The sequence below is a fragment of the Gigantopelta aegis genome, chromosome 3 (genome assembly GCF_016097555.1).
Source record: "Gigantopelta aegis isolate Gae_Host chromosome 3, Gae_host_genome, whole genome shotgun sequence".
NCBI lineage: Eukaryota > Metazoa > Mollusca > Gastropoda > Neomphalida > Peltospiridae > Gigantopelta > Gigantopelta aegis.
In genome coordinates this window covers 75,236,177-75,380,355 of record NC_054701.1, presented here as the reverse complement: position 1 = coordinate 75,380,355, position 144,179 = coordinate 75,236,177, and the positions used below count along the sequence as shown (strand labels likewise).

At 36.2% G+C, this 144,179-nt stretch overlaps 5 protein-coding genes across 9 annotated transcripts; 4 read left to right on the top strand and 1 right to left on the bottom strand.

The window, feature by feature from the left end:
• The first annotated feature begins 1,138 nt into the window (after positions 1 to 1,138).
• On the top strand, positions 1,139 to 36,494 carry LOC121369086 (RNA-splicing ligase RtcB homolog). The gene is made up of 14 exons (XM_041493931.1): positions 1,139 to 1,238; positions 8,653 to 8,756; positions 10,194 to 10,340; positions 11,805 to 11,853; positions 12,694 to 12,901; positions 19,940 to 19,989; positions 20,405 to 20,511; positions 21,498 to 21,657; positions 26,282 to 26,457; positions 28,449 to 28,637; positions 31,296 to 31,406; positions 31,891 to 32,010; positions 33,614 to 33,656; positions 34,193 to 36,494. The coding sequence occupies exons 2-14, from the start codon at positions 8,667 to 8,669 to the stop codon at positions 34,255 to 34,257; spliced, it is 1,515 nt and encodes a 504-aa protein (XP_041349865.1). The 5' UTR covers positions 1,139 to 1,238; positions 8,653 to 8,666; the 3' UTR covers positions 34,258 to 36,494.
• A 23,287-nt stretch (positions 36,495 to 59,781) lies between these two features.
• Positions 59,782 to 67,687, top strand: LOC121369084 (kelch-like protein 36). 2 transcript variants are annotated; one of them, XM_041493929.1, is made up of 2 exons: positions 59,782 to 59,875; positions 64,541 to 67,687. In XM_041493929.1, exon 2 carries the CDS (start codon positions 64,547 to 64,549, stop codon positions 66,329 to 66,331), a length of 1,785 nt encoding a protein of 594 aa, XP_041349863.1. In that variant the 5' UTR covers positions 59,782 to 59,875; positions 64,541 to 64,546; the 3' UTR covers positions 66,332 to 67,687. The 2 variants fall into 2 exon arrangements, with proteins under 2 accessions (XP_041349863.1, XP_041349864.1); XM_041493930.1 differs by having other exon boundaries at positions 59,863 to 59,947.
• Positions 67,688 to 72,941: 5,254 nt separating this feature from the next.
• LOC121392582 (uncharacterized protein C12orf45 homolog) lies at positions 72,942 to 81,261 on the bottom strand. The gene is made up of 4 exons (XM_041523734.1): positions 81,102 to 81,261; positions 77,997 to 78,092; positions 75,385 to 75,521; positions 72,942 to 73,200 (listed from the first exon to the last, which is right to left on the bottom strand). Exons 1-4 carry the CDS (start codon positions 81,238 to 81,240, stop codon positions 72,967 to 72,969), a joined length of 606 nt encoding a protein of 201 aa, XP_041379668.1. The 5' UTR covers positions 81,241 to 81,261; the 3' UTR covers positions 72,942 to 72,966.
• A 1,521-nt stretch (positions 81,262 to 82,782) lies between these two features.
• On the top strand, positions 82,783 to 100,097 carry LOC121369083 (solute carrier family 41 member 1-like). Its single transcript, XM_041493928.1, has 11 exons — positions 82,783 to 82,899; positions 85,731 to 86,232; positions 87,876 to 87,983; positions 88,959 to 89,030; positions 89,689 to 89,833; positions 91,097 to 91,243; positions 93,743 to 93,890; positions 94,194 to 94,267; positions 95,335 to 95,469; positions 98,433 to 98,581; positions 99,750 to 100,097. Exons 2-11 carry the CDS (start codon positions 85,777 to 85,779, stop codon positions 99,933 to 99,935), a joined length of 1,620 nt encoding a protein of 539 aa, XP_041349862.1. The 5' UTR covers positions 82,783 to 82,899; positions 85,731 to 85,776; the 3' UTR covers positions 99,936 to 100,097.
• Positions 100,098 to 114,319: 14,222 nt separating this feature from the next.
• Positions 114,320 to 135,982, top strand: LOC121369082 (universal stress protein PHOS34-like). Of its 4 annotated transcripts, none has more exons than XM_041493923.1 (5): positions 114,320 to 114,478; positions 123,665 to 123,758; positions 124,776 to 124,859; positions 127,539 to 127,645; positions 131,421 to 135,982. In XM_041493923.1, the coding sequence occupies exons 1-5, from the start codon at positions 114,446 to 114,448 to the stop codon at positions 131,613 to 131,615; spliced, it is 513 nt and encodes a 170-aa protein (XP_041349857.1). In that variant the 5' UTR covers positions 114,320 to 114,445; the 3' UTR covers positions 131,616 to 135,982. The 4 variants fall into 4 exon arrangements, with proteins under 4 accessions (XP_041349857.1, XP_041349856.1, XP_041349861.1 ...); XM_041493922.1 differs by lacking the exon at positions 124,776 to 124,859 and adding an exon at positions 124,642 to 124,725; XM_041493927.1 differs by lacking the exon at positions 123,665 to 123,758.
• Positions 135,983 to 144,179: the final 8,197 nt, after the last annotated feature.

Genomic DNA, 144,179 nt, shown 5'->3' with positions numbered 1-144,179 from the left:
TACAAAGGAAGGAAGGAAATGTTTTATTTAACAATGCACTCAACATATTTTATTTACGGTTATATGGCATCAGACATATGCAGACCACACAGATATTGAGAAAGGAAACCCACTGTCGTCACTTCATAGACTACTCTTTTCGATTAGCAGCAAGGGATCTTTTATATGCACCATCCCACAGACAGAATAGTATATACCACAGCCTTTGTTACACCAGTTGTGGAGTACTGGCTGGAACGAGCCAGTCAAAAGGAGCAGTCTGTCAAGGACAGTGGGTTAGTGGTTAGTTGTTAGTGGCTAGTGAGGGAAGTTGGTATATTGGTCGTACACCTACACAATGAGTCGCTAAAATTTGCTTTGGGTGGGAGCCACTACTGGGCTGTGAACCCAGTACCTACCAGTCATATGGCCGATGGCTTAACCATGACACCACCGAAGCCACTATATTGTTTTTTATTAGCAGCAAACAAACTTTTAAATGCATTATCCCACAGACAGCACAGCACATACCACAGCCTGTGATATACCAGCCATAGAATGTTGTCCATGGATATGTACGTATTGTATTGTAGGCTACCTTTAATACTAGTTTCCACCTCTGGTGTATATTGAATAATGTACAATTAACTGTACTCTAGAAATATTAATTTATTGGGAAGAGAGGTGGATCGATATGACGTAATCTAAAAATGTCACAACATGTGCTAAGGTTTAACAAATAATGGGCAGGATTTAGCTCAGTCGTTTGAGTGCTCGCTCAAGGTGCTTGCGTCGCAGGATCAAACCACTTTGGTGGATCAATTCAGCTGATTTGAATTTTTTTCTCGTTCCAACCAATGCACCACAACTGGTCAAAGGCCTTGGTATGTGTTTCCTGTCTGTGAGAAAGTGCATATACAAGATCCCATGCTGCATTGTGAAAATCTCGCGAGTCGGAATTACCAAATAGTTGATATCCAATAGCCGATGATTAATATATCAATGTGCTTTAGTGGTGTTGTTAAATAAAACAAACTTTTTGAACAAATAAACACTGTCACATATTACTACCAATCAGAAAAGCAGTTGCTCTACTCCGTGAAATATTTGAATTATGACACGGAAATATCTCATTTGGTGCAAGGCAACCCTCTTCTATTAGACAAGTAGAGTGATTTCCCTTTAATTAGTTGTGCAAGGCGAAAGCAGAAACTGTGACGTTGTCGTTGAACATTTTTTATTCTTCTACACATTTTATGGTTTGTAAATGGTTTATTGTAATGGATTGTTGAAGAAATTGTATTTTGTGTGCATTAAAACTTGCTGCTAAGTTGAGTACTTTAAGCACATATATGTAACTTGATTTTGTCGGCACGTTGACTTAGTCTTAGACTACGACTTTAAGATTATCCTGGCGTCACGTGTTTTCGATCGTTTAAGCGAAATATATGAATAAAATATAAATAAAAAATTGTAAGTATTTAATAATTTACCTACCTGTTGCCACAATAGTTTACCACATAAAACACCAGTAATCCGCAATGAATTCCATAATATTCTTGGAGAAAACATCTTGCTTTGTCGTAAAGGAATTTCCTCTGTATTTTAGTAACGTCACATGTTTTCGATCGTTTCGTTGGTCGGCTATTTTCTCGGTCGCTGTTGAGTTGTATTGATGTCATATTTTACACTTAATTCCACGTTATATAACTGATTTAAAGTGAAACACAGTGTTTGTATTTGTCTGGTTGGCTCTTCTTGCACTTGCAGCAAAGATCGCTAGGGTCGTCAGATTCCTGCGATGTATCGTCTTCGTCTTCAAGCTGCTGTTTTGTGTTAGCACTGGATGGGAGAAAAATTCCTGACGTACTTGGTTTTGGTGAATCTTCAGTTTTCTTTGATTTTGTACATTTTCTTTTCTGCAATCCTTCCTTGTTTTGTTTGTTCTTTTGATGTTCCCTGATATCTTCCAAAACCAAATCTTCCGTGATGGCTTTACCACTGACCACAGCACTGAGTACTTTCCTCTTCTTGGTTTTCTTGTGATCACTTCTTCTGCAGTTGTGAAAAACGTCTTGCATTTTGATGAATTGTCTTCACAGTTGACAGTTGCCCTGGTTTGTGATTCATTTTCTGACTCCATGTTGTTGCTTAAAACAGCTGAAGGCAGGAATGTTGAAGGCTGTATGACGTCTCTATCAAATGGATAAATCCCGGTCTTTCTGAACGATGACTGCAGGTTGGCGGGTGTGAGTGCTGCACAGTAAACTTTGCAGACAGTCTCACAAAGGGAATGTCTGTCAATACCCAATGTTGCATGTTCGCGTATGTAGGTATGTCTCATGCCATTGTAAATGCGTTCGAACGGGCCGAAACATCCCACATCCATTGGCTGAAGAACATGCGATGTGTGAGCAGGTAATACAAATAATATTATGTGCCTCTCTCGTGCCCACTGGATCAGGGAAACATTTATGTGTGACGTGTGACCATCATAAGAATAAAGACAGGATTGTCAGAAGATGCTGCTGGAACATACTTTGAAAAATGTTCTTTAAGATAGTTTTGAAAAATATCAGAATTCGACCAACCCGTTTCACTAACGGTTCCTGCAGTGCCTGCCGTACAACCTGCTAACAATTCCTCCCGCATGCGCTTTCCCTTGAAAACAAAATACGGTGGTATGGCAACACCAAGGGCATTTCCACACGCAATAACCGTAGTAGTGTTGGACCTGCTCGTTGTTACAGCAACTGGTACATTGGAACGTGATGCAACAATAGATGGGGGTTTGTGATTTTCTACGATGCCTTTTTCATCGATGTTGTAGATGGACTCTGGACTGTTTCGTAAATCATACTTGTCTAAAATCTTTTCCAGGCTATCAAAGTATTTGTTGATGGTATCTTTTGATGTTGCTTTGGCACGCATGATTTCAAGTGATCGTGGTTTTTGAACTCTAAGCTCGGGCCATCGCTTCATAAACCCATAAAACCATCGCAGGGAAAATGGTTTTTCACCCTTTTCTCTTTTGCCAAGATGAACAGCAAGGTCTGTGGCAATATTAAGGACTTCAGTGCGGGTATACTCAAAGCCCACAGATGACATAAACTCAACATGTGTCACTAAAGTTTGCTCCTCTTCTTGAGACAACAATGGGTCTGGTTCTGACTTAACACAATCGATATCCGTTTTTCCACTTAGACGGTCGTGCAAGGTGGAGTATGGCACTGAACAAATCCTAGCTGCTTTTTTAATCGGCATTCCCTGAGTTTTAACCGCCTCGTATGCATTTTCTAAAGACTGGTGATTGTATTGTCTGTAACTTACATTTGGTCGGTTGATCACGGCCTTTAAAATTTAAAAAAAAAAAAAAAAACTCCTAGATCAACGGTACATAATTTTTAAAGGAATATAATTTTTTTTATTTATTAAATATAACATTTATTTCTAATTATATAAAATACATACATAATTTATTGAATATCAATTCTAAATTTGCCCATAACTGTGGCAAATTTTAGCTTATGAGAAAAACCCTTAATTAAAATATATCCAAAACAAGGTAACGTCAAAAACAACATAAGATTTTCCCCAAATTGTCTTCCATATATTTTTATGGTTGCATGAGTATCACGTGACTTTTGACAGATGTGACGTCAATGTAGCAGCCGACAAGTTTACAACATTTTTTGATAACTAGATATTGCTCCGTAAAGCATTTTCTTCATACCAAATATGTACATTAGTGAAAACTGATAAAATATACTATGGTTGTAGATATTTGAGTTAAAACTTACCATTGGAAACTTGACACACAGCATTTTGCTCTCGGAACAAAAGCAGTGACTTCCGTGTTCGTTTTCGTTCTTGTGGTGACGTCAATGCTCGCGCATTCTCGCACTATTGCAATTACAAATGAGCGATCAGAAACGCGTGTCGATCGAAAATGTGTGACGGTACGATATTTTAATTTTATGGCAAAAACATACACCTGCTGAGGCTACGCTCACTGTGTACACATGAGAAAAAGAGGCATAAAGTTATCATAAACAATATTTTATCTGTAACACATTGCAACAAAATAAACGCTGGGCCTTCAATACGCGATGGGCCGCTGGGTGAGACGGCCCAAAACTGATTACTCCCTGTCATAATTTAGCACTTTCTGTAGGGTTGGGACATACTCTCGAGTGCCAAATAAACGTACATCTACGTTTATTAAATTTGTGAAAAAAATTTTGGTGTCTACGCTTATTTAGCACCCTACGTTTAATTATATCTAAAAAAAAATGTAACTCCCTACGCTAATTCGGCACCCAACGCTTATTACAATTCTTAATTTATCAAATGCTTACATATAGCCTCTATTAGGGGTAACGATTTTCCGCGATCACAGAATCGCGGACGGAATTTACAATTTTCCGAGTTGTCAAATAAAATGCCAACTTTTGTGGTCAGATAATACATTTATTTATTTATTAATATACATACATTGTTTTTCTGCTTAATTGATCATTTGAACCATTAAGGCACAACAAAGTATGTTACTCTACGACAAAATGTAAACACACGTTTCCGAACATTGTTGGCTGCCATTTTGTTTTTATCGCTCGGCTCGGTTCGGTTTTATTCGGTTGGGTAAATTCCTAGGATGCGTTCGATTGAGTGCTCGCCTGTAAATCAATGCAACAGTTCATGCAAGCACTTTATATAAATTAATCAGTTACACTTCAACACTTCATCTTTTCACCAAACATTGAAGACGGGGGTACCGAATTCTTAAAGGTAAATATGACTTTTTGTTAAGCTATGTATACTAGAGTAGATAAAGTACAGTTCCTTTAGAATAAGGGGAACTGGCCCAAACTTTATCTACATTCTTTCCTCTTTTATATATATATTTTTTTTACCTTACAAATTCCATTCATTTTAATTACAAATTCCACTCAACCTTTTTATTTTCACTTGCAAATAGAGTTTATTAGAAATTGGCGAGAAAAATTAGGCAGAGTTACATCCCCTAACCGCGTTCCAGTTCCGGCGCGTTCTGCTAACCCTAACAGCTGGCATGGCTGATGACCACAGTTGTTTGTGAATCTTCAGCTGAGATTTATGCATGCCAGCCCCTGGCATCATAAGTGTCCCCACCTATGCTTTAAAAATAAAGAATGATACAGGTAAAAATTAAGTTGATGAAATTATGTTTTGTTATAATTGACCATGTGTTAAATATAGGAGATGAATCTAGTGAGCTGTCATCCACCCTGATTGTTTTGGGTTTTTTGCATGGAACTTTAGGATTTTTTTTCAAAACTGCAATCTCGCCTCACATTAATTATCATAATTTCATTTAAATGTACAAACACACTTACAGTTTTAATTAATTGTGTGTGACAGTGACACAGTTGTAACAGTTAGATAATAGAAACATGTTTATAGTGAACACATTTTTTCATACTATGGAATTTACTACAAGTTATTTATTTCTAAGCCGCTTGTTTTCTAAATTACATGTACACATGTACACACGACAGTAGTATATATTTTTTTTATTTCCAAAACACTTATTTTTATTTTTACGTCAAACCAAATTGTTTTCATTACTAGTAAATTTTATACAGTTTAGCTAAATTTCCAGACCCTATGCTAATTCAGCACTCTACTCTTATTGGTTTTTATTTTAATTTCCACACCCTATGCTAATTCCGCACCCTACTTTTAATTGATTTTAGAAAATTTTCCAGACCTTATGCTTATTCAGCCCCTATGTTTATTAGGCACTCGAGAGTACTACATAGCCCAGTGCTGGCAGTGGTAAAGTGCACACTTGATGCATGGTCAGTTTGGGATCAATCTCCGTCGGTGTGCCCATTGGGCTATTTCTCGTTCCAGCCAGTGCACCACAACTGGTATATCAAAGGCCGTGGTATGTACTATCCTGTCTGTGGGATGGTACATATAAAAGACCCTTTGCTACTAATAAAAAAACGTAGCATGTTTCCTCTCTATGACTGTCAAAAATGACCATATGTTTGACATTCAATAGCCGATGATTAATAAATTAATGTGCTCTAGTGGTGTTGTTAAACAAAATAAACTTAGGCACTTTAAGTGGACAAATAATATTAATTTGTTCATTGTTTTTTTAAAGGAAGGGACAATCAAGGCATTTGACCTGGTATGCATATTCAACGATATATAATACACATTATTGCTTAATATCAACAAGTATAATCGTATAGTTAATTATTAAATGGATAAATTTGACGGCTATTATATATAATGGGCGCAGCCATTTTGTATCATCCCAGTAAATACGCCCTCTGGCGAGCTGGTGGTTACGTAATACCTAACGTGTCACCTCAGAAATTAGTCTTCGAACTGAAGAAACAAAACATACCTGATTTTTGCAGATGCATCACAATATTCTGTAATATTAGTAATCCCAGTAAACCAGCAACAATTATATATTTATGTTTAATACAAAATAAACCACCATTGTCAAAGTGTTGAAATAACTGTATTATGGTTTGTACATAAATTAACCCACGTACTGAAATAATAATCGGAGTGTTTTCTTAGTTAATTGGTCTTTTCTTTCCGTGGCCTGTACCTGTGGTTCCAGATTGGCAGGTGTATATTTAGACGGTCCCCAGACACTGTGTCTAGACACACTAAAAAGACGTGCCTCTTTTATTAAGATCACAGGGTATTGTGTGTTAACCGTACGGATACCCCTCTAATCGTAATCGATCAGCCGTCTGCTTTATTACTGTAAGTAATTCTGTAAAACCCTTGATTAAGTAGAGTTTCCCATCTAAAATCACAAAACTGACCAATTATGTAGTCCCAAAGAAAAGATAATTATCACTTGGGTATTGTGAGTGGTCGTTTTTGCTCGAACGTAGCATACCAATAGGCCTAATAATATGCATTTTTTTCTTTGGACTTAAAAAAATTAAAAAAATACTATAACTCCATTTCGTTCTATTGATGCAAATTGAAATATATTTAGTTAAATAGTTTATTATACTATTTTCTATACTATGTTTTACAAGTCAGGTTGATGAAAGCGAAGCGCCTTGTCGTAAATTAGAGCGTTTGTTTACACTGTGCATAGAGCAGATGGACGGAGCTGACGTCACTTTGCCCCAAGCTATACCACCGGACGTCACAAAAACGAGACAAAATGGCTGCCCCCAGTTAGCAGGAATAATCCAGTTTTTTTTATTAACTAAAAAATTAACGTGTTTTTCATTTGTTAAAGTGTCAGTATGTGTTGGTTGTCGGGTATGCATCTTTCCAACACATAAATCTCTTGTTTGAGTTTACTCTACCTTTAAGTTTAAAGTTTTGTTACAGTTCTAAATTAAAGTTTCAAAATAAATAAAATTGTAAGTTTGTAGTTGTTAGATTTAATTTCTAAAGTTTGTTTGAAAAAATGAAAGCCTGGTCTCCAGTAAGCGATTGATTGGTCGGCGACCATTTTGAAATGAATAAGCACGTGGGTGCTTATTACAGGAAATACAGTATATATTTTAGCACTACATCATCGGAAGTGCTTAATGCAACATTGAGTTATCGAAGAGTAATCAATAGTCACGCACATCAGTAGTCGCGCACATCACCTTTTTTCTAAAGCTCACGAGCACGCGCAAAACAATGATGTCAGATTTATCAGCAAATGATAAAACAACACTTCCTGGTCTGTTAACAGAATATGTCTAAAAAAAAAAAAAAAAGTGATTTACAATTCTTTGTTTTTTTATCAGTGAAAAGTCAGTATTCTCTAATACCAAATATAAGGGTCCAGAGACAGAAATTGCCGAACATGTAATAAGAATTATTTGTTATGCTTTACATAGTACGCCAAAAGTGGATTCTATTTGAAAACTTGCTTTGGCAAACGAATTTGGCAGTAAATAGTAATAACAAATAATGTGTTATATACGCAAAGGACCAATTATTTAAATAAATAATATTTGTTTTATTTCTTTTCAGTTACACGTTGACTTTACAGTTTATTCTTAGGTGTGCGGCTATTGATTACTCCAGGATAATGATGTTAATTCTACCCCAAAAGAGTGGTGGGGGTGGTGGGTGCGCATTTAGATTCTTCACAACAAAAACTGGCAGGGTTATAAACTTTTGTTGGTTGATTTCTATAGTAGTTTGAAAATGGTTACATGGTAAAATATTATTGCATCAAATCTGCTATATAATTACAATGTGCATGCACAAAAATCATTTCCCATTAATAGGCCAGTTCATGACTGGTCACTGGAGCCTGGATGATAATAATCTGCATGTTGATAATGACTGATGAAAAAGTCCATAACTGTAATAATTCTATTGTTGCAGATTGTTTCCAGGTTTTGAGGGGCGTTACAAGTGTATTTTTATTTCTTCACGCATAATATTACAATATTTATAATTCAGCTTAACTGACACATCCTTTCAAATTTATTTAAAATGATTATATAGTCCACTGATATTAATTATGGAGATGTTAACGTTAATTTCACCATTAACAATTTTCCTGATCCAGTAGCAGCAGTGATGGTTTATATATATATATATATATATATATAAACTCAAAAGTGTTTTTGACAGGTATACCTATGTTTTAACTAATAAATTCTAGAATTTGTGTTTACTTTTGTTTTTCAGACTGCTGTCTCAATATGAGGACGTACAAAGAAGAGTTGTCTTACTTGAACAAGATCACACCCAACTGTTGGCAGATCAAGAAAGGTTTTGTTGATAATATGAAAGTAAGTAGGACCAAGTTTATGATGTAGTCCAGTAATTCAAATATTTTTATTATAATTACTGTGTATATTGTTTTCCTTACGTTGTTAAGAATGTATGATTAAACTTAAAGTTACACTCTAGTTTTTAAATACTACAACATATTTTTCACTATTAGAGATGTTTTTGATAATTGAAATGAGGCATTGCTTAGATTTTATTGTTTAGATTATCCATTTTGGTATATCTAAGGTGTTTCTGGTTATCCTGGTGTTTCTAATGCCACGGTATGCCTTTTTAAAATATTTAATAAAACACATATACCTCTGAGAATTAACAATTATGGAAACAAGTTCTAGTTGTTTAAAGGGACAGACCCTAGTTTTTTAAACACTAAGGCATATTTTTCACGTAGACAAGTTTCAACTTGTAAAAATGGACACTAAATTTGGTTAATTTACAAACCTGTAATAAATTTAGATACAACGGAGTGAAACAAGAGTCTGTGACATTGAAATATCCTTAAAAATAAGACTAAAACATGACTCCATAATAATTACTTCTCAGACACACGTGCATTTTAAAAAAATATTTGTGCTATTAGAAACACCAGAATGACCAAAAACACTTTGTTTGTACGGAAATGGATAATCTAAACAATAAAATATAAGTAATATTTGATTTCAGTGATCATAAATGGCTCTAATAGTGAAAAATATTCCTTAGTGTTTAAAAACAAGGGTCTGTCCCTTTAAGGGTATTTTCCCATTATAGTGTCACAGAGCCTTGTTTCATTCTATTGTAACTTTATCCACGTGTGTTACAGATTTGTAAATCGACCAAACTTAGTGTCCATTTTTACAGATTGAAACTAGGGTCTTCGAATTTAAGTTGATTGAACACCTGTTTTTGTACCCCATATTGTTAATGCATGGTGGTCTGGACACAGATTAGAACATGCACTGAAGGGTTTAGCAATGAAAGATTCATTAAAACATTTTTTAAATACAGTGTATATTGCTTGAGGTAAAAACAAAACTCACCATGCACAGCATTAATTTTGATTTAGAATTTTTTTTAATAAGTGTTCTGTTAACTAAATTACATACATGTACAAACAGTTATGAAAAAGAAGCAAGATTTTGTTTTTATTTAAATGTTTTTTTTTATATAGCACTAACCAGAGACACTAATCGGATCATGTTAAAAAAAATTTTTTTTACTTGAATTAAAAATCGGTTACCTATTTTCATTATTAAATATTGAACAAATTACAATAAAAGATTTAAAAAAATGGAATTTGTGTTGGTTTTTCCATTTACCATATTTATATCGGCCATTATATTGTAAGTTTTACAAAAAAGTGTTTATAGCTACTCTTAAACATTTAATAAAATATATTGGTTGCTGTTACAGAATTATTTTTTACAGATGCTGTTACAGAATTATTTTTTTTGCAGGTTGAAGGTCGTTTCTATGTGAACGATGCGTTGGAGAAGTTGATGTTTGACGAACTCAAGCAGTCGGTTAATAACAAGGGTTTTGGAGGATTCCTGCCAGGAATAAAACAGATTGCCAATGTTGCCTCCCTGCCTGGAATTGTTGGAGTATGGCCAGCCTTGATATACACAGTTTATTTTAAATGATTAGTCCCCTACTGGTCCAACTGGAGAGGACTATAGGTTTCATCCCTGTCCATCTGTCCCACATATGTTTTTGGGATGTTTTTTGCAGAAGGCTTTGAGATATTGAGTTGAAATTTTGTGTATAAGTTTATCATGTACTGTTACAGATCAAGTTTGACTTTCATGGCGATTTACCCATTTTTAATGGAGTTATATTTGCCCTTGAACTTAGGAGACATGAAAAAAAAAATTCAGATTTTTGTAATGCCTGGATATATCAAGATGAAATTTTATATATTGCTTTATCATTTGTATATAGCTTTACAGATTAAGTTGAAGTTTCGTGGTGATTTACCCTCTTTTCAGAGTTATTGGCCCTTGAATTTAGGAGATAAGAAAAATTGTTGGGCCCGGTAGGGGACATGTATTGCTTTAGCAGTACGTTCAGAATGCTTGTTTATCTGGTTTACAGAATATATAAATAAGTGTTCAGTGGACTTCATTTCTTTTTGGGGTGTGTCTATTTTCCTTTATTTTATTTTATTTTTTATTATTTATTTTTTTGGTGATAAATTCATTGTGAAAAGACTATAATTTAAGCGACATTGGTCAAGTTACCAATAATCATGGTTCATATATGTACATGTTTTGGGAATTTGTATGCATGATTTCCCCGACCGTGAGAGTTTTGGTTAAAAACTTACTTGTGTTGTTGAGTATGGATAAGTCTTGCAAACTTGACATATAAGATGAAACTTTTATTTTTTGATGTCAGTAATTACAATCTGTTTTTAATTGGGATCATCTAAAAAAGAAATTTTTAAATGTTAACAAAATGCTGGATTTTCGAAACATTTTTGGAAAAGTTATGGACATTCAGATTTATTATATGAACCACATATTGATTTTGTTTCCATTAAGTGCTGTATGTACCATGATAGGTGTTTGTAACATTCATTGTGGAATTATTGTTAATCACTTTCTGGTCAGCGTGCATGTCAATTGTTTTTTTAATTTAAAAGTTTACCACAGCATGACATTTTGGGGAAATAGTCAGTCAGTCATTACAGTTGCCTTTGCTATATGGAAAATGTAAAAAAAAACATTTAGGGTACCAACATAAATGAGGGGACACCACGGTCAATAAAGACGTACCAAGGCAGATGAGGAAGACATAAAAAAGAAATACATGTATAGTACATGTGTATTATATACACATCTATGCTTTACAACAAACAAATAAAAATAAGAAGAAAGAAAAAAAACCTGCATCGTGGCGTCAGTTTTGAAACTGGTCTGACCAGAGACAGACTATATTTTTTGGGCCGAAATTTTAATTATTTTATTTTATTTTCACTACATATATTAGAAGAGTAAAATTTCGGAACCCCTCAGATTAGTTTGATAAAATATTCTTGTGTTTACAATTTGTTATTTGCTTTTCAGAATTCTGTTGGTCTACCAGATGTTCACTCAGGTTACGGGTTTGCCATAGGTATATAGTATATCATGTTAACAGATTCACTTGTGGCTTAAGGTTACGGGTTTGCCATAGGTATATAATATATCATGTTAACAGATTCACTTGTGGCTTAAGCCCTGTTGAAATATATATTGTGGGGCGGGACATAGCCCAGTGGTAAAATGCTTGCTTGATGCGCGGTCAGTTTGGGATCGATCCCCGTAGGTGGGCCCATTGGGCTATTTCTCATTCCAGCCAGTGCACCGTGACTGGTATATCAAAGGCCGTGATATGTGCTATCCTGTCTGTGGTAAAGTGCATATAAAAGATCCCTTGCTGCTAATCGAAAAGAGTAGCCCATTAAGTGGTGACAGCGGGTTTCCTCTCTCAATATCTGTGTGGTCCTTAACCATATGTCTGACGCCATATAACCGTAAATAAAATGTGTTGAGTGCATCATTAAATAAAACATTTCCTTCCTTCCTTGTTGAAATATATATTCAATTGTTTAATTGATTGGTTATATTATATTTAGTTTATGTTACTCCTGCACTAAATTATATACCTTATATGTTGTTAGATAGTATTATTCATTAAGATTTTTTTTTAAACCTCAAAACACCCACCCCCTCAACATATCTGATTTACATGTATGAAATGAAATTTAAGTTATAAACATTAACTGTAACATGCATTAAAATTGTGTATCTTTTGAGTACACAACTTGCATACCAGATCATAAACTCGTTTACAAAATTGAATATATATCATATTGGTGAAAACAAATTGTGCAATATCAGTTTGAACAAATGTATGTATGGGGAAAAAAATTCAATATGCATTATAAAAAAAAAAAAAATTCATCCATTTTAGGAAATATGGCTGCTTTTGACATGAGTAACCCAAAGGCTGTGGTTTCACCAGGTGGTGTCGGGTTTGACATAAACTGTGGTGTGAGACTTTTAAGGACAAACCTACACAAAGACGATGTGTTGCCACTAAAAGAACAACTGGCGCAGTGCTTGTTCGACCACATTCCTGTTGGTGTCGGCTCCAGGGGCATCATACCTATGAATGCACAGTTAGTATATTTATTTCATTTATTTCATTTACATAATTATATAAATAATATTTTCATATACTTACCTTTTGTGACACCCAATAGCCGATGTGTATTTTTTTGCTGGGGTGTCGTTAAACATTCATTGATTGATTCATTATTTATTTCAAAATGTGTTTGTGGGTGGGTGATTTAAAGTAACAGAACCTAGTTTATAAACACTACGACATATTTTCACTGTTAGAGCCGGATTTGATAATTGTAATCAAAAAGTACTTTTTTTTTACGTGTTTTATTGCTTAAATCATCCATTTCTATACATCCGAAGTGTTTCTGGTCATCCTGGCATTTCTAATACAGCGAATTGCATTTTTCTTATTTTTAAAAACACACTCTGACAAGTAATGGTTATGGAGATGAGCTCTTGTCTATGTTTTAAGGGTAGTTTCCCATTTCAGTAGTATCACCAACATTTGCATCACTCTTTGTAACTTTATCCTAAAATGTTACATGTTTATAGATTAACCAAACTTGGTGACGATATTCATGGCAAGAAACTAGGGTCTGTGACTTTAAGTTATAGAGGTGTTTGGACGTTAGAGCACTGTTGGATTTTACTGTTTTTGTCAGCCCTTCAGAACAGTACAATTTATCAATTATAATTTTTGCTTTCTAATTATTGCTTCTAATGATGTGACGATCAGTTGTGAAAATTATAATTGACAGTCATGAAAAATATGAGCTTGAATTATTCCTACAATTTAGCTATGAAATTACTGGGTTTAGCTTTGTTGATACTGAATAGTATTAAAAGTAAAATACATAAACATAATATGTAAACTCCATTTTGGTGAACATGACATTAGATAAAATATCCTAATAATTCAAATCCTTCTCAAGTTCGTATACCCTATATGTATTCTAACTGATTACTGGAATCAGATTTTGGTCCTGATTTGGATTGACTGATGCAAAATGAAAATACCAGGAGGGCAAGCGATCGCGGTTGCACCTAACAATAGCTCAGTGTTCTGTAATAGAAGATGATGGTACCAGTGAGATGGTCTGTGAGCCATCAGTCTCTTGAACATACCACTGATGACTGATGATGAAATTCAAACCAATTGCCAACTCTATTTCGAGATATTTTATGAAGGTGGTAACTTTCTTCATGGACTTGATGGGTTGATTTTTGTAACCAAGAAACCCCACATGGACTTGGTGCAGAGTTTGTTACCATCTGCCACCAAAGACATGCAGGCATTATTGGCTGCCTTCTGACGTCAGGTGGGGTCTGATTCAGTTGGTAGAGTGCTTGTTGAAGTGCTTGGGTGGTCATAGGATCGAATCCTCTCAGTCAGCCTATTGTCGAAGGTTCGAGTGACCTATTGTGATCCATTTTCATCCAGCGTTATTTGGTGTGCATTACACGTAAAGGTTTCACATTTTTTACTTTTTGTTCAAAACTACATGTATTTGACTTGATTTTCTTGTACCTGTCCTTCACATATAGAGAAACAAATTTGTAAATTTTGTCATTGTTCTAACAACCCCCTGGTGGTCTTAAAGGGGAAAATATAAGCAAATTAAAAAATCAATAAATGTTAATAGTCTTCATATGTGTAAATGTCAACAGAAGGTTTATCTAATTTGTTGCGTCCCCCATTTGTCTCTGTGGAGGGGTAAAGTTTACTATAGTAATATAGAGAAATGCATATAAACTGTTATTTCTTCGATTTCTTTACATTTTTAATAACTGGCCCCTCCAGTTATGCCACCTGCAGTTACCGCTATCTTCCTATACCTATGTTACAGTCTTGTTGATAAACGTTTTATTGATTTACAAGTTTCACTTTGAGCACCTGATCAATCATTTCATTTCATTTCATTTCAACTTATTTTCGTGCTTATATCCAATTAAGGTTCAAGCACGCTGTCTTTGGCACACACCTCAACTATCTGTCTGTCCAGGACATTGAGTTAGTTGTTAGTGGTTAGTGAGAGAGAAGAGGGTGTAGTGGTCTTACACCTACCCACTGAGTCGTTAAAACTTGCTCTGGGTGGGAGCCGGTACCAGGCTGCGAAACCCTGTATCTACCAGCTTTATGTCCGACGGCTTAACCACGACACGACCGAGGCTAATCAAGTTGTGGTATGACTCTGTATGGCTCTGACATTTACTGGTGCTAGCTTGTTTACATGCAAGCACACAGTGCATGCGACAGGACCACACGGAAGCCTTTCTTCCTTAGACCTTCCTGTACACGTACGACAAATCCGTTAGCTGAAATGGAATAATAATAAAAGCAGACTTTTAGATTTGATTTGAATATTAGCAGTCTGGTGCAGCTAAAAATTTGTTTATTATTTACTAGTCTAAGAATGTTCTTAAATGACTCAAATTATGAGATACTATATTCTCCCATCCCTAGCTATGCAAGACAGACCTATCCATGACGTTGGCCCATACGGAATAAATCTGTATTGCAAAGGCTATTACGTCATTACGTTTAACATTGGGAGTGGTGTGTTGTTGGTAATATATGACATCGTATTAATGCAAGTTGGTTAGTTTTAGATCGATATGTTGTTATTAAAACCTTCATTATATTAATTTTATTTTACACATGAAACAGATGAGGCAAATATGATAGTGTAGTTTATTTATGATAAAACGGTCAAATAAAGAAGTTACGTTTACAGCCATCTTTGTTTGTTAGTGTAAAATAATGATTTATTTATCAAATGGATGGGAGGAAAAGACTCCCATCATATGCAGCCATGTGGGATTGAAAAAGTACACCCTCGGTGGTGGAAATTTCAACCCACATGACCACATATGATGGACTCTATTAGTATACTATATTTAGAAATTACAGCTTTCAAGGCTTTAGATTGTTGAAAATAAGGAAGCCCAAAATAAGGAAGCCCAAATTAAGAACAAACATGCTAACCTCAAAATATTTCACCTCAAAATCAATGGAATATTAAGCTGTAATTAGATTAAAATAACTTGAAACACATTTCTTAATATTTACAACTCATTATCAGCTATTATTAACATTACTGCACACAAAAAAAGACGTTAGTGTGTTCAGAACAGACAAAAAGCCTGTTGTGCCCAAATTATTGAGACCTAATGCATTGGCCTTTTCACTATTAAATTCTTACATCTTGCTTAAATTGTAAAGTTTGGTAGATCTAATGTGTTCCTGGTTGTCGTAGTGTTTGTATTAGCTCAAAGTGCATTTCAAAAGATTCTAAATCTGATAATGGAGTCACAGCATTTGAACCACAGCTGTATTGTATGATCCTTTGGTTTCGTGTTCTTCTAAAGGTACATGGTTGTTCATGTCTTCAAGTTGATATTTTTCTAAAGGTCCATGGTTGTTCAATGTTTTGTGATCTCTTCAAGTTGATATTTTTCTAAATGTCCATGGTTGTTCAATGTTTTGTGATCTTTTCAAGTTGATATTTTTCTAAAGGTCTCTGGTTGTTCAATGTTTTGTGATCTCTTCAAGTTCATCTTTTTATAGAGGTCCATGGTTGTTCGTGTCTTGTGAGTTCTTCAAGTTGATATTTTTATCCAAGAAACTCCACATGGTTATGGTGCAGAACACATAAAACTCTGATCACCAGATGCATGCAGACTTTCTTGAATTGAATAAATAAATTTTTTGGTCAAGTTCCAATGACACAAGTACAGAATTAATAGAGCCAATGGCATGTACTTGTACTTGCGTGTATTGAAGGTAGTCACATCTCAAGAAATCCCTCAATGTGATTGGTGCAGAGGTTGTTTTTTCTTTATCTGATCACCAAAGACAAGAAGGTTCTCTTAAGACATAGAGACATATACTTGTTTGTTCAGCTTCATTGTAACGGTTCTTTTTTTAATACAGTAGAATTTCATTCAGTAAAACTTGGCAGGGTCGAATACACCGCAATGCTCGAACCAATAACAAAGTCCCAAGTTAAACTTACACGATGTTGACCGAATGGTTCGGTCGAACTATGCAATGGGTTGAACACTTTCTTGAGCACCGACAGGGTTCGAGCCAGCGGGATTCAACTGTATAAATATATTTTTTGCTTTGCAGTGTTTTTATTCTCATTGGTTTGTGTGGTTTTACCTGTGGACAGCCCAAGTATCTGCTAGTGCTAACCTTTATAATAGCAAGCACCTAGCAGATACTAGAGTCATGCCATTTGGTATGGTCTCAGAGAAATAGCAGAAATATTCTGCATGCTTGATACTGCTACTTGGATATTAAAGATCATACATTGTGAAAATTAAAAAAAAATTAAAAAATCATACATTGTGTACATATTGAAAGATGCCAGCAATGAGTGAGATTAGAGGGGATGGTCACCAGGCCTCTGGTTTCTGATATCAGGATATTCCATTTAGTAAGTACTGCTGTTTACAGAAATATGCTTATCTGTACTGTCCCATCCATGGACTTAAGACATACATGTAGCACTGATTGATCCTGATATCACAGCTGACATCATATTTCTTAATTATGAATTATGTTTCCATATTTTTACCTTTATTTAACAACTGATATCCAATTGATATATTGTTTGTGATGGGGTGTCATTAAACATTCATTTGTTCATTGTCAGCTGTCAGGTGCATTCTGTGAATACTTTGTGAATCCCTTGGATATGTTATATTGTACCGCTTGGTTTATACCTTCCAAGGAAACCCCACACATTCTTGGTGCAGATTAAATGTAGTCTGTCACCAAACATTTGCAGGATTCATTAGAAAGTATATGTCTAAACACCAATGTGGCTTTTTTGTAAAAAGTCTAATACTACATAGATCTGTAGAATAAAATCATTATTTTGGTTTAATTATTTACCGTCATAAATGCTGTATTTGGATTGGCCAACAGTCAAAAGCCCACATTAAAGCCTCTCCCTACATTTTACAAACAAAAATGTCAAATAAGCCAAGTTGACAGAAATCTAATAAATATTTTTTAATTACTAACAAAGGAAAAAGAAATAATTATCTTGTATCTGTTAGGCCTCACGATAGACATGTTTTAATGGACTAATTGTTCTCTTTAGGTTCATAATGTCATTTACAAGATTTTTTCTGGTTTTAAACTTTTGTATAGTAGTATCACAAAAACAAATTTTGTTTAAATAAGCGAAAAAAATATTATTTATAGTAATATAAAATGTATGTATCTGTTGGAGAAAAAATTTGAAAAAAGTTTACGGGTTACATTTACATATATATGACCAAGTTAATAAAAGCCCACCCAAAATCCAATGAATTTATGTCATCATACATTAAAGTCACACGAAAATGGTCACTAAAATTTCTTTAATCTAAAAACCTGTAATACATTTGGATAAAATTACAATAGAGTGAAATGAGAGTCTGTGACATTGGAAATAGCCTCTAAAATAGACCAGAGCTTGTCCACATAACTTACTTCTTGGAGGTAAGTGCATTTTAAAAATTATTTAAAAAAACAACAACATTTTGTGCTATTGCTAACACCAGGATGACCAGAAACACTTTGGATGTACAGAAATGGATAATCTAAACAATAAAACATAGATACATGTAATGACTAATTTCAATTATAAAAAATTCACACAGTGACAAATAAATGTACATTGTAGTGTTTAAAAACAAGGTTTGTCACTTTAAACTGTAACAGTGAATAAATCAAAAGTATACCTACTTGTTAGACACACTCTCACAGGACTGTGCTGCACACTTGGTCTGTCCACAATGATGTGGTCGGTTTCATTTTTGTAAACTCAGCTAACTGGACAGATCCCCGGATTAGTGGTGTTACGTTTGTTGACTGACTACAGTGACATAAGCCTTGACTTTTAAACCTTTCTTTAAGACACAGAACAGGTATTGACTTGAATACAGTACATTACACAGATTAGGTGCAGTGGTACATGGTGACTTAACCATTCAATTCACTTCTCTTTATCCATGGATGTTATGTCCATTTCATGCAACGTAATCAGATTACATTCAGCCCTGTCTTAATGATGATTGCTTCTCATTAGGCTAATTGGCTACCTGTGTGCTGATTGCTGCCTTAATCTGTAGTACCTGTAGTCTTGATGTTTGTATTGTGTTTGTCGTAGCAACCAATGGGATTATATCATATTGGATCGTTTTAATAGTACATACTGGGTCATTATTATACATTGTTTTTTAACAATAGAATAACAGTAAATGTAAACAGAGTAACAGTAAACATGAATGTTATTTACTAACGCAACAGAGACATAGACAACATGGATTAAGGGATGTTTAATGGGCATTGGTGCTATAGTCGTGTCGCTATCAGATTTCATTACGGCTGGTAGGTACTGGGTTCACATCCTGGTACCAGCTTCCAACCAGAGCAAGTTTTAACGACTCAGTGGGTAGGTGTAAGACCACTACACTCATCAATAACAACTAATCACTAAAACCACTGTCCTGGACAGATAGCCAAGACAGCTGAAATATATGCCCAGGACAGCATGCTTGAACCTTAATTGGATATACATATAAGCATGAAAATAAGTTTAAACAAACAACAAACAGGGATGTTTAAAAAACAATTGGGTGGTAAGAACTGAAAGTTAAAAAAATTGTTTTGTTTAAGGACACCACTAGAGCACATTGATTTATTAATCATCGACAATTGGATGTCAAACATTTGGTAATTTTGACATATAATCTTAGAGAGGAAACCCACTACAGTTTTCCATTAGTAGCAAGGGATCTTTTATATGCACCATCCCACAGACAGGATAACACATACCATGGCCTTTGATATACTACTTATGGTACACCAGCTGGAAAGAGAAATAGACCAATGGGCACACCAACGGGGATCAATCCCAGAGAACTGAAAGTGTTTTATGCCTGCTGAACTTCTAAAATATATGTTCCTATATATAATCAGTACTATTGATGTTTATTATATGGGTGTTGATATTGGAAATAATATACTATGATTATGTTTCGAATAACTCCAAAAGAACTTCTTTAAGTTTCTATTTTTGTTTTTTCTTCAGAAATTTAGAAGAAGCATTAGAGATGGGTATGGACTGGTCCCTAAGAGAAGGTAAAAAGAAAATAAATAAAACTTTTATGTCTTAAAAAAATTATAATATAGTAATATTAAGACCATATTAAAATAAATCCCATGTTTTCATCCCCATAGCCCCAAGGATACAGGCCCACCCCTATATTTTTATTGGTAAAAAAAACCCTGACAATACAAAAACATTTCTCTATGCAGTTTTTCTAAGGTCATGAAATATAAAATTAAAAATATAATTTCATACTCTGCCTCCATTTTGAAAAGAAATTTGATGAAAATCTAAGATATAATAAAATTTGGGAGTGGGATGGGGAGCTCTGTAATAAAAAACAACAACACTTAATTAAGGTTGTTTGTGGGGTTTTTTAGGGGGGGCACTTGTAGTGTTAAAAAATTATTTTTTTAGTAAATGTCATCAAATTCTTGTTCTCTTTAGGTTATGCATGGGCTGAAGACAAGGAACACTGTGAAGAATACGGTCGTATGTTACAGGCTGACCCCTCCAAGGTCAGCAATCGAGCAAAGAAACGAGGACTGCCACAGGTACAACTACATTTTTAAAATTGATGTGTGTATGTGAGAGGAAGGAAATGTTTTATTTAATGACGTGCTCAACACATTTTATTTATGGTTATATGGCATCATACATATGGTTAAGAACCACAGATATTTTGAGATAAGAAACTCGCTGTCGCCACTTCATGGACCATTTTTTTCGATTAGCAGCAAGGGATCTTTTATATGCACCATCCCACAGACAGGATAGTACATACCACAGCCTTTGTTACACCAGTTGTGGAGCACTGGCTGGAACGAGAAATAGCCCATTGGTGTATGTGAGAGAGAGCATTAGAGAGAGACAGAGGTACAGACACTGGATAGGAATTTCTTTTGGATTTTAAAAAGTCTGAATGTTTGATATTTTTTTAAAGCTAAATATTAAAATTTCGTAACTATTCTGCATTGAAATAGTTTTTTTTTTTTAAAGTAGTTTAAATAAATTTGGCTTGAAAAAAATGAGATTGAAATTCCACTTATTGACTTGAAAGGAAATCACAAAAAAAATTAAAATGATTGATCTTGCAAAAGTTGATCTTGTTAAAAATTGTTTAACGTGCAAAATATTAAATATTAATATTTCAACCTCCATCACTCAAAAGACATTAAAACTCAAAGCTGTTTAGAAAAGTTGTATATCAACTTGACATTGCAAGTGCCAGAAATGTTAATGCAAGAAATACATTGTGGGAAAAATCACAAACTGTCATGCCAAGTTTAAATAAATATTAATTAAAAATTATTTGAACAGTTAATATGCACTGACAGTAAATAGTAAAGTAAAAGGAAAATACTTGTTAGAAATTATCAAAACATAAAAAACGGTCGCTGATTTTTACATATTATTTCAGCTAGGAACACTACCGTATTTGAGTTATACAGCCAGTATAAACATCAAGTAAAAAAAGTAGGTATTTGTCTGGAATTGTTAAAACATAAAAATTATTTTAATTTTTACAATAACGTTTCAGCTGGGAACACTGGGTGCTGGAAACCACTATGCTGAGATTCAGGTTGTTGAAGAAATATATGACAATTATGCTGCCAAGAAGATGGGAATAGAGTTCAAAGACCAGATTTGTGTCATGATTCACAGTGGAAGCCGGGGGATGGGCCATCAAGTTGCCACAGGTAATCTTGTCGGTTGTTTTGAGTGCTGTATATAAAAGTCAGGAGGAGGGGTGGCAGTGTATTATCCATTATTGTTATCAACATGTGGACATTGGCATTGTGGAGTTCATTGGTCAGAGGAGTGTGCCACACTTCTGATGAATGTGATAAAGCTTGTAAGTGTTTTTAATATTATCTGTCTATATTATGCCAGTGTTCGCCTTTGGTGCTTGGGTCCATGGATTGAACCCTTTTGATGAACCTTTTGGTTTTTTCCTGTCCATTTCAGTGCCCTTTGACTGGTATGTCAAAGGCCATGGTATGTTCTTTTTTGTTGTTTGGAAAATGCATATGAAAGATCCCTTGCTGGTAACGGAAACATGTAGTGGGTTTTCTTTGAAGAATGGGGTAGGACGTAGCCCAGTGGTAAAGCGCACGTCTGATGCACAGTCGGTCTAGGATCGATCCCCGTCGGTGGGCCCATTGTGCTATTTCTCGTTCCAGCCAGTGCACCACGACTGGTATATCAAAGGATGTGGTTTGTGCTATCCTGTCTGTGGGATGGTGCATATAAAAGATCCCTTACTGTTAATTGAGAAAGAGTAGCTCATGAAGTGGCGACAGCGGGTTTCCTCTCTCAGTATCTGTGTGGTTCTTAACCATATATCCGACGCCATATAACCGTAAATAATGTGTTTAGTGCATCGTTAAATAAAACATTTCCTTCCTTACTTCCTTCTTTGAAGACTGTGTCAGAACTAACAAATGTTTGACATCCAATACCTGATGATTAATTAATTAGAAGACTATGTCAGAACTAACAAATGTTTGACATCCAATACCTGATGATTAATTAATTAGAAGACTATGTCAGAACTAACAAATGTTTGACATCCAATACCTGATGATTAATTAATTAGAAGACTGTGTCAGAACTAACAAATGTTTGACATCCAATACCTGATGATTAATTAATTAGAAGACTATGTCAGAACTAACAAATGTTTGACATCCAATACCTGATGATTAATTAATTAGAAGACTATGTCAGAACTAACAAATGTTTGACATCCAATACCTGATGATTAATTAATTAGAAGACTATGTCAGAACTAACAAATGTTTGACATCCAATACCTGATGATTAATTAATTAGAAGACTATGTCAGAACTAACAAATGTTTGACATCCAATACCTGATGATTAATTAATTAGAAGACTGTGTCAGAACTAACAAATGTTTGACATCCAATACCTGATGATTAATTAATTAGAAGACTATGTCAGAACTAACAAATGTTTGACATCCAATACCTGATGATTAATTAATTAGAAGACTATGTCAGAACTAACAAATGTTTGACATCCAATACCTGATGATTAATTAATTAGAAGACTATGTCAGAACTAACAAATGTTTGACATCCAATACCTGATGATTAATTAATTAGAAGACTGTGTCAGAACTAACAAATGTTTGACATCCAATACCTGATGATTAATTAATTAGAAGACTATGTCAGAACTAACAAATGTTTGACATCCAATACCTGATGATTAATTAATTAGAAGACTGTGTCAGAACTAACAAATGTTTGACATCCAATACCTGATGATTAATTAATTAGAAGACTATGTCAGAACTAACAAATGTTTGACATCCAATACCTGATGATTAATTAATTAGAAGACTATGTCAGAACTAACAAATGTTTGACATCCAATACCTGATGATTAATTAATTAGAAGACTATGTCAGAACTAACAAATGTTTGACATCCAATACCTGATGATTAATTAATTAGAAGACTGTGTCAGAACTAACAAATGTTTGACATCCAATACCTGATGATTAATTAATTAGAAGACTATGTCAGAACTAACAAATGTTTGACATCCAATACCTGATGATTAATTAATTAGAAGACTATGTCAGAACTAACAAATGTTTGACATCCAATACCTGATGATTAATTAATTAGAAGACTATGTCAGAACTAACAAATGTTTGACATCCAATACCTGATGATTAATTAATTAGAAGACTATGTCAGAACTAACAAATGTTTGACATCCAATACCTGATGATTAATTAATTAGAAGACTATGTCAGAACTAACAAATGTTTGACATCCAATACCTGATGATTAATTAATTAGAAGACTATGTCAGAACTAACAAATGTTTGACATCCAATACCTGATGATTAATTAATTAGAAGACTGTGTCAGAACTAACAAATGTTTGACATCCAATACCTGATGATTAATTAATTAGAAGACTGTGTCAGAACTAACAAATGTTTGACATCCAATACCTGATGATTAATTAATTAGAAGACTGTGTCAGAACTAACAAATGTTTGACATCCAATACCTGATGATTAATTAATTAGAAGACTGTGTCAGAACTAACAAATGTTTGACATCCAATACCTGATGATTAATTAATTAGAAGACTGTGTCAGAACTAACAAATGTTTGACATCCAATACCTGATGATTAATTAATTAGAAGACTGTGTCAGAACTAACAAATGTTTGACATCCAATACCTGATGATTAATTAATTAGAAGACTTTGTCAGAACTAACAAATGTTTGACATCCAATACCTGATGATTAATTAATTAGAAGACTATGTCAGAACTAACAAATGTTTGACATCCAATACCTGATGATTAATTAATTAGAAGACTATGTCAGAACTAACAAATGTTTGACATCCAATACCTGATGATTAATTAATTAGAAGACTATGTCAGAACTAACAAATGTTTGACATCCAATACCTGATGATTAATTAATTAGAAGACTATGTCAGAACTAACAAATGTTTGACATCCAATACCTGATGATTAATTAATTAGAAGACTATGTCAGAACTAACAAATGTTTGACATCCAATACCTGATGATTAATTAATTAGAAGACTATGTCAGAACTAACAAATGTTTGACATCCAATACCTGATGATTAATTAATTAGAAGACTATGTCAGAACTAACAAATGTTTGACATCCAATACCTGATGATTAATTAATTAGAAGACTATGTCAGAACTAACAAATGTTTGACATCCAATACCTGATGATTAATTAATTAGAAGACTATGTCAGAACTAACAAATGTTTGACATCCAATACCTGATGATTAATTAATTAGAAGACTATGTCAGAACTAACAAATGTTTGACATCCAATACCTGATGATTAATTAATTAGAAGACTATGTCAGAACTAACAAATGTTTGACATCCAATACCTGATGATTAATTAATTAGAAGACTATGTCAGAACTAACAAATGTTTGACATCCAATACCTGATGATTAATTAATTAGAAGACTGTGTCAGAACTAACAAATGTTTGACATCCAATACCTGATGATTAATTAATTAGAAGACTATGTCAGAACTAACAAATGTTTGACATCCAATACCTGATGATTAATTAATTAGAAGACTATGTCAGAACTAACAAATGTTTGACATCCAATACCTGATGATTAATTAATTAGAAGACTATGTCAGAACTAACAAATGTTTGACATCCAATACCTGATGATTAATTAATTAGAAGACTATGTCAGAACTAACAAATGTTTGACATCCAATACCTGATGATTAATTAATTAGAAGACTATGTCAGAACTAACAAATGTTTGACATCCAATACCTGATGATTAATTAATTAGAAGACTATGTCAGAACTAACAAATGTTTGACATCCAATACCTGATGATTAATTAATTAGAAGACTATGTCAGAACTAACAAATGTTTGACATCCAATACCTGATGATTAATTAATTAGAAGACTATGTCAGAACTAACAAATGTTTGACATCCAATACCTGATGATTAATTAATTAGAAGACTATGTCAGAACTAACAAATGTTTGACATCCAATACCTGATGATTAATTAATTAGAAGACTGTGTCCAAACTAACAAATGTTTGACATCCAATACCTGATGATTAATTAATTAGAAGACTATGTCAGAACTAACAAATGTTTGACATCCAATACCTGATGATTAATTAATTAGAAGACTGTGTCCAAACTAACAAATGTTTGACATCCAATACCTGATGATTAATTAATTAGAAGACTATGTCAGAACTAACAAATGTTTGACATCCAATACCTGATGATTAATTAATTAGAAGACTATGTCAGAACTAACAAATGTTTGACATCCAATACCTGATGATTAATTAATTAGAAGACTATGTCAGAACTAACAAATGTTTGACATCCAATACCTGATGATTAATTAATTAGAAGACTGTGTCCAAACTAACAAATGTTTGACATCCAATACCTGATGATTAATTAATTAGAAGACTATGTCAGAACTAACAAATGTTTGACATCCAATACCTGATGATTAATTAATTAGAAGACTGTGTCCAAACTAACAAATGTTTGACATCCAATACCTGATGATTAATTAATTAGAAGACTATGTCAGAACTAACAAATGTTTGACATCCAATACCTGATGATTAATTAATTAAATTAAGGAAGGAAGGAAGGAAATGTTTTATTTAACGATGCACTCAACACATTTTTTTATGGTTATATGAAGTCGGACATATGGTTACGGTAATTAAATTAATGTTGTGTATATTTGTTTACCAAAGATGCTCTGGTAGCGATGGAGAAGGCTATGAAACGAGACCAGATTGACGTGAACGATCGACAGCTGGCGTGTGCCCACATCAATTCCCAGGAAGGTCAAGACTACCTGAAGGGAATGGCGTCTGCCGCTAACTATGCTTGGGTGAACAGAACCAGCATGACCTTCCTAGCCAGACAGGTGAGAACACTTTTGTTGAATATTTGTTGAACTTTGGTATCTTGCAGGTTTCTAGCTTCAAAATGTGATGGAAACCAGTTGGAATCCCTCAGCAGTGTTTCTGCGAGAAAGAAATGTTTGGGTATGGCACATTTACAATGTTGACAGGGGGTATGGGGGACCTCCCCCCCAGAAAGAAATTGGGTTAGGGTTAGGGTTAAGAAAATCATATAGTAATTATAAGAGTCATTAATTTTGTCAAAAGGTCAACTTAAATTTTTTTAAATCTGCCAAAACATTTGTGTATGGCGCCATACCCATTTTACCCTCTGGCAGAAAGCCTGCTCAGAAACTTGTTAATGGTGGATTATGTTAGATAGCCCTGATTATAAATAATCAGGGCTAGCTCGGGCACTCGTCAAATTCGCCAGTTGCTAATTTCAAAAACAATTGGCGAATTTTATTTTAATTTGGCGAAATAATTTCAGGAAATAATTGATATTTTGATAGAAAATAACTAGTTTTCTGCAATGTTTTGAAGTTTAATAGATTATTTGCAGACATTTTCGGCTTACTCAGAGCTAGCCCTGAATAACAATGGCTAATGGACATTAAGTTTTGTGATTTTACCAACATGCTACTGTGAAATCAAGAGGCCTGTCTTGTGGCTGGTTACATCATATTTTTTTCAAGAGAGGTGGGATGTAGTTCAGAACAAAAGAAATGGTAGTAAATCATTTGCCTGAGCTGTGTTGAATTGTAGGTTGTTCCCTCTGTGGACCCAATACCTTTCCTCTTCTAATCAAAGAGCCATGGTATGTGCTTTCCTGTTTGTTGGGAAAAAGTGCATATATAAGATTCCATGCTGCTGTTTGGTACCGGCCTCGGTGGAGCAGTGGTTAAGCCATCGGACTACAGGCTGGTAGGTAGAGGGTTCGCAGCCTGGTACCGGCTCCAACCCAGAGCGAGTTCTTAAGGGTTCAATGGGTAGGTGTAAGGCCACTACACGTGCTTGAACCTTAATTGGATATAAGCACGAAAATAAGTTGAAATGAATGAATGAATGAATGAATGCTGTTTGGTAGGAGTAGCCTACATGTATGTGGGTTTAATCTCCTGTCAAAATAATTGTTAGACATCAACTTTATTTCCATTTGCTTGTAGTTGATCAGACTTAGGGGCATGACGTAGCTCAGTAAAGTATTCACTGGAGATGCCTGTGTTATAGGATCAATCACCCTCAGGAGACTCATTGGGCTTTTCCCATTCCAATGGGGCTTCTAGATTATGGTAGCCCCACTCCCATGGCTAGTGAAAAAACCCTGTCAAATGTTGCAGTTACATCTACTTTGTAAATATGAATATTCTAACCCAACCCCAATCCCCAGTGTTAGTGTTTTAAGCTCTGTCTCCCTCTTTAGGTTACATATCTGATTATTACTATTATTTAGTGAAATTGTATTAACTTAAAGTAAAGTAGGGCTAGTGAATTTTTAATTGTGGCTAGTACATTTTTTAAATCACTGATCCCATGGCTAGTGGATTTTATAAAAGTCCTGTATTCCAGTTAATACCCCACAACTGGTGTATCAAAAGCTGTGGTATGTGGTGTGTGTTCTGTGAGAAAGTGCACATTAAAGATTCTTTGCTGCTGATGGAAATATGAAGACTTTTGTGTCCAGCCCTTGAAATTTGTGATGGCAAACAGCTGTGCAGCCAGAAAAGGGTTGTGTGTCAAATAATTTCAGGGCTCACACTAGAATACATTGTGGTTTAGCCAATTTTCAGATAAATAGAGTATATCCTTGAAAATTATTAAAATGTGGTTACTTTAAGGAACATTTTATTAACCAAAGACTAAATGTTGCAGTCAATTTGGATAAAAATTTGCAATTGGCTAATTTGTCAATAGACAGGATGAGCTCTGGTTCGACATGGGTAGCTGATGATTAATTCATCAGTATTCGGTAAATGTGGTATTAAACAAAATGAAAATTTTACCTTTTGCTTAGGCATTTGCGAAGATTTTCCAGACGACCCCTGACGATCTTGACATGCATGTCATCTACGACGTTTCACACAACATCGCCAAAGTGGAGGAGCATTTCCTAGACGGCAAGCAGAAAACACTGCTTCTACACAGAAAGGGATCGACCCGTGCATTCCCACCTCATCACCCACTTATACCGGTCGACTATCAGGTTAGTGATTCAGTGTGTTGGTCACAGTTATTAATTAGTGGATAATTATTCAGTGTATATGGAAATTGCTAGTCTTTAATTATTCAGTGTATTATTTACAATTATTAATTAGTGGTTAATTATATTTAATTTATTGTCTCTGAAAATTGTTAGTAATTAATTATTCAGTATATGATTCACAATTATTATTTAGTGGTTAAGTATAATTTCAGTGTATCTTTATGTGTAATGTCTTACCAAAATTAATTTTGATTTCATTACAGAAGACTGAATAAGTGGACATCTTTTTCATCTGAAATTGACTATTTATTTTAAATATTTTATATTGACTCTTTATTAAAATCCATGGCAGCAACTTTTTGCTTTTGACATGTAGAGCAGTCAGCAAATAAAGATTTAAAAAATAATAAGAATAGAAAAATAAAAAATTGCTATACCAGAAATAATGTCATGCTGCCTCAAATAAAAATAAAATAATGTTGCTTGTTGTGCGTAGTATCAAACTCTGCATATAAAGAATAGCTATTTCCTGCTTTATTGATGTAAGCATGGATTTAAGTCAGAAATTTGATTAATGTCCACATGTGTATTTCAGAAGATTTTAACATTTGTTCACAAAAAACTTACCAATTTTGACATTCTAAGTATAAAAACTCGGTTAACCGACTTTATTCATACAATAAAGTAAAAAGTGTAAAATGTTTTGGGATGGAGATTTCGAATTGTAGAAAAATGTGTGGTAAAATTGTAACACGTGCCAGCTTAATGTTGACTAGACCATCTTTCAAAAATGTGTGGTAAAATTGTAACACGTGCCAGCTTAATGTTGACTAGACCATCTTTCAAAAATGTGTGGTAAAATTGTAACACGTGCCAGCTTAATGTTGACTAGACCATCTTTCAAAAATGTGTGGTAAAATTGTAACACGTGCCAGCTTAATGTTGACTAGACCATCTTTCAAAAATGTGTGGTAAAATTGTAACACGTGCCAGCTTAATGTTGACTAGACCATCTTTCAAAAATGTGTGGTAAAATTCTAACACGTGCCAGCTTAATGTTGACTAGACCATCTTTCAAAAATGTGTGGTAAAATTGTAACACGTGCCAGCTTAATGTTGACTAGACCATCTTTCAAAAATGTGTGGTAAAATTGTAACACGTGCCAGCTTAATGTTGACTAGACCATCTTTCAAAAATGTGTGGTAAAATTGTAACACGTGCCAGCTTAATGTTGACTAGACCATCTTTCAAAAATGTGTGGTAAAATTGTAACACGTGCCAGCTTAATGTTGACTAGACCATCTTTCAAAAATGTGTGGTAAAATTGTAACACGTGCCAGCTTAATGTTGACTAGACCATCTTTCAAAAATGTGTGGTAAAATTGTAACACGTGCCAGCTTAATGTTGACTAGACCATCTTTCAAAAATGTGTGGTAAAATTGTAACACGTGCCAGCTTAATGTTGACTAGACCATCTTTCAAAAATGTGTGGTAAAATTGTAACACGTGCCAGCTTAATGTTGACTAGACCATCTTTCAAAAATGTGTGGTAAAATTGTAACACGTGCCAGCTTAATGTTGACTAGACCATTTCAAAAATGTGTGGTAAAATTGTAACACGTGCCAGCTTAATGTTGACTAGACCATCTTTCAAAAATGTGTGGTAAAATTGTAACACGTGCCAGCTTAATGTTGACTAGACCATCTTTCAAAAATGTGTGGTAAAATTGTAACACGTGCCAGCTTAATGTTGACTAGACCATCTTTCAAAAATGTGTGGTAAAATTGTAACACGTGCCAGCTTAATGTTGACTAGACCATCTTTCAAAAATGTGTGGTAAAATTGTAACACGTGCCAGCTTAATGTTGACTAGACCATCTTTCAAAAATGTGTGGTAAAATTGTAACACGTGCCAGCTTAATGTTGACTAGACCATCTTTCAAAAATGTGTGGTAAAATTGTAACACGTGCCAGCTTAATGTTGACTAGACCATCTTTCAAAAATGTGTGGTAAAATTGTAACACGTGCCAGCTTAATGTTGACTAGACCATCTTTCAAAAATGTGTGGTAAAATTGTAACACGTGCCAGCTTAATGTTGACTAGTCCATCTTTCAAAAATGTGTGGTAAAATTGTAACACGTGCCAGCTTAATGTTGACTAGACCATCTTTCAAAAATGTGTGGTAAAATTGTAACACGTGCCAGCTTAATGTTGACTAGACCATCTTTCAAAAATGTGTGGTAAAATTGTAACACGTGCCAGCTTAATGTTGACTAGACCATCTTTCAAAAATGTGTGGTAAAATTGTAACACGTGCCAGCTTAATGTTGACTAGACCATCTTTCAAAAATGTGTGGTAAAATTGTAACACGTGCCAGCTTAATGTTGACTAGACCATCTTTCAAAAATGTGTGGTAAAATTGTAACACGTGCCAGCTTAATGTTGACTAGACCATCTTTCAAAAATGTGTGGTAAAATTGTAACACGTGCCAGCTTAATGTTGACTAGACCATCTTTCAAAAATGTGTGGTAAAATTCTAACACGTGCCAGCTTAATGTTGACTAGACCATCTTTCAAAAATGTGTGGTAAAATTCTAACACGTGCCAGCTTAATGTTGACTAGACCATCATTCTTCTGGGGTTTATTTCAGTTAACAGGCCAGCCTGTCCTGATTGGTGGAACAATGGGAACATGCAGTTATGTTCTCACAGGAACAGAACAAGGCATGATAGAAACATTCGGAACAACATGTCATGGAGCTGTGAGTTAACCAAATCTTTTACTATCTGCTTTTACTATTTTAACTTGTACAGCTGTCAATGCATCTTTTAAATTCTTTAACTGAAGCAGCACAGTTTTATTGGATCTGCTCAGACTCATATATACAGACATTTTCAAACTGAGGGTCGTCTTTCAGGGGAAAACAATGATTTACATAAGCCAGTATCTTCCATATTTTTAACAGTGTGTAATGTATATTATTATAGCAGTGTTTGGATATATGGGCATCTCAGTTGTGCTTTTTGTGCTATCCTTTCAAATCAAGTTGAATTACAGCCGTATTTGAGTTTGTATTATTATTTATTTCACAATACATGTATATACTTTGTCGGCACCATTTTGTTTGTTATTTTATTTTCTATATATTTAATCTGCATTATTTTTACATTTTACATGTTATGATTTTGTAATTAATTATGGTTTTTAGTAAAGCTTCCCCAAAATTTGAAAATTATTTGCAACAGGGGAGAGCACTCTCCAGAGCGAAGTCCCGTCGTAAGTTAGACTACATGGACGTGCTGCATGCATTGGAAGAGAAGGGAATCAGTATACGAGTGGCATCACCAAAACTGGTTATGGAGGAAGTGAGTACATGTTGTTATTACACACTTCCATATGTTGTAGTCTCTTTCACTATTTAAATTTATTTAGGAGTGTTAGCCTATTTGAACAGTAGTGTAAAGTAAGTAATCTTAAACTTGGAATGGCATTACAAGTTGTTGAAATGCAGCTCAGCATATTATGTAAACGGTATATTTTTTGTCTCGCTTTTACAAACTAAAAGGAAGGAAGGAAATGTTTTATTTAATGACACACTCAACACATTTCATTTACGGTTATATGGCATCGGACATATGGTTAAGGACCACACAGATATTGAGAGAGGAAACCCGCTGTCGCCACTTCATGGGCTACTCTTTTTGATTAGCAGCAAGGGATCTTTTATATGCACCATCCCACAGACAGGATAGTACATACCACAGCCTTTGTTACACCAGTTGTGGAGCACTGGCTGGAATTAAAAAGTAAAAAGACAAGATGTAGGTGTTATTTTTCAGATGGCAGCAATCACAGCAGCGATGATGTCAACTTTTGTGTTAAAGTTTTGTATTTAACTCCATTTCTCATGTCCTACATCAGTGAAACTTGTTTTATAGTTACATTATGAATATTCATCTCAATGCATGTTGAATTCGTTTTAGAAATTTATTGAATTAAAAAATTTAATTTAATAACAAAAATTAAAGTTTAATTGAATTTTTAAAAAATATATTTATTATTTGTTTAACATGCATTGATGTGAACATCTATGGATGTAACTGTTGGTGACGCTGAAATAGTTTATGGTAGGCAGAATTCTTGTTTCCAAATGTTTCAGATGTGTGTGTACTTCATGGCTGATGCATCTCAGGCAGTGACGATTCCTGTCGTTGGGCCCATTGGGCTATTTCTCATTCCAGCCAGTGCACCACGACTGGTATATCAAAGGCCGTGATATGTACTACCCTGTCTGTGGGGATGGTGCATATAACAGATCCCTTGCTGCTAATCGAAAAGAGTAGTCCATGAAGTGGCGACAGCGGGTTTCCCCTCTCAATATCTGTGTGGTCCTTAACCATATATATCTGATGCCATATAACCATAAATAAAATGTGTTGAGTGCATTGTTAAATAATACATTTCCTTCCCTCCTTCCCAGGCAGTGATGTCAGGTGTTCTTTCTGCCTGCTCATCAAAAGAGAATCCTCTGTTAAGCAAACTGACTAGTGATAGTTGGTGTTTAAATAGAGAATAACTAGTTAACGACGTTGGATATCTGCTTTATCCTGGGACGGTAAGAATGGGAAGAATTTCTCATTCGGCCTGAACATGAAAAGCAGATATCCGACGTCATTAACTAGTTATTATCTTTATTCTGCAGACCATAAAAATGAATGGGAAAAGCTATTATTTATGTTATTTCAGCCACATTGTACGATGACCTAGAGGTCAAATGAGCGATTTTGTAATGTAGCTATATGTGTGACGTCACATGAGTGATGTCAAAAGTCATATCCTACTAGTACCAGGATGTGACTTTGCTTTATCGGTCATCATATTCGTTCAGTAGAATTGGTGGTTGCAGAATAAAAACAATTTATGGGATCATCATTTGCAATAAATAAATAAAAAATCTTTTTTTTTCAGGCACCAGAATCTTACAAGAATGTCACTGATGTTGTAAATACATGTAAGTTACTGTGATACATTTTGTATGTAACTGTTGTGAACTTTATTGACCTGAAGGTAATATTAAATTTGGAACTATTTAAATTCTAGAATGACTAGAAACACATTTCAACTGCAAAAATTTATTATGTCAATAAGTTATAAATAATGTGTACTTTAATACTGTGACATGATGGGGTTTTTTGCATATATATTATGCCCCAAAACACTTGTATACCACATGTACATTTTGCACATTTGCTTTTTTTTCCAGGATATCCAGGATATATATTTTTTAAAAAGCTGTAATTGAGAGTGCTTTAAAATGTCACTATAATAGGTGTATGTTGTGTCTTTTTCAATGATTAAATTTCAAAAATGAATAATTATTTTTAATAAAATGTGTCTTTATTATGGATATAAAATTTCATTCTTTAACAGCTATTCTTTAACAGCTATTTGTTTTACAGCATTTGCACTGAAAATTTTAAAGATAGATTAGAAGACTATTTTTCAAACACATTTAATTAATGCCTTATTTGTTTGTGTTTTTTTCAGGTCACGCTGCTGGAATCAGTAAAAAGGCTATCAAGTTACGACCCATTGCAGTCATCAAAGGCTGACCAAATGACTTACCAATAGAACTGATCGTGCTAACTGGTGCATCACAAACCAAACTATATCATGAATGTTTCATTCATCCTGTCCTCGGTTTGTTTTATTCCAGCTTATACAATTGTTATTGGTTCTAGTGGCTTGGAATATGACTAACAAGATTGTGAACAACAATGGAATAGTTATAATCCCCATTGTTTATGGAACATTTAGAATGTGGAATTATCGCCATATGAAATGTATTGATAAGTTTTAATGGTAGTTCTGCCACTGAATGTAGTGATAATTTTCATTACAGTTTGGGCTTCTTCTTTTTTTCTTTCTTTAGTTTTTTTATGAAGAGAGACCTAACAAAGTCCTATTTTGTGAATTGTGGACATGGTGCAGTTATGCTGTTTTGTTAATTGTCTAATGGTGGATCCATACTATTTCATGAATTGTTTAATGGTGAATCCATAATATTTCATGAAGTGTCTAATGGTGGATCATACTATTTCATTAATTGTCTAATGGTGAATCCATAATATTTCATGAAGTGTCTAATGGTGGATCCATACTATTTCATTAATTGTCTAATGGTGAATCCATAATATTTCATGAAGTGTCTAATGGTGGATCCATACTATTTCATGAATTGTCTAATGGTGAATCCATAATATTTCATGAAGTGCTGCTATTTCATTAATTAACTGTTGGTCAAACCCTACTATTTTATAAATTATGTTGAAGTTACTGCATAAAATTACAGGCATAGTTATTTAACATCCATTAGCCAATGATTAATAAGTCCATGTGCTCTAGTGGTGTCATTAAACCAAACAAACTTTAATTTTAGCATGGTTATTGCACACTTACAATGTTTTAATTGACAGCTGATAGTTCTGAGTGCGAAACATTGTACGTGTGCAATAACCATGGATGCCAACGTGTGCAATAACCATGGATGCCAACGTGTGCAATAACCATGGATGCCAATGTATGCAATAACCAAAGAAGCCACGAGTTAGGTTATGCAATAACTGATTTGTACCATGCCCCTAAATGATGATGCAGAGAGAACATTTGGCTCAGTGAGAGGCGAGGTATTAAAATCTGTGCAGTTATTGGCATACACATTTATTGCACACTTTTGTCAATGGAAAAAAACAGTCTAAGCATTGTACAAATAATTGTAAAGCCTTAGGACCAAATTTACAAAGCCTGTTTTTGGTTAAACGCAGGTTTTGTAAAGTGGGCCCTTAGTAATTATATGAAATGTATAATGGTGATTTGACATCCAATAGCCGATGATTAATTAATCAGTGTGCTTCAGTGGTGTCGTTAAACCAAACAAACTTTTATTTGTATAATGGTGAAAGCTTGCTATTTCCTGATCTGCTGCTATTTCAGTAATTGTCTGATGGTGAAGCTCATTTATAATGACTAATGCATATTCAGGGAATCTGCATCTTTTATCACCGTATACACTGAATACAGGTGTTGGTGTCATTGTTAAAGCTTTTTAAAAGGAATTTGTTGTTATCAGGTTGTGGTAGGGGACAGTTGACCAGTTTACTGAATGATGTAGTATCAATGGTTGCTATTACAACATCATGGAGTGTGTGGTAGACAAATGGTGTGTTCATGACCGCAAAGCTGTTTGTTATTTTTTTAATTAATCCAAAAACAATCTGTCATTTGTAAAGCTTTCTGAAAAATGATGTGCTTTGAGACAGCTTTAAAATAATTATTTGGTTTATACAAATACAAACTTTTGTTGGAAACTACCTGACATACATTTGTTTTTATTTTTGACACATAGTTTTCCAGACTTAAAAGTTTAACTTTTTAGCAGTATCTCAAGATATTTAGCAGAAATTTTACCATGTAGAAATATAGTTAACATTTGACTTTTATTGGAATTGGGAAATTTTTTAATGTGCACATTCAGAGCAAGCTGTTGTAGCGCACGCCTGGACTGTTATGGATGATTCGCCTATTTATGACAGTTATCTGACCCTTTAACTCAGGACATAAGAAACTTTGTTGTGCTTGGTAGATGACATGTATTGCTTTAGCAGTACTCTCAGAATGCTTGTTTAACAATGGCCTCATGTCACATGGTATCTTAATGGATACAAAAGCAACAGGTGATATGGTTTTGCAACTGTGTTAAAAGTACCAATATGTACTTGTACTGTTAATACATAAAATAATTGCATCTCAAACCATGTTATGCTTGGACAAAAATAAATTGTTTATTCCTTTGGCACGTTTGTTCTTTTTTTCTAAAAATCTATACATAATGTTAAAAATATTATCTGACTTTATGGTGCATTGGTGTGGGACGTAGCCCAGTTGTAAAGCATTCACTTGATGCGTGGTCGGTTTAGGATCGATCCCCGTCGGTGGGCCCATTGGGCTATTTCTCACTCCAGTCAGTGCACCACGACTGGTATATCAAAGGCCATGGTATGTGCTATCCTGTCTGGAATAGTACATATAAAAGATCCCTTGCTGCTAATCGAAAAGAGTAGCCCATAAAATGGCAACAGCAGGTTTCCTCCCTCAATACATGTATCTGTGTGGTCTTTAACCATATGTCCGATGCCATATAACCGTAAATAAAATGTGTTGAGTGTGTCATTAAATAAACCATTTCCTTCCTTCCTTCTTATGGTGCATTGGGGTGGTGAGATCTTGCACAACTGGTAGAGCACTACCTTGACGTTCTTTGGTCACTGGATCGAACCCTGTTGGTGGACTCGTTCTCTGATTGGGTTTTTTCCATTCCCTGTCAGTACCCCACAACTGGTATATCAAAGGTCGCAGCATGTGCTACCCTGTCTGTGGCAAAGTGCATATAAAAGATTATTGCTGCTAATGGAAAAGTCTAGCAGATTTCCTCTAAAACTATGTTAGAATTATCAAATATTTGACATCCTTCAGCAGAGGATTAATTTTTAAGAAGCTGGTCTGACCCACAGCACTAACCACCGCCGGTAGTAGGGGAGCATAGTCGGTGGTTACAAGTGTCTCTTAACAATGCCAAAAGTAACCACTGAACATTCTGAAGTACATGTAGTCCGACTAATCCCACAGCTAAAAGCTGATGGGGAAATGACAGGCGTGTGGCACAAATAGCCACAAGAGACAAACACATTGTGGTTAGAGGGACAAGGACTGGCATGTGGAGGTGGACAGCAAAAGGAGTTGAAAGATAAGAGGAGTTGTCAGATCGGAAAGAAGATGGAATTCAAAGGAGTAAAAGGAAAGGGAGCAGTTGGGGAAAGGATAAATAATAAATTAGTGTGCTCAAGTGGTGTCATTAAATTTAAAAAACCCCACACTATTTCACTGCTTATGTATGTATATCAACTGTTATAATATTAACAGTCCTGTCGGTAGGAGAGTCCTCAATCTAATTAAAATTAGCTCCACTATTACATGTGGATCTAAAGACAGCCAGTTGGAGTTCATGTCCACCAATCAAAACCTTACTTGCAGAATCCTGCCAGTGATTTAAAACTAACAACACTGCGTAGTCCCCAATGTCCAGGTAACATTTCGTCTGTAAATAATAATTTAAATATTGACCAATCACATTTCGCCTTTTATAACGTTATTTGGGAGCATACAAATTCTAAAAATATCGGGCGAGTCTATTTTAGTGGCCGCAGTACAGCGAACCATACCAATACGTACGGGGTGGGTTATCAGTCTTCAATTTTACATTAAAAATTATTTATTTATTTATAAAAATTAAAAAAACAAAAATCAGTCTTCAGTTTACATTACAAATTATTTATTTTATAAAATAAAACATGTTTTAAGGCATTCGTAATTCACACGAAACAAGTCGTATACCCTCAGGATAATTCGGAATGTTTTCAAATTATTTTTAAATCACTGGCAGGATTCTGCAAGTCAGGTTTTGATTGGTGGACATGAGCTCCAACTGGCTGTCTTTAGATCCACATGTAATAGTGGAGCTAATTTTAATTAGATTGGAGAGTCCTAAAAGAAAGAAAGAAATGTTTTATTTAACGACGCACTCAGCACATTTTCTTTACGGTTATATGACGTCAGACATATAGTTATGGACCACACAGATATTGAGAGAGGAACCCCGCTGTCACCACTTCACGGGCTACTATTTTCGATAAGCAGCAAGGGATCTTTTATATGCACCATCCTACAGACAGGATGACCTTTGATATACCAGTCGTAGTGCACTGGCTGGAACGAGAAATAGCCCCCCTAAAACAAAGACCTATTGCTGCTAATCTGAGTAGTACGAATGGTGGTTTGTAATCCGATAGTGTTTGGTGGTCTTGGAGAGAATAGTATTTCTAAATACATTGCACCTTACATCCAACAAACCGATGCATTCAAGATTTTAGGAGTTAGATACACATGAAGTACGCAATATTATAGTTTTAGTTTATATGTGAAATTTGTTATGATAGTTCATAAAAAACTGAAAAACATTTACATGGATTGATGAAGTAAAGGTTACATAATATGGTTGATTCGTGGCTTTCACGGGCCATAGCTAGTCGGAGTGGGTTTGTACTAGACAGTTGCCCCCTAGTGCTGGAGAAAACCTCAAATTCAGGCAAACACTATACAGATATTCGGGCAAAATGTGCTAAGCTGAGACTTTCTTACCATGTATTTCCATCATTCTACCCTCAAAATTAGTTGTAATCCATGTAAAATGGCGTAGTGATTCATTTGCAATACTATATAGCTGTTTGGTAGTAATGCTAATATGAATAATGTTTTTTATCCAGATTCGGACATTTTCGTTTAATTCGGCCAAAAATCAGCCTCCCCCCCCCCCCCCCCCCACCCCCCACCCCCCCCCCCCCCTACAAAAATGCGAGCCCGTACGCCTATCTGGGGATGAATGTGCACAGCACTTAGCTGGTCTAGAAAGGTTTCAGAGGTGTGGGTTTTTTAAAATTATTTTAATACAAGTATAGCCAACAATAATGACTACAGATGTCATACAATCATGTTTTAAGTTATTCAAATTTTAAACTTTCTTTGGTATCTTCACAGAAAGCAGTTATCAGAATGGTTCCTTCAAACTACCCCACCACACCGAAAGCCGGATTTTTTTTTTTTTTTTATTTTAAATATATAAAAATAATAATAAAAAAAAAAATTAATTTTAAATATATAATAATAATAATAATAATACTTTAAAAAAAAAAAAAAAAACCGTTTAGTTTTGGTCCTGGCAGTTTTATTTGCCAAATTCAAAACTTGTTGTTTCCATTTTCAGTGTTTGGTCTTATAATGCCACATATTGGATGTTTTCTTTGTTGCTCAAGTAAAACGTTTCTGGTAAAATAATATGAACTATTTGTTAGTGCTTAGTACAGTGGTAAACGTTGACTTTAGATACCATCGGGGATGTATAAGAGAAGTGCACAGACGTGATTGATTCTGTGCACAACGCCTACGCAACATCGACGGATCTGGACGCATCTTCATCACCATTTGTGCATTTTATAATGTGAATACCATATGCCTATATAGAGCAGTTTAATGTATTTATTTCTTTTTCCAGTGTTTTGGCGGGATATATCTTTGTGTGGGAGATAGAATGTTTCCTACGTTTCCAGGGACCCAATCTAATTAAAATTAGCTCCACTATCACATGTAATAGTGGAGCTAATTTTAATTAGATTGCCTGGGGCCTAATTTACTAAACTCTCGCAACTTTGCGATCTCGCAGTACAGTGCTAAAAGACTTGCAAAGAGGATGCTTTATTGTCTAGTAGAGCCTAAGCGAGCTTTGTGAATTAGGCCCATTACTATTTGTTTATGTTTGTGTGAAAATAAATGCGACTGAAATAAGAATGTCATCTAGTACATTAAATCGCATGTACACAAATCATGCACGATTTGATACGTTATACCCAGTGTCGTACTGTCTTAAATTTTTTTAATTTGGTCTCAATAACATAAGGTCTTGTTTATTTTGACAAAAAAAGTGTATTTGTAACCTACAAATGACCCTTTTAGTATTTTATTCTGGAGGGCAATTAACAAACCCTCTAGGTAGGCCATAATCTCTTATAAATCGCTGTTATACTGTTATATTCTGTAATTATGGGAACTTAATATTTTGGTTTTCAAAGGTAAATGTATCAAACCCCCATCTCTTCGAACTTAATTGGTGAAGCAAACCGATGAAATTCCAAGTATTCTAGACGAAGCCAAGGAAACTGTGAAGCTGCTATGTCCTTGAACAGTCTGTAGAATGTGACGCCTATCTATGCTGCTTAAACGAAATGCACAGACGTTATCGTCTCTGTGCACAACGCCTACGCAACATAGACGCGGTCGTTGTGGTAATTGTCTACGCCGTCCGCAATGCCTACGCAGTATGGACGTACATGCATTGATCAGTGTTGCCATCCAGTATAGCTGCAATATAATGATTTAAGAAATGAGCATCCATATAAACGTTGATATTATCTGAACTGAATAACGCATATATTTGTAAGTACTTATAATCTGTATATTTATATTTCTGAAATAATATAGATAACTATTTGAAGTTTAACACTAGCACAATGAGTTCAAATGACCATTTTATTTAGTTAATTCCCGTATCAAAAGTAATATCATTGTCTATAGGTATATATGTGTGTGTGTGCAGAGGAGGGGGTGATTTTAATATTCAATCAAGCAAGTCGTTTGATGTCATTAACGTAAAATTGTATGGCTCAAGTTATAGTTGAAAACAGCTGGCAATTGTATAATTGGAAAGTCTATGCATAAAAAATTACCTCGTTAAAATAAATAAAATAAAAATATTCTTCAAGTAAGTCCTTTGATATCATTTACGTAAAATTATACTGTTTTAGTTAGAATTTCAAACAGCTAGAAATTATATATATAAAGACTATGCAGAAAAACAAATTACATCACTAAAATACATAAAATAAAATTATGATGTTAAATACTAATGTTAAAATTAATTGTAAACTAATATTAAGTTAAATTATTCTTTTATTTAATATTTAAATTACTTCAGTAACTATTAAATTAATATTTGATTTCAAAACTATATTTACCGTATACTAAGAAGTCGCAGTATCATTGTCCAACAAACATCCATTTCAATTCCACCAAATCGTTGAGAAGTGTTGGGTTTTTTAAACATTGATGTAGTTCTTACTAAAAGCGCCAAGCCGAATGTTTGGTCAGATTTCGTCCCGTGCTTTATATACCGGTGGTGATCTACCGAAACATGATTGAATATGTTTCTGGGTTGTTACACAAACTGAACACAAATGAGAGATTTCTCTTCTTTGTAACCATGTAATCAGGTAGTGTTGATCTACTTAACACGGCCCTGGTTGTTAACATTTCACCCTACGTCCGTGGCAGTATAATGGGCCAAATTGTGACTAAATCCAAGACCCCCAGAACTAAGCCGATTGTTATATCCAGGATTAACGTATTAGTAAATCAGAATCCGGTTTAATACGTGGTTCATTTCGTTCTTGTTCTGCTGTTGTATTCTTTCAGAAAGGTTTTTGAACTTTGTTTTCGTCAATCACCGTAAAACAATTATTGTGAAGGGGTTCATGATTAGGTCTTCTGAGGGCTGTGGCAGTCTCCAAAACTGATCATATGGGGCGGGAGAGAAGTTTATTATTATTATTATTTATTTATTTATTTATTTATTTATTTATTTATTTTCTTGTTAGTATTATTATTATTATTATTATTATTATTATTATTTTAAATGTGTACATTAATCATCCACAATTGTTTTTAAAAATGTTATTACAATTTGTTTTGTTGGGTTTTTGGTTGGGGTTTTTTAAACCATTTATTCACAGAATTTTTAAAAAATAAAACAAAACATGACAATTACCTCCCCCGCAAAAACAACAACAACAACACCCACCCACCCACCCACACCCACACCCACACACACACACACACACACACACACACACCGGTCGTCTAAAGATGACAGCAACTGAGGCGGGGGATATATATTAATTCGATTTCTGCCTTAGGCGAGGAATGCATCATCTTCAGAATTGTTCCTATCCCCTCGCTTCCGACGTCTACCCCCCACCCCCCCACCCCCCAAAAAAAACCCCAAACAAAAACAAACAAACAAAAACAATAATAATAAGAAAATAATAATAAGAAAAAACTGTAGCAGACCCACCAGTCATAAAATAATAATTCAATTCGATTTGATTCACTTTATTTCCGTATGCCTTATACGGCGCATGAAACTAAAACAACACGTAATATAAAATGTAAAATAATTACGGTGCCTCTAGTGACACCCATAGTATCAGGTTTGGAACAGCCATGATGGCCAAATGAATGAATGAATGAATGAATGAATGTACACACCAGCACGAAATACACATCTACTATTGGGTGTCAAACAAAGGTAAATATATGTATATTGATGATCAACTGAAAAAAAGAAAAAAAAAAAAAAAAAAATCCATTCCCCCAAAACAAACAGCTTATAAATTAAAGGAAGAAAGGAAATGTTTTATTTAATGACACACTCAGCACATTTTATTTACGGTTATATGACGTCAGACATATGGTTACGGACCACACATACTGAGAGAGGAAACCCGCTGTCGCCACTTCATGGGCTACTCTTTTTCGAGTAGCAGCAAGGAATCTTTTATATGCACCATCCCACAGACAGGGTAGTACATACCACAGTTTGATATACCAGTCGTGTTGCACTGGCTGGAATGAGAAATAGCCCAATGGACCCACCGACGGGAATCGATCCCAGACCGACCGCGCATCGAACGAGCGCTTTACCACTGGGCTACGTTCCGCCCTCTGATAAATTAAAACACAGTGTAACGTTTATTTGTTTTATTTAACGACACTACTAGAGTACATTGATTTATTAATCATCGGCTACTGGATGTCAAATATTTGGTAATTTTGACATAGTCTTAGAGAGGAAACCCACTAAATTTTTTCCCATTAGGAGCAAGGGATCTTTTATATCCATCATCCCACAGACAAGATAGCACATACTACTGATTAGCCTAAATTTGTATTCAGTGCTAATTGCAAAGCTGTAGCTCTATTGTTTTTTTGCTGAAATCACAACAAGCGAACAATAAAGTAATTATGACAGTTGTACGCTTTTGCAGCCAACGATCGACGGTAATCCCGTTGGGCTATTTTCCGGTCATTACGTTGTTTGACCTCCCGCGGTCTCAATCTTAATTATAATAGTGTTACGGATCTTTATGATAGGTATGAATAAAAGAACAACTTAGAAATTATTTTTGAGGTTATACCTGTTTGTGTACCTTTTTACTGGCCATGAAAGTACCTGCAAAGGCGTGTCTAGATATGTCTGAAAGAAGTTTGATTTTGTTACTAGTATATTCAAATGTTGAGCCTATTAAACTAAACTAAAATAATATAATTTAAGGAAGACATTTGTTTGTAACAACCGGCCTCGGTGGCGTCGTGGTTAGCCCATCGGTATACAGGCTGGTAGGTACTGAGTTCGGATCACAGTCGAGGCATGGGATTTTTAATCCAGATATCGACTCCAAACCGTGAGTGCTCAATGGGTAGGTGTAAAGCACTTGCACCGACCAGTGATCCATAACTGGTTCAACAAAGGCTATGGTTTGTGCTATCCTGCCTGTGGGAAGCGCAAATAAAAGATCCCTTCGTAATAGAGTAGCCTATGTGGCGACAGCGGATTTCCTCTAAAAAAACAGTGTCAGAATGATCATATGTTTGACGTCCAATAGCCGATGATAAGATAAAAAATCAATGTGCTGTAGTGGCGTCGTTAAATAAAACAAACTTTATTTTTATTTTTTTTGTAACATAAAAGACACATATACAATGCATTTGGTATTTTTAATTGTATTTATGTTCATTACGTACACGAAATTATTTTAAAAAATATTTAAAGTATGCCTCTTATTCTTGTGGGGTGGGGTGGGGTAGGGTGAGCTTGTTTTTACACTAATTAAATGAAAATGCCCGAATATGGATAACAATGTTTGAAATTCGTATTTGCAAAACTACCAAACAGCTATATAGAGTTCTAAACGATTCACTACGCTTTCACGTGGAGTACAAGTAATATTATGCGTAGAATGCTTGAAGTACACGGTGAAACGTTTTCTCCGAAGGTCCCGAACCTATTTTGCCCGAATGCGAGACTACGAGACAGGAGGGCGGGGGGGGGGGGGGGGGGGGGGGGGGGGGGGGGGGTAGGCAAAACCTCTAAGTCGGGTAAACGTAATACAGATATTCGGGGGTAAAACCTGAGATATGTTTACCATGTACATGTGTTTCCATCATTCCACTATCAAAAATAGTTGTAATCCATGTAAAAATGCGCAGTGATTCGTTTAGAACTCTATATAGCTGTTTCGTAGCAATGCTAATATGAATAAAGTTTGTCATCCAGATTCGGGCTTTTTTTTTTTTTAATTCTGGCAAAAAGTCAGCCTGCCCCATTACAAAACTGGTAGCCCGTACCCCTATGACCTCTTATTAACCCCGACAAAAGTAGCAGCACAATATTTTACGCCTGTAGCTATCATTACAAAGCAGGATCACCACTATCGGTACCATTCCTCTCAATAAGTTTCTTTATCAAATGTTTTTGTTCGGTTTATTTTCCAGGGTGTGGTGGAGTAAGACTAGCGGTATGTGATACATCACTCCAGAACGGTAGCTTTTCCAGTCGTAACCCTTTATGCCGATAATTTAACATTTTATTAGGCCCATAAGAACGATATCTGAAGTGTGCGCGCGCTTGCGTGTGTGTGTGTGTGTGAGTGTGTATGTCTGTGTGTGTGTGTGTGTGTCTGTGTGTGTGCGTCTGTGTCTGTGTGTTGTATGTGTGTGTTGTGTGTGTATGTATGTGTGTTGTGTGTGTGTGTATGTATGTGTGTGTGTGTATGTATGTGTTGTGTCTGTGTGTTGTGTGTGTGTGTTGTGTGTGTGTGTTGTGTGTGTGTCTGTGTGTTGTGTGTGTATATGTGTCTGTGTTGTATGTGTGTATGTGTGTTGTGTGTGTGTGTTGTGTGTGTGTGTGTGTGTGTGTATCTGTGTGTGTGTGTTGTATGTGTGTCTGTGTGTGTGTGTATGTGTGTGTCTGTGTCTGTGTGTATGTGTCTGTCTGTGTGTGTGTTGTGTGTGTGTGTTATGTGTGTGTTGTGTGTGTGCTGTGCGTGTGTGTGTGTCTGTGTGTTGTGTGTGTCTGTGTGTGCGTGCGTGTGTGTGCGTGCGCCTGTGTGTGTGTCTGTGTGTGTGTCTCTGTCTGTTGTGTGTGTGCGTGTCAGTGTGTTGTGTGTGTGTGTGTGCGTGTGTGCCTATGGGTTGTGTGTGTTGTGTGTTGTGTGTGTGTGTGCGTAGCCCAGTGGTAAATCGCTAGCTTGATGCGCGGTCGGTTTGGGATTGATCCCCGTCAGTGGGCCTATTGGACTATTTGTCGTTCTAGTCAGTACTCCACGACTGGTATATCAAAGACTGTGGTATGTACTATCCTGTCTGTGGGATGGTGCATATAAAAGATCCCTTACTACTAATAGAACAATGTACCGGGTTTTCTCTCTTAGACTATATATGTTAAAATTACCAAATGTTTGACATCGAATAGACGATGATTAATAAATCAATGTGCTCTAGTGGTGTTGTTAAACAAAACAAACTTTCTTTCTTTCACCGGGGCTGGACGTAGCCCAGTGGTACAGCGCTTGCTCAATGCGCGGTCGTTGTGGGATCGACCCCCGTCGGTGGGCCCAATGGGCTATTTCTCGTTCTAGCCAGTGCACCACGACTGGTATATCAAAGGCCGTGGTATGTACTTACCTCTCTGTGGGATGGTGCATATAAAGATTCCTTGCTGCTAATCGAAACGAGTAGCCCATGAAGTGGCGACAGCGGGTTTCCTCTCTCAATATCTGTGTGGTCCTTAACCATATGTCTGACGCCATATAACCGTAAATAAAATGTGTTGAGTGCGTCGTTAAATAAAACATTTCTTTCTTTCTTTCTTCCTTTTTTCTTTCTTTAACCGTGTCTGTGTGTGAAGGTAGAGTAGGACAAATAAAAAAACACAAAAAAACACAAAAACAAAACAAAACAAAAACAAAAACAAAACCCCCGTATATTTTCGTCCTACCGGCCTGTTTATAATGACATGGACATATAGTACATGCCTTGTTCAATCAGTTTGTTCCTTTATTGGAAGACAGGCCGCAGGGTGTAGCCCAGTGGTAAAGCGCTTGCCTGATGCGCGGTCATTTCATTTCAACTTATGTTCGCTCTTATAGCCAATTGAAGTTCAACGACGCTGTCCTGGGAACATACCTCAACTATCTGGGCTGTTTGCCCAGGACAGTGGGTTAGTTGTTCATTTATTCATTTCAACTTATTTTCGTGCTTATATCCAATTACGGTTCAAGCACGCTGTCCTGGGCACACACCTCAGCTATCTGGGCTGTCTGTCCAGGACAGTGGGTTAGTTGTTAGTTGGTTAGAGGTTAGTGAGAGAGAAGAGGGTGTAGTGGCCTTACACCTACCTATTGAGCCCTTAAGAACTCGCTCTGGGTGGGAGCCGGTACCGGGCTGCGAACCCTGTACCTTCCAGCCTGTAGTCCGATGGATTAACCACTGCGCCACCGAGGCCGGTTAGTTGTTAGTGGTTAGTGGGAGAGACGAGGGTGTAGTGGTCGTTAAAATTCGATCTGTGTGGGAGCCGGTACCGGGCTGTGAACCCTGTATCTATCAGCCTTATGTCCGATGGCTTAACCACGAAACCACCGAGGTCGGTTGATGCGCGATCGATCTTCGAATGGCCACTAGACTATTTCTCATTTCAGCCAGTGCTCCACAACTGGTGTCACAATGACCGTGGCATGTACTATCCTGTTTGTGGGATGGTGCATACTAAATATCTGTTACTGTTAATGGGAGAAAAAGTAGCCCATGGAGTGGCGACAGTGAATCTTCTTTCGTTATCTATGTAGACTTTACCATATGTCCGATGTAATTTTAGCGTAAATAAAAATGTGTTGAGTGGTTCATTGAACAAAACATTTCTTTCTTTCTTTGTAACTTCTTTCTTTCTTTCTTTCTTTGTAACTTCTTTCTTTCTTTTTCTTTCATATTTCCTTTTCTTTCTTTCTAACTTTCTTTTTTCTTTCATTCTCTATCGCACTGAAAAATGTAGCTTAGTTGTAGATCGCTCACGTGGGATGTTTGATGGATAACTCTAATGGACGCTTGTTTTGTTTTGTTGTTTTGCTGTTGTCTTTTGTTGTTGTTGGTTGTTGTTTTGTTTTTTTGTTGTTGTTTTGTTTTTGTGGGTTTTTTGTGGGGGTTTGTAGTTTTTTTTGGTCCATCCAGTACCTCACGATTGGTACCTCAACGGTCGTGGCATATGCTGTCCTGTTTATGCATAAACTACACTTTTCTACTAGTCGTTTTATTTTGTTTCGCAGTTTAGACCAACAGGCCTCAGATTACAGTTATCTTCCCATTTGGTTGTCGAAAATCCGGAAGTTTCACCGCGCAAGTAGTCTGCTGTTTGACTGTGATTATTTCATGTCAGACAGCTATGAAGTGGCAACTGCTTGACTGAAGTGACAGGGGATAGCATGTAGTTTGTAAACATGTGTAACTTGTTGACATTGAAGACTTGTTTGTGGTAATTCCGGCCCATGCAAAAGTAGTGCTTTTTGTGTAAAATGGGTGTACTCCGGCCTGGTTTAGAGGGTGTGTCTGTTTAAACCAATATGCTGGGAGAAAGAGCTGGATAACAGGGGTTGTCCTTTTCAGGGTATGTGTCCCCCCATGCAGGCAAAGGTACATACAAAACTTCACGGGCCTGCTGATATTAATAAAAATGTTATAGCCACTAAGACTATATAGAAACATATAGCGAAATTAATTGTGGTCTGAGGCCAACAACCACGTTATATCATAGGCGGATTCGGAGGGAGGGGGGACCACCCCCCTAAAATTATTCAAGTGTCCTTTTTTTTCTCTTTCTTTTAATTCTTTTTTTTTGGGGGGGGGGGGTTGGGGGTACCCTTTTGATGAGTTGATTCATGTGTCCTTTTCCCGTTAATGCCCCTCCTGAGGTCAGGCCACGTCATAGGTTTAGCATGCACATTCAGAACAAGCTGTTGTAGCAATCTCATTAAAATTAGCTCCACTGGTTAATTACTGGTAGACCAGTAGAGCTAATTTTAATCGGATTGGCTGTTGTAGCACACGCCTGTCATGGGCGCAGGTGTCAACTTTCGCCGGCTCCGCCGTCCAGGACAGAGGAGTCCCCCTTCTCCTGGAGCCGCCGCTTTATAGCCATAGTTTAAAATGTGCTGAGGTGATATTAGACAGATATTCGTTTTCTTACCTTTTTTTATCGCCTTTATGACGACAATGCAGATGAGCTTTTTCTGTCATCTCCAACGGAGTATACTACTTTGCTTTAACAGGGGCAAATGCATGATTCGGTCTGTCTGTCAGTCTGCCGCTCTCTTTCTGTCTCTGTTTCTGTCTCTCTCTCTCTCTGTCTCTCTCCCTCCCTCTCCCCCCTCCCCTCTCCCCCTCCCCTCCCCCTCTCTCCCTCCCCTCTCTCCCTCCCCTCTCTCCCTCCCCCTCCCCTCCCCCCTCTCCCCCTCTCTCCCCTCTCCCATGACGACTGGACTATACCCTAGTCTGATACTCTCTCTCGTTCAGACGGATCCGGCTTCTCAAGATCTGTATTTCAGCACAGCACTACACCTTCAACGTCTATCGACTGTCAATCTAGGGTGTTTTTTTGACGGAATGCAACCCATCTCGTCCCTTTAAGCTGTGCACCCAAACGGCCTTAACGAGGTCACTCGCGTGGACATATCGATCGGACTTTTAGATCTGCGTTCAAAATTTTATGTCGAAATTACTTCTTTTTTTTTAGTATAATTAAATAGTCCGATCCTCTCTTCTTTCTCTTATTTAATTTTGGACTGTCCTTCTAAAATGCTCCAAATTATATAAATATTCGGCCGAGCAGTCAATTCTTTTTTATTTTTGGCTTGTAACCTTTTTATTTATTTTATTTATTGTATTAACTTTTTTACTAATTGTTATTTTCAAAATTCTGCCCATTTTCAACCCCCCCCCCCCCCCCCCCCCCCCCCTCCATCCCGAGTCAGGCTACCGATCATATCGGAGGTCAGACTCGGGATGGGCGTGTTCGAAACCCTAGTGGTATATGGGCATGTTAAACTAGTTCTCATCATCATCATCAACTTATTTTCCAGTCCACATCCACATTCTTGTCCCTCTTTCTCTAGTTGCGACAAGTGGTAGTGCGTTCGCCTGAGGTGCTTGCGTCGCAGGTTCCAACCAGCTCAGTGGACGCATTCTCTCATTATGTTTTTTTTTTACAGACCCAGTCAGTGCCCACGACTGGTGTACCAAAGGCCGTGGTATGTGCTATGGTAAAATGTTCCTTGCTGCTAATTAAAAAAATGTAGCCGGTTTCCTCTAAAACTTATGAGTCAAAATTATCAAATGTTTGAAATCCAATAGCCGATGATTAATAAACCAATGTGTTCTAGTGGTGTCGTTAAACAGAACAAACTTTTTAACTTATTGCCATCATTATTACACACCTACCATTTTTCAAATAGATTTTGCTGTGGACTTTTGGAGTGTTCGAAGAGTATATATCCTAGGATCGCTTCAAATATCGTTATGCGGCACTTACAACAATTTGCTCTCCTGTTGTCGGCGATCATTTGTTAGTGACGTGGGTTAGACCAATTTTATTAGGTATGGAATGAGGTAGTTATTATCCATCCAATTATCCTCGTGTACTGCTCTATTCCCACAAAACAAACTCTAATTTCCTCTTTAAAATTTCATTTACATGTATTTATTTATTTAGATTTGACCACCCGATAACAATAAGAGAGGCACAAACAAGTATATATACAACATATCGGGGCGGGACGTAGCCCAGTGGTAAAGCACCGTCTGGTGCGCGGTCTGTCTAGTGTCGATCCCCGTCGGTGGAACCATTGGGCTATCTCGTTTCAGCCAATGCACCACGACTAGTATATCAGTGGTGTATATAAAAAAAACCTTGTTACTTATGGAAATATATGTAAAAATTACCAAATATTTGACATCTAATAGCAAATGATTATTGAATCTATGTGCTCTAGTAGTGTCGTAAAACAAAACAAACTTTGACTTTACATACAGCATATTGAATATTTAACATATAAAAACATTTTATTTTTAAATTAATGCAAGCTAAGTAAGCAAATTATTGACCACAGTTTATTATTGAGATAGCCTACCTTATATTACTAGCATTATTAAAGACTGGCGGTTCAAACCAACAACTGGCCGTGGATTACCCCTGAGCGATCTATATCGCCGTTTAAAATAATCCACTATAAGACCACAGTAATAATGTGCACAAAGACGCACGCACGACTTAACGTGTTATAGACCATTGACGCATCAAAAAACAATTGTGACCCAATAATGTCTAGATGGCCTGATGCATACAGGGTTCAGTACTGTCCTGCTAAAGGAAAAGCAGAAGGCAGACTAGTATATGACTCAGGTAACTCTCTCTCTCTCTCTCTCTCTCTCTCTCTCTCTCTCTCTCTCTCTCTCTCTCTCTCTCTCTCTCTCTCTCTGTCTGTCTGTCTGTCTGTCTGTCTCTGTATCTCTCTCTCTCTCTCTCTCTCTCTCTCTCTCTCTCTCTCTCTCTCTCTCTCTCTCTCTCTCTCTCTCTCTCTCTCTCTCTCTCTCTGTGTGTGTGTGTGTGTGTGTGTGTGTGTGTCTGTCTGTTATGCACTTCAACGTTCATGGCTAAAGAACGCTGTTATGGGCACACACAACTTGTGTCCGACGATTCTTAGATCGTTGTTTACGCTTCCAGTTGCACGAATTCCAATTCGCTTAACAATTGCATGACGTCATTTGCCACTGTAACACAATGGCAATATTGAGCTTATACCGCGATGTTGTGTAGCATAAGAAGTCGGTGTGTGGGGTTTTTCTCGTCTAAACCAGTGCCCCATGATTCTTAAATCTCTGGTTATGCTGTGGAAGCCAAACTTCGCTTCCAAGCTTCTAACAATTGCGAGACGTCATTTGTCATTGTAAGATAACCTATTAGTTTATTCCATGCTACTTGGAACGCAAAAATATAGGTATTACAAATTTAATGTTCATGATATGTTTGAATCAGAAGGCGAACTATTTAGGTATAACGCGCATTGTGAGTACCATTGGATTTATTCTCCCCCATTCACCATTTTGAAGGGATAAAGCTACTCTCTTTGAAAAATTGTCATTTTGTTCTACAAAATCTATTTCAGAAAATGTCAAAACATATCCAAATTACTATAACAAAGAACAAAGCAGGATCTCAGTATACGTATAACAAAAACTGGGAGATAGGGAGAGAGACACCGAAACAGGCTAGGAATAGATAGTGAGAGAGATGGAGAAAATGGGGTTCAAAGAAAGCAACAGAGAGACAGTGGCAGAGAAAAAGAGCGACATAGAAAGATACAGAAAAAAAGTTTTTTTTGTTTAACAACACTATCAATCTAATTAAAATTAGCTCCACTGGTTAATTACCAGTAAAGCTAATTTTAATCAGATTGCGACATTGATTTATTAATCATCGGCTATTGGATGTCAAACATTAGGTAATTTGACATATAGTCTCAGAGAGGAAACCCGCTACATTTTTTTCATTAGCAGCAAGGGATATTTTATATGCACCATCCCACAGACAGGATTGCACATACTACGGCCATTGTTGGTGCATTGGCTGGAACGAGAAATAGCCTAATATGCCCACGGACGGAGAGAGAGAGAGAGAGAGAGAGAGAGAGAGAGAGAGAGAGAGAGAGAGAGAGAGAGAGAGAGAGAGAGAGAGAGAGAGAGAGAGAGAGAGAGAGAGGCTGAAAACTGCCATTATGTTATAGTGACAAATAACTTCACACAATAATTATTGGATGTCGGCCGTGTGCTTGCGTCGCAGGATCGAACCAAATCGGTGAATCCATTAAACTCATTGGGGGTTTTTCTCGTTCCAAACAGTGCACCACAACAGGTCAAAGGCCTTGGTATGTGCTTTCCTGTCTGTGGGAAAGTGCATATAAAAGATCCCTTGTTGCATTAGGAAAACAAATATAGCGGGTTTCCTTTGATAACCTACTTGTCAGAATGTTTGACATCCAATATATAGCCGATGTCCTCCAGTAACAAACTTTTTTTGTTGGACGCCTGAAAGCAAAGTTTGGCTTCCACACCATAAATAACAATCGTAGAATCGTGGGGAACTGGTTGGGACGAAGGAAAAACTCCGGAAAGAACCCCCATCAACTTCATAACCCCCATCACTTCATAACCCCCATCACTTCATAACCCCCATCAACTTCATAACCCCCATCAACTTCATAACCCCCATCACCTTCATAACCCCCATCACCTTCATAACCCCCATCAACTTCATAACCCCCATCACTTCATAACCCCCATCACTTCATAACCCCCATCACTTCATAACCCCCATCAACTTCATAACCCCCATCACTTCATAACCCCCATCACCTTCATCAACTTCATAACCCCCATCACTTCATAACCCCCATCACCTTCATAACCCCCATCAACTTCATAACCCCCATCACTTCATAACCCCCATCAACTTCATAACCCCCATCAACTTCATAACCCCCATCACTTCATAACCCCCATCAACTTCATAACCTACACGATATTGCGGGGAGGGATTTAGCTCAGTCGGTTGAGTGCTCGCCTGAGGTACTTACGTCGCAAGGATCGAACCACCTCGGTGGATCTATTCAGCTGATGGATTTTTCTTTCGTTCCAACCAGTGCGCCACAACTGCTCAAACGCCGTGGTATGTTCTTTCCAGTCTGTGCGGAAGTGCATATAAAAGAGCCCTTGCTACTAGTGGGAAAATGTAGCGGGTTTTCTCTAATGAATACGAGACATTTAATAGCTGATGATTAATTAATCAATGTGTTCTAGTGGTATCGTTGAACAAAACAAACTAACTTTACACATTACCGTCTACCATATAAGATCAATATTGCCATTATCTTACAATGGCAAAATTATGACGCCACGCAATTGGTAGACCCTTGGAAGCAACGTTTAGCTTCCATGGCATAAACAACGATCTATACTAAGAATTGTTGAGAAAAAAAACCCCACATCAACTTCATATTCTACATGGGGCATGACGTAGCTCAGTGGTACAGCGCTCGCCTGATGCGCGATCGATCTGGGATCAATTACCGTCGGTGGGCCCACAACTGGTGTAACAAAGGCTGTGGTATGTACTATACTGTCTGTGGGATGGTGCATATAAAATATCCTTGCTGCTAATTGAAAAGAGTAGCACATGAAGTAGCGACAGCTGGTTTCGTCTCTCAATATGTGTGTGGTCTTTAACCATATGTCTGACGCCATATAACTCTAAATAAAATGTGTTGAGTGCGTCGTTAAATAAAACTTTCCCTCCATTCATATCCTACACATAGCGTCTTGAGGATGAACAGCGAACGATCTACCCACTAAGCTCAATATTGCCATTAAGTTACAATGACAAATGACGTCACGCAATTGTTAGACGCTTGGAAGCGAAGTTTGGCTTCCACAGCATAAACAGTATTATAATATATGGTAGAAGACCACAGTTATTTGTGAATTTTCAGCTGAGATTTATGCATGCCATCCCTTAGAATTCCAAATGCCCGCCTATGGTTTAAAAATAAAGAAAGATACAGGTCAATCTAATTACAATTAGCTCCACTATTACATGTGGTAGTGGAGCTAATTTTAATTAGATTGGATACAGGTATATTTACTAATCTAGGGTCATAATTATAAAGAGGGCTCATTTTAAATATTTTGAATTAAATTTTTGTGTTACATTCCAAAACGTGTCCACAAACTGCATGATTTTGGTGCATTTTGAATATATTCACACCTATGCAACCACACCCAAACGGGAGTTGGCAGATATGGCGCATATATTTATGGAAATTTTGCTTATCAAACCTTACAAAAAAACCTTATCTGAATAAAGGTTTAGCTATTATATTTTTCACAAAATCATCTTGTTTGAAAATTAACCAAATTGGTGCATGAATACCAAGGCTCTCGTTTTACAACTAAACCGTTTGTACTTCTTGGTGAAAAAGTTAATGCAATTTTTAAAAAATAACTCCTTGGCTATCAATAAGTTTAACAATTTACTTCATTTTCCAAATAATTACCCTTCAAACATGGATCTATGCAAAAACAACAAACGAAAATGTTTAGCACAGCATCAGTAGGAGCATTGGGCAGGGGCGGATTATGCTTTAGGTAAAGGGGGAGGGGATTCCGAAACAATATGTAAATGTTTATAATTTGAAATTATAAATTTAAGGTGGACATCAATTTATATCTACGTGGTGGGGTTGTTGGGTTTTTTTTTAGCCGGAAGGGGTGTCAGTGCAACTGGGAAACCCCCCATAATGTATTATCCTGTCTGTGGGAAGGTGCATATAAAAGACCCCTTGCTGCTAATCAAAAAGAGTAGACCATGAAGTGGCGACAGCGGGTTTCCTCTTTCAACATATGTGTGGTCCTTAACCATATGTCCGACACCATATAACCGTAAATAAAATGTGTTGAGTGCGTCGTTAAATAATAATAATTAAAAAAAAATCATTGCAACTTATTTTCGTGCTTATAATCAATTAAGGTTCAAGAACGCTGTCATGGGTAAACACCTCAGCTATCTGGACTGTCTGTCCAGGACAGTGGGTTAGTTGTTAATTGTTAGTGATTAGTGAGAGAGAAAAGAGTGTAGTGGTCTTACACCTACCCATTGAGTCGTTAAAACTCGCTCTGGTGGGAGCCGGTACCGAGCTGCGAACCCTGTACCTACCAGCCTTATCCGATAGCTTAACTACGACACCACCAGTGACAGATCCAGAAAATCCATTTGGGGGGGGGGGGGGCAATGACATGAGGCGGAATGCCAATGGAACTTTGGTGGAGGTTTGGAGGGGATCGTAAAAAAATAATAATAATAATATATAATAAAATTATAACTATCGCAAAATTTATTGTCCGAACCAAATTGTTAACAACTACGAAAAATTACTCTCCTACCTTTAATTGCCGTTAGATTTCCTCCAAAGTTTGTCCAGACAGAAATCTTGAAAAAACCATTACAATGACACAGATTCCACATAAGAGATGATAACTATGTCATCTATATCGACTTCGCTGAGAGCGCATTGGGCAAAAAGCATGTAATTTTGTGCTAGCTGCCATTTTGACTTTTTATGGAATATTCTTCAAGAGGTGTGAGGATGGGACTTAATCTAACAACGTCATAACATGTTATGATATAAAAGCAAACGTGATGACGTCATATTATTATTTATTATTATTATTAATTATTTTTTTAATGATACCACTAGAGATCACTGATTTCATATTAATTATGTCACATACTTTGGAGGCTTTCACCCCTCTTGAAGAGTATTCCATAAACAAGCAACATGGCAGATGGCAGAAAACTGCATGTATTTTTGCCTATGCAATCTCAGTAAAGACGATATCGGCGACATCGTTGCAGTCTTGTGTGTGGAAGCTGTATATTTGTAGTGGTTTTTTTGCGATTTGTGTCTGGACAAACTTTGGAGGAAATCTAACGGCAATTAAAAGTAGGAGAGTAATTTTTTGTAGTTGTTAACAATTTGGTTCGGACAATAGGGGGGCCCGGGCCCTTGCCCCCCCCCCCCCCCCCCGCGCCCCCGATCCGCCTCTGACCACCCGAGCCCGGTGTCGTTAAATAAATCATTTCCTTACTTCCTTTTTTTTTTTAACCAGCCTCGGTGGCGCAGTGGCTATGCCATCGGACTACAAGCTGGTAGGTACAGGGTTCGCATCCCGGTACCGGCTCCAACCCAGAGCGAATTCTTAAGGGCTCAATGGGTAGCTGTAAGGTCACACTTAAGGGCTCAATGGGTAGCTATAAGGTCACAACACCCTCTTCTCTCACTAACCACTAACCAACTGTCCTGGACAGACAGCCCAGATAGCTGAGGTGTGTGCCCAGGACAGCGTGCTTGAACTTTAATTGGATATAAGCACGAATGTAAGTTGAATGAATGAACTTCCTTTTCGCACATAAGGGAGCTAACTGTATAGTGCTACCGTGTAAGGATCTTGGTGCACAGGGGCCTAACTCACTAAACTCCTCCGAGCTATGCCTTCGATGAGGAAAGACGTGTCGCTCTGCTCTCTCGAGTTGCCCCCCCCCCCCCCCCACACCTGGGGGGACTTATTGCAAGCTACAGGTCTTTGTTGGAGTACAGCGTCGCTTACATTGGCTTTGGTGTATGGCGACGCGGTAACGAACACGACGAAGAGGAAGGGAAGAGGAAGGAGGAAGAGGAAACCTGCACCAGGGACGGCTCGGGGGGGACCCTAAACTGGCGGCTCAACCGACCTCTGCACAGACTGAGCCAGTGGACCAGTCGACGCCGCAGTTGGACACAGCGACTGCGAGACTCCACGGCGTGCGTCTCCCGTTCCAACCTCTTCGGGGTGGTCGGCGTCGAGTCCCCCACCCCCGGGGGGCTCCGCCAAGACCCCTATGGATGGTGCTGCTGCGAAGCGGAAGGCCGTCACCCCACAGAGTAGTGACCAGCCAGCCAAGGCCCGCCCTTCCGCGACCGCCCGGGGCAGGGACGCCGCCTGGAGCCTAGCCATCTCCAAGATCAAGGGCCAGTACGCTCGATACTTGGTCGGGGACACCTCGGACACCAGCTCACTGCATTCTTGAGGGCAACTTCAAGAAGTTTCCTGACGGAGTTGAGTGTGCCATCCACGCCATGGAACTACGAAACGGGAAGTTTAGACTTGTGGTGACGTCGCGCCGAGATGATCTCTACAGACAGGGAATACTCTTCGAAGACATGGACAACCACACCATCCACAGAGTACTGAAGATCATCGCCGGCGCCCATTACGTCGAGCTAGCTAAGACCTTGCTAGCCCACCGTTGGAGGAAACTGGTGCCACAGTTCAACGCCAAGCACTTCATCTTGTCCCCGTAGTCGCCAACCGTTCCAAGGGCTTAGTTGGACTTTAAAAAAAATTATTATTTTTTATTATTTTTTATTATTACTATTATTTTTTTTTTTGGTAAACAGTCCGACGCACTTTATTTTGGCAGCCCGTCTAAATTGTTCAAATCACCTTAAAACCCTTTCGGTCGAGCACTCTAATTTTTTTCTTTGGACTTACATTTTTGTCCAGACATGAGTTGTATGAATGAGCTCATTTTGGCTTTAGGTCTTTGACCTAACTACTAAATTCGTATTCCAAATTCCGCCCACCTTAAACTCCCCCCCCCCCCCCCCCCCCCCCGGACCATATAGATTGGACTTTAAACTTTTAGACCTCCGTTCAAAATTATGTGTCGAAATTATTCTCTTTTTTTTAAAAATATTATTAAATAGTCCGATCCTCTCTTCTTTCTCTTATTTATTTTTGGACATCCATCTAAAATGCTCCAAATTATATAAGTATTCGGCCGAGCTGTCAATTCTTTTTATTTTTGGCTTGTAACTTTTTATTTAATTTTATTTTTTTAATTCTATTAACTTTTTTACTAATAGCTATTTTCAAAATTCTGCCCATTTTCAACTCTATCCTCCCCTCATCCCGAGTCAGGCCACCGATCTTATCGGAGGTCGGACTCTGGATGGGCGTGTTCGAAACCCTAGTGGTATATGGACACGTTAAATTGTTATATATCTATCTATCTATCACTAAACTCTCGCATCTCACAGTGCAGTGCTAAAAGACTTGCAAAGAGGATGCTTTGTTATCTAACAGAGCCTAAGAGCACTTTGTGAATTAGGCCCCTGGTTTTCACGCAAAAACAAAACCCCTCGAGTTCACATCCTACAAGATATCCCGCTCCCGCGAGCGTCCACTTACTAAGCTCGATATTTACATCGTTAAAATGAAAAATGGAAGTTTGCCTTCTACAGCATGTAGGGGCGGGACGTAGCCCAGTGGTAAAGCGCTCGCTCGATGCGCGGTCGGTTTGGGATTGATCCCCGTCAATGGGCTCCATCCAGTGCACCACGACTGGTACATCAAAGGCCGTGGTATATGCTGTCCTGTCTATGGGATGGTGCATATAAAAGATCCCTTGCTGCTAACCGAAAAGAGTAGCCTATGAAGTGGCGACAGCGGGTTTCCTATCTCAATATCTGCGTGGCCCGTAACCATATATCTGACGCCATATAACCGTAAATAAAATGTGTTGAGTGCGTCGTTAAATAAAACATTTCCTTCTTCTACAGCATGTAATAAACGATCTAAGAATCGTTGGACACTGGTTGGGACGAGATAATTTAATATCCTACACGATATCGCGCCTCAAGTTAGTGATCTACCCGCTAGGCTGACTTTTGCCATTAAATCTTAATTAGTGAATTGTACCAAAGTTATGAGGCAACATCCTCCTCTTCAGGTGTCACTTTATACTAGTGGTTCGGGATGATGTAAAAGGAAGGAAATGTTTCATTTACGGTTATATGGCGTCCGGGATGATGTATTAATCTTCTTATCCAAGTTAATTTCAAGGAATACTATGTTAATACACAGACGGTATCACACAATGTTTTTAAAATTATAAAGTAAACTATTATTACAGTGTTCCACTTATTTTATTATATCGTTTTCACGGGTAAATACAATGTGCTGTTTTGTGGTATATGTTTGTTTTTAAAAGAAACAACGTATAACCTCCATCCATTTAAACAAAGTAGGCCTATGTGCTGTCATTGTTAAAAATCATAAGAATTATTATTATGACTTCTAAACAATATCAAACTCTTCAAACGGTACTTGCATTATATTCTAGCTAAACTTCAGCTAACAGGCCCGTATGAGCTACATCTAGAGTAGGGTGTCGCACAATGTTGGGGGGGGGGGGGGGTCACAAGACATATTTTTTATCTATAGATTTTCGTCCTCGAGTGGTGCACGTGCCTCCCAGCCAATGGCGTACAAAGGATATGGCAGGTATGGCACGTGCCCTGGGCGCCACTTCAAGAGGGCGCCACTGAGGGATACAGCTCTATAGTCCGAAGGTTCAATAGCTCCCAGGACCTCCACCCCACCACACCCCACCCTCACCCCGGTTCCTACAGGCCTAAATAACTGACCATTTTATTTCTGCATAAAACAGTTATTTTTCGCAATATCAGTGAATCAATGACATTGCGAAAAAGAATTTTTTATGGAGACACTGAATCCGCTAAGTTTGTAAGCCAGCAGTTTATAAATTCGAAAATACCGCCTTCTTCTTCACAACCGAAAGTGTTATGATGCAAACCATACATATCAAACCATTATAAGAGTTCCGCGAAAGGCATTCTGGGTAAAACAGTATTGCGCCGTGTTTACGATCCGGAAAGTCAGCTGATCGAGACATCGATACCTAAAATCACTAAATCTGAGTGTTTAGTAGGATTTACACCAACAATCCAGGTATGTCGAACTGGTCGGTATATTCAGCGATCGTATTACACAACGGGTGGCTCAAGTAACTGGGGCTGTTATGTAAGAATACTTTTTATTCTGATAATGATATGTCCTCGGCTTTAAATTCTATTTATAGTTCTGCACGTTGGGAAAGGGTTTATGATTTGAGGTGGTCAACTCGAACTACAATAAAACGGGACACTCCCAGTTTAATTCGAAAATAACTATCACACCAATGCCATTCCAGACCCTTAGGGACAATATTTAGTGTGTGTGTTGGGGGGCTATCTCCAGTAGGGGCGAGACAAACCAGATTTATCTTTGTTTATATAGAGTAGAACACATTCATACACAGTTTCTTTGGGCCTGAAATCTGAAGTTAACAATTATTTTGTTTAATGATACTACTAGAGCACATTGATAAATTAATCATCGATGTCAAACATTTGTTGTCTAACACTATAGTATTATAAGAGGAAACCGACTTCAGGCCCATGAAAACCAGGGGGGGGGGGAGGGGGGACTTGTGTCTCCCCCCCCCCCCCCCCCCCCCCGACTGAAAATGTATATATTGTCCTATTTTATATAGCCAGAGCTACATTTTTCCATTTGCAGGAAAGGATAATATCATATTTTATATGCACTTTCTCACAGGCAGGACAGAACATACCACAATGTATAGAGTAATTATTAATTTTAACTTGTATTTTCTTGCTCATATCCAATTAGGATTCAGGCACACTGTCCCGGGCACACAACTCTGTTACTGGTATCTGAATGTTATTGGTAGTGGTGGTCCGGTGATCGATTATAATCAAAAATTAATCTGATTGGCTTTTACAGTGTGATGATCGATTATACAGGGCTTCTAGAATTTGTATAAAATCCACTACCATGGGTTCAGTGATTTTTAAACATTTACTAGCCATGATTAAAAATTCACTAGCCCTACTTTACTTTAAGTTAATACAATTTTACTAAATAATAGTAATAATCAGATATGTCACCTAAAGAGGAAGATAGAGCTTAAAAACACTAACATTGGAGGGTTGGGGTGGGGGCAGGATATTCATATTTACAAAATAGACTTAACTGCAACATTTGACACACACACACACACCCCCCCCCCCTCCCGCCAAAAAAAAAAATTTCAAAAAAAAATTCACTATAGCTGTCGGACATAGCAATAGTAGTTATTTACTAGCCCAACATTGAATATCACTAGCCATGGGAGTGGGGCTACCATAATGTAGAAGCCCTGATTATAAAAATCCATAATTGATTGTGTGGGGAAATGTTAACTGTAACTGTTCCTCCAGTTTAGATGTAAATATACAGTGGTTTTGGTTTGTTTTCATGTGTATATAAAGACAAAGTATATTAAATAGTTAATGAAGGTACAGTTAGCCATTTGCAGGGTTCACACAACAATAGGTACATGGTCTTTATAATTCAAAGCCTTCTTATGGACATGGAATTCTAACCAATTGTGTAATCGAAAGTTGATAGGTTGGTGCCAACCGATTATAACCGATGATTGATGATAAAATCCCAACCGCTTCCTATCACTACTATTTGGGCTGTTTGTCCAGAACAGTGGGTTAATTGTTGGCAGATCCCAAGAATGGTTACAGAATTCTAGTGACATCCCCCACCCCCAGGGGCGGGGAGTAGCCCAGTGGTACAGCACTTGCTCGATGCACGGTCGGTCTGGGATCGATCCCTGTCGGTGGGCCCATTGGGCTATTTCTCGTTCCAGCCAGTGCACCACGGCTGTTATATCAAAGGCCATGGTATGTACTATCCTGTCTTTGGGATGGTGCATATAAAAGATTCATTGCAGCTAATTGAAAAGAATAGCCCATGAAATGGTGACAGCGTGTTTCCTCTTTCAGTATATGTGTGGTCCTTAACCATATGTTTGACGCCATATAACTGTAAATAAAATGTGTTGAGTGTGTCATTATATAAAAAAATTCATATTAGTGACCCCACCCCCCTTTACAAGATCCTGGATCTACCCCTTTTGATGGTTTATTGATAGTGATTAGTGAGAGGAAAGTTGGTATAATTAACCTTTCACCTCCTCACTGACAACCACGTCCTCAGTAGGGTAGTGATTAAGCTATCACACTTAAGGCTGCAGGTACTGGGATGTGAACCCATCACATTCCAGTACCAGCTCCCACCCGGCAGAGTTTAACAATGACTTAATGGGTAGGTCTAGGAGCAGGATGTAGTCATGTTGTATTGTGCTCACCTGATGCGCGATCGATCCCCATCGGTGGGCCCATTGGACTATTTCTCTTTTCAGCCAGTGTACCACGACTGGTAATATCAAAGGTCGTGGTATGTGCTATCCTGTTTGTGGAATGGTTCATATAACAGATCCTTTGCTACTAATTAAAAAAAAAGTATCTGGTTTTCTTTGTAAGACTATATGTCAACTTACCAAATGTTTGACATTCAATAGCCGTGATTAATAAATCAGTGTTCTCTAGTGGTGTCGTTGAACAAAACAAAGGCGGGATTTAGCTCATTTAACATTTTATGATGTTTCATTATTCAATATTTTATGTATTTTACTGTCCTTTTCATAAGTTGGTTAAAAAAGGATTTTTTGTTTAAATACAAAAGAAATGTAAAGAAATGTAATAAAATGCTCAAAAACTAAACATTTCTTTTTCGTGACTTTTAATTGAATATGACATCATAGAAAGTAACGCTTTGTTTACTCTCGACTTTACAATACTCTAACAGGATACTATTTGTTTTAAGGGGATTGTTTGGAACAGTGTTTATTATATCCAGTGAACTTTATTTTCATTTGACTTTACTATAAACATATTTATGTACAGGTAAGTAACATTTTTATTGTTGTCAGTTTCAAAGTATGGTCCTTGCAATCAAGTCAGTCCTTAGGGTCTCGAAATTACAATACTCAGTTCAGTTACTGTATATAATGTGTACATGTATATAACTCCATTATACACTTTTTTCATCTCTCATCAATTACAGCTGTTACCAATACATAATTTATCTGCATGCTTAGTGTATATATATATATATATTATATGACATTTCTGTAAGGAGATATTCAGTGAAATATTGACTGCGTTATTTATGCCGCTCAGTATAGTTCACAGTGTGCATTCATGTCTGCTTTGAACCTGCATCAGAGAAGCTAGTCCCTGTTCACTTACATGTACACTTTGCTTTTGTAGAGCAGTAAACCTGCATCGGTGTGTGTATGACTTGTTAGATGACATTCCATTACACTGCAGGTTGGAGGGCTGGGCATTAAAAGTACACTAATATCACTGATTAATCTCATGGGTGTAGGAATGCACCAAAAGGGGGGGGGGGGGGGGCAAACACACATACTCATATATCTATATAAATACACCTACAAATATATATAAAAAACATTGCTGCTGTTACAATGTGTACCCCACCCCCCTCCCTGCTTCCTACACCAGTGAATCTGTATACCTGTACATATCCTGATACAATGGTGTTTGTTTTTAGTACATCACCTCTATTAGTTCACAGTAGTGTTGGAATGGGGGTGGGGGAGCAGGGTACCCTACACTCCTCATTTTCAGAGCAGGCATGTCCGAATGATGTCTGGAGTGGGGGAGGACAGGCTCTAGTGGGGAGAACACAAGCCATATTGTTATCTTTATTTATATAGCATCCTCAAGTGGGAGGGGCCCATGCACGGCCCCACACTCTAGATCCTACAAGCCTGCTGGCATCCTCTTGATGTCTGTGAATAGTTAAAAATATCAGTCCTTCTGAACAAATCTAATACAGTGTGTTGTATACTAAGTGACAAAAGAAATGCGAATTGGAAAATAACATTTAAAATTATGTAAAATTTTGTAAAACGGTTAAACCAATCACAGAACAAAAAACAACCACCAAATAAGTACATTTATCTGTCCAGTGAAGGGATGGGACGTAGCTCAGTAATAAAGCGCTCACTTGGTGTACGGTCAGTCTGGGATCGATTCCCGTCGGTGGGCCCATTGGGCTGTTTCTCTTTCCAGCCAGTGCTCCACAACTGGTATAACAAAGGCCATGGTATATACTATCCTGTCTGGGATGGTTCATATAAAAGATCCTTTGCTGCTAATCGAAAAGAGTAGTCCATAAAGTGGCGACAATAGGTTTCCTTCCTCAATATCTTTGTGGTTTGTAAACATATGTCTGATGTCTTATAACCATAAATAAAATGTGTTGGGTGTGTTGTTGAATAAAACATTTCCTTCCTTCCTGCCCAACGATGAATGTTTGTTAGAATTGGCGATCCTGGACCCCTGTGTTGGAACCTTTCATCCTTGGATCTACCACTGGGGAATACATGTTACCTATATTAATCAGGGATGTAACATGGTCTGGGCCTTTGTGTGGAAGGTACATATTAATATGTACCTAGCAGAGCCTTTTGTCTATACTTTTGCCAACCCCAACCCCGCCAACCTATGCCCCTGGGCCCTGTTCCACAAAGCCATCTTAGCCCTAAGATCACCTTAAATGCATAACTACCTTATGCACTACGGTAATCTTAGTGCTAAGATTGCTTCATGGAATGGGGCCCTGTTCTTTTGTCTTTCACTATAATAACTTTAACTGTATAAAGGAACCTGTTTTACTTTATTTTTTAAGGTCACTATGGCAACCAGTCTTCTAGAACAGGAGTCATGCCCTATTCCTGGAATGGAATTCATCTACTTAACAGAGACCAAAATAAAATACATTAACACAAACTTCAAGAAAGTGAAAGCCAAAATCTACGACCACATGTGTGACGTAAAGCTTCAGGTTGGCACTACAACCTACAAAGCTCATCGGGATGTGTTGTCGGAGGCAAGCGACTACTTCGCCGCCATGTTCAGCCACAACATGAAAGAAAAAAAGCAGGACACCATTGAACTTTTGGAAATCACACCAATGGGGATATCGGTGATTTTAGACTATTTTTATCACGGTCACGTGACGATAGATTCGGATATAATAGAAGACGTTTTGGAGGCCGCCCGATTCTTTCATGTCGAGTGGCTCCTGGAAGCTTGTTCTGAATATATTGTCCGCCATCTTGTGCTAGAGAACTACCAAGAGGTGTTGACCCTTGCCGATAGGTTTTGTCTTGTCGACCTGAAAGGCGATATATTTAAGTTTTTTGCCAAGAATATCAGCATCCTGTCTGAGAAACCTGACTTTTACAAGAACCTTTCTGTTGAACTGCTGTCTCAGTTTCTGAGAGAAAACATTTACATTGACGTTGACGAAGAGTTTATCATGTACATGATATTAGACTGGGTCAGAACTGAGAGACAGACTAGGAAGGAATACCTTATACCATTGCTGCGGCTTGTTCGTTTTCCACTATTTGCCCTCGATTCGCTTGACAATTTGCCCAAAGAAGTTCTTTCATCACTGGAGATACGAGACGCTGTGGAAGAAGCTAAAGACTACCATTACATTATCTCTGCACAGAGTCTGAAAACCGAGGAAAGATTTCAGGCCCGGGGATCTAAGCCTGTGCTGACTGTGATGTCATTCTCAGAGGAACAAAATGCAATCTTGTACAAGGAACCGGAGAAAAGCGCTGTGGTCATTGAACAACTTAGTGACACCGGTCTTCAGTTGGACTTTGAGTTTGCCAGCTCAGCGAAGGTGGGAAACTTCCTCTATGCTCTAGGTGGATATGGTGTTGATGTTTTCAGTTCAGAAAGAGTCTTCCGGTTCGATCCCCGGCATCGCGAGTGGACGGAAATGGCCTCGATGAACTTCAAGAGGGTTTCATTTGCAAGCTGCAGCTCTGGAGACAAAATCTACGTGTTTGGGGGAATAAACCACCATCTCAACAACGACGGGCAGGAGATCGATGTTATTCTGGACTCGGTTGAAGTCTACCACCCATACGACAATGCCTGGATCGTTCTGCCCGACCTGATCCACGGATCGTACTACCAGTCAGCAGCTTACGTTGATGATGACCTCTACCTGACAGGAGGGATCAGCGAGGATCCCCGGGATCCAGTCCCGATGACTGCTTGTTACAAGTTCTCCCTCGGATCGTTAACATGGGAGCCCATACCAGAGATGCAGTATCCACGACACAGTCACAGCATGACACTCATCAATAAGAAACTCTACGTCATAGGAGGCTTCACCAGCTCGGGGTACGGTACCTTTGTGGACAGCTTCACCAACGAGGTGTTTGACATTGAGACAATGCAGTGGTCTGCCATAGCGACCACACCGGTGGCCCTCGGGCACATTTTCTACGACGTTTGTTACTTTAATGACATAGTTTATGTGCTAGGAGAAGCAGAAGGCTCGTGCTGTTTGCATTCTTATGACGTGAAGAACAACAAATTTCTTGCTGGTGACCATGTGGGTGCGAATATAAGAAAAATATGCTTGTTGAATGTAGCCTACCCAATTGATTAATGAGACGTGAACTGTATTTTTAATGGTGCATGGTTGATAGGTATTCATTGCAGCCAGTATTTAAACATTGTTAGTAATATTTATTTATGTCACAGGCATATAATCAGTTATTTATGTCATTTATGGAAGCATGTGAAATGGAGATCTGAAGGTGTAGGAGCCCATAATTGGGGAAATGGGCATTTGGTTGGGGCAATTTAAAGACCAAATTATGTTATTACCATTTCTGTCCGAACCCCCAGTTAAGTGCCAATGATTGATGTTCTCAAGAATTATAGTTAATGTTTCAGCTTTGTTAATAAATAATTTTTATGTTTATGCTACCTATGAAGTCTAATTTTTCCAGGTAGTTATTAGTTATGGTTCATAACGATGCTGTTTACTACATGTATAATCTGTCATGGAACATAAAACATTAATATCTTTTGATAATAGATGTAGCTCCTATAACTGCTTAATTTTTTTTCAGTGTACATGTAGTGTGACAGTAACATGACCCTGTTCTTTGATTATAACCATAGTGCTTTCTTGAATGTGGTTTAACAACTTGCTAGTTTGTTTGGGCATTTTTTGTTAATGAAATAATCCTTGAGCACTAGACAATAGTGTATTGGCTTGATTGTTAAATACTGTCGTGTTTTAGTTCATGAAAGAATCTGTTTGGTACTTCTTGAAAATTTAGTTTGTGGATGTTTTAGTAGCATTCTTATGGATCATATTCACTGCAACCCCAGCAATTGACCGCAGAAGTCAGCAATGTCGAGCAGTTTGTAATTCTCCAAGGCACAGTTTTGTCTAGGACTATATTCAGGTATTTTTTTCAATGGCGTGGACATTTTGTTAATTGCAGGTGTTGCACTTGCATAGGAAGCGGGTGTGGTGGGGGGGACAAGTGTCCCCCATTTTGTAAAAGCAGGGATGGTTTTTATATATTTATACATGTATTTATATATATATGTATGTGTGTGTGCCCACCTTCCTACGCCCGTGATATTACAGTATGAGAGACGAACTAGTTTGGAAATATATAGATTGAAATAAACAATATTATTGCTAAGAAAGTACTGTAAAATAAGAACAGAACAGTAACACTTAAGTAGTGTCTTGTTACAAACTGTGTATATAATGGTAGACTAAAATAAAACAGGGTCCATGCTTATAAAAGTTTTAGTCATGACTCAGTCTTTAATGACATCACACGCTTCTCTATGTAGCAATTTCTCATTGACACTGATCACAGATGAATGGATGGCTAGGCTTAGTCTTTATGTTTGTTGTTATTTATATTTAAATTCATGCTTTTTGTACTGTTATCCAGTTCCACATTTTTGCTGTGGTTTTGTTTTTAATAGTAAACTGTTAATACTGAGATCAAAGGATGGATCTTAATATTGTTAATGGGGCATTCCTTTCATTAAATTTAAATGCTTTACAAATATTGAATTCTCAAATATTATATTTTGTATTGGCATTTTTTGTTTGTTAAACTGACTTGTTATTGTGAGTTGATGTTGTTAAAAACAGAAATGAATTTTTGTATAGAATAGGCATCCATCCATGTTTGTGCAATCTGAATGGAATCATTGTAGTAGCAACCAAATGAATCATTGTACCCTTTCCATTGGTGCTAGGTAGCCATGCAGGTGTTGCCTGTATCAGGGCTGGGAATTCTCCTCAGATCAGCGGTTTTCCTCTCATGGAAAGTTGCATTTCCTCGCATTTTAATCGTCTTTTTCTCCAAAATGTATCAGATGGCACAGATTTTAACCTACATGTAGGATTTCAAGAATTTCCAGGACCCCTCTAGATTTCCTCTTTTTCAGTTCATCAATTCCCACCCCTGCTGGTATGCCTTGAAGAATCACACACATGTGCACAAATTTATATGGGGGGGGGGGGGGGGTCTAGACAGTGTTGAGCAAAATTTCTAGAGGGGTCAAGCCATGCTCCCCCCAAAATATTTGTTTTAAAAAACCAAGCGGGGTGGGGTGGGTTTCAACCCACCTGCCCGGCACTCTCACATGAATCAATCTGTGCTCTATTTCTTTCATCTGTGTTCTAACCACTATGGAGATCCATAGAAATGACGTCCCCAATTCATCTTCAACAATATGTCATCGAAAGTTTACAGTCACTGATATACAGCTTTAATGAATTATGGTAAAATAAAATACCCATGTTGAAAAATGAATGCCATGTACATCTGGGGCCTAATTCACAAAAGTCTCTTCTAAATGCTCTGCTAGACCACACAGCATTCTCTTTGCAAGTCTTTTACCATTGTACTGCTAGATCACAAAATTACGAGAGTTCAGTGAATTAGGTCCCTGATCACTAGGTAACATTAAGCAGCATGATAAAAATTGTGTTAGTGGGAAGCCAATTTAAAATACGTTTTGACAAATCTCTGCCATAACATCACAATAATACATCGACAAATCCTATGAGCATGTATATGTATGATTTAATGGGCAGAGACTTTATGACTGGTTGATTTTTTTTGTTGCCCATCATGGGAGTCGCTAGGAATTGTTTTAATTAAAGAGCTCATATTAGTACATTTGTTTTTAGCAAAGAACAGTAAAAAACAGAATGATTTTGTCAAAAAGGGTGTTTGTTCACACAGCCTGAACCATCTTAGTGACACATCTAAAACATTCATTGTTTTATATCCAGTGCACCACGACTGGTATATTAAAGGCCGTGGTATGTGCTATCCTGTCTGTGGAATAGTGCATATAAAAGATCCCTTGCTGTTAATCGAAAAGAGTAGTCCATGAAGTGGCGACAGCGGGTTTCCTGTCTCAATATCTGTGTGGTACTTAACCATGTCCGACATCATATAAGCGTAAATAAAATGTGTTGAGTGTGTTGTTAAATAAAACATTTCCTTCCTTCATTTATTGTTTTATTGTACAATTATACATTTGTATTTTTTTAATGTTATTAATGTGTTAAGACATTTATTGATTATCTTCTTTCAGCATACCAGTGCTTTGACATGTAGTTCAAGATAACTTCATTTCAAATTATTTTCCTGCTTATGTCCAGTTAAGGTTCAAGCACACTGTCCTGGGCACACACCTCAACTATCTGGGCTGTCTGTCCAGGATGGTGGGTTAGTTGTTAGTGAGAGAGAAATGTGTGTAGTGGTCATTAAAACTTGCTCTGGGTGGGAGCTGGTACCTAAAGTCTGATGGCCTAACTACGACACCAAAAGGCCAGTCAAGATAAAATTGTTACTGTACTTATTTTTATAGCAAGGAAGGCACAAAAATGTATACATCACACATTAGTCAGAAAACATCTATAATCAAGTTAATTTAGTTTCTCAAAGTTTCATCCAAAGAAGGTTCAAGTACACTGTCCTGGACACACGCACACACACATAGACACCTACCTCAGTTATCTTTACAATATGTCCAAGACCACTGCACCATCAAAATTCACTGTGGGTGGCAGCTAGTGCTGTGATGTGAACCTGATATAATTACCATCCTTAATTATAATACTAATGGCTTAATCACTACGCCACTGATGCTGGTTTGTCAAACTAAAAGATGCCAATATAATCTCTGATAAAAGTTAACCTGCAATATACACAATGTAATAATTAAATGACTAGGGGTACATAACAGGAATTCTAGATACAGATCTGATTGCAAATTGGTTGTGCCTGGGCTTGGTATTTAGCTGGTCTGTGATACATGGACAAGTTGTGAAAATATGTTAACCACTTTTAAATAAAACCACATTCCAAATGTTACAGATTTTTACAAAAGATGTGCATGATAATTTATAGATGTATGTACATATATATAAATCTGTGTTTTCTTTACTATACATTTGATTTTAATCTAATATTATGATGTTACAAAGATAAATCATGATTAAAAATTAAAATTAAATCATTGTATTTTATATACATGTACATGTACATCTGTTGGTCCATCGTTGTCCATAGGCTACTAAAGATGAGGTTAAAGATTCACTAAATGTTTGATCACGAGTTTGTAGCACGAGGCTTGGAAGCAATGAAAAGAAAAGTTTAATAACTGCCAGAATGAAAATCAAGTATGGAATCACCAATGTACTGATCTTTCTGATTAAATGTTTTACAGTGAAACCCCTCTAAACCGGACCTTCTTGGGACCAAGACAAATGTCCGGTTTTAAGAGGTTAAGCTCGGTCTTGGTTTTTAAAAACGAACTGTAAAACATCCGGTTTTGAGGGAATTTTGGTTTACAGAGGGTCCGGTCCTGAAAGGTTTCATGGTAGTATGCAAGCAACATGTGAATTTTGATAATGTATATAATATGATTTAAAAAAAAAAAAAAAAAAAAATTCTTTTTCTTACTGTTATAGTTAGTTGCTAAGAAAGCCTAACATTGCTTTCACTATGTAGTCCATGAAGTGGCGACAGCAGGTTTCCTCTCTCAATATCTGTGTGATGCTTAACCATATGTCTGACGTCATATAACCGTAAATAAAATATGTTGAGTGCGTCACTAAATAAAACATTTCCTTCCAGTTGCATGCTTTGTGCCATCAAAATAGACTAATCTTCTCTAAACCAAGTGTGAAAACGGTGTAGTTTTAGTGTGTATCAATGTGTAATCAAACCTGTATGGAAAGGAATGTTTGTTCAATGCCACTTAGCACATTAATTTGCAGTTATTAAATATGAAACATGGTCTTTGTAATTCTGGGGTGGGGTGGGGTGGGGAGGGAGACGAGTTCAGTCAATAGAGTGCTTGCCTGAGGTGCACAAGTTTTAGAATTTAACCTTGTTAGCAGATAAACTCTTGATCAAACATTTAGTAAGTTTTAATCTTAAATAATCTGTAATGGTGGACCAATGGCCAACCAATATTTCTTAGTTTTTACTGCCCAATACATTTGGTTCAAGCAAAATGTGAACTACATTCCCTATTCTAGAAAATATTTTATACTTTTAAGATATAGATCTTTTTGCATTTACAATGTTCAGTTTTTGCTACTAGTACTTTTATTTTCCATCTGCTCTTCATTTTACGGTTTTATTGCAATAAACCATTTGTCAACTCAGTTTGTATGTTTTATTTCACAATATGTATATATTTTTTTCATTGTGTTTTTGTGCTTACATTCAGTTATCTGGGCTACCTGTTAACAAGAAGGGTTTATATGCCTATATAATTATGTCCATCTGTTAACCTTTTCTTGTCCGGACCATATCTTGCATACATGACCATCAAACCTCATACGTAGGAACAACTTGGGATGGCAGTGTGTCACATACTATTACTAGGTCACTGTGACTTACTTTTCAGTCTACTGCACATAACAGTGAATATCTTGCATACAGAAAACCAGCTTTACTTTTAACATTACAAACTCTGTTTCACTTTATTCAAATGTGTCGCAGGTTTGTTATAAGGGAAGTTGCAGACCCTAGTTTCAGCCTGGACACTACTAACCGTTAACACATCTGTTTAAAGTTAAAATAAAATAAAAAAATTAAAAGTTTGTTTTGTTTAATGACACCACTAGAACACTGATTTATTAATCATCGGCTATTGGATGTCAAAACATTTGGTAATTTGGACATTTAGTCTTAGATAGGAAACCCACTGCAATTTTTTCATTAGAAGCAAGGGATCTTTTATATACACTGTCCCACAGACAGGATAACACATACAACATCCTTTCGTGGTGAACTGGCTGGAATGAGAAATAGCCCAATGGACCCACCAACAGTGATCAATCCTAGACCAACCACACATCAAGCAAGTGCATTACACTGGGCTACGTCCTGTCCATTTAAAAGTTGAAATAAATTGACTCAACAGTCTGTAACACTCGAACAGGGAAATATCATCTTAAATAAACTAGAGATGGTCTTCATTACTTCTCTGTGGTACATGTGGGTTTTTTAATTATGGAAAATGTATTTCACGGTCTTACAAACACCAGGTAGAACCAAAAACATTTGGATGTATGGAAATGGATTATATAGATGAAATCTGAGTAATGTCCGATTTAAATTGTAATAAACTGTATTTAATAGAAATATGCAGCTGTGTTTAACGACTAGGGTCTGTTACTTTAAAATTTGTTTTGTTTCACAGCACCACTGGTACACATCAATTAATTAATCGTCGACTACTGGATGTCAAACATTTAGTAATTCTGACTTGTAGTCGTCAGAGGAAATCCGCACTACATTTTTCTTAATGCAGCAAGGGATCTTTTTATAGGCACTTTCCACAGACAGGAAAGCACATACCATGGCCTTTGACCAGTTGTGGTGCACTGGTTGGAAGGAGAAAACACCCAATCAGTTGAATGGATTCACCGAGGTGGTTTGATCCTACTACGCAAGCACCTCCAGCGAGCAACACCAAGTCTTGGAGAGTAAACCTGCATAATTTTTTCATTAGTAGCAAGGGATATTTTATATGCACCATTCCACGGACAGGAAAGCACATACCACAGCCTTTTGAAATTCCAGCATGATGCAGTAGCTGAAACGAGACTAGATTCAAACATATTCAACTCAAAATACTAGAGAACATCATGACTATAACCTCACATTAACCAAAGTATAAATTTTAAAGTAACTCAAACAAATCCAAAACAATTTTATTTCATAACTATCTCTCTATGATGTCACTTGTGTTACTGGATTCAGAGTTGCTCTTGCCAAGTTCTACAATATGTGGTTTTCTTTTGGGCAAGTTTGTATTTAATTTTATGGAGTCTTCGGTCACATGTGAGTATATTTTTTCACACAGCAAATCATCTGAGTCATCAGAGTCCGAATCGCTGGAACTGTCACTGAAGTCTTCATCGGAACACGAATCGTTGGTTTCTATGAGAGCCAGATTCTGAAATGATAAAAAATGGCAAAACTATTATTATATTCCAGGTAAATGTTTAACGACATTTCAGCACATTTTTTTAACTGCAGTTATTTGATGTCTAGCATGAATTTCTGAGAGAGTATTGTGTGTGTGTGTGTGTGTGTGTGTGAGAGAGAGAAAGATATATATAGAGACAGACAGAAGAAGTTTGATTTGTTTCACGACACCACTGGAGCGCACTGATTAATTAATAATTGGCTATCGGATGTCAAACATTTAGTAATTCTGACTCGTAGTTATCAGAAGAAACCCGCTACATTTTTCCTAATGCAGCAAGGGATCTTTTATATGCACTTTCCCACAGGTAGGAAAGCACATACCACGGCCTTTGTTCAGTTGTGGTGCACTGGTTGGAAAGAGAATGGATCCACTGAGGTGGTTCGATCCTGTGATGCAAGCACCCCAAGCGAGCATTCAACCAACTGAGATACATCCAGCCCCTTCTGAGAGAGAGAGTTTTGTGTGTGTGTGAGAGAGACAGAGAGAAAGACAGAGAAAACTGTGGTAATGGCTGAAATGAAAAACATGATTCCATCTAGAACTTGTCTTACAACCTATCACACCTCTACCAGTGACCTACCACTGAGCTACATTCCATCCTGCATACATGTATTTACGGTATCTCAATAAAAAACTTAAGCCTTTACATGGGTATATAAAACTGTCACATGGCTATAAAAAGCAACATAAAGATAAAGAGTTGCTATTTTATTAGAAATACTAAGTAATTATAAAACATTTAAAACCGTAAATGAGAAAGGGTAAGAAAGAAAAGTGAGATATTCTGGCTGCAAAAGAAATGTTTATGAGCTCGGAGATCACCCTGCCTATTACCAGATTAGCCAACTGCTAATTTTTATACCAGGGCCTGTGCTTATAAAAACTCCAGACTCAATCTCTAATGACGTCACACGCATACAATTTGTATGACGTTGTCATGACATTAGTGTCTCAGACTCTATTAGTCTCGAGTATAGACTCTAGAAGTTTTATAAGCACCAGGCCTGGTGGTAACATAATGTAATATTTGGCAACTAAAATTGTGTTTAAATTAGCCACTTTTAAAATAATGTTAAAATACTCTACCAGGGCTCACACTGGAATGAATTTAAGTTCAATCAATTTTCAGGTTAAAATGTGGTTTATTTATGGAAAATTTTATTAGTCAAAAAACTAAATCCTGTAGCCACTTTGTATGAAAATGAGCAATTGGGTAATTTGGCAAATATACAGGGTGAGCCCTGCTCTATATATCTGAAAATTGGCTTAAACTAAATTTGTTTCAGCCTTTGCCCCTGTGAGATGGTTCATATGTTTATTTGATCTAACAATTTTCATTTCAACTTATTTTCATGCTTATATCCAATTAAGGTTCAAGCATGCCATCCTGGGCACACATCTGTGTTGTCTGTGTGGGTTGGTTGTTAGCGTCTAGTGAGAGACAAGAGGGTGTAGTGATTTTACACCTACCCAATGAGTCATTAAAACTCACTGTGGGTGGGAGCCAGTACCGGGCTGTGAACTCTGTACCTACCAGCATTTTGTCCAATGGCCTAACAACGACACCACCGAGGTCAGCGTTCTGACAACTAATCAGTCTAGTTTAACCCATACCATCTCTATGATGGGTCCTGAGCATCCATCCTAACAACGACACCACCGAGGTCGGCTTTCTGACAACTAATCTGTCTAGTTAAATCCATACCATCTCTATGATGGGTCCCAAGCATCCATCCTAACCACGACACCACTGAGGCCGGTTTAAGACAATCAGTCTAGTTTAACCCATACCATCTCTATGATGGGTCCTGAGCATCCATCCTAACAACGACACCACCGAGGTTGGCTTTCTGACAACTAATCTGTCTAGTTAAATCCATACCATCTCTATGATGGGTCCCAAGCATCCATCCTAACCACGACACCACTGAGGCCGGTTTAAGACAATCTGTCTAGTTTAACCCATACCATCTCTATGATGGGTCCTGAGCATCCATCCTAACAATGACACCACCGAGGCCAGTTTCAGACAATTACTCTGTCTAGTTTAACCCATACCATCTCTATGATGGTTCCCAAGCATCCATCCTAACAACAATACCATCGAGGCCGGTTTCTGACAATTAATCAGTCTAGTTTAACCCATACCATCTCTATGATGGGTCCTGAGCAGCCATCAACATTCTCTATATCCAGCTGATCTCTGGGCACAGTTTTCACCAGTTCATTCAAACTCTGATTGGCTGCTTCCATCTGAGGCAGGAAATTCTTAACTTGACCCAGAACTGAAAAGAAAGGTCTTCCATTACAGTTTAATTAAAAGGGCGACAACTCTTTACAAAAAAAAGAAGAGAAAAAAGCCAAAAAATAACAAGTTAATAAGGATATACTGTTCCATTTATTTTTGTACCAATGAACATCTGTTGTAGTAGTTATGGAAAAGAGACCATTAACCGAGTTGAAGATACATATACAAACAATATTTTATGAAGGATATGTGGCGGGACGTTTGCTTGATGCATAGTCAGTCCGGGATCGATCCCTGTCGGTAGACCCATTGGGCTATTTCTCGCTCCAGCCAGTGCACCACGACTTGTATATCAAAGGCCGTGGTATGTGTTATCCTGTCTGTGAGATGGTGCATATTAAAGATCCCTTGCTGCTAATCGAAAAGAGTAGCGGGTTTCCTCTCTCCATATCTGTGTGGTCCGTAACCATGTCTGATGCCATATAACCGTAAATAAAATGTGTTGAGTGTGCCGTTAAATAAAACATTTCCTTCCTTCCTACCGTATGAGGGGTGATTAAACAAATATTCAAATTAAAAATGTTTAATTTGTGTGTGTTTATTTGGAATAGAGGGCATTTCGGTCCCTTTTTTACAATTTTTTTCATATCAATTCAAATCATTCCAAAATCCTTTTACGTGATGATTCATAGAAATGTTACGATTTTAAATATCAATCACTGAAATTTAATACAGAATGAAGGACATTTCAGCCCCCTTTTTATTCATTTATAAAGAGAAATTTATCAAATTATGGGACAAACATCGTGGCAAAATTATTTGGTGTGAAGAAACAAGATTTGAGATACCAGTTATTAGAATCTAATAAAGGAATGTTTATTTAACTCTTTTTTTTTACTAATACTAGGTTTCTTGACAGTACTATCCATTTTTTTAAAGTTGTCATAGAAGTCTTGTCCAAAAAGATCCTATGGGTTTAAAGGGTTGATAACCCCTCAACACATGGTGTATTAAGAGATCACCGGCCTCGGTGGCGCAGTGGTTAAGCCATCAAACTACAGGCTGATAGGTACAGGGTTCGCAGCCTGGTACCGGCTCCAACCCAGAGCGAGTTCTTAAGGGCTCAGTGGGTAGGTGTAAGACCACGACACCCTCTTCTCTCTCACTAACCACTAACCAACTAACCCATTGTCCTGGACAGACAGCCCAGATAGCTGAGGTGTGTGCCCACGATAGTGTGCTTGAACCTTAATTGGATATAAGCATGAAAATAAGTTGAAAGGAAATGAAATTGGAGATCAGTTTGTTTTGCTTAGTGACATTTGGTAATTCTGACTTGTAGGCATCAGAGGAAACCCGCTACATTTTTTTTAATGCAGCAAGGGATCTTTTATATACACCTTCCCACAGACAGGAAAGCACATACCACGGCCTTTGTCCAGTCGTGGTGCACTGGTTGGAACAAATACCGAATCAGTACACACATTAACAAATGAGATTCAGAACAACCTTAGGTATCCACATAATGTCACATACATAATCAGTTAAAAGTTTGTTTTGTTTAACGACACCACTAGAGCACTTGAGTAATTTTTCATTAGCTATTGGATGTCAAACATTTGGTAATTCTGACACGTAGTCATCAGAGGAAACCCGCTACATTTTTCCTTTTATATGCACCATCCCAGACAGGATAGCACATACCACGACCATTGGCATACCAGTCGTGGTGCACAAGCTGGAATAAAAAATAGCCGAATGGGCCCACTGACAGGGATCGATCTCAGACCAACCACACATCAAGCAAGTGCTTTATTACTGGGCTAAAAAGAAAATATACTAACCTATTGTTTTGCACAACTGATCTTAGGTGTTTAAATGTGATTTTAAAAAAAGAGAAAAAATCCACACATTCTGTACAAGTTAATCAGTTACAATTGACAGCAAGATTTATTTTTTCACAGTCTTTACCAGGAAAGGTGAGTGATCACACTCCACACTCACCTGATAAGTTTTAGGAGAGGGACAATTGACAGCCTTGTAACAAAATTTTAAATGCATTTTATTTGAAAATGTATGTGATTTCAGGAAAGTGATCTTCTGCTTGCCCTGATTTTGGTTGTGTCAAAGATTGTCTATACACACAGTCCTGACCATGGATTGGAATACACAAAGTAGAGCACTAATAAGAATAGAAAATAACCCATTGTGTTAAAAGGAAGGAAGGAAAGGAAGCAAATGGTTTATTTAACAATGCACTCAACACATTTTATTTACGGTTACATGGCGTCGGAATGTGTTAAAAGGAGACATCTTAGTAACTGATTCTTAGGTGTGCACTCTAACTTGTGAGCTTGTTGACTATTTGTTTTTTTAAGCGACTACAGTATTCAAAGTTAAAAAAGGAAGAAGAAAGAAACAAACAAAGAGAGAAAGAAGGAAAGAAAAATCCCACAAAGAAATCTAAATGAAAGAAATAAAAAAAGAAGAAAAAAGATTGAATTAAACAAACCAGAACTCCTTGGCACTCTGAAAGTCTGTGGCGAAATTCCAAAGTGTGGTTGTCTCCCTTTGGCTGTAAGCACATTCAGTCTGTCAGAGAGCAGATCTAGAGATGGAAAAATAAATAATTATATAACTCTTTATTTAGTACAATTACAATATATGCAGATTTTGGTGTGCTGAGTTTCTTTTTGAAGCATTTGTACTAGTCACCAAAGTGCAAGTATAATTCAAGAGTAAACTTGAAAAGGATCAAATTAAATGTCTATGACATCAGATTTAGAAAAATGTGTTTATTTTAGGCACAGTGCTTGGCGATCATGTAGTTTGTAAAAAAAATTGACAATCGGTTATACACAGTGCACTCCAGGTGTATTCTTGTAGTTGCATAAAAAAAAAAAAAGATACAGCTAAAGGATAGAACTCTATAGCAAAGTCAGAGGTTGTTTCAGTGACAGGCATGCTTGAACAGTTCTCTGGTGGAAGCATGCCAAAAATTACACAAACACATGCTAGAGGACACCCAACTATCACTTGGCATCTATGAAGAGATTACTTTACTATGTTGAATCTAGGATGTTTTTGCCCTGCAACCAGTTTGTATCCCTACTCCCAGACTTGTTTCGCCCTTAATCCTGTTTCTCCTATATTATTAAATTATTAAACAATGTGGGGGAAATTTATGAAGTTTGTTTTTCTTAAACACAGTTGTTTAAAGGGACAGACCCTAGTTTTTAAACACTACAGCATATTTTTCACTATTAGAGCCATTTATGATCACTGAAATCAAACATTACTTATATTTTATTGTTTAGATTATCCATTTCCGTACAAATGAAATGTTTCTGGTGTTTCTAATACCAATTTTTAATATTTTTAAAATTGCATGTGCATCTGAGAAATAACAGTTATGGAGTCACATTTTAGTTTTAGTTTTAAAGGTATTTCAATGTCACAGACTCTTCTTTCACTCTGTTGTATCCAAATTTGTTACAGGTTTGTAAATTGACCAAACTTAAGTGTCCATTGTTATGGGTTGAAACAAGAGTCTTGGTGAAAAATATGCCTTAGTGTTTATAAGCATTGTGAATGTATGTACATGTATTTACACGCTTTGTAAATTTGACCATGTACATTTTATGACATATTTGTAATAAAAAGAATTGTTTTATCTGCAATTTAGTATTCATTTGTCATTGATGATAAACTCAATGCAGGCTTTTTTTTTTATTCAGTTGATAGTTGTTTGGAATGGAAGGTTATGTAACATACCACCAATATCTGAACATACCGCTATGTGTGACTGTCCGATGTATAAAGTTGAGTGTGACACCATTCTAGTACACAAACTGTCTAAACTACTTTTTTTTTTAATTTCAACAATATAGAATTAACCTTAATTGGAAATAATTATAAAAAGTATAAACTAATTTATTACCAATTGAATAAAAATAATCAGCATTGTCTTTTACGCGTATTCATGATACCAGGGCCTTGCTTTGTGGTGTGGGGTGAAATAAAAGTTTGTTTTGTTTAACAACACCACTAGAGCACATTGATTTATTAATCATCAGCTATTGGATGTCAAACATTTGGTAATATTTGTGTCTGTTACTATTAGAGAGAAAACCTGCTACATTTTTTCATTAGTAGCAAGGGATCTTTTACATATATATACCATCCCACAGACAGGAAAGCACATGCCATGGGGCAAGATGGTCAGAACAATACTTCAGTATTTTTCAGTAGAACATTTAATTTGTATTTATTTATGTTAAAATACTTAGTGGGCAAAACGACCCATTTCAGAGGCAAAACAACCCGAGTTTTAGGATGAAACGACCAGGGCGAACTGGTAACATCATAATATGCATGGCCAAAACAACCAAGCGTTATGATCAAGGGATAACACATCAGGGTTATAGCGAAAACGGAACCGTGCCAAAACGGGCCCAGGCGAAAACAGAACCAAATTGGACAAAACGGAACCTGTGATGGCTAAAACGGCACCAAAATCTGAGGACAAAACGGAACCTGCGTTGGCTAAAACGGCACCAAAATCGATGGCTAAAACGGCACCGAACTCAAAACCAAAATTAAGGCATACACTTTTTAATGAACTTTGTTAGTTGCCTTTGATGACAACTTTATATAACTTGATAAGAAGTCCAAGCCTCCAAACCATTGTATTTTGAGTTTAATTGTAGGCTATTATATAAGGGAAAAAAGATCTATGACAACCGGATCCCCATACTTGTTTACTTAACGCACAGCCTCCCAATGTGGAGAGCTGCTATCCATTGAGAACTAATTAGCAATATATGCTCACTAAGGTTTGTCCATGTTCAGTCAAATTGGTATTAAAGCTACAGAACCCGAATCCATGGTGGGCGTGCCCGAACCATAAGGATGTGGGCACCTTAATATAGTTCCCATCCATCTGCACTTACAATGACTAATATTTGTATCTCCTGCAAAAGGTGTGTTCGTCCGTGCCAGGAAGGACTTCAGTGTGAGGGCTGTTTTAAATGGCAACACAGACATTGTGATACAGGTTAGTTGATTATATGTTAATTTTTTATTTATTTAAAGCTAAAAAATAGGGACCCCTCAACATTCGCTACTTTTCCTGTTCTCTGCCGTTTCTATACTGGTTACGGATTTCCTCTCTTTTGGTGGATACTTGAGAAACTTGTGATTGGGAGCATTTGATTATCAAAACAACTATTGACTGTTATTCCATGTAGGGCCTCGATTAGTGACGTTAAGCATCATTTTAGCACATGCTCAAGCTAAAAATAACAGTTGTACTGGTTCCGTTTTAGCCAGTACAGTGAGGTGCCGTTATAGCCACAATCGGTTCCGTTTTGGTAGTAGTTCCGTTTCAGCCTGATCCCAGACATCATCATGATCATGATCATTAGCCAACTTTTTGGTTGTCGGGAATTGCCAAAAAAATACATAGCTTGGTCTCTGACTGTAATGAGAGCGTATTTATGTCCAAATGTCCGTCTAGCTCTCTTACAGTCAGAGTACTCGGGCTACATGATCATGTTTACGATTTAGCCTGTTAACTAAAAAAAAACTATAAAAAAAAAACGCTAATTTTCCTCACCTTCGGAATATTTTTCTGAATAAAGAAGTTGTTTAGATGATTTCTGGTTAGCCGGTGTTTCAAGGCTTTCCGTTTGAGCCATTACTTTATCCTGAAATTTATCTTTTGGATCACGTTGATCCTCAATGGGCGCAGACATTTTCAATCTTTTGTGTCTTCCTCCACAGTTATGCAGGTCCACTGCAATAACATTATTCTTATTGACACGATTAAACATAGTTGTAATAGGTGTTTGGTATTCTATTAATATGAATAGATAATATAATTAATACATTTATAGATCATTAAGACTACTTAAAATAATTCCAATGAACAATAAAATTAATTCTTTTTAAAAACATTTTTTTATTTTTTTTAAATCTCCCTGGACTCGAAAGGAAATTACTATAAGAACAAAACGATTGGTACTATACCTGCGAATCCGGGTCGTTTCGCCCTTATTCCTATTCGACCCCAAGTCGTTTCGCCCTTATTCCCGTTCGCCCCGAGTCATTTCGTCCTTAGAATGAGTCGTTTCGTCCTCCATTATGAGTCGTTTCGCCCCTATGTATTGGGGTGGTACTAGTATGCAAAATTTGGTATATAAAAATAATTTTACCATAATTTTGTCGTAATAGTCACCTAACAGGCAACACGGTTGTAGACTTAAACGTAAAGTCCGAAACAAAATGTGGACAACTACAATAAATTGCTCCTACCTTTATTTTTCGTTAGATTTTACACACATTTTGTCCAGACAAGAATCTTGAAAAAACAATTACAATGGTATGGATTCCACATACTAGATGATAACCATGTCACCTGTATCGACTTCGCCGAGATCGCATAGGGCAAAAAGCATGTAATTTTGTGCCGGCTGCCATTTTGACTTTTTATGGAATATTCTACAAGAGAGGTGAAAGGATATGACTTAATCTAACAACCGTTGAAGGTAATAACATGTAAATGCAAATGTAATGACGACATATTATTTTATTATTATTAATATTATTTGATTGTTTAAAGATACCACTAGAGATCATTGATTTTATATTAATATTTTAGAGTCTTTCACCCCTCTTGAAGAGTATTCCATAAAAAACCAAAATGGCAGACAGCAGACAACTGCATGTATTTAAATGTAAACTGAAGCAAATGGACCTTTTAATATTTCATCATAAATCTTCTTCAGCATAGATGTAAACATGACACGTCAATGGATATTACAGAGGCCAATTTCGCAAATTTGCAGAAAAGCGCCCCCCCCCCCCCCCACACACACACCAAAACACTTTATAACAATATGTCATATCGACAATATCATTGTGTAGGCTAGTCTTTGTACTTATTAATATAAAATACATCAGGCCCGTAGGAACTGGGATGGTGTGAGGGGAGAGGTTCTTTAAAATATTGCACATAATAACATATACATCTAAATGGTGTTAATGGTTGATAAAGGGTTACAAATTGATAACCTATATCTGATTTGCAACTAGAGTCACGTAATCAAATTTATTCATCATTCACAAACATAAACATGAGGGCGCAACGACCCTGTATAGAGGGCGAAACGACCGGTATGGGGGCGAAACGACACGGGGCGAAACGACACGGGGCGATAGGGAATAAGGGCGAAACGACCTGAGACCATACCTGCAAAACATATTTTGCCATAAATTGTAGTCGGTGTAACAAACATAAGTGATCGAGCTACAATAATGCATCTGTGACAGGTGGCAATTTTCAAGTAAAAAGTTATGTAGTGGTTCGGGCTGCAATATTGAAGTATTTCAATTTGTTCTGTTACTTAATAACGGTATGTCGGTATCATCATAAAATAACCCGATAAGAAATAAAGCACAAAAAAGCAAGCCATTCCTATAAATGTTCTAGGTAGCTAAGCATATACTGATAACATATAGGCCTAGTATTATCACATGTTTTAGAACAACAATTTTATGCACGATTTTTCACGTGCCTAATGAACAAACACTGTCATTTAATAGAAAGAAATTGGAATGTAGAAAAGAAGTAAACAAGAAAACCAGACAAAATAGGGTGGGGGAGAAAGGTATCAGGTCGTTTCGTAACCATACCGGTTCGTACCCAAAAGCATACCAGTTCGTACCCAAAGGCATACCAGTTCGTAACCAGATCGTCTGTTTTTAATAGCACAGCAAATGGTAGTGCAGGGTGCACATTACTTTCTACGTCCGTTCGGACTAAGCAAAAAGCAGATTGGACGTGTTGCGACAGATACTAAATATGTGTTAAAGCAAATGGATAAATTAAAACAAAAAGTTGTATTCTGCTTCAGTGATGCACAGCACATAATTGCTCATTTAATGCTTATAAAAGATACTGAGTGATTATTACAACAACATTTTTGCTAAATGTTACAATATGTTTGTAATATAACATTATAATTGTGTATTTAATTTTTTTTTTATTAATGTTAGGTGTAATGTATGACATTATTTAATTGGTTACGAACTGGTATGCTAGTGGTTACGAAATGGTATGGTATGAACGGGTTTGGGTACGAAACGTCTAGAAACCGGGGAGAAATGTCTGAACTAATGCTAATTACATAACACTATTTTTGCAAAAAGAATCACTGCTGTACTTACTTGTAGTGATGTATAGGGGCGTCAGGTTTCTTTGTGTAGCATTGGTACTGGTTAACAACATGTAAGTTTAATGTCATGAGTGGACTTGAGAATAATGAAACTGGGAGCAGATTTAGGAATTTTTTTGTATTTTAGACACAGTAGCTTGCAACCATTTGGTTGTTGACAATTGCCAAAGCATTTCATAGACTTTCCTCTAGCCCTAACCCACATATCAATATCAATATGGGGTAGGGCTGGAGGTGACTCGACCTAGGAAAATATATACATACGAACTGCAAGGGACCAGACACATCGGTTCGTTATAACAGTAGTTCATTATACATATTTGCAGAAGTTAGCCGTTTTCATTCATGAAGTCGGCCATTTTGGATTTTTCTAATTTAAAGACAAAAATTAGTGATGTTTGGAATTATAATATTTCATCTGTTATCACCAATATCATTGCAGTTGTTTTGGATGCATTGCCATTAATGCTACTGACTGATAAGATACAAACAAGATGAACATTAATATCGGTTCACTGTATATAAATTAATTTACACTGAAATTCTTCACAATTTTAACATTGATTCGTTTTAACAGTTAATTCGCTATACATAGTTCGTTCTATGCATTAAAATTTATTAATACTATATAGGGGAAAAAAGCAGAACTTTACAATCAGTTCATTCTAACCCATAGTTTGTTCTAAAAGTACTTTATATATATTTTAGTGTTCTGTAATGGTGTTAAATACACGTGCACAAACACTGTGATGCTACATAATGTTGGCACCTACACCCACCCATCCTCTCAAGCGTTACATAATTATAATTATAATGCAAGCTAAATAATCCATCAGTAACCCTTCCCAAAAATGTACCAACTATGAGTAAGTATGTCTCCAGAAGACTCAAAATCCTCTACAAGTCATGGCTGTGCCAATGGCTCCAAGTCATTTCCAGACGTTCTGGAAGGTGTTGAGCACAACATCAATACCACCATGCATTTTTGAACAGACTGTAAATTATTGACATTTGCTTTTGTGAGATTAATGCAGGCTTAAGATTCATGAAGGCTCCACAGCATATGCTGTACTGCCTTTGCCATGATGCCTCAAAAATGCCAGTTACTTTACGGCTATGAATAAACATGTCCTTTTAAATAACTGCTGTCGTGCCCCTTTTGTGCATGTTTTCATGTGTTTTTTAAACTTGACAAGTGTTTAACTCTCACTGGTGGATCACGTTTTTTTTAATTTAAAAAAATAAAATATGAATGAATTCGATGTTTCTCAGTAGTGTTTGTGTACAGTTTCTTGGTCATGTATTTTAACTGAAAAATCAAACTTAATAAATGATAAATTCATCAACAGGCATAGCAATCACATTTTAAACTACATGTAAGTTAACAATATTTATTCCTGTTAATATATTAACAAATGGGATTTGTCAACAGACATAGCAATCACATTTCAAACTACTTAAATTGTTTAGATGCAACTTCACCAACAGCAAAACTTTTAATAAACCCAACATTGACATTGATAATACATGTAGTTTACTATACTTATTTGAACATGAAAACTGTGAATTGAACATTAAATGCATTGACCATTGGTATTTGTCAACAGGATATGACCATAATATAACTGACAGCTAAACTCATCCATTGCTTTAGTGTACACATTGGTTTAGTGTACACATTGCTTTTAGTGTACACATTGCTTTAGTGTACACATTGCTTTAGTGTACACATTGTTTTAGTGTACACATTGCTTTAGTGTACACATTGTTTCATTTTACAATCTATGATTAATGATATACGGTGAAACCTCTCAAAACTGGACCCTCTGTAAACCGGAATTCCCCCAAAATTGGAAATTTTTCAGTCCTTTTTAAAAATCAGTACAGAACTTAACCTCTCTAAACCAGATAACTCTTAAAAACAGGACATTTTACTTGTTACACGAGGGTGTCCAGTTTAGAGGGTTTTCACTGTATTATTATTATTATTATTATTATTATTATTTCAGATTATGTACAGTTCTACTGTAATTTTCTAATGAACAATGACCAAACATGACAATGTCCGAATATTCGGATCGAGAAAATCTGCGGAGTCGTAGGAAAAAGATGGTCCCAAAAGCAGATCCCATGACTTCATACGCCGATGAAGTTGAGCTGGCCAATTTCACACCAGAGGCATCTGAGCGCAGTGAGAATAAAACAAATTCTGGAAGTGTTAAGTTGCATTCCAGAGACACAGACCTTGGAAATGGTAGTGCTGTGGTTGAATCTGAACTAAACTCTCGTGATGAAGAAGAACAAGAAGAAGATGATGAGGAAAGCGTGGAACAGCCATTGTTAAGCCACGAAGATGACGGAGACAACAACTGTGCATCCTCACGGACATCTGTTGATGTTGCTGATCAACCGCAGGAGAAATGTTTGAACATTGCATTTCAAGTGTTTATTCCATATATCATTGCTGGTCTAGGAACCGTTGGTGCCGGTCTTGTTCTGGATGTGGTGCAGGTTTGTAATGCAGTTTGAATGATTAGTGGAGTGGTTTTGTACTTTTCTATTATTTGGGCATTTAAATTGATAATTATTCATGTATGTATTTGAAATGTTGGCTCACAAAGGATGTTTTAAAAGTGGGAAATGTACACATGTGCATATACCAAAATATTAATTTTGTTGAGAGAAAGTTTTGAGTTGTTCGCAAAAATATTTTCATTTGTTAGAGAAATACTAACATAGTAAATACAGTCATATAATATACAGGCATACCTGTAAAACAGTAATCCAGAATGAACATTTTGGTAATATTTGTAAATTTTGTTTGGAACAACTGATGGAACACTAGAATGTAGAATAAGATTTGTACATGTACAAGTAAACCAAAGGCCAAGAAAATTATACTTGAATCTTGTTCATGGGTTAAGAACCTATTCCCCTCTTACTGAGTGCAACAAGAGGTGTGACATCATAGTTATGGTGGGGCAGGACATGGCTCAGTGATGTGCAGTCAGTTTTGGATTGATCGCCATTGCTGGGCCCATTGTGCTATTTTTTGTTCCAACCAGTGCACCATGACTGGTATATCAAAGGCCATGGTATGTGCTATCCTGTCTGTAGGATGATACATAAAAAAGATCCCTTGCTACTAATGAAAAAAAATATATCAGGTTTCGTCTGTAAGACTGTCAAAATTATCAAATGTTTAACATCCAATGGCTGATTATTAATAAATCGATGTGCTCTAGTGGTGTCGTTAAACAAACTTTAACTTTAACTCATAATTATGATCAATAAGACATTTGACCACTAACTAAAGTTATAACGTATCAAGTCTAACTTTACTTCCTCCATGTGTGCAGTCTCAGGGTATCTATACTTTCTGGATACTGAACACTCCAGCTGTGAAAATTACACTTCCACCCAACCGAAAGGCAAATTAATATATGACTGCCTCTCCCCAGATGTTGTCATCTTCCAGTCCAACATCCCCAGATGTTGTCATATTCCAGTCCAACATCCCCAGATGTTGTCATATTCCAGTCCAACATCCCCAGATGTTGTCATATTCCAGTCCAACATCCCCAGATGTTGTCATATTCCAGTCCAACATCCCCAGATGTTGTCATATTCCAGTCCAACATCCCCAGATGTTGTCATATTCCAGTCCAACATCCCCAGATGTTGTCATATTCCAGTCCAACATCCCCAGATGTTGTCATATTCCAGTCCAACATCCCCAGATGTTGTCATATTCCAGTCCAACATCCCCAGATGTTGTCATCTTCCAGTCCAACATCCCCAGATGTTGTCATCTTCCAGTCCAACATCCCCAGATGTTGTCATATTCCACCAAACAGAAGTACAGGGTTCTCACTGAACTTTCTCCATTGGGGGTCATTTGAGCTTTCTTGTGAAATTTGGGGAGTCCCATAATAGGATTTTAAGTTAAAACTAAAAAAATAAGAGTCCTGTCCAAGTTCCATGCTTCAAAAGACACTTTTCGAGGGTTAGTGAGATACCTGGGAATATATAAATGGTGCATATTTGTGGATGTATTATATAGTTTAGTTCATTTTTAATAAATTCATGTATAATCTTAAACATTTTAATCATTATTATGTACTGTTAATGATTTCTGTTCTTTGGTATTATAGCACTGGAAAGTATTCATGGATGTGAAAGAGGTTTTCATTCTTGTGCCAGCACTGCTTGGTCTGAAGGGCAACCTGGAAATGACTTTGGCATCTCGGCTGTCAACACAGGTACATAATATAGCCAACTTGTATATACCTGTAGTTATACTCAACCCTCAAAAAACAACTAAGCAACTGTATGAAAGACTTATTTTATTACATGCCTGAGCCACAATATCAGTACAGTCAAACCTGTTTTAAGCGGTCACACAAGGGAGTAGATAAAAGTGGCCACTTAAGACAGGTGGCAGCTGAGTACAAGTTGCCACATATATAGTCTTTAAAACGTTTGTTGTTGTTTTTGGTTTACCGTCTGTACTGCTAGTCAACGGATGTGTGCTTCACAGGTGACTATAAATCAACATTTGACATGTCGTCTCGTTCAGAAATAATGCAAATGGAATGTATTAAATTAACAGTTTGTTTTCTTTTTCCATTTAATTATTTAATTCCTACTTTGTGCTGTGTATTGTCATAGTAAGTACATGTAAATCTACAACTGTCAAGCCTAGCCTACTTTCTTAATTATACACAGTAGAGATGTCGGGACTGAATGGGTACTAGTATTCCTGAAGGTGTGAAGATCGGTTATTTGCTGAACCGTATCGCTGTTGTTAAAATATCTCTTTTATATAATAGTAAAACTTTACTGTGGCCACTTAATACAGGTATTTCAACGATTTGGGATGCGATTTAGGTGGCCACTGGCTACGTTAGACAGGTGACTGCTTATTACAGGTGCATTTACATTATAAATCGTTTGGGAGGGGGAAAAGTGGCCACTTAAGGCAGGTGACTGCTGAGTACAGGTGGCCGCTAGGACAGATTTGACTGTACTATGAATTGACCAATAATAGACATCTACATGTATCTCATTTACGGTTGCAGTTAAAAATTGCAAATTAGTGGTGTTGTTAAGCATTCAAACTTTCACTTTCATCTATATGCCCATACATATTTGCTAGTTTGCACTCTCATTAATTTCTGCATCTGTTATTACAACTGCATGTAGTAGTTGGTAAAATCTTACTTATTTTTCTGCAGGCCAACTTAGGAAATATGGATACCAGATCGGAAAAACTGAAGATGATTGGAGGAAATCTGGCACTTGTTCAGGTAAGCTTTTAAAAGTCTTATTGATGAAAATCTTTGATATGAGTACAGACATTGAAGAAATTTTTATTAAATTTTTCATATAAGGGGGCGTGATATAGCCCAGTGGTAAAGCACTCACCTGATGCATGGTTGGTCTGAGCTATTTCTCATTCCAGTCAGTGCACAGTGACTGGTATATCAAAGACCACGGTGTGTGCTACCCTGTCCATGGGTTGTGTACTAATTATGGAAATATATTTCAGAATTCCTAAGACTATAATATGTCAGAATTACCAAATGTTTGAAATCCAATAGCCGATGATTAAAACAAAACAAACTTTAAGAAATAAACATTTATTTTAACTTTAAACGGATGTGTTAAAGGTTAGTAGTGTCCAGGCTGAAACTAGGGTCTCCAACTTTAGTTATAACAAACCTGTGACACATTTGAATAAAGTTACAATAGAATGAAACAAGACTTTGTAATGTTGAAACTAAAGCTGGTTTTCAAAACCGTTATTTGTGGTGTCATTAAAAAAAAAAATTTTTTTTTTAACTTTCATCTAAGTTGTTTGGTAAATACATTATTGCATTTGATGTTACATTTACAAATTTAATGAATTTTAAGATCTATTTTGGTAATTTACAATACATGTGTGTGTGTATATATTTTTTTCAGGCTCAAGCCATTGTGGTTGGATTAGTTGCATCAGTGGTTGCTATGGTGATGGGATGGATACCAGAGGGGGAGTTCAATTTCCACCACGGGGTACTGCTGTGTGCTTCAAGTGTCTTCACTGCTGCAGTAGCAAGTTTTATTTTAGGTACTAGAGTTATTGCCCTTTAATTTCGAGACTGTTATTTCATGACAGATAGATTCTGATCCCCACCTCCCTTTTTTCTTCAGTAGAAAGGGCATGTTAAATGGGGTTTCTGATTCTGACTGCTTCGAATTTTGAAAATATTATTTTATATTTTAAAAGTTATTTTATTAATTCATTATAGTGAAACTTCAATGTTGGATCAACTGGAGGTAGGGGTTTGGGGATACTTTGGTGTGCTATCATGTTTCATATTTTAATGCACAGAAATAAAGTTGCTTCTTACACACCCGTTGGTGAGAACACCATGTGTTATTTATGATTACACATGGTTGTTAACACATGTATGTGTATTAACAATTTCAAGACATACGACTGGCTGCTCCTAGGTGATGACTAGGTCACCAATGGCATATGTCCAATAAAAAACCAGCGCAATAAAAATCAATTACATTGTAACGTATAGTTAACCTGACAATCATGTGTTTGTGACGCGTAAGTCAGCTACAAATGCAATGTCTGTGAATAACTTTTAGTTGAAGAAAAAGGTGTTAAAATTTGCTTAAAACCTGGGTTTTTAGGATATGATTCGTGTCCGTTGGATACCATTTATCTCACAACTCGTTTAAAAACATATCATATTCTCTTTTACTCGTTAAGACACATTTTAAAACAACTTGTTGTGAGATAAATGATATCTAACGGCCACTCATGTATTATTCTCTATTTATCCTATAACTTATCCATGATATCCATGTCATAAACCCATGTGATAATTTACTTTATTAACCCAGTTAATAATGGTATGCAAATTTGCAAGGTCTCTAGGTAATGTGTTGCTGTGGATGGGTCATTTGCTTACAAGCCAACAAGACCCGTATACATGAGCGTAACATTTTCAAAGATTTATTTAAAATGTGTGACGTCAAACTAATTTGTGCTAATCGTGATGACGTCATATTACCGATGACTGCGACTTTAGTACTGTGATTTACTAAAAATTTAATTAAAATGTTATTTTAGAAGTGTTATAGGATAAATAAAATTCGCTACTCGTGTTTTTTAATATGTAAAATATCAAGCTCGTCTAGTTAATCGATATTTGTCTCGGCAGAGCCTCGACAAATACCGATTGACATAGACTCTGTTGATATTTTCCATATTAAAAAATACTCGTGACGAATCCTGTATTTACATAATGAGTAAAAGTCTCGCAGATTCAGATGATACTGAAGCTCAACTAAGCTCTCTGTTTTTGTTTTGCAGGTCTGATTATGGTGGCTGTTATTCTTTGTTCCAGAAAATTTAATATAAATCCTGATAATGTGGCAACACCAATTGCAGCGAGTTTGGGAGATCTGATAACACTGTCTTTACTTGCCGCAGTTGCCACATTACTCTACAATGCAATAGGTGAGGTTTTTTGTTGTTGTTGTTTCAAACCCACTCATGGCCGGATTTAGATCTTGGGGGGGCTGGGGCACTCTAGGTTCGGGGGGCCCTCAACATAGAAATTAAATTATATGACAAATAAAAAAAAATGAAGTAATTGTATAAAGAAAGTCCTTAGTCTGGAGGGCCCCTCTGGCAGGGGGAGCCCGGGGCAATTGCCACCTTATAAATCTGGCACTGTCCCTACTGGTCCATTTCCCTTTATTTCTTTGAATTCCATCTCATTTATTCCGACCCATGGTCTGACAGCCCCTTATAGTTTTAAACATCTTTCGCTGTCCGCCATGACATCCCAGTCCTTATTTCATCAACTCTGACAGGTGCTTGTCTCTTGTGGCATTGCTGTGGACTTAATATAACTAAAGGTGGTATGTAGCTCAGTAGTAGAGTGCTCGCCTGAGTTAAGATGATTCACAGGATGGATTGCTCTCAGTGGACTCTTTTTTCTTTTTTTTTATATGACAGGCACACCAAAGGCATTGGTATGTACTGTCCCGTCTATGGGAAGGTGTTGCTATTCTCTCTTTCTCTTTTAACCAGATATAGAAATGAACATGTTAACACAAATTAACCATAGTTTAAAATGTGTTATGGTGTTCAACAAATATATCTTTCCTTTAGTCAGACTACTTCAGAGAGTGTTCAGAGCAATGGATAGATGTTTAGAGGCATTTAAGTAAATGTGTTTATGCAGCCCTGAAATTCAAATCATCTTGTAACAGCAAGTTAGTGGTTATATTAACAAAGTAAATACAGGTACTGATATTGATAAAGATATTGCGGATCAATTTTGCAACAGCTTTATGTAGTGGCTCTGCTGATTGCAATCACAAATGTTAAGGAGTTTATCAGCTTCTGGTGGAATTTTATGTATTGGGCAAGGTTAGGGAATAGCCACACTCAGGATTGGTGTTTTTGCACAATTAATAATAATTTTGTATTGGTTTGCTGGGATGCATTGGTTTGTAGGATGAATCTCCTTTATTTAATACCCATATGGGTTAATATATCGTGAAACCTCTCAAACCAGACCCTCTGTAAACTGGAATTCCCTTAAAACCAGACGTTTTTTCCCTTAAAACCAGACATCTCATTTTAATAATCAATATAGAACTTAACCTCTCTAAATCTGATATTCTTAAAACCAGACATTTTACTTCCTCCCGAGGGTGTCCATTTTAGAGGGGTTTCACTGTGTATATATATAGATATATATAGTGTTTTTGATAATTGCACACTGTGCAAATTGCTTCTACATCTACTGATTAGCTGACTTAAAAATTACAACTTTTAGGGTTTGTTGTTCGCTTCGACTGGAACTTTTATTCATATAAAATTTCCATTCACGAGTCGGATTACACATACATTATATGATCTACAAATATTTATGGTAAAATTTTGACTCATTTGTTCCATAAACATGAAATAGTATATTTCCATAATACTTTAAAATATATCTCAGAGGTCCTAATGTTTCAGATACAAACCCTCCCATCAGTCTGTCTCATCTTATTTCCAGCAGATTTAAAAAAATAACAGCAGGCCATTTTTTACATCATGTTTCGAGCCCTGCTAAGTTATAATTAAGCCAACCTTCCTTTCTACAACTATTTACCAGAATATAATTCTAGATTTAATGTAGATTTAAACATTTTCAATGCAGGGATTTTGTCACTGATGAATTTTCTTGCAGGCAAACAGGTGTGTGGATGGCCCCTACAGTGATTGTCGTGTTTTCTCGAGCATGTACACAGGTGTGTGGCTGGCCCCTACAGTGATTGTCGTGTTTCTCGTTGCAGCTAAACAGGTGTGGCTGGCCCCTACAGTGATTGTCGTGTTTCTTCTTGCAGGTGAAAAGGTGTGGCTGGCGCTTACAGTGATTGTTGTGTTTCTCCTTGCAGGTAAACAGGTGTGGCTGGCGCTTACAGTGATTGTCGTGTTTCTTCTTGCAGGTAAACAGGTGTGGCTGGCCCCTACAGTGATTGTCGTGTTTCTCCTTGCAGGTAAACAGGTGTGTCTGGCGCTTACAGTGATTGTCCTGTTTCTTCTTGCAGGTAAACAGGTGTGGCTGGCCCCTACAGTGATTGTTGTGTTTCTCCTTTCAGGTAAACAGGTGTGGCTGGTGCTTAGTGATTGTCATGTTTCTTCTTGCAGGTAAACAGGTGTGGCCGGCCCCTGCAGTGATTGTCGTTTTTCTTCTTGCAGGTAAACAGGTGTGGCTGGCCCCTACAGTGATTGTCCTGTTTCTTCTTGCAGGTAAACAGGTGTGACCGGCCCCTGCAGTGATTGTCCTGTTTCTTCTTGCAGGTAAACCGGTGTGGCTGGCCCCTAAAGTGATTGTCGTGTTTCTTCTTCCAGGTAAACAGGTGTGGCTGGGCCCTACAGTGATTGTCGTGTTTCTTCTTCCAGGTAAACAGGTGTGGCTGGCCCCTACAGTAATTGTTTTATTTCTTCTTTAAGGTAAACAGGTGTGGCTGGCCCCTACAGTGATTGTCGTGTTTCTTGTGCTGATTCCACTGTGGGTCGTAATCTCCATCAAAAACAGATACACCAATGAAGTCATATACTCGGGATGGTTTCCAGTTTTATGTGCAGTCTTTATTAGTAGGTCAGTCAAATTATAATATGTCATTAAACAGCCATTTATCCATACATCTATCCAAAACCCCATCCATCCATCCATCGATCTACAAACCCCATCCATCCCTCCCTCCCTCCCTCCCTCCCTCCCTCCCATCCATCCATCCAACCATCTATCCATCCACAAACCCCATCCATCCATTCATCCATTCATTCATTCAAATTGTAGTGATTTGTTTTACCAATCTCTTAATATTGTGAACCTGGGGTTTGGTTAAAATGATACATTGATTATAAATATTCTATTAATGTATTTCTTTCTTTTTTTCAGTATTGGTGGTTTAATTTTAGATTTTTCTGTTGGTCACTATCCTGGGATAGCTGTTTTTCAACCAGTTATAAATGGTACGGTGCTATCTAGTCAAGACATAGTTCTGTCCTTTAGTTTTTCTTTTTAAGATACATTTGTTTACAAATGTTTTAGAAGTTTCCACTAAAAATGAAATTTTATATGGTACATAAAAAAGGTGCCTTGCTACTGATGGACAAACAGGGTTTCCTCTATAAAATACCGGCCTCGGTGGCGTCGTGGCAGGCCATCGGTCTACAGGCTGGTAGGTACTGGGTTCGGATCCCAGTCGAGGTATGGGATTTTTCATCCAGGTACCGACTCCAAACCCTGAGTGAGTGCTCTGCAAGGCTCAATGGGTAGGTGTAAACCACTTGCACCGACCAGTGATCCATAACTGGTTCAACAAAGGCCATGGTTTGTGCTATTCTGCCTGTGGGAAGCGCAAATAAAAGATCCCTTGCTGCTAATCGAAAGAGTAGCCCATGTAGTGGCGACAGCGGGTTTCCTCTCCAAATCTGTGTGGTACTTAACCATATGTCTGACGACATATAACCGTAAAATAATGTGTTGAGTGCCTCATTAAATAAAACATTTCTTTTTTTCTTTTCCTCTATAAAACCTTTTGTCAGAATTATCAAATGTTTGATATCCAATAGCCGATGATTAATAAATCAGTGTGCTCTAGTGGTGTCGTTAAACAAAACAAAGTTCAACTTTAATTAAAACCAAAAGTTTTGTCTAAAACCATCTACTTCAAAAAAAAACCCACAACACAAATTTAAAACTTGATGTTTCGCCTGTACAACACAGATTTTTTCAAGAGTATGAGGAGAAACGGAAAACTCACAGGTATAAAAGGTGTAGTGTAACAAGTGTGTTTGGCTAAAACTCAATTATATAGTTAACCAGTCAATAAAACTACAGAGGTATCAGACCATAAGCTAAGATTAAAACAAAAGTCCAATCAAGCAGAGGGTAGTTTATCTGCCACTCTGATCATATTCATTCAGTCCTTTTGGCCACACACAATTCAAACGATGCATCCAAACAGACTTTATAATAAACTTTAGAATTAATAACACACTATGACAGTTGACTGATGAGATGTGTTTGTTTGCAGGTGTTGGAGGAAACCTGGTGGCAGTGCAGGCCAGTCGTATTTCAACATCTCTTCACAGACAGGGCCAGCCGGGAGAATTCGCACACGATCTCGGCAGTGGCTATCTCAACCCTATTAATACTTTTTTTGGAAAACGTAAGACTTGGCAGGCATAAACATTTTATCAGGGCTAGCTCTGGCACTCGCCAAATTCACCAAATGTGAATTTTAAGTAAAATTGGTTAATTTTATTTTAATTTGACGAAATAAATTCATGTAATATAGTGAAACCCTTCTAAACCGGACACAATCGGGACCAAGTAAAATATCCAGTTTAAACAAGTATCTGGTTTAGACAGGTTAAGTTTTGTACTGATTTTTAAAAAAGGACCGTAAAACATGTCCGGCTTTTAGGGAATTCCGGTTTATAGAGGGTCCGGTCTTGAGAGGTTTGACTGCAATTGAAAATAACTAGGATTTTATATATTTTTTTATTTAATAGATAATTTGGCGAAATGCTCTACTCGCTCAGAGCTAGCCCTGTTTTATGATATTTAAACATTTTGATATCTGTATATTACACGAAATATTAGATGGTGATTGTTCAATGAAATCTCCAAAAGCATTACTACTGTCTAGCACTGACGTTTTGACTCCAGGTTTTTATTTCATGGTTAAAGTGCTGTTCCAGATGTATGGTGTATTGGGCTATATCAATCAACATATTATTTAATATGATTAGAAAATTAAATTTAAAAATTATATACCCGGTATATTTTCCATTTAAAAATAATCTCCTGCAAAACGGAACCAGCTGAATTCGTTTCAGGAATTTCCGTAAGATTTGATCCGTGACGTCACGAAGGGAACTCCTTTCAATAGTCAGCGCCATTGTTCATTGCTTTTTGTGTGTTTATTATGTTTAAACGGCGTGTTGTTGGCGGCTGTAGCAATACTAAAGTCGATAAATTTAGTCTTCACGCATTTCCTAGTAATGTTGCTGTGAGAAAGCTGTGTGAATTTGATTAAAACAATGTGGAAAGACTGGACAGGAAGAAAATGCCGGAGACCGTTGCGACAGCACACACTTTAGTTTCGATTCATCCGGTTGGGAATACCATGTGTTATGGCTTTTAAAAAAAGATGCCGTACCAACAATTTTTCTGCGACACAAAACAAATGACAACAAGCTGACGCCATCCACATCAAAATGACCATGGGGTGCATATCGTCAACATCCCAAACTGCGTTATGTTTCCAACTCCAGCCAGTTTGTTTTCTCATGCACGGTTCGTGCAATCAACCAGATCAGATTTGTTGTCGTTTGCATCTCGTTTATTTGTGAGGTTTTTTTTTTACAGTTCGAGAACATTTTCATTAATAACAAAGTTCAGACAAGTAAGTATCTAAAGCCTAGTCCATCCCATCCTACAAAAATGTTTGTTTGGGGTTTTTTTAAATAAAAAATAAAAAAATAAAAAAATTCTATTTTTGTATGCAACTTAGAAAACAATCGGCTCAGAAATAAATAATAAATCCATAGTATGAAAAAAGCCATTCCCTGTGAGACAGACTATAAATACATTAAATTAATTTTACTATACCTACCCACAGAGAACACCTTTTTTCATACTATGAAATGTACTATAAGTTATTTATTTCTGAGCCGACTGTTTTCACCACTGCACACAAAAAATAGTATTTTTTTGTTATTTACAAAACACTTTTACTCTTCTTTTTTTATGTCAAATCAATCTGAAATTATTCACCAAAAAACATCTTTATAGAGGGATGGGACGGACTAGAAGTCATTTTTGTTTATTTCTTAAAATTACCGATATCGGGTCCACTTGACTCGTAGAATTCAAGTGTTATTTATCGTTTTTTCTACATCACAAGTATTAGAACATACAAAATAATTCACACGAAAAGCTAAAGAACAAAACAAGAATAAAAGTTGTAAATTAGTGGTAAGCTGTCTCCACGGCCATTTTCATCGTCACCTGTCAGGCTGGTGGTTCTTCAGAAGATGTTCCAGGTTCAAGCTGATATGGCATTATTTGTTGTGTTGCACAAATATTAGTCCAGTCGTCATCACTATACTATTCATCATCGAAAGAAGAATCGCATGATAATTGAGCTTGGCAGTCGTTATCGGTCCCACTTTCGCTTGCATTGGAAGTCATCTCGTGGTACGTTTCTGTGAAGCGAGTTCCCTTCATGACGTCACGGCTATTTTTACTGAGAATTTTACTTGGTCATTTCCGGCAGTGTTCTACAAGAGTGATGTTTTAATACTTTTATGGGGCATTTTCATAATTATTGATTTACATATCGGTGTAAAATATTATTGCAATGAATTAAGAAGGCATTTAATTGTGGAATTTGAAATTTTAGTGTTTGGTCTGGAAAAGCACTTTAAAGAAGAGATTATTAATATTATGTGGGATGAATGTTTGTTTCATGTAAAATGTGTATTTTTTAATTAAAGAAGTAAACTCACAGGTTTATGTAACAGTAATTTTGTTTGTTTCATTAAAGATACCGACCTAAGTGTGCATTAAAGTAAAGAAGTATTGTCTGTTTCATTAAAGATATTGACTCAAACATTATTTAATAAAAGGAATATTGTCTATTTCATTAAAAACATCAACCCAATAGGGGCGAGACATAGCCCAGTGGTATAGTACTCGCTTCATGTGTGGTCAGTCTGGGATCAGTCCCTGTCGGTGGGCACATTGGGGTATTTCTTGTTACGACTGGTATATCAAAGGCTGTGGTATGTGCTATCCTGTCTGTGGGATGGTGTATATAAAAGATCCCTTGCTACTATTGGAAAAATGTAGTGGGTTACCTCTTGTCAGAATATGTCAAAATTACCAACTGTTTGACATCCAATAGCCAATGATTAATAAATCAGTGTACTCTAGTGGTGTCGTTAACAAAACAAAATTTAACTTTCAACTCAAAGATTGTTTTTCTTCTGAATTAGTATTGTTGGTTTCATTGCAGATATTAATTCAAATATTTATTATCTAAAATGAGCATTGTCTTGTTTTATTGTAGATATTGACTCAAATATTTATTATGTCAAATGAGTATAGTTTATTTCATTGCAGATATAGACTCGAAAGCAGCACGAGTACTCTTACTACTCGTCGTTCCGGGTCACCTGATATTTATGAGTGTAATTTACAGCATGCCAGCTGGACACACGACCATCACTGCTTCATTTGTGGGTGTGTATCTCCTAGCAGCTCTCTTACAGGTAAGTACATCATACATTTAATCTATTTTTAGAGTACAGTACATTGGCTCGAACACTGTCGGTGCATCAAAGTCTGTTCGACCCATCGGGTAGTTTGAACCATGCATTCGGCCGTTGTCGGGTGCTTTTATAACACAAAAATAAATAGGACAATCTTGCATATTTTCGTAAAACCAGCTTGGACAAGATGGTCCGATTGACTCATGAGTTGATAGGTGTTACTTGCAAGGTTCAGTCATCTAACGATTACCGCATTACAATTGTCTGTACCTGAAAGATAATTACCGACAGCTGCTAAATAAATAACACGATAAGCATGAAAGGATCAATGAAATATTCCTACATAAATTATTTTTTATATTTCTTGAGACAGACTTAGCCGTTCGAGCTAAATATGTTTAATTTTACAGTTCGTACCAATAAACTGGTTCGAGAGAAAGCTTGTGTTCGACCTCAGGGGTATTTGACCAATCAGCACCAAAATAAAAGGGTTTAATAGCGAGAAAAATCCGGACTTTGTTCTCGGTTCGCGAATACTGGTAGGTTCGACCGTTGGGCGTTTGAGCCAGTGAGATTCTACTGTATATTTAGATTATTATCTGAGCATAAGTGTTATACAGACTTTATAATCGAAAAATAGTTTGATAAATTTTTGTATGGCACACATACAAGTTAATGAATTATTGTGATTAAAACCAAGGTAGCAGAATTTAAGGCATCTCAAAATCACCTTTGCGAAAAATTAATATGGATTAATGTTCTTTCTTGTATTACATCTTGATTATATATTAGATGAAGATTTGTAGAAGAAATATTTTATACTGAAATGATTACACATACAAACTTTGATGTAAATGATGCATGTTAAATATAGTTATGTCAAAAAACTAAAAACAATTCAAGTTAACCTGACCTCTTACCATTGGCATTCCCATCTATTTTAGTAGACTGGTCCAAACCAACTAACCACCAATGAAATGGCTTAAATTTTCCAATGAGTCTTCTACATTCATTAATGTGACAAAAACACATTCAACATGCAAAAATTAATACTCCAAACAAGAAATTGTGAGGTCACATTGTTGAAAAGAAGAAACTGTACTTTTAAATTTAAAATATTATAATATAACTGCTCTTGACATTAAATATTTTATCTTAATTTTAACAGGTGACCATTTTGCTGTATATTGCCAACTGGATGATACATGTTATCTGGCGCAAGGGAGATGATCCAGACAATATTGCAATTCCGTACTTGACGGCTCTGGGAGATCTTCTAGGAACAGGGTTTTTAGCTCTCGCCTTCCACTTCCTGTATCTGGTGGGAGACAGGGACGCAGATGTAGGGGAGTAAAACCAACCTGCCTTGTTGATACATCGAATCACAAAAAGATGTTGATAAAAAGATTGTTTTACAAGGTCGTACCTAGACTAAAATAACATGGAGGCCTTGTTGACAATTCCACTCACAAAAGACGTTGATAAAAAGATTGTTTTACATGGTCGTACCTAGACTAAAATAACATGGAGGCCTTGTTGACAATTCCACTCACAAAAGACGTTGATAAAAAGATTGTTTTACATGGTCGTACCTAGACTAAAATAACATGGAGGCCTTGTTGACAATTCCACTCACAAAAGACGTTGATAAAAAGATGGTTTTACATGGTCGTACCTAGACTAAAATAACATGTAGGCCTTGTTGACAATTCCACTCACAAAAGACGTTGATAAAAAGATTGTTTTACAAGGTCGTACCTAGACTAAAATAACATGGAGGCCTTGTTGACAATTCCACTCACAAAAGACGTTGATAAAAAGATTGTTTTACATGGTCGTACCTAGACTAAAATAACATGGAGGCCTTGTTGACAATTCCACTCACAAAAGACGTTGATAAAAAGATTGTTTTACATGGTCGTACCTAGACTAAAATAACATGGAGGCCTTGTTGACAATTCCACTCACAAAATATGTTGATAAAAAGATGGTTTTATAGGGCTGTACCTGGCCTAAAATAACATTGGGGCCTTGATGACAATAATTCCACTCACAAAATGACGTTGATAAAAAGATTGTTTTACCAGTCTCTACCTGGCCTAAAATAACATGGGGTGGGGGGGGGGGTGGGGGGCCTTGTTGACAATTCAACCCAGAAAAATATGTTGATAAAAAGATTGTTTCACCAAGCCGTACTTGGTCTAAATTAATGTGTGTGTGTGGTTGCAATTAAAAAGAGAATTGGGACACAGTAACAAAGGATTTTATTCATCAACACAAAAACTGTGCTTTTTAAATTATAAAGGCCTAGCTCTAGGTGAGTAAAACATTCACCAAATTATCTTCAAAAATGCAAAACCAACAGTTATTTTCCAAAAGAGTGAAGCAACTTAACACCACCACCACCCCCAAAAACCCCACCTGTTATTGCCTGATGGGTTACTGTTATCAATCATTTAAAAGTAAGGATTTTTTTGTACAAGTAGGGCAAAAGGTTTTGATTTAGCCGTTGTAAAGCACTGGTTGGAATAGAAAAAAATCCCAAATGGGATTACCTACAACTGTGATGGAAAGATTCTCTGTCGAACATGACAGAAGCTTATAACATGGGCACCTGCTTCATTTTCTGTATGGATGAATGATTGATTATGTTGAAGAAAGAGAGTTTTAAAATATTTATTTCGGGGCTCGAACTGAACAACGGTACCGACGGCAATTGGCGTCTTTGAGATATATATTGCCGTAGGTCGGGAGCATCACTGATGGCACTTTTGTGCTGCTGAATAAAAATTGGTACTATCGGTAAATGTCCACAATGATGTTAAAATATATACACCTGGGGCCTGTTCCACACAGCAATCTTAGCACTAAGATCACCTTAATTGCATTACTACTTTATTCAGTTACGGTGATCTTAGCGCTAAGATCGCTTCATGGAACAGGGCCCCGGTGTACATTATCAGCCAGTATTTAATATTTGTACATAGCAATATGTCTACATACAGCAAAATAACCTTTCAGTCATATTTATTTGCTGCAATTGTCACTTTAAAAAAAATTGTCATAGACATGCTCTAAATTGCCATCAGTGGGTGACAAATTCTAAAGTTCCAGCCCTGTATTTTCAAGATATGACTGAATTTTTAGGATTGAAAAAAAGATTATCTCCTGAAATTTCTACCGTATTACGGTATTATGAATAATATGAGAAATGTTTATGTTATTGACTAGTGACCATTGTATTAAATTATGCAGAAGTAAAATTGTTTCACATTGACATTTTAACTGGGCATTTTGTTTACAAAAATATATTTAGTAATTGTGATGGTTGTAACTAGGACTTGTACACAAGTTTGTATAAAATTGTGTGGTATGGATATGGGTAATGTTTGGGTGCTCCCATCCAAAAACTGTTAAAGCATGCCTGTTGTGGGCACCACCTCTGATTTCGTCAGATAGTTCTGACCATGACAGAGAAGATGGAAGGGGTATGTATAGTGCTATGGCTTAATTTTCATCATTATTGTTATGTTCCTAAAATAAATGTAACAGGTAGACTGTATTATGTAGGTATGTGTGCACAATGTAGGTATGTGTGCACACACTGGCCTCAGTGGTGTCGTGGTTAGGCCATCGGTCTACAGGCTGGTAGGTACTGGGTTCGGATCCCAGTCGAGGCATGGGATTTTTAATCCAGATACCGACTCCAACCCTGAGTGAGTGCTCCGCATGGCTCAATGGGTAGGTGTAAACCACTTGCACTGACCAGTGATCCATAACTGGTTCAACAAAGGCCATGGTTTGTGCTATCCTGCCTGTGGGAAGCGCAAATAAAAGATCCCTTGCTGCTAATCGGAAAGAGTAGCCCATGTAGTGGTGACAGCGGGTTTCCTCTCAAAATCTGTGTGGTCCTTAACCATATGTCCTACGCCCATACAACCGTAAATAAAATGTGTTGAGTACGTCGTTAAATAAAACATTTCTTTCTTTCTTTCTTTCTTTCTTTCTTTATTTGTATGTGTGCACACATGCATACCAAGTACATATATTTAATTAAATATTTAAATAACTAAACTTTGTATGGGCAAGTCCAGAATGGTTTCAAATAAGTTGTACAATTTCATGTCGGGTGTCCAAAGCTAAATGTGTCAGAAAATCAGGGTGTTTTTGAAGTACATGCAAGTTCCAAAAGTATTGTTTACTGAACGTCTGTATGAAACTAATTTTGTACTTATGTTTACGAATGATCTCTAATCACATTTACTAGGTCCTCATTTTATTCTGTCGGTGTACTTAAAATTAAAATGTTTATTATAAAACAAAAATATTTTTCTTTATAAAAATAAAATGACAAGATGTCTTCCACAGTTACTAAAAGATTTATATTGTTAGTGTTCTGAGTACTTAGGCTAGAAATATTTATTACATTATGATCTCAAGGACCACATTTGTATCAAATATATCAGGTTATTGACGGGGAAATTGATGTTATTACATTATAACTTCTTGATTCAAATATTTCCCCCTTTTACTGTGAATATCTTGTAGAAAAGGATTCAGATACTTGTTTCTGAATCATGTACTTTTAAAATAATCAGAAAGTCCACCTGTTTGTACATATTATTTTTCTGATTTATTTTTAATGGTAGATAAAGACAGTTTTGAATTGCAAAAGAATCATAGGGCTCAGTTTGTAAAAGTACTCATAGCATTAGTGTTGCATATCAATTGTTAAATTTCCAAACATAGCAAAATTTGTAAATAAAAACAATCAAACATTAAAAAAAAAAGGGTGTAGGCCTACATGTAGTTTATATTATGTAGTATTATGTATCATTAGTAGATTCATTACTATTATTTTTCAAAACAAGTGACATTTCATTGACAACACAGAGATAATATTATTGACATGGGTTATAAATAAAGTGGAAGTGGATATGTTAGTTACACTGGGCTGAATTTACAAAACCTGTTTTTGACTTGCACGTGTTTAACTACATACATCTATAATGCTTAAACACCTGCGTTTAAGAAAAACAGGCTTCTTAAATTCAGCCAATTATGTTTATGTTTTGGAAACAGGCTTTTAGCATAACAAAAATATGTAAATTTTTGGTCAGTTTTATGTTAGGGTCAGACTGCCAACTGCCAGTAGAAAGTTGGCCAACTCGATGGTTGCATTGTAATTTCCCCAACTTACGACAGGATCCTTTGCTGCTAATCGAAGAGTAGCCCATGAAGTGGCGACAGCGGGTTTCCTCTCTGAATATCTGTGGTCCTTAACCATATATCTGACGCCATATAACCATAAATAAAATGTGTTGAGTGTGTCATTAAATAAACCATTTCCTTCCTTACCTACGACAGGTGTGCTCAGATTAACAACTAATGGGTTATACGACGAGAACCAAGTTGTAAGAGCTATCAGACTAGCAATTAGGCATTCATAGACGTTGTTGGCCAACCTTCTGCTGGCAGTTGGTAATCTGACTCTAGCATAAGAATTTTTTTTTTTTTCATTATTATAGATTGAGTCTGGGATGTATTGTGAATGGGCAAATTGTTTGTATAAAATTCACTTTTGTGCAGTTATGGATTAAACAAAACATTGATTTTATGCATTACAGTGAAACACGTATATGTTTGGGATGCAATTAATTAACTGAGATATTAATGTGTTGTTTGCCAGATAGATAGAACTGTAATTTGAGTGATGAAGGTTTTTGTTTATTCCACTGTTTTAAGTGACAGGTCCTAGTTTTAAAAACTATGATGTATTTTTCACTACTAAAGCCATTTTTGATCATTTAAATTGGAAGTACTTAAATTTTATTTGTTTAGAATATTAATTTTTATATACTTTAAGTGGTTCTTGTCATCCAGGTTTTTGCAATACCCCAAAATGCATTTTTTCATAATTCTAAAGATGCATATTTGTCTGAGAAGTTATGGTTATTGAGACAAGCTCTAGTTATTTTTAGACGGTATTTCCCTGTTTAAAAATCACAGACTTTAGCTTCTCTTTGTTATAATTTTTTATCCAAATATGTGTTGCAGGTTTGTAGATTGTAAATGTTTACTGGCTAAAAGTAGGGTCTGCACCTTTAATGCTATATTGGGGACGTAGCCAAACTGTAGGATGCTCACCTGAGATGAACTGAACAATCTCCCTATCCTTACCTCAAAGTGGACAAACCTTTTTAGTCACCTACCAATCTGACAGAAGGGGCTTATAGGTTTCGTCTCTGTCCATCTGTCTGTCTGATTGTCCGTCTGTCCCACATTTAGTTTTGCAGCCTTTTTTCACAATGCGTCAAGATATTGAGGTGAAATTTTATGTACATAGCCTTATCATGTAGTTACAGACCAAGTTTGAAATTCATGATGATTTACCTATTTTAGACAGTTATGGCCCTTGAAGTAACGATTATGGAGTTGCGTTTTAGTCTATTTTTAAGGGTATTTCAACATCACAGATTCTTGTTTCACTCTGTTGTATCCAAATTTGTTACACGTTTGTAAATTAACCAAACTTAGTGTCCATTTTACGGTTGAAACTAGAGTCTTAAGTAAAAAATATGCCTTAGTGTTTAAGAACTAGGGTCTGTCCCTTTAATTACACGGGGTTATCTTTTGTGTAAGTACAGTTTACTGTTTGCTATATATCACAGTGTGCTATTACCTAGTACATGTACACGTACATAATGGACCGGTTATTTTGAATGTCATATTTATATGTCATTGAGAGAGAGAGAGAGAATAATATTTGTCACACCAGCACTGAAAGTGCAGGATGGTCGATACAGGTGTTGGTTTTCCAGTGGTGATGGTGTGGTTGATCCTTCGTCGATGTAAGCACATAAAATCATATAATGGTGATGGAACTGATTCACATGTACATGACTGGCATGTATATTTGTATTACTATAAACATTGGGTTTAGCTTAGTTTCATAGATATTACAAGTGCTAGGTCAACAAAACTTCATACACTAATTTACCTTTGCTAATGGGGCGAACATTTTTTATTTATTATTCATCTTCATGCATGTACAATGAAACCCTTGTAATCCAAACACCTGTGGAACCAAGTTAAAAAAATCTGGTTTTAAGGGGTATCTGATTTAGAGAAATGGGGCCGAATGTATGAAGCCTGTTTTTCTTAAACACAATCGTTTAAGCATTGTAAATGTATGTAGTTACACATGTGTAAGACATAAACAGGTTTTGTAAATTCGACATGTTATGTTCTGTAATAATATTTAAAAAGGGACAATGAAAAATGTCTGGTTTTAAGGGAATTTTGGTTTATAGAGAGTCCTGTTTTGAGTAGTTTCCCTGTAAATTCATGTTGTTAAGACTGGTAGATGGTGGTTTCTTATTCCTCGACTTTCTGCAACCCAGTGTGAGTTCACATTAAAGTTTGTCTTGTTTAACAATACCACTAGAGCACATTGATGTCATCATCAACTACTGGATGTGAAACATTTGGTAATTCTGATATATATATGCACTTTCCCTGAGACAGAATAGCATATATATACATGTACCACAGCCTTTGATATATTAGTCATGGGACTCTTGTTGGGATGGGGATAAAAACAAATGAATCAGAGACTAGGTCCACTGAGGGGATTCGATCCTTTGACCCCAGCACGTCATGTGAGCACTCTGCCAACTGAGCTAGATCCCTCCTGAGTGAGTTCACAGTCCAGCGTAACGGCCACTTTATCAGCTTGTCTATCACTAACCTTTAACCTTTCATTTCAATTTATGTTCGTGCTTATATCCAATTACGGTTCAAGCATGCTGTCCTGGGCACACACCTCAGCTATATGGGCTGTCTGTCCAGGACAGAGAGTTAGTTATTAGTGGTTAGTGAGAGAAAAGAGGGTGTAGTGGTCTTACACCTACCCATTGAGTCGTTAAAACTTTCTCTGGGTGGGAGCCGGTACTGGGCTGCGAACCCAATACCTACCAGCCTTATGAACTTTTAACCATTAATCTCCTCTTGGGATAGACAATCCAGATAGCTGAAATATAATTAGGAAAGTGTGCTTGAACATTATTTGGACCAGGACAGAAACAAGGGGACAAAAATCTAATAAATCAATTTACATACATTCCAACAATGGTTGGAGTTTTGTGACAAATATTGTATAGAGGAAACATATTGCACTGCAGTACACTGGTTGAATTTGAAGCAATTTTTCAAAAATATATGTATATTTTCGTGCTTTTTTATCTGATTGCCAAAAACATTAAATACATATGAGTAAATAAAGGTACAGTATTTGAAACTCTTAAAACATGGATTAGTGTTTCTTCTAGCTTCTTACTTTAAATGTTCCTTTTTGTATATCTGGTGTGTTTTCGGTTGTCCAAATGCCTATAGATGCTCACGACATTATCTTGATGTCACTGTTTGGCACATGCCACAATATTGTATTTATTGAATATATTATATATTTATATATATGAAAATGTGATGGATGTGTATGTCATATTAAAAATAAAATGATTAAATTGACCATCTTTTATTTATTTACTTAATGAAATACATTAAAATTTCACTCATTGCTTGACAAAAAAACAACACTGCAAACAAACAAAAAAATAACTGACCTACCCTCCTAAAATGTACTAATAAATCTAAAAATTCAACAACAAACAGAATAAAAAACATAACAAAAAACAACAAAAAACCCAACAACCAACCAACATGTTAGGGTGTTTATTAATTTTGATTATTTCTCAAGGATGTAAAAACAAGTGGAGCTTTATTCAAATCTACAAATAGGTAACAGGAAACTAGTAAACATAATGGTTTTATAATTAATTTCATTAAATTGAAGGCATGGCAAATTGTGGACCACATGCACTTTTTGCATATATTATTGTTTTATTATTCATATGTAAATATGTATTAATTTAGTATTCTAACTTTAGGACATTTATTGTACAGTAAAATCAATGTGCTCTAGTGCTGTCGTTAAACAAAACAAACTTTAACTTTTTATTGTACAGTAAGGATCAGAAGTATCCTGCTCACCATTATTTAGAGTGAAACCGCAAAATCATTCTCCTTTTATTATGATTTTAGAAAATATTTTAGTTATTAAAATCTTTAGAAAATCTTATTACATAAATCCGGAACAACATTTAAATAAAGGTACAAAGAATGGATCTCACAATGTGCGTTAAATGTCATAACTGGGTTTGGGGTTTGGATTTCAGTGGGGGGTGGGGTGGGGGTGGGGTTGTGACAAAGCTACAACATTGTCTCAACTAAGCCTTTCATTGGTTAAACATAAAATCAAAATAATTAATTTCGTCCTTTATACACGTGTCATATTTTATTATAACAACAATATTTTCCCAAACTATAAGATACAACATTGTTAGCAATGGAATCATTGGGATTAAAGATAAATTATGAATGAATGGCAGCAGTACCGTACTAAATTCTATAACTGTCCTGTTTCTACGAGGATCTCCATCAGAATAGAAAGTCTGGAACATCGATAAACTCTGTCAATACTACATCTTTGAAAAAAGGACGAAGGTCAATAATCAATGCTTGCTTAAGCAGCATTGACATGTGTGGTTGCTATGGAGAAGTGAAGTGGACATCATGTTTGGATTTACAATCAAATCAAACAAAATTATGGACAAGCCTATAAAACATAACGAAAGACTGATGTAATGAATAAAAAAATATTATAATGATTATAAAATGTAATGAATCTAAGGACCAGCTACCTAAGTATCAAAGTAGTTCGTGGTTAGTGACCACACAGATAATGAGAGAGGAAACCTACTGCCACCACACAATGGGCTACTTTTTCCAATTAGCAGCAAGGGATATTTTATATGCAACATCACACAGACAGGACACTAATGCCGTTGTTATACCAGTTGTGGAGCATGGCTAAAATGAGAAAATGTATTCAAAAGCAAATAAATAATTATGTTCAGTTCATTCAACGTATTTCGGTGCTTATATCCAATTAAGGTTCAAGCAGCTGTCCTGAGCACATGCCTCAGCTATCTGGGCTGTCTGTCCAGGACTGTGGGTTAGTGGTTAGTGAGAGAGAATGGGGTGTTGTGGGCTTACACCAAACCATAGAGTCGTTAAACTCGCTCTGGTTGGGAGCCGGTACCGTGGTGCGAATCTAGTACCTACCAGCCTTATGCCCGATGGCTTAACCGAGGACGGTTATGTACAACATTAATGTCATAGTTATTTGTCCAAAATCCATTTATGTATGAAATAGTTTTTGCGATTTCTTACATGTAAAACGTAGAAGAAGGAAAGAATGATAATTGGTAACTAAATCTCATATAAGAAATGCATGAAGGAAATTATCATCCATTGAATGCTTTTGTAGGAGAAATCGCTGGTACTATAATTTGCGATATATTCTGCGATATTCTCCTAGGAGATATCGCTTCTTTTGTTACGTCACTGTGTATCGTTAAATCTATAATTAGTGACGTCACGCCACTGTCGTTCTGTTAGCTGACGAGTCTACCGCTGCCAAATATATAGAGGATACTCCCCGGGTGTCTTGTGATATCATAATTTATCAGCATAAAAGTATGAAAAACCGAGGCTTGCCGAGGATTTTATACTTTTATCAACGAGTGCCTATAACAAGACACGTGGGGGTATTCTTTTTATCATCCAGTATCATTGTTTTCATTTGCGACAGTTGTAAACAATGTCAGTAATGTGGGTTGAATGCCAGCGGTAGACTCGTTAACTAGCAGAATGGCAGTGGCGTGACGTTAGTAATGGTAGGTTTAGCGCTGTAACAAACGCAGTGACGTAACAAAACATTGTCTTGTGATTACAATTTGACCAATCAAGATTATAAGAAGGAGATATCGCAGGAGATATCATAAATTATAGTGCCAGCAATATATCCTACAAAAGCCTTTAATGGAGGATAAAGTGACATTCAACCCACATTACTGACATTGTTTACATTGTCGCAAATCAAAAGAATGATAGGCCTAATGGATGATAAAAAGAATACCCCCTCGTGTCTTATGATATCATAATTTATCAGCACTCGTTGATGAAAGCATAAAAATCCTCGGCAAGCCGCGGATTTCATACTTTTAACAACTCGTGCTGATAAATTATGATATCACCAGACACGAGGGGAGTATCCTCTTTATAGCGTGTCAGGGTTCAACACGTACTTGACTGTATATAATCATATACATAATGAAATGTAACTATGTGGATTGAATGTCACTATAATATTTGAAAGTGATAGACTCGTTAACTTCTATGTTATACAAAATGTATAGATCTTTACGACATGATATGATCTCTAGCAGAAATTGTAAAAACTGGGTATCATACGTAAAATCTATTTTATATGAACTTGGTTTTATTGATGCATGGGATAATGAGGACGTTTTACATTTACCTGCTCAAGTTGGTAAACAACGTCTTAGAGATCAGCACGTACAAAATACTATAACAAAGTTGTCTACATTCTCACGTTTAGAATTGTACTGTATATATAAATGTGATTGCACTTTCGAAGTATATTTAGATAATATTTTGGTACTGAAGTATCGTACTGCCTTGCTTAATCTTAGATGTGGTGTACTGAATATTAATATTGAGAAAGGTAGATTTGAAAATATTCCCAGATAATAAAGAATATGTCCAGTATGTAATACTAATAATATAGAGGATGAATATAATTTTGTGCTTGTATGTCCATGTTATAGAGACCTTAAAGTCAAATATTTCAAAATATTTTATTGTTCATGGCCTTCAATGAACAAACTTACTAATTTGCTGTCATTAAAATAAAAATTGCAAACATTACACCTAGCTAAATTTATCTATTTTTTTATGCAGCGTCGTCAAAAATGAATATCATAATTCATGTTTCCTCCTCTTAAGTATTAATTATAGGTCATAAGTGTATTAATATTTTTATATAATGTTTATCATATCCATGTTACCATGTGTTGCGCATTGTATATATATCAAGATTATAAGAAGCGATATCTCCTAGTATAGGAGAATATCGCAGGATATATCGCAACTTATAGTGCCAGCGATATCTCTTACAAAAGCCTTTAATGGATGATAATTTAACATTTAGGCCTACTTTAAGATACCAATATGCATTTAGTTAACCAATGCTAAAAAGCCCAGAGCAAATAGCATTTCTTCTATAAATTAACGAACACTGTTTATGTTTGATTCCATGTAAATAATAGCGGGCAGGCATAAAGTAAGTACGTTTAGATTTTGGTACATTTTTGTGATTGCATTTGCTGACGGAAACAAACAGCTATGCTGAAGAATTCCGTAAAAACATCCGAAAACTACCGATGTTTTCTGATTACGTAATAATATATAAAAAGATAATAAAATAAATAAATAAATAATAATATATAAATAAATTTTACTTTAATCTGCCATCTTGTATCCATGAGATGGAACGTTTTTAGTTTCTTTTTTTTCTTTCTTTTTCCTTTTGGGACAGGGAGGAAATAGCCCGTATATATTTTTAAAGGTCCTGTGCTCCGAAAAAAATGTTTCCTAGTCGTGTGGTGTAGTAGGGTCGGTGTGTTTATGTTTGTGCGTCTGTGTGTGTAAGTGTGTGTGTGTGTGTGTGTGTGTGTGTGTGTGTGTGCATGCGTGCGTGCGTATGTGTGTGCGTACGCATAGGTGCCTGCTGTTACAACATGTAGGTTTCTGGAAGATTATATTGCGACCCAGTTTAAGAAATTAAAGAAATATTAATTAAATGCAAAACCAAATACAATGTATATTAAACCATTTTTCTATAGGCCTACAAGTGCGTGTAGGCTAACTTGTAGGCCTACGTGTGCTTTTTTCTATAAATTGACTGATTTTCTTTGAACTTTTAATGATTTAAACGTTTGTTGGTTTACAAAGAAAGATACAAAAATTAGTAGAAGATACCACTAGAGCACATTGATGAATTAATCATCGGCTGTTGGATGTCAAACATTACATATATTTAGACACGTAGGCCTAGTCATCAGAAGAAACCCGTTACATTTTTTCTAATGCATCAAGGGATCTTTTATATGCACTTTCTCACAGACAAGAAAACACATACCACGGCCTTTGACCAGTTGTGGTGCACTAGTTAGAACAAAAAACCCACAATCAATCAGTTGAATGGATCCACCAAGGTGATTCGATCCTGTGACGCAAGCATCTCAAGCGAGCACTCAACCGACTGAGCTAAATCTCGCCCTCTTGTTGTTTTTTAGTTTGTTTTGTCTAACGACACCACTGGAGCACATTGATTAATTAATCATCGGCTATAGGATGTCAAACATTTGATAATTCTGACTCGTAATCATTCGAGGAAACCCGCCACATCTTTCCTAATACAGAAAGGGATCTTTTATATGCACTTTCCCACAGACAGGAAAGCACATACCACAGCCTTTGTTCAGTTGTGATGCAATGGATGGAACGAGAAAAAACCCAGTCAGTTGAATGATCGATCCACCGAGGTGGTTCGTCGGTCGGTCGGTCGGTCGGTCGGTCGATCAACTGGTTTAACGTGCGTACACCCAATTAAGGTTTATTCATGCTCGTTGTGGGTACTTCCTGACAGTTTTTACCTCAAAACGAGAGGAGGTGGAACTGTTAATGGGGATATGGACAATTTAGAGTGTGCACTGAAAGGGAAAGCCTGAATAAAACGTTAACTAACAGAAAAAAACAAAAGAAAACAAAACAAATTCTGCTTGGCCGAAATATATATGGAGTATTTTTAAAGAACATTCCAAAAACAAATAAGAGAAAGAAAAGAGGATCAGACTATTTACAAAAAAAAAAAAAATTGTTTTGTTTAACGACACTACTAGAGCACATTGATTTATTAATCATCGGCTATTAGATGTCAAACATTTGGTCATTTTGATGTATAGTCTTAGAGGAAACCTGCTACATTTTTCCATTAGCAGCAAGGGATCTTTTATATGCACCATCCCACAGACAGGGTAGCACATACCAACGCCTTTTATATACCAGCCGTGGTGCACTGGTAAACGTGATAGGCATATGGGCGGGGAAAGCGTCATTGCGTGTTCGCACCAGTTGTTTTGACGTCATTCGTAGACCTACAGCTCTTGGCGATGATGTCTAAATAATTGTTATTAAGGCGGCTTTTTGGTGTGTCTTCACGATTAAGACGATCGAAATGCTGGTATACGATTGGTTGAATTGGAGAGAAACCGAAGAAATGCCGTCCAAATCGGTTAGAAGGCTTAAAGGGACAGAGCCTAGTTTCAGCCCATGAAAATTAGCACTCAGTTTAGTTAATCTACAAACCTGTAACACAAAAACTCGACTCCATAACTGTTACCTCTCAGACGCACGTGCGTTTTTAAAAACAATAGAAATGCATTTTGTGATATTAAAAACGAGGATGACCAAAAACACTTCGAATGTACGGAAATTGATAATCTAAACAATAAAATCTAAGTAAAGTATGAATTCAGTTATAAAAATGGCTCTAATACTAAAACATATGCCTAAGTGTTTAAAAACTAGGGTATGTCCCTTTCAGACATTTCTTCAGAAATAAGAACGGGCTCCGCTCCTTCTTATTTCTGAAGAAACGTCTTAATATGCCTTCTTAGGCTTCTAACCTATACTTGTACCGTGACGTCACTCATTCTCAGTTGATATATATTACGCCACTAAAAGGAATGTATGCAGCGTTACATATTACGTGACGTCAAGTACTACCGTTGATTATAGAATGACGTAATGAACAGGTAGTAACCTCCTAAATGACGAGTAAAATTAACCAGTGAAAAGAGCACATTGATTAAACTAGAATTAATTATCTAGTTGGTAATAGTTTGGAACTTTTAAAAGCCAAAAGTATAATAATAATAATAATAATAATAATAATAATAATAATAATTTATCACCACTAATAATGTTATTCCAAACTTCCAGCCAGTGCACCGCGAATGGTATATATATCAAAGGCCGTGGTATGTGCTATCATGTCTATGGAATGATGCATATAAAAGATCCCTTGCTACTAATGGAAATATGTAGCTAGTTTCCTTTCTTAGACTATAAGTCAAAATTACAAATGTTTTACATCCAATTTAGCCGGTGATTAATAAATCAATGTGCTCTAGTGCCAAACTCTCCGTTAAACCCCCATCCCGGAGAAAACCCTGATGTGTGTGCCAAAGACAGTTAAGATATAATTTAAGCACCCAAATAAAATAAAAAATAAAAACTTATTTAAGCTACTGAAAAACGCACCCCCAGAATGATACAAGGCCGTGTAGGGCCTACATACCAAAGAAAGCATGCTTGAATTTTAATTGAATACAACTACCAAAATGAATATTACACAAATAGCCTATAATAAATCTACAAATAATGTATAAATTTTATGTATCCGTAAAAGCTATTACACAATTGGTCAAAGGCCGTGGTATGTGCTTTCCTGCCTGTGTGAAAGTGCATATAAAAGATCCCTTGTTGCTGATGGAAAAATGTAGCGGGTTTCCTCTGGTAACTCTGAATCATAATTACCAGATGTTTGACATCCAATAGCCGATGATTAATCAATCAATGTGCTCTAGTGGTGTCGTTAAACAAAACAAACTTTAACTTTACTACAGTTGGGTGCAATTTGACCCAGTACACTTAAGTTTTGGTACAATAATAGAGGTCGCAGCGGACAGGTCGCCAAGCGTACATCCGTTTTAACTTTTGTGAGGAGATCTTGTTGAGTTACATTCCTAATTTCTTAAATAATTATGTCGGCGCAACAGTTAAGCGGAAAGCGTTTAATTGGAGTAGCTATAGATGGAAGTAAACAAGCTGAAGCGGCATTTAATTGTAAGTATTGCAAAGAAGCGTTCTTGCGCAATATCTTGCGGTTTTCGTAAGTTACAGGAACTTTAAAATTCATTTCGGAGCTCGACTTTCGATTCATTCTCCCTCGTACAAGTTTAAAATGACTCTCGAAAAATCTATGTTAACCTTTAACATAACGTTTGACATTGTTTTGAAATTACGATGTTTGCAAATTTGTATTCTACTGTGTATCACACGAACGATGTGTCGAACATAATATGATAGTATTTTAACATTTGGTCAAGCCAAGGTTATATAGATGGTCCACAAGAATGCTGGTCAACTCGCCCCAAAACCAACTTGCCCTCTACCAACTCGCCCCAGTGTTTGGACAACTTGCCCCAAACTTTACAGTCTGTAAATAATTGTGACATAATTAAAAATGGATGTTTACAACTTTGGTGTCATTTTATTTATTAATATTAAGGTGTATTATGACCACTTATTAAATGGTTTTATATTGGGGACATCCCAAATATCGGATAAACAATGAACTGTCAAGCCTATTTTAACCACGTTTGTGAGTTTGCCCCTTATTTCCTTAAAGGAATGACCAGGCAAGGCTTTTGGACTCCGATTGACGTGCATATTCAACACTATTTAATGCATATTATTGCATAAACTATTAGTATATTTAATTAATAGAACAGTAATGATAGGAGTTGACCAAGTGTGGGGCGACTTGACCAACCGCTGGGGGCGAGTTGGTTTTGGGGTGAGTTTACCTGCTTCCGTCCACAACTGGCCATAATAGGTAGTACCAGGGTTTCTGCCACAGGATAAAATGGGTATGGCACCATACTCAAATTTATTTTGCAAATTATTTTTTAAGTTAACATTTTGACAAAAATTAATGACTCTTTATCATTACTATATGATTTCTTAACCCTAACCCTAAACTTAACCCATTTGCCTCCCTTATACCCACTAATAACTGTAGTTGCATTCAATTCCATAGTGCCATACCCAAAAATTTCATTCCTGCAGAAACACTGGGTACATTTATTATGGCCAGTGTTTATGGAGTCTAGGTTAGTTGTCCTTTAGTCCTACTCTGTTTATATCTGAGGTTAGGGCTAGAGACTACGTAGTCTTAAAAACTGTCAATTTCAAAATGTGTGATGACCCAAAGACAAAACTTTGCTTTAACCTGATGTCACATGTCTATCCTCATTTACGTAAAAAACATATTACTAACAGAAATGGTTGATGTGCATGCTCAGGGTTGTCACACTAACATGTTACCAACAGTAATGTTTACAATTTTATTTCAGTAATTACTAATTTAAAACATATACAACATTTTCCATGTAACCGCTTGCTTTTGTTTAAATTATAAACATTCAAATGGGTCATCAGTGTTCGAGCTTAACCGTATCCCGATATCCTGGGGATACCAGAATTTAATTTTGGATACTAGACTTTAATATCCCAGTATCCCACTGGGATACCATATAATGTTGTTGGTCTTTTTAATTCTGTGTTTTTATTTTTTACTAAAACAGTGAAAGTCGTTATTTACTGGTGAAGTTAAGTAACAGTATTTTGGAGCTCGTACCCAGTCTAATGCTATGCCGTAACAATACCTCCCCCATCTCATACCCAGTCTAATGTTATATTGCAGCAATAGCGACTGCAAATGTTTTTGCCGATTCCGTTTGATTGCAAATTTTACGAATTCCGCGATTTCGATTGTGGCGTTGCAATAGACTGGGAACGAGAACAGTGTCATCCAAGTTTGTTACTATGTTATTTATGAATTTCATTTAAGTGGGATACGAAATTCTCAGGTGGGATAAAAAAAATTAAAATGTTAATATCCAACTGGGATACTGCCCAAAATTTTAAATCTCCGACACTGGTCATAAGAATCTGTTATTTGTCTAACCTCTCCCAAAAGTGATACTATGAAGTTATTAAAAACTAAAGTTTGTTTTATTTAACGACGCCACTAAAACACATTAGTGAACTATCTATGTTTTTGTATAATGCATGGTTTTGTTTTTAAATTAGTACAGTTTTTAAGTCTGGATGGATTAAGCGATATATTTAGCAATGTTCTCCATCTCCATATAACCAGGTTGATGCCCAGCAATGCTGTTGTGACTTGGTACCATGTTTGTGATTTTCATGTCATACATTATATATGATCCTGATATGCTAAAACAAAATCTAGATCGTATTTTCCTTCAAAACAAATTTTTCTTAACATACATTAAATCCTGAATGTACAGGGCTCGAACTTAATGGGGGCACCAACGGCAATTGCCATCGTTATGATATAAATTTCCGTAGTTCAAGGGTGTAGGCAACGGCACTCGTGTGCCGTGTGATAAAAATGATTACAGTCGCAGTAATGATGGCAAAATGTATCCACCAAAATGTACACACAATTCTGTATGTTTGAAAAAGACTTTGTACAGCAAAATAACCTTTCAGTTCATGTTTATTTGATACTTTAAAATACAAATTGCCTTAGTGGGGCTCAAAATTGCTGTCAGTGAGCCGTTTCATCCACAACAGTTTAAAACAAAATTGCTGTGGGTTACAAATTCTAAAGTTCGAGTCCTGATATATCTTAGATGCCGGGCAATTACATCTTTATAGTACTTGTATGTTGTCATTGTCCATCTTGGTTTCAGAAAACCTAGAGAACATAACTTTTGCAGTATTAGTATGATGATTTTGAGTTCATTTATAGCATTAAATTTATAATACACTACTAGAAGAAACCAGACAGCTCTATTTGATACACGGTCAGATGGTTTCAGATAGCAATCACGGATCACTGCATGTAATTGAAACTTGGAAAATCAAATGGGTTGTAGAACTTTTACAACTACTGAACACTCTCTGAAGTTGTCCTGAAGACTAAGCCCACAGTTAAAAGCTGAAGGGGAATGACAGGTGTGTGGCACGGATAGCCACAAGAAACAAGCATCCGTAACGGTTAGAGAGATAAGGACTGGGATGTGGAGGTGGACAGCGAAAGAAGTTGAAAGATAGGAGGAGTTGTCATATCGGGAAGAAATGAGATTGAATTCAAAGGAATAAAAGAAAAGGTGGCAGTGGGATGAGAAAAAAATAAGAAAAAAATAACTTGTACAGACAGGTACAGTCTTCACTATGAGCAAAATCTTCTGAAATGGAGCTAGGTGAGCAATCAAAAATTATAAGTATTGTAGAGGAAGTCCCAGGAATCAGCAAAAACTGAAGGGAGAACAGTCAGAAGCCATCCTAATATCTGACACTGCATGGAGATTCTCCATAATAAATTCAACACCATCCAGTTTGCTCATGTCTATAGCAACAGCTCCAGGGATCATTGTTTTTCAGTATCGTGTTGGGATTCATTACGCAAGTTTTAGAGATCGCTAAACCATTTTAAAACATTAGTTGTTAATCAAGTTTCAATTAACTAGAAATGTCGCTAATCCAAATTTTGAAAACAGGTATGCTGAAAGTGCAGTTTAGTATACTGATAGTGGTATCTATGTAAGGTTTTTTGATGGATGATTAACTTTCAGAGTACTCTCAGCCGAAAAAAAAACTGTCAACAGACTTTAAAAGCCCCCAGAGTCATCACAATGGGAATCGACCTCCCTCTCACATTGTGTTCCAAACCCCTAACTTGAGTAAAAGCATATCAACTGAGATTGGTGTATGAATAATGATTACAAAGCTATATATATGTGAATGCAATGATATGCTGACTTTGCTACAAGTAAAAGAGCTAACAAAATAAAATAAAATAACTAAATGCAAGTCTATATTGATTTATTACCATGTTATTTAGGAAATGAGCGCTCCTCTCCTTTCTACCCACAAAAAAGATGTATCATAAGTTATTGCCTTGTGATATCTCGTCTTAAAATCATGTTCAGATCATCGCAAGCAAAACCCACCAAGTTTAAAGTTTGTTTTGTTTAAAGACACAAATAGAACACATTGATTTATTAACCATTGGCTAGTGGATGTCAGACATTTGGTACTTTTGACATAGTCTTAGAGAGTAAACCCACTACATTTTTCCATAAGTAGCAAAGGGTCTTTGATATGCACCATCCCACAGACATGATAGCATTACCACAGCTATTGATATATATCAATCATGGTGCACTGGCTCGAACGAGAATGAGTCCAATGGGCCTTCTGATGGGGATCGATCCCAGACTGACTGCACATCAGATGAGAGTTTTACCAATGTTCTATTGGATGTCAAACATTTGGTCTATTAGTAGCAAGAGAGATTTTTTATATACACCATTCCACAGGCAGGATAGCACATACTACAGCCTTTAATATACCAGTGTATGGTGCACAGGCTGGAACGAGAAATAGTCCAAATGGGTCCACCAGCAGGGATAGATCCACATCCAGGGATGGAAGGAAGTAAGGAAATGTTTTATTTAACAACACACTCAACGCATTTTATTTACGGTTATATGGCGTCAGACATTTGGCCAAGGACCACACACATATTGAGAGAGGAAATCCACTGTCGCCACTTCATGTGCTACTCTTTTTGATTAGCAGAAAGGGATTGTTTTATATGCACCACCCCATAGACAAGATAACACATACCACAGCATTTGATATACCAGTCATGGTGTACTGGCTGGAGCGAGAAATAGTTGATTATATGGATTCTCAAGTGAACAGGCATTTTTAAAATGTCAACATACGGTCATACGACTTGGTAAACTTTCAGCATGTTACATGTAGCTGATAAGCTTGTAACTGTTAATTAAAACAACGCATGTCATATACAGCTTGTAAGCATTAAGTTCAACACTGAAACAAATAAAAACATTGCATTTGGAATAAGTTAATGAGTAACAGCTAACATCGCAATACATTTTATGTGTGCTACAGCTGACATCACAGTATTTTATATATTCAGTTAGCATCTCGCAATACTTCGAAATCATGATGCTATGCATTATGATTCAACAATATACAAGTTCTGTTATCATGGGAAAAAACTTTATTTACCATGTGTTTTAAACAATATAAGTAGGACATGTATGTAACTGAAAAAATATATATAGTCTGAATTTAATGAGTCGAGTTGGGCTTATGTGATGGGAACAGTATGTTTGGTTACTAGCTGTCTGAAAATACTGAAATACCTAGTCATATCTTGCCATTGTATATAGTGACTGTAGGATAAATGTGTTTATTATCCACATAGTTCAAGATATTCAGGGAAATATAACCAGTATGACCCATGTGTGTCATAATGATTTCATATGCACAACAAATGATGTCATTTTGTGAAACAGCATCATACATAATGTGGCTTCCCAGTCATCTCTTTTAAGTAACGTTTGAAATGTTTTGACATAGTCCTAGCTTGATATTCGTGAAAATAATATTTTGGATAATGTGAATAATAAACAAATTATTACACTTGCTTGTGAATCGTACTGATTTAAAAAAAAACTTGTGTCAGAATTCATGTATTACCCTTGCTCTCGCTCGGGTAATATAATAATCCTAACACTCGTTTCATAAAATCAGTACGACACACTTGTAAGCTCGTATAATAATCTCTATATAAATCATATGATATAGAATGAATGAATGAATGAATGAATGAATGAATGAATGAATGAATGAATAAATAAATAAATGACACCCCAGTACTTCATTCATCACATGTGACTGCTAAATTAACTTCTATTTGATCTTTTTTTAATGAAAATATTGGTTAAAATGGCAAAGAATATTTACAAAACTAATAACCCAAAACGGTAGGATCCTTTTGGACCTAACCTGAACGATACGGTCAAGAAAAACTCAGAAGTGGATAGTTGGCATTAAGCGTGATGCACATGCTAAACATGTGACCTCAGATTTCCGATTTAGTTTCCAGGGCACAATATTTCACGCGAACCGCCGTTCTGTTCGCGTGTTGGTTACGCAAAATTAAATTTACGCGAACCGCAAATCGGTTACGTCGTGTCCTGTAGACGTTCAGAAATTAAAACTCGCAAACTTCACGATTAGAGGAAATTTATTCATGCAGATATGCTACTAGTATTCTGGCAAATGTTTTAAGACTGATTTTTAGTACTTGATGCGCGGCAGACCAGTAGACAACGATAAATTACAACTGTTGTAACTTGCGGCCGAAGGCTCAATATAGAGTCGAGCCAAAAGTTTTGAAGAAATGTGCACGGACCGCTAAGGTGCCTAAATTATCTGCTGCTATTCTATCTCTAAAGGAATATATGTAGACATAATATTGGATTGCCTATAATTTTACAAAGGTTGAAAATGGTTTTAACTTAAACAAAAATGCAAAAATGTCACAAAAGCTGAAAAATACTAACATCGTATAATGAGCTTTAAATAACAAACATTTGGAACGTCACTGTAGTATAGAAGCACCAGCGATAAAGTGAATATAGCATCGCCACCGCAAAATATCAGTGTCAAATTGTGGTCTTTCTTATTATGTTATTATAAGATTTATTTTTATTAATCTAAACATGCACCAATGAGTAGCCTGTTTTTTAGTTCAGAGGAACTGGACATTTGTTGTTTGGGTTTTTGGTGGGGAGGGTTTAAATCTGATGGATACTAAATTTTACATATTATCAGTGACAAATGGTAGCCTTTATTTGTTATTTATATATAAAAAAAATTATTAGTCTAATCATGCACTAGTGAGTGACTGAGTGTTTTGCATTGTACTTCAGAGGAACCAGGGAATGGGCATTTTCCTTCCAAATGTATCTATTTTGTTTCAGTACTTGGCTAATAGTGTTAACTTCAGCAAGCTGCACAGAGGTTCTAGAAAACTATGGCCCTATGCCTGAGGACAGTGGTTTTTAGATTCGGGCAACTAAAAATTACTTTTTGCGATCCCAGTGGCAAGTGGTTAATAATAATAATGATAACAATAATAGTAATAAATCTACAACATTACGATCGTACTAAAACAAAAGAAACATCTACAAGTAACTTCTTTCGATTTGCAAGCATTAAAGAAACTGTTTTATAAAATGTTTTCTTTTGTATTTTGTTTTAACTTTATGTTTGAGCTAAAAATTATATATTTAAAATATAATTTCAACGTAACTTTGAGGTAACCGATCAGGTAATCCACAGGTTACGCAAATATAATTCATGTAACCGAACAAATGGTTACCTAAGTAAAAACCATGTGAACCGACTTCCGGTTACCTCAAATTTCGAAATATTGTCCCCTGAGTTTCCAACAGTCTTCGTTGTGTTCCGCCAGAATATATTACTATCACTAGTATCAGGTTTATAAGGCTTAAATTACATATTTAGTTCATGATGCAGATGTTTGGCCTCGTGTACTAATGCGTTGTACTTGTTTACAATGTACAAGTTCTGTCGGCAAATAGGTTCGAATCCCTGACCTGAACTCATTAAAAATTTTTTAAGTAATCAACACCTTAAACTAGTGTGACATCACAGGTATGGATTAAATATGTATACATGTATATGTACAATGTACATACATGAACCATCCTGTCTATGTGATGGTGTATATAAAAGATCCCATGCTACTATTGGGAAATTGTAGCAGGGTTCCTCTCTAAGATTATATGTCAGAATTACCAAATGTTTGACATCCAATAGCCAAAGATTAATAAATCAATGCGCTCTAGGGGTGTCATCAAACAAGAAACAAACTTTAAACTTTAAAAGAGTACTGTTATATTAAGCAGCCATGTTTTAAGAAGCTCAGAAATATCTGTTACAGTACAAATCTTCCTAAGTACCTGTAGAATATGTAGCAGTCTTAAGAAGGTACTTTTATGACACAGCCCAGTCATAAGTGGTTGCTTAACACAACTTCGCCTAGCCACCTAAATGTTATTTTTGAGATCATTTATGTATTCAGAAAATATGCATAATACCCAAATATGAGGTATATGTATTTTGGATTTTGGTTGGATTTTATTGGCTTTTTGCCAAGCAGAGACTGAAACACCCTTGAAACTATTTTACAAATAGCCTCAGGGCTGTCATAAGAAAGTGTCAGGTGCTCTATATTTTGATAGTGACCTGTTGTTTTCTCTACATACCTGTACGTTTATACATGTATATACATATACTGAGAGAAACAAATTAGGAAAAACTTGATATATACCGGTTATTAGAATAAATTTTACATGCACTGGGGCTATGCAATTAAGCGGATTTCACTGTATTGTAGACCTCGCCGTGAAAATGTTTTTAAGGAGAGTGATTCATTGCTCCCCTAACTTACCGTAGATTATGGGAAGCCATTTAAGATACTACCATAAATACATGTATTGATACCATATACATTCACATGCTAAAGCTGTGTTTCCATATATGTACGTTTTTCCTGTTTGTTTTCCAAGAATCTGTGAATATGTAAATCTGTGAATTATCAAATGTTTCTGCCATGTATGTCTATGTTTCCATGGCCGGTATCCGTGAACAGTGCATCATCTGTGTGAATTTGGAATCACTTTTTTGAGCAATTTTTAACAAATACACCGATCACGGAGTCTCAGGCGAGTGAACACCGATCACGGAGTCTCAGGCGAGTGATGGGGGGCAAGGGTGATGGCTCCCCTTAAATGGCACGTATATATATATATATATATATATATATATATATAATTTATTTAACTGAACAATCCGATATCTATAGGTAAAAATCATGTGAACCAACATCCATGTGAACCTTATATTTTGAAATAGTGTTCCCTATAGTGAAACACAATTGCTGGTGGAATACAGTATGTTCTTGAATGGAGTCTCGAACAAAACATTCAGTTTGTACAAATGGTTGAATGTGTATCAGCCCTTGTGCTCATAAAACTTTGAAAGTCTTAAACCATAGACTTTAAATTAATGAAGTCTTTCCCATTCAGATGGCATGCAATTGAAATCTGGAGATTTTGCTAAAGTCTGGACATGGTGCACAGAAAAGACTGACCATAAAATCATTAAACAAGAATAAGAAAAGAAGCAAACGTGGTTAATATGTGAAAACAAGATATTTATGGAAGGTTGTGTTTTTAAACACTGCTGTGCATCATTCACACATGTATTAGTTTAAGATATCAGATAAGCATGTAATTATGATTGATAATTAAAAATCAAAGGTTTTACATCAGAGGAGTATTCATGAATGTTTGTCAATAACAGATTTGTTGGATCTTCATTGAGCTGAGGACAAGTTGCCATAAAACCCCAAATAATTTGATTAAAGATGTTAAAGGAACCATCAAAGATGATTCAGGTAAGTGTTTAAGCAGCTGGTAATGATTGGGATTTCCATTACAGAATGGATGTGGGATGCTGCTCCGTACAAACACACAAATATCTGTTAGGCTAGTGTTTTAAAATTGAGTTTATACCAACACATAATCAGGCACATGTGCAGGGGGTGGGTTTTGGGGGTCGACGTCCTCCCTGCTCAAGCAAAAAAAACACCAAACAAACATTTTGCAAAGAGCATGTCTCAACCTCTCTCTCTCTCCCCCCCCCCCCCCCAACAAAGGTCGCTCGCCAGTCTAGCTGCCCCACCCCCTACTAAATTTTTTGCACCATTGTAAGATTGGGGTTGTCGGTTAGTATTCAATTTTTAATTATTGTTTTAAAGTTTAATGGATATTTTGCATTATTATATGAGAAAATGGAAAGGGGTCTAGGCTGAGAAAAAAGTTAGTCTTAAATTTATTATTTAAAGGTTGGCCCAAGTGTCAAAGAAAGGTTTATAAATTAATGTTGCTTAATATAATATAACATTAGTCTGCAAAGCTGATTATACATATGTTATAAAATTATATAAAATGTAAATTATGCTATGAAATCTGGAATGCATGAAATCCTGCTTAAATGGCAGCCTGTTTACATTTTACCTATAGGTGTTTCACACCAACCTCGAGTGCTCTCTATATTGCGACCTATTTGGTCGCATATGTGACAATCTGTTTTCATTTGGTGACTATCTATATAAAAAAATAGAAGTACAGTAGGCACCATCTGGCTCCTAGATGGAAAGCTTGTTCGAAACCCTAGTGGTATATGAGCACATTAAACTAGTTACCAACCTACCAACCTATATGGAAAAGTTAACGTAGAAGGCAGCCTCTGTATTACATGTATGCTTTACATTTCAGATGCATTAGACATCGTTTACAAAGCAGGAACGGATGCAATTATTCTAATTCACTGTTCCGATTTCCAGGTGTCAATAGGATTACGTAAGTTGAACTTGGTTTTGTATATTTATTAGAAACATTATGTTTTTCAGACGCTATGGACTGTTTGTACAAAGAAGGACGGGACTTCATTGTTTTAATCCATTGTGGGGAGTACAATGTATCCACTGGGATGCGTAAGTTGTGTCACCTGGACGCTATACCGATCATCTCGCCGCTCACCTCTTCATTTTTGTAGCTTAATCCGTCGTCATTTTATTTTAACAACATTTTCTATGTGTAGATTATTCATCTCCATCATACCATTATTTTTATTAATCTTCGTTTACCTTTCCTGTATATTATCCAAGTATCTGAAGTAACTGCATGCATCGCTATAATATTGCTTAACCATGAGCGATCACTTGAAAGTAATAAAAAGTTTATTACAAGAAAGGTATGTATTCTTTAATCAAGCAGTATATATATATATATACATATATATATATAGTAGGTTTTCTAAAACTGTCTATATTTAATGCTTTAATATTATTTACTAACCTTTTTTTTAATGAAATAATATGGATGTTATTAATAAGAAAAAGGCAGTGAAATTTTGCAAACACTGATTACTAAATGTATAACAACATATTAGTTGGTTGTGCATGCAAAATGTTAATATTTAAAATAAACCAATGTAATTGCACCTTTCTTAGGCTTTGGTATCATCCTCATTATGCCACATACAGGCCTGTACCCATGGGGCTGCATTTGTGGTGCACAAAAACTCCTCACCTTATGGACCCACAAGGTATACTTTTTGAAAAAAATATTTACAACAGTGACCTTTTATTTACAATATGGCACTGCTGGCAGACTGCATTAAGTAGTTATAACTTATAACTAAAAAAAATCATTTTCACCTGCCATTTCTATTAATAACATCCTTTTAAATATGTATTTCCAGTAATAGTGCTTGAACCTTAATTAGATTTAGGCACGTTAATATGTTATCTAATCCAATCCAGTGATAAGCTCATGTCTCTAATTGCATGATGTTAACAAACATATCTTCTTATAATATTTACATGTATATTTATACTGGGCTTAAGCTGAATAAATAATACTGTTAGTAATTTGATGACTTGTGTAAAAATGTATGGCTGCATTATGTTATGCACATGTTTCAACTGCTTGTGTTTTACGGTCTTGCACACAGTAAATTTCTGCAGTAACTAAGAAGAATAAACAACATACATTTACCTTCTGTATAATAATGTTATGCAATGAATGGCTTTTTCTTAGTAACTCTTAGATGAAACTAGATTTCTCAACAGTGTAATATGAATGCATATTGAATACTTAAGAATGTTTTTCATTTATCGGTGAATATATTGATAAACGCAGATCTATGCCTTGATTGGCTTTGTATTAGCATGATTTTATGCTTTAAATAGATAACTCATCTTAGTTTGCAGGCATCGAAATAACTTAAGAACGGTTGTTCAGGTTACCAGGAGGTTACCATATGTCAAGAAAGTTGAGAATGCCGCCCCCCCCCCCCCCCCCCCCCCCCAAATTTTTGTGACCGTTATAATTTTATTATATATTAATTTTCATTTTTTTTTTTACGATACCCCTCCAAACCTCCCCCAAAGTTCCATTGGCATTCTGCCTCATGTCATTTGGGCCCCCGCCTAAATGGATTTTCTGGATCCGCCACTGAATGGTACTTTGTTCTTGACAAAATTAGGTTAAACATTTGTATCATTTGTTTAATTCAGATTTGTGATAAACTGGTATCAATAAAATTAATCAGTGGTAATGTATGATTGGATAACAGACCTTGTCGTTTAAAGGGAGCTATCACTCTTACTCCCTATCATTCCTCTTGGACTAGTTCAAGGAGGGTAATGTTTAGCTCCTCTTAGCAGGTGAAGTTACCAGTATATGGTATGGGTAATATAATTTATTTTAAATGGCTTCCCATAAACTAAATTATGGGAGGAGTTAAGCACTGCCTGCAATTTTGTCAGGTATGGTCTGGGATAACAACCCCTGCAATTGCCCACGGCAATCGGCAATGGCGTGGAGATTTTTATTCTCCACAGCACTTTTTTGCCTTGGATTATATATTCAGGGCTGGGGTTTTCTTAATTGCAGAGTTATTTGTTTATCTATAAAGGGCTTTTATAATAAAAAAAATACTAAAATGAATTGTAGACTTGATATATTATGTGTTGTAGGCCTAACTTAAAGGCATACTGTCACAGATTTAAGGACCTTATTTCTCTAAAAAAAAATGATAAATGATAATTACCTTAATTTTTGGAAACCAAATATAGCTATTGCATCACCATAACTGAACCATGATGGAGTGAAATCCATGTCAACCTTCTTGGCAATATTAATATTTGAATTATGGACCATTGCCAAAATTCAATAATTTTTACAAAATACCATTAGTAAGTAGAGTATGGTGGTTACATAGATGGTTGAATAAAGTACATTTAGGGACAGATCAAATTTATATTTGTTTAGGTAATACTTTGTTAAGCCATTTAATAGGTCAGTGGTCTGTGACAATATGTCTTTAAGGTTACTAGGTAACCTGAACATGAGATACCAGACACTATGCTTGTTTCAATGCCTGGCTTGTGAATGGATATTTAAACTATTATCTTTCTTATTCTGATTCTGGCTTAATATACTCATGTTTTTCTGATCAGCAGAATGGTGCTCTACAGGAGATGATCGTTATACGGACAAAGATAGACTCACTCTTTGTTGTCTTTGATACTCAAATTGTCATTTAGTTTTGATACATTGTATGATAAATTGTTTTTAAAACCTTCCAATACATTACTTAAATTTAGCTGGAGCTTTCTCCAAAGTGGACGAAATCTGTGCACAGATGAAGAAGAAGGAAGATGAAATTTCGTCCCTGATTTCAAAATACACGCAGGTGCTACGAGAAAAAGGAGTAAGTTATTAAAAAAAAAAGAGAGAAAGAAATGATTCATTTAACAATACACACAACACATAATTATGGTAATATGGTTGAGGTCATGTGGTTAAGAACCAGAAAGATAATTAGAGAGGATACCCATGGCAGCCACTCCAATAGCTACACTTTTCAATCAGCACTAAGGGATTTTTTACATGCACCATCATGCTATTCTACAGACAGGATAATACATACCATGACCTTTGTGACACTAGTTGAGGAGCACTGGCTGGAACGAAAATAGGCCCTACATCGGTGATTATACTAGACCAACTGTTTATCAGGTGAGTGCTTTACCACTGGGCTATATCCGCACCAAGAAAGTTATAAATACACAATATAAGAATGCAGTTTGTTTAATCAGTGGCTTTGATTCAGTGTGTTTGACATCCATTAGCCAATGATTAATAATCAATGTGCTCTAGTGGTGTCGTTAAACAAAACCAATTTTTTTATATAATTCAATGTGGTGGTATATCCATTAGCCAATGATTAATAATCAGTGTGCTCTAGTGGTGTCGTTAAACAAAACCAAACTACTTTTTTTTAATTCAGTGTGGTTGTTTAATATAGTTGTAATGACATCTGGTCAGAACCACTGCATGTTACACATCTAATGGTACATTTTTCATGACCCATATTTGAAGTTTACCTGTCCAATACATGTACCTTTACATTATTGTGCCTGAGATGCTTTGATAGTAGGATCGAACCTCATTGGTGGACCCATTCTCTGATCGTTTTTTTTTTTTCTGTCTGTCCCAGCCAATGCCCCATAATTGATATATTTCAAAGGATGTGGTATATGCTGCATATAAAAGATCCTTTCTGCTAATGGAAAAAATATAGCCAGTATCTTCAGAAGACTATGTGTAAGAATTACCAAATGTTTGACATCCGATAGTTGATGATTAAATAAATCAATATGCTAGTTAAGTGCCAATCAAAAAGAGTACCCTATGGAGTGGCCACAGTAGGTTTCCTCTCTAATTATCTTTGTGGTCTTTAACTATATGTCTGATGCCAAATATGTTGAGTGTTTCATTAAGAAAAACCTCTCCTTTTTTTCTTTTTTCTTTCTTTCCTTATTTTTCTTTCTTTCTTTCCATCTGTCCAAACCAGTACTAAACAAGTGATAATGGCATATAATAGGCCATTGTATGTGCTATCCTGTTTTGGATGGTGTATACATACATATGAAGGATCTCATGTCTTTAATTAATTCAGGTAGGTTGGAATAACTTATTAGCATAGCAACAGCAGGTTTTGACTCCTAATATGCCAAGTAGAATAAAATTCCTTTCCTGCTTCCACCTGTTCATATTTGTGTACCCTGGTGTTCATATACATCAAACTATAGTATTGGCATCACTTAATCTACATTTTTATTTACATTTGTAGGGATTACTATTAATCGTCTAAAAACTAAAAGCTATAAAGTACATGTACTTTAAATTTATGATTAGATGGTAAACTTCAGGCTTTTAGTTTTCTTGTTAATTTTTCTTGTCATATTTAGATTTTACCTGAAAGCTTATTCCAAAATGTGTGTATTGTTTTACATTAATATATACATGTACACATGTACATAATATCAAATATTGACCTTAACTCTAGCCTGGAGCACCTACCATGATCCAGTGATTGATGGCTTAGCTATATCTCTTGAGTATCTGGGGTCACAGAAATTAATCATTTCCTATTTGTGACAATGTTAACACTTCAGCTAGTCATTATTTGACACCTCAGGTGATGGTCCTACATAGTAGGTCTAGACAGGGTAGAAATGGAGGCCAGGGGACACTGAAGTATATATATATCATTTCCAGTCTTTAACATTGCGGGTCATGACCTCAGAATTAGCTTGAGGTGATATATGGCAGTTCAAGATGTCCAGTCATAAAAATATATTGATATACTTGTGTATCAGTGTCCGCTTATTTCTTGTTCTAACCAGTGCACTATGACTGGCATATCAAAGTGGTACCTGTATGTATCCTGTCTGTGGGATGGTGCATATAAAAGACCGACCTTGATGGTGTAGTTTTTTTTCTCGTTCCAACCAGTGCACCACAACTGCACAAAGGCTGTGGTATGTGTTTTCCTGTCTGTGGGAAAGTGCATATAAAAGATCCCTTTCTGCATTAGAAAACATGTAGCGGGTTTCCTCTGATGACTATGATCAGAATTACCAAATGTTTGACATCCAATTAATTAATCGATGTGCTGCAGTGATGTCGTTAAACAAAACAAACTTGATGGTGTTGTGGATTAGCTAATAAAATATTCCTTAAATTAACCTTTTGAATCATTTCCAAGGAAATACTCTGCATACATGTATCTGAAAATTAGCTGAACAAGCATTTATTCCAGTGTGAGCCCTACCTTTGTGGGTTGGGTTTTTTTTTTGTGGGGTGGGGTGCTTTTAAATTGACTTGTTATAACAGTAATTACCATTAAAAAACCCAAAACATTTGATATACACTAGGTGAAAATAATTCCTATGTGAAGGCAAAGTCATATGGCTGTTGACCTAGGGCACATGGATTGGGTGAAATGTACAGTGTACGTTCCGCTTCACCTACCACTCACTTCCGTAAGCTGTTGTGCAAACATTTCAAACAGCTACGGTTAGCTGAAGATTAACAAAGTTATGTTTTGTATTGGCATAATTCAGTTATAATATATACATGTACATAAATTAAGGCACAATTGTTGAAATGCACCATCTTTCTATGCTGTCGGTTTTGTAACTGTAAAATCACATGAGCTGCCAGTCGGTTTTGTTGTGAATTGTTACATGTGTTTCTAAATTAAAAGTTGCAAATTTCAGAAGAAAACTAATTTGGATGCAAGTTTGATGTGGTTGATTTGGTTGCACAGATACAATTAATGTAACCTAACTATTGGTAAGGTAAAGATCACATAACTCCACTTTCGTATATCTAAATGTTTTAATTATTATCCATGTGGGCTAAAATATCCAGGGCAGTATTTATAGCTGGAACTTGACTCATTCATTTAATGTTTCCATTTGTTAGTATGATTACAAATATGTTATACAATCTATAAACATTTATAGGAAGATTTTGACTTGTATGTTTTATTAATATGAATTGGACTATTTTCATAAGCAGCGGCATATATATATATATATATATATATATATATTGTTAATGCTGCTGCTTATGAAAATAGTCCAATTCATATAAAAAAATGTTTTCTGATAGAAGCACAGTCCTATTATTTTGTATTGTAAACATTAGTCTGTAAAAAGAATGCCATTATGTGATCTCACTTACACTATGTCATGTAATGTGCCTATAGTTATGAAATGTACTGGCTGATGGAATTGCTTTAGATAGCAGAGTGATTTTGACATTAAAAAACTACAAAGGCTCGGGTTTACAACATTCACTGACTCGGGACAGATAATCCATAATTCCTCATAGCTTGTTAGTTATTCTCTAAATATTGTCCCCTGTGCATAAATACTGATGATAAATGGTATTTCAATATGATGGCTGTGTAGCTGATTGAATAAAGCACTATTTATGACAAATAAAATGTACATGTATATAATTTTAGACAGTATTTTGTTTTGCCGTTTAGTAGATTATCTTCCATGTGATCCTTCCTTTAACATTGGTGTGATTTTTCTCTTCTTTTTTCATTACTTAATACATAATATGGATTCTATGACTTACGTTTCTCTCTGTCATTATTTGTGTGTAATATGTTTAAATTGTAGATCCCAGGCCGTGTATGCAAGTGTGGTGGGAAACCAGGTGAAGAGATCATCAAAGCATGCACGACCGAGAATGTTTCTCAGTTGGTGATGGGAACCCGAGGCCTGGGCACCATCCGCCGCACCTTCCTCGGCAGTGTCAGCGAGTACTGTATACACCACACCAACATACCCATCACAATAGTTCCTGTCAAGTAAAGAAAAACGGAGATTGTATCTACAAATCTTGTCACTTCTCATAGTTTTTCACTGATGTTTCATAGCGATAGCGAGAGGACGAGATGCTTTATTCTGGTATGAGATTGGAACTCGCCTTTCTTCCTCGTCACAAAGTCTACTTTATGCATGATTAATATATTAGTTAGAGAATTAATAGTTGACTGTGTTCAAAATGGACAGTTGATGTTTAATTACCACTGACAGGCCTTTAATTAGTTGTGATTAAAATGAACCAGGCAAGAGATGGTGGTGGTTTGAATTTTGTTTTATTTGATGGTACTCGGAGAAAATTATGAAAAGAACTTGTTTTGGACAATGAATAATAACCAGATTTTATCTGACCAAAAAAAAAAGACTACTTTTTGTGGAGATTATTTAGATTGTTAAATATTTGGAAATTATATAATTATAATATTTAATCTTGAGTTATTTTTGATCATATGCATGTAATTATTAGTATAATCCTTTTTTCTGTTTTATCGCACCCATGCAATCTAACCCATATTTTAGTACATTATTATTAATTATTAATATTTATTCTTAATCTACATTCCAGTTTAACCAATACAAGAGATCCTTTCAGAAACTGTTTGAAATACATGTATAACCATTAGCCATGTTTAACCAGAATAAAAATGCAGAAATAATATTGCACAGTGTATTTAAATTAAAATTTTGAATTTATTTTAAAGGTCGTTTAAATGGCAGCAGTAACCATACAAAAGTCCATTTGAATTCAAATGTTAGATAGCTAAATATAAATGTTCTAGACTCTTGGAGTATAAAATAAAGTAAAATCAGTTTATAAAATAAAATATTGCTATAGAGGATGTTAGAAACTGACCTTTTTTGAGATGTCTCATATATAGGTTAAAATATATGCATTAATGTTATGCTGAAGGCACATATCAAATGAGAAGTGCCTTTCAAGGACAGGTGGTTGTAATCTTTGTTTATGTATGACTGCATATCTTCAACATGGATACAGTGTGACTGAGATCACTTTTAAAATGTTTTTTATAATCGAAATGACTCGTAAAACTCATCCCATGTTTGTTTTTTTTAATTTTAATTTTAATTTTCTTTCTTTGAATACAAACTGTACAGGAAATAAATTATTTCTGCTGATTGCATCGAATGGAAATCATTTGAATGCTTTGTTTGCTGCAAACATGTTTGTATATTAAATTTTACTGGAAGAAGTATTTCAAGTGGTTTTTGGGTGGGGTTTTTTAAAGTAATATTATAATTAATTATTGTTTTTTTTTTAAGTTTGCTTCTCCATATTTGTAAAGTTTTGTATTTTGGGACCAGCAACCACTGTTTCAAGGCCATCGAAAATGATTAAGATACGAAAAGGTCCTTACAAGTACAATATTTTTAATATCATTATTGATGAATAAATTACCTGTAACTAAAAGAAAACTGTTCAGTATTCTTTTTACTGCGCTTGTTAACGTGTACCATATGGTCTGTTAACATATGGATCAGTTGGAAGCACAGTTTATCTATGCATACATGTATACACTTTAAGATGTTTTACCGGTATATATCCCTTCTACATGATATAGATCTATAACATATCTGATGTATACCTCAGCAAATGTAAATACTTGGCTTTTAATCTCAAACTTCCATTTGTCTACTTTTTAAAACTGGTAATTATTTTACTACATTCCCATATAGTAGTATTGAATAACCGTTGCATATTTTTAATAATAAGATATATATTTCATGTCAAATTTAATGAAATTCATGGACATAACTTTCTGCTTCAGTTAACTTGAGATTGTTTTATAATTTAATTCAAAATGGTTGATATTATCTTGTCTCATTTGTTTATTTTAGTTTGGCATGAATGTTTGAATATTAACGAATCTCCATCTTGTTTAGAAATTTTTCTGGTGAGGAATATTGGATCTTATATAAAAGAGACTTAACATTTTCTATTGTTATGATAATTATAATATTGCAAAAGTTTTATTTATTTACACACCTTAGAGTTGTATGATATTTAATTTTAATTTTTTTTTTTTTTTTACCTATTAATGTTTGAGAAATTGTGAAATTTTAGTAATACAATGGGCATGTAGTTTTATAATGTACTAAACAAATTGATCTCCTGAAAATATGTTTTGTTTGAATCTGCAGCACTGATTGAAAAAGCGTAATGTTTATAACGTATGGGTGATGTTTTACATGTAGTGTATTTTAGATGTACCCTAGCATGTTCGGTTTCGAGATCTAGTGCTAAGCTGTTGGATGTGACAGAAATACAATATATATTGTAATTAATTTGTGCAAAATCCAATCAGTTTTGTTTATAGTTTAATTCGTTACTCATTGTTCGATTATTGTACTTTCCATTTCTCATGAGATAGATAACTTTTAACAAATTATTTTACTTCATTTTAATTCTCCGAGTTTATTTGCCAGAGTTTTCATACATATATACACAAGTATTGTTTAGATTTATGTAATAGGATATTTTAATAGATTAAATCCATTAAAAGAATAATTATGTTTAGTCAGGCTAACATCAGATGGTTTTAAACACTAAACAGCCACTTCTTCAAAATCTCACTGTTTCCTAAATAACGTCTCCCTGTTTGAATCCTGGGTTTGAATGACTTAATAGGTGCCTTCCTAGGAGAGCCATTTTAAATGAAATTAAGTAATGAGAAGACCTAGCTAAATTAGTTATACAAATAGTAAAACATAATATTTTATTTTTATAACTACGCACATATACTCCTTTTTTGTTTTCATCTCTCTCCGAGTTACTTAATAAATGCAGACTATTTTGCTGTGAATATTGCTAGCTTAGGCCAATAGTCTCAAGAAACCATGAGAAAATAATTCTTGGATTGTTTTTTTTTTCAGTTAGGACTTCTCTACGGGGTAGTCTTTCAGCTATAGAATTCTTTTTTGGTTCATTGCAGTTAAATAAAATATTTATTCCTCAGATTCATTTCATTTATTATGTCATCTGAAGGCTGATCAATCAAAACCAGCTGTGCATTTTACTTCTTATTGAATGGATAACAATAACCTTTGTTCATTATCATGTTAGCAGCATAACACATTGAGTTTCCATATGGGGATATATGAAAGTGTAATAGCATGCTACCAGAAAGACTTAAGCCTAGATCACATTAGACGATGTGACTCAATTGGATGGTCATGTCATGAGCCAAGACTATATAATGGCCGTTGTCTGCGACTGAATGTCTCAAATGTTGTCAGGCCAATTAAAAAAATAAGATGCAGATGACTGTTTTTTCAATACACACTACACAATAGGACTCAACCCAACAGTTGAGTTTGTCGCATCATATAATGTGATCTAGGCTTTGCATTTAAGAAGCAGGACATACCAGAAAAATATGGAATTCCTTTAGGGTTTCTTTTTAACTTTGTATCATACATAAGAGTCTTAATCAAAATGATTCTCTTTAATGAATTATGTCTTTGTGGATTACCGTTTGTTAATTACATTTTTGTTACATGTATTTGGATTGGTCAGTTTAATGATCTAACATTATGACATTCAGACTTTTATTATAAATTATATACTCACCTAACAAGTATCTGTGCACATATTGCATGCGAGGTATATGTTTAATGGTAATAAAGGTAAAATAAAACCATTTTCATGACATTTTTTATTGGGCATTTGTAAACAATATCAGATGATTTGTAAAATTATAGTGTGTCCACATGAGTCGTACATTTTATTGCAGTTTTATTGCATATAAAAGGGGTGAGCCTTCCTTGCAGTTTGTAATTCATAATCTAGTTTTCAGAATGTTTGAACAAATTGTAAAATTGAAAGTTTGTGAATATCAAGATAAATTACTAAGAACCATTCCCTGTTTTTGTCTTTTCATCTCTTCCACACCTCAAGATGTACACAAACATGTTTATATTTACTCTTCACTTTCACATTTTATCATTCCCCTTTCACTATGGCATGCTGTATCAGGTGTAAAGAGTTTAGTCACAAAGTGGGTTATTTTTAATTGTGTAAATAAACTATTATCCACATTTAGAACATGTAATCAGTTATAATAATACTGTTCCTAAGGATTTTATTGTGAAAGTAACTAGTTGTATAGAATATATAATCAGTTTATATAATGATAATATTGATATATTTTGTTAACTGTTCAGTTATTAGATTTTGGGTTATGTTACAGTTAGTACTGTACTGTAGTATTAGAAATGTATTTTTTAGGCTAATTAATGAATTGTTATTCATGTAATTGACAATGATTACCGAGATTGCACAATACTTTTAGTATTTGTGTGTCTTTCTTTTTAACTGAATAAATTTTTAACATTCACATACCAGTGTGTTTTGTTTGACTGCACTAAATAGCCTAGACTGGTTTTTGTTGGATCTTTATCCAGTATTCCCTACAGGAAAAAACAACAACTGAAATTTGTCTCTACCAAGTTCTACTTAGTGATATCGAAAGGATCAATCAAGTAGAACAGTATCACCTACATTATTTTTCCTGTACCCAGCCATTCTTTGATATTCATTGGTTGTAATCACTGATCTATATGTACTGTAAATTGGGAAATGTTAGCGAGAATAAAATATTAGCGAATTTAGCGAGGCAATACAAGACACTAATATTTCATAACTCTAAATTTAAAGAGATGTACAACAGACTGTTCCAAAAAGCATTTGTGCAATTGTTTTGTCTATGATTAACTGAAGACACAACAATGGTTACATACTACTGATTAAACCAAACAGAGCAAACAACAATAGTTGGTTAACATGCAGAATACTGCAATTTTCTACTAAATTTAAGTTGTCTGTATGCTGCTTAATGTCAAAATACGTCGATAACATTATTTCAGCTGATCCTCCAACTTAAGCTTATTCTTTATTTAGTTTCTACTATGACGACCTCACTAAAGTTTTAGGTCCCTAATATGTCACTTATTTGAATTTCACTAAACTTTAAGATCGCTAATATTTTATGATTTACTGTGCCCATAAGAAGAGTTACTTCTCTATTCTTAGTGATAAAATCTATTTAAAAAAGTTGCAACATTCTTATTATAACCAAGCCTTAAACTAACCATGTGTTTAAACTAAAATGTGCTGAGCTGTTCTACAACTCCACCCGCCCCCACCCCCACCTCAAGCCCGCCATAGCCCATCATTAAAGTGCTCACTTGATGCATTATTGGTCTGAGATGGATCCCTGTTGTGGACCCACTGCGTGCGTGCATAATACTCTAACATGCTCATATACCACAGTTTTCGAGCATGTCCGCCCCAGGGTTCGGTCTCTGGGAAGCCAGGGGCCCAATTCGGGGCAGAGGTGGACCCACTGGGTTAATTTTTGTTCCAGCCACAACTGGTTTCACAAAGGCTGTGTTGTGTACATGTATTATACTTTCTGTGAGTTTATGCATGTAAGAGATTCCTTGTTGCTAATCGAAACAATTGGCCTCAGTAGTGTCATTGTTAAGCCATCGAACATAAGGCTGGTAGGTAATGGGTTCAAAGTCCGGTATCTGCTCCCACCCAGAGCAAGTTTTAACGATTCAATGGGTAGATGTAAGACCACTACACCCACTTCTTTCTCACTAACCACTAACACACTGTACTGAACATACATCTCAGATAGCTGAGGTGTGTGCCCATTGACAGCGTGCTTGAACCTTAAATTGTATGTAAGCACAAAAATAAGTTGAAATGTAATCGAAACGAGTAGCCCTTGGAAGGAAGGAAATGTTTTATTTAACAACACACTCGACACATTTTATTTACGGTTATATGGCATTGGACATGGTTAAGGACCACACAGATATTGAGGGAGGAAACCTGCTGTCGCCACTTCATGGGCTACTCTTTTCAATTAGCAGCAAGGGATCTTTTATCTTTTTTTAAAGGATAGCACATACCACTGCCTTTGAGGTACCAGTTGTAATGCACTGGCTGGAGCGCGAAATTGCCCAATGGGCCCACTGATGGAGATCGATCCCAAACTGACCGCACATCAAGCGAGCGCTTTATCGCTGTGCTACGTCTCGCATGGAGTTGCAGCAGCTGGTTTCTTTTCTCATTGCATGTGTCTGATGCCATATAACCATAAACATTCTTTCTTTTTTTAAACAATTGCAGCTTTTACACTGGCCATTAATATTATCATCACTGTATTTTAATACACAAGAAAAGTTTGTTACCATACAAATTATTTGCAAAATAATACTTTGATAATCAAAATTATTTTATTTACTTGAAAAAATAATTATAAACTAATTCTAAAAAGTAAAATAATTATAGACATTTATGAAATTTTATTCAAGTTACATGTATGTTTTCTTTAAAAAAAGAAAAAGAAGAGTAAAAACAAAGATCATGATGATGGATTTGGTCTAAACGAAGAGTACCGAATAAAACAATATCTGATTCATTAACTGCTTTTATTCTACTGGAAACTTGACCCAGTCATGTTCTTCAGTTATGACATTACTTAACAGCCCAACCCAACTTTAACACTGTATTCTTAACCTGCTTTGAAAGATGATGACCCTTTTCTTAGGACACTTGAGAAAAGGCACAACTTAATGTAGTTTGTTGGTGACAGCATATAGTAACAGTTCATGACATTGATACTGGTCAAGGTGAAGCTGTTTTGTTTGTATACATTCAACAATCTTGTACACAGGAGTAACTAATAATACATAGGATCCATTCAAATATTGGGCTATGTTTAGTCTGCTTTTCATTATGTGAACAGTGAAACTCCTGTAAATCAAACATTGTTATTAGCATGGTACTTCAGGCATGGATCGAGAGTAAACATCTACTTAAATGTCAATACTTTGTATAATTAATGTATAATATGTTGTCAAAATATTGAGACTGCAAAATCCATTCATTCTGTTCCTTATGAAAGTCTTTAGTTCTCTAGCAATCTAAGTTATGATCTCCCCCTAAAACAATGTGGGGAAAAGCTCCAGAAAGAGCCAATGTCATGCAAAGGTGACATTGTTCAGTCAGTACAGAGCTATAAACATTTCTAATTTTAACATGTGAATATCGAATGACAGGATACAAGTGAGATTCACAAACTCTCACCTGAGTATTTATAAACATTTCTAATTTTAACATCTGAATATCGAATGACAGGTTACAAGTGAGATTCACAAACTCTCACCTGAGTATTTATAAATATATTATGTTGTAGCTGAGCTACTTTCAATTACTGTACCTAAGAAATGTGATATTTTATTTGTAGTTTCAGCTGAACAAATTTAGAAAAAACAAAAACAAAAATACCACTGTTTATAATACATAAAATTAAACAAAATGAAATTAGACTCAGTGACGTAGGAAGGTGCCAAAACGTGTGTGTGTGGCCACACTTTTATATTTACACACTTTTACACTATTATAAAGCAAATATAAAGCAAAATATCTGAAGGGGGGGGGGGGGGGGCACGGCACATGCCTCCCCCCCCCCCCGCTTCCTACACCAGTGTTAGTCATTTTATTATCACAGAATTGTACTTAAATGAAATTATATCCTTAACTGAACCTGCTCTAGAGTACTCTATTTACTTTGTGCTTAGTTATAATTAATTATAACACAACTGTAAAATACGATTATAATTGATTATCACATCTTCAAACTGATTCAGACATCACACACAATCTTAGACAGATTCATACCATGTACCGTGAAATATTTATTCAGTTGTATACATTGTACCATGGAATATTTATACCAATATGTTATTTGTTCACATGCTTAATATTAATAGACTCCATCATATGGGATAGAAAAAGTACATCCGACTTGCCTGGATCGAATTTCCACCACTGAGGGTGTACTTTTTCTATCCCACATGACCACATATGATGGGAGTCTTTTTCTTGCATCCATACGATAAATAAACCATTATTTTACACGAACAAAGATGGCTGAAAAAGTAACTTCTTTATTTGACCATTTTATCGTAAATAAACTACACTATCACATTTGCCGCATCTGTTTCATGTGTTAAGTATAATTTAACACTACAAATTAACAAGATAGCTTTTATAATGAATGTTTTAATAACAAAATATCAATCTAAAACTAACCAACTAACTGGCATTAATATGACATCATATATTACCAAAGATGTAATACTTCCCATGTTAAATGCAATGGGTCTGTCTTGCATAGCTAGGGATGGGAGAAATAATATATATGACATTTCTATGAGAGAAAAAATTCAGTGAAATGTCCATTGCGTTATTTATGCCTGTCAGAATGTAATATGGCAATATACCTTAGGGGCCGTCCATAATTTTCAACATTTTCACTAGCGTACAAACCGTACACTTTTGACCACCCCCTCCCCCCCCCCACCCCCCTAAAAGTGTACATCCCCAAATGAAAAATGTTCATCAACATTTTTCATTTTATAAAAAAAATGTACGCTGGCCTCTTAACCCCCTCACCCCGCGTACGGTTTGTACGCTCGTGAAAATGTTGAAAATTATGGACGGCCCCTTACATGTATCAGGAAATGAGGTTGATTTATTACTTGTTCCAAGAAATATATGTTATGTTGGAAAATGGAAGTAAAATGTCCATGCTTGCAAGTCGGTAATAAAGGACAACCTACATGTATGTAGGCATCCTCATCTTTCATTGTCTCAGGGGCGAGATGTAGCCCAGTGGTAAAGCATTCACTTGATGCGCGGTTGGTCTAGGATTGATCCCCGTCAGTGGCCCATTGAGTTATTTCTCGTTCCAGCCAGTGCTTCACAACTGGTATATCAAAGGCCGTGTTATGTACTATCCTGTCTGAGATGGTGCATATAAAATCCCTTACTGCATTAGAAAAAATGTAGCGGGTTTCCTCCGATGACCGAGTCAGAATTACCAATGTTTGACATCGATGATTAATTAATGTGCTCTAGTGGTGTCATTAAACAAAACAAACTTCCTTTCATTGTCTCCTGGCTAAGTTACAGAATGAGATGGGATGTAACCCAGTGGTAAAGCACACGCTTGATGCGTGGTCAGTCTGAGATCAATCCCCATCAGTGGGACACATTTATCGTTACAGCCAATAAACCACGACTGGTATATCAAAACCTGTGGAATCATGCATATAAAAGGACCAATGCTACTAATGGGAAAATGTAGTGGGGTTCCTCTCTAAGATTATAGGTAAAGTGTTACCAAATGTTTGACAACCAATACCCAAAGATTAATAAATCATGTGTTAAACAAAACAATTGGAGCGGGACGTAGCCCAGTGATAAAGTGCTCACTTGATGCATGGGCGGTCTGAGATTGATCTGTCAGTGGGCACATTGAACCATTTCACATTCCAACCAGTGCACCACGATGGAATATTAAAAGCCATGGTATGTGTTATCCTGTCAGTGGGATGGTGCATATAAAAAGAGCCCTTGCTACTAATGGGAAAATGTAGCGGGTTTCTCTCTAAGACTATACATGTCAAAATTACCAAATGTTTAACATCCTATAGCCGATGATTAACAAATCATTGTGCTCTACTGGTGTCCTTAAATAATACAAACTTAATTACAGAGTAGGGCAGGATGTAGCCCAGTGGTAAAATCAGTGGGCCTATTGGGCTATTTCTCATTCCAGCCAGTGCACCACGACTGGTAGATTAAAGGTCATGGTATGTGCTATCCTGTTAGTGGGATGGTGTATATAAATGATCCCTTGTAGGCCTACTAATGGGAAAATGTGGGTTTCCTCTCTAACACTATATGTCAAAATGTTTGACATACAATAGCTGATGATTAATAAAACAATGTGCTCTAGTGGTGTTGTTAAACAAAACAAACTTTTAACTTTAGTTACAAAGCCAAAATTGCTACTTGTGAGCACATAACAGTATGCTTGAACCTTAGCTATGACAAAAATAAATTACTAGTATATCATCATCATAAGATGGCAAACCGATCTTCCAACCCAAAAATGTTTCTGAAACCGGTCTAACCAGAAGATGGCCAGGCAGTCAGAAGTAAGGACATTAATGTTCTCTCTTGACAACTTTCGGAAATGCCCATCAACTAAGTCCAAGCTGACTTGGGCACATAATATTCCACCAGAACCTTTGTTGTTTACATAAATTTAAACTCTTGTGAACTACTGGTATGTGAAGAACTGTTATGTTTTAAAATTAAAAGTTGTAAACAGTTCTAGACAAGATTTGTGGGCTCTTGATACATAGCACATCAGTTGTTAAATAAAAGAAAAATCACTTAATTTAAGTGTTTTTTCTTTTATCTGAAACCTCCCCCATTTATTTAAGGAAGGCTTGCAACCCATACTGAGCCTCCCTGTTTGGGCCCAGCAATTTGTGTATTATAATGCCCTTCCCATAAATGCAGTGGCCATGTGGTTACATTTAAACTTTGAAGCCCGTCATGCAGGCACGTTTTTTCCAAATGGAAAATTATTTTACAAATTTATAACTCGGGTTAATCTAAAATACAATTGAAATGTCTTTACAGTGCAGACCATTGTACAAGTGTGTTAAGATTAAATAACTCGACAGTTATGCAAATATAATTCATATAACCGAACAATCAGTTACCTGTGTTAAAATCAAATTAACTAAGTTCCGGTTACCTAAAATTTAAAAATATTTCCCCTGCTTTGTCTATGTCTTGACAATGAATAAATTTTAATGCAAACAAATTAGAAATCTAATATAAGTATTGTCACTTACCATTAAACAAGAAGAAAGAAACACATGTTTTATTAAGCATTTATTATAAAAAAGAATCATATTTAAACAGGGTATATGCATGTTTAATAAAAAAAAAGTACAATATAAGAAAAGATGAAAAATATAACAAATTACTTACAACTGCAACAAGTATAAAATAAATTTCACAGTAAAATGCATAATGAATGTTTTCGGATAACAGATTGACCAAATTCACAAATATATTTTTCCATATGTCAAGGTTTGGCATTTATGGAAGAACAGAAGATTTTAAAAAGTTATCTTAGTTTATTGTTTCCTTTTGGCCCAACACTCAGGCACAGGGTGTATGTATGTGTGTGTGATATAGGACAAAATGTCAGTGGAAAAAATGTCAACAGTTTAAAGAAAGAAAGAAATGTTTTATTTAACGATGCACTCAACACATTTTATTTACGGTTATATGGCGTCAGACATATGGTTAAGGACCACACAGATTTTGAGAGGAAACCCGCTGTCGCCACTACATGGGCTACTCTTCCGATTGGCAGCAAGGGATCTTTTATTTGCACTTCCCACAGGCAGGATAGCACAAACCGTGGCCTTTGTTGAACCAGTTATGGATCACTGGTCGGTGCAAGTGGTTTACACCTACCCATTGAGCCTTGTGGAGCACTCACTCAGGGTTTGGAGTCGGTATCTGGATTAAAAATCCCATGCCTCGACTGGGATCCGAACCCAGTACCTACCAGCCTGTAGACCGATGGCCTGCCACGACACCACCGAGGCTGGTCTCAACAGTTTAAATGTCAATGGTCAAAATGTCAGTGGAAAAAATGTCAACAGTTTAAATGTCAATGGTCAAAATGTCAGTGGAAAAAATGTCAACAGTTTAAATGTCAATGGTCAAAATGTCAGTGGAAAAATTTTAACAGTCAAAATGTCTACTATTAAAGTATTATCAATTATTGACATTCTTTCAATCTTGTAACAATTTCCAACTGGGGAAGTATTATCCATGATAATCCACACATACACACAGGTTTACATTTTGACCCAGATACCACATTTTGTCCATTGACATTCTGTCTGCACACTGTGTGGGTCACAATTTAGTTTCTTTGGTCAAGGAAACTTCCCACCAAATTTAGTTGGAGTTGGTCTAGTAGTTCTGAAGAAATTAGTTTAAACTTCACCCCTCCCAGATGGACTTCACATCAATGACATTCACAAATTAGATAAACTATCTATTGATCTTTAAATATATGAAGACTATTCGGATATAGCCCTTCTGGAAATAGAAGGAAATGTTTTATTTAACAATGTACTCAAAATATTTTATTTACGGTTATATGGCGTTGGACATGTCTAAGGACCACACAAATATTGATAGAGGAAACCTGCTGTCACGACTTCATGGGCTACTCTTTTTGATTAGCAGCAAGGGATATTTTATATGCACCATCCCACAGATTCTGGAAATGGAGAAGAGTGTCACTTTGCATCTCCTTACAATAACAACAAACTGGGTACATAATGTTTTTATTTTCAAAATGTTGGAAAATTCCAAAACAAAATTGCTATTGAATTTGTTTTTGTTTAAAATTTACTAACACAATTCACTGTGTGTGAAGAAAACCTTTAATAATTTTTTTTCTTTACAAAAATGGATTTTAATTGAAATTACGATAAAATATGTGTATGGAGCAAAACAATGGGTGCAAAAAATTACTGCTGTTGACTGTAAACATCTGGATCCCATTAAGTTAATAAGATTGTTATTATAATTACTGGTAGACAAACTTTACTTGTTATTTTGAT

Coding starts and splice junctions, on each gene's coding strand:
- LOC121369086 (XM_041493931.1), top strand. CDS start 8,667: ATGAGGACGTACAAAGAAGAGTTGTCTTACTTGAACAAGATCACACCC. Junction 8,757..10,193: donor GTTTTGTTGATAATATGAAA/GTAAGTAGGACC, acceptor TTTTTTTTGCAG/GTTGAAGGTCGTTTCTATGT. Junction 12,902..19,939: donor ATCATACCTATGAATGCACA/GTTAGTATATTT, acceptor TTTTTTCTTCAG/AAATTTAGAAGAAGCATTAG.
- LOC121369083 (XM_041493928.1), top strand. CDS start 85,777: ATGACAATGTCCGAATATTCGGATCGAGAAAATCTGCGGAGTCGTAGG. Junction 91,244..93,742: donor ATTACTCTACAATGCAATAG/GTGAGGTTTTTT, acceptor TTCTTCTTTAAG/GTAAACAGGTGTGGCTGGCC. Junction 94,268..95,334: donor TTTTCAACCAGTTATAAATG/GTACGGTGCTAT, acceptor GTTTGTTTGCAG/GTGTTGGAGGAAACCTGGTG.
- LOC121392582 (XM_041523734.1), bottom strand. CDS start 81,240: ATGTCTGCGCCCATTGAGGATCAACGTGATCCAAAAGATAAATTTCAG. Junction 78,093..81,101: donor TTCAGAAAAATATTCCGAAG/GTGAGGAAAATT, acceptor TTCCATCTCTAG/ATCTGCTCTCTGACAGACTG. Junction 75,522..77,996: donor CAGAGTGCCAAGGAGTTCTG/GTTTGTTTAATT, acceptor CTTTCTTTTCAG/TTCTGGGTCAAGTTAAGAAT.
- LOC121369084 (XM_041493929.1), top strand. CDS start 64,547: ATGGCAACCAGTCTTCTAGAACAGGAGTCATGCCCTATTCCTGGAATG.
- LOC121369082 (XM_041493923.1), top strand. CDS start 114,446: ATGGAAGTAAACAAGCTGAAGCGGCATTTAATT. Junction 123,759..124,775: donor AACCATCAAAGATGATTCAG/GTAAGTGTTTAA, acceptor TATGTTTTTCAG/ACGCTATGGACTGTTTGTAC. Junction 124,860..127,538: donor CAATGTATCCACTGGGATGC/GTAAGTTGTGTC, acceptor ACTTAAATTTAG/CTGGAGCTTTCTCCAAAGTG.